The sequence below is a fragment of the Bufo gargarizans genome, chromosome 10 (genome assembly GCF_014858855.1).
Source record: "Bufo gargarizans isolate SCDJY-AF-19 chromosome 10, ASM1485885v1, whole genome shotgun sequence".
Classification (NCBI taxonomy): Eukaryota; Metazoa; Chordata; class Amphibia; order Anura; family Bufonidae; genus Bufo; species Bufo gargarizans.
Window position 1 is genome coordinate 56,138,940 of NC_058089.1, and position 123,478 is coordinate 56,262,417.

Below are 123,478 nucleotides of genomic sequence, written 5' to 3' on the forward strand. Positions count from 1 at the left end.
ACATTGTGGTACAATTGTTCAGGTAGTAGAACTCCTACACTTATAAAGCCTATGCACTAAGGGAAAGGGCTGCCAAAAATGTACAAGGAATCGGCAGTCCAATACACCCTTTATTATACATAAATGAGGGCATCATACACACCCTTGAAAAATTATGATTGATGGCCTGCTGTTGACCCTCAAAAACATTACGGGCAAGGGCCTGCTGCTTAGGCCTCTTTCACACTTGCGTTGTCCGGATCCGGCGTGTACTCCACTTGCCGGATTTACACGCCGGATCCGGAATAACGCAAGTGTACTGAAAGCATTTGAAGACGGATCCGTCTTCAAAATGCTTTCAGTGTTAATATGGCACCCAGGACGCTATTAAAGTCCTGGTTGCCATAGTAGGAGCGGGGAGCGGGGGAGCGGTATACTTACGGTCCGTGCTGCTCCCGGGGCGCTCCAGAATGACGTCAGAGCGCCCCATGCGCATGGATCATGTGATCCATGCGATCACGTGATCCATGCGCTTGGGGCGCCCTGACGTCACTCTGGAGCGCCCCGGGAGCCACACGGATGGTAAGTATGCTGCTCCCCGCTCCCCACTACAGTTTACCATGGCTGCCAGGACTTTAGCGTCCTGGCAGCCATGGTAACCATTGAGAAAAAGCTAAACGTCGCATCCGGCAATGCGCCGAAACGACGTTTAGCTTAAGGCCGGATCCGGATGAATGCCTTTCAATGGGCATTCATTCCGGATCCGGCCTTGCGGCAAGTGTTCCGGATTTTTGGCCGGAGCAAAAAGCGCAGCATGCTGCGCTATTTGCTGCGGCCAAAAAACGTTCCGTACCGGAACGGAAGACATCCTGATGCATCCTGAAGGACGGACTGTCCATTCAGAATGCATTAGGATAATCCTGATCAGTATTCTTCCGGCATAGAGCCCCGACGACGGAACTCTATGCCGGAAGACAAGAACGCAAGTGTGAAAGAGCCCTTAGCTGACCATCTAAAACATTAGGGGTGAGGGTCTGCTGCTGAGCGTCGAAAAAATTATGGGCGAGTGCCTGTTGCTGAGCTGACTATTGAAAAAATTATGGGTGAGGGCCTGCTGGTGAGCTGATGCCTTTACGTTCAGCCGCTTTCCTCTGGTGGAGTAGAGAAGTCCGGGGCAATCCAGGCCTTGTTCATTTTTATAAGAGTCAACCTGTCAGCATTTTCAGTTGACAGGCGGATGCGCTTATCAGTTATTATACCCCCAGCAGCACTAAATACCCGCTCTGACAAAACGCTGGCGGCAGGGCGGGCCAGCACCTCCAAGGCGTAGAGCGCCAGTTCGTGTCCAGCTTGGACACCCAGTAGTTGTAAGGCACAGAGGGATCATTGAGGACTCTGACACGTTCTGCTACAAACTCCTTCACCATTTTCCAAAATGTTTCCCTCCTTGTGACACTAGGCCGAGCATCAGGATGAGGTTGCTGGCGGGGTGTCATGAAACTGTCCCAGGCCTTGGAAAGTGTTGCCCTGCCTCTGTTGGAACTGCTGTGTGTTCCCCTTGTCTCCCCTTCTCGGTTGCCCAAGGAACTACGTACTCTGCAGCCAGTGTTGTCAGCTGGAAATGTTGGGGGCAATTTTTCCACAAGGACCTTATGGTATTGCACTATTTTGCTCGTCCTCTCCACCACAGGAATGAGAGATGAGAAGTTTTCTTTGTAGCGGGGGTCGAGAAGGGTAAATAACCAGTAATCGGTGTTGTCCAAAATGCGCAAAACGCCCTATGCTGCTCACAAAGCCTGGCCAACATGTGGAACGTGGGCGTGCTCATGTCGCACAACAGTCGGTGAGCTGGCAATTGTAAGCGTTGCTGCAGCGTTGTCAGACCAGCGGAAGCTGTTGATGACTTGCCGAAATGGGCACACATGCGGCGCACTTTCACCAGTAGCTCAGACAAATTAGGGTAGGTTTTGAGAAGCGAGTCGTACCCTGGGATGGCACAAGAGCTACCGACGCCAAGGATTGCGGGCCCTAATTCCATCAGGGTTTCCACCACCTATGTTAGTGGCTCCATCCCCCACTTCCACCAATTATCATCTTGCAGCACCAGTGAACACATGGGCTAGGCATGGGATGTGTGTGAGCTTCCCGAGCTCCAAAGCCGCCACCAAGTTACGACCATTATCAGACACAACCATGCCTGGTTCTAGGTTGAGCTCAGTCTGGTCTCTTATCACCTGCTACAGCTGTGTGGCGGTATGCTGTTTGTCACCTAAGCAGATCAGCTTAAGCATGGCCTGTTGACGCTTCCCCACTGCAGTGCTCCACTGCTTCCAGCTACCAACTGATGGCGGACTGGTGCTGCAAGATGATAATTCAGAGGTGGAAGTGGAGGAGGAGAAGTGGGGGATGGAGCCACTAACATAGGTGGTGGCGGAAACCCTGATGGAATTAGGGCCCGCAATCCTTGGCGTCGGTAGCTCTGGTGCCATCCCAGGGTACGACTCGCTTCCGGCCTCCACAACGTTCACCCAGTGTGCCATTAGGGAAATGTAGCTTCCCTGGCTGAAAGCACTCGTCCATGTGTCAGTGGTTAAGTGGACCTTCCCAGTAACTGCGTTGGTCAGGGCACGGGTGATGTTACGGGACACACATTTAGTGCTATGGCCTGTGGGTGTTTGGCTGGGTATTGGCACTTGCATTCAAATGCCTGGCGTAAGGATATTTGTACGCTGCGCTGGGACATGAAAGTGGATATGGTCGCTGATGGTGCTTGCGAAGGTCCAGGTGCAGGGCGGCAGGCATCCGGGCCTGCGCCTTCGACAGGGGATTGGCCAGCACGTCACACAGGGGAAGAGGAGGCAGTGGTGTGACCTGCAGATTGTGGACCCAGGCGTTTAGCCCATCTATTACAGTGCTTTGATGTGGCGGATCATGCTGGTGGTGGTTAGGTTGCTAGTGTTCACACCCCTGCTCATTTTTGTATGGCATATGTTGCAAATTACAATTCTTTTGTCGTCTGCACTTTCCTTAAAGCACCAGACTGCGGAACGCCTACCCCTTGACAAGGGAGATTTCCACAAGGGGGTGCTCCGGGGAACAGTTGCGGGCCTGTTTTTTGTAGCCCACCTTCTCCTTTTTGCCACCCCACTGCCTCTTCCAGCCTGTTGCGGTGCTGCGGATCCCTCCCCCTCTGTACTGCTGTCCTTGCTCGGCTTGCCACCTTCCCAGGTTGGGTCAGTGACTTCATCGTCCACCCCCTCCTCTTCCACTTCCTCACTCTGCTCATCCTCCTGACTTGTTGACCTAACAACCTCAGTTATTGACAACTGTGTCTTATCCACATCATCAACCACATACGGACGTTTTTTTCCAGTCCGAGCATTCTCATTTTATATACTAACCTTTTATGTGGTACAGTGTCAAATGCTTTGGAGAAGTCCAGATATACGACATCCATTGATTCGCCGCTGTCAAGTCTAGAACTTACCTCCTCATAGAAACTGATTAAATTAGTTTGGCAGGACCGATCCCTCATGAAGCCATGCTGATATGGCGTTATTTGCTTATTTACGTTGAGATGCTCTAATATAGCATCTCTCAGAAAACCTTCAGTTTACCCACAACAGATGTTAAACTTACCGGCCTATAGTTTCCAGGCTCTGTTTTTGGACCCTTTTTGAATATTGGCACCACATTTGCCATGCGCCAATCCTGTGGGACATTCCCTGTCAGTATAGAGTCCGCAAATATCAGAAATAAGGGTCTGGCGATGACATTACTTAATTCTCTTAGGATACGGGGGTGTATGCCATCCGGTCCTGGCAATTTGTCTATTTTAATCTTTTTAAGACGCCGCTGTACTTCTTCCTGGGTCAGACAGGACACTTTTAATGGGGAATGTACTTTTACATTCTGCATTCCATCTGACAGTTTTTTCCCCTCAATGATACAGTGCAGAAAAAATATTTAACAGCCTTGCTTTCTCCTCGTCGCTCTCTGCGACTCCCCCCTCATCACTCTGTAGACGGCCGACACCTTCCGATTTATACGTTTTACCATTTATATAATTGAAGAACATTTTAGGGTTAGCTTTCCTCTCTTTGGCAATTAGTCTCTCGGTCTTTAGTTTGGCCGCTTTTATTTGTTTTTTACATATTCTATTTTTTTCCTTATAGTTTTTCAGTGCTTCCTCGCTACCCTCCTGTTTTAGTGATTTAAATGCTTTCTTTTTGTCATTTATTGCTAGGGAGGCTACTCCAGTGAGGACATGGGGTGGTTGTCATTAGGGAGACTACTCCAATCAGGACACGGGACAGTTGTCATTGATTGGACTACTACTCCAGTCAGGACACAGGATAGTTGTCATTGAAGGGACTACTACTCCAGTCAGGACACAGGATAGTTGTCATTGAGGGGACTACTACTCCAGTCAGGACACAGGATAGTTGTCATTGAGGGGACTACTACTCCAGTCAGTACACAGGATAGTTGTCATTGAGGGGACTACTACTCCAGTCAGGACACAGGATAGTTGTCATTGAGGGGACTACTACTCCAGTCAGGACACAGGATAATTGTCATTGAGGGGACTACTACTCCAGTCAGGACACAGGATAGTTGTCATTGAGTGGACTACTACTCCAGTCAGGACACAGGATAGTTGTCATTGAAGGGACTACTACTCCAGTCAGGACACAGGATAGTTGTCATTGAGGGGACTACTACTCCAGTCAGGACACAGGATAGTTGTCATTGAGGGGACTACTACTCCAGTCAGTACACAGGATAGTTGTCATTGAGGGGACTACTACTCCAGTCAGGACACAGGATAGTTGTCATTGAGTGGACTACTACTCCAGTCAGGACACAGGATAGTTGTCATTGAAGGGACTACTACTCCAGTCAGGACACAGGATAGTTGTCATTGAGGGGACTACTACTCCAGTCAGGACACAGGATAGTTGTCATTGAGTGGACTACTACTCCAGTCAGGACACAGGATAGTTGTCATTGAAGGGACTACTACTCCAGTCAGTACACAGGATAGTTGTCAATGAGGGGACTACTACTCCAGTCAGTACACAGGATAGTTGTCATTGAGGGGACTACTACTCCAGTCAGTACACAAGATAGCTGTCATTGGGGGAAATACTACTCCAGTCAGGACACGGGACAGTTGTCATTGAGGGGACTACTACTCCAGTCAGGACACAGGATAGTTGTCATTGATGGGACTATTACTCCAGTCAGGACACAGGATAGTTGTCATTGAGGGGACTACTACTCCAGTCAGGACACAGGATAGTTGTCATTGAGGGGACTACTACTCCAGTCAGGACACAGGATAGTTGTCATTGAAGGGGACTATTACTCCAGTCAGGACACAGGATAGTTGTCATTGAGGGGACTACTACTCCAGTCAGGACACAGGATAGTTGTCATTGAGGGGACTACTACTCCAGTCAGGACACAGGATAGTTGTCATTGAGGGGACTACTACTCCAGTCAGGACACAGGATAGTTGTCATTGAGGGGACTACTACTCCAGTCAGGACACAGGATAGTTGTCATTGAGGGGACTACTACTCCAGTCAGTACACAGGATAGTTGTCATTGAGGGGACTACTACTCCAGTCAGGACACAGGATAGTTGTCATTGAGGGGACTATTACTCCAGTCAGGACACAGGATAGTTGTCATTGAGGGGACTACTACTCCAGTCAGGACACAGGATAGTTGTCATTGAGGGGACTACTACTCCAGTCAGGACACAGGATAGTTGTCATTGAGGGGACTACTACTCCAGTCAGGACACAGGATAGTTGTCATTGAGGGGACTACTACTCCAGTCAGGACACAGGATAGTTGTCATTGAGGGGACTACTACTCCAGTCAGGACACAGGATAGTTGTCATTGAGGGGACTACTACTCCAGTCAGGACACAGGATAGTTCTCATTGAGGGGACTACTACTCCAGTCAGGACACAGGATAGTTCTCATTGAGGGGACTACTACTCCAGTCAGGACACGGCCGCGCGCCACATTGTAATTCCACTCAGACATCATCCATCTCCGCCGCCCCGTCGCCTTCGTCCTACGGCTCCACCCCCTGAGCGTCAGCCAATCAGAAGGCGGGCTGTTGTTGCCTGTGCTGGAATTTGCATATGAAAGCGTTTCAGCCAATGGGAGCGGCCGTGCTGGTTAACATGCACCTTGGCTCATTAGCATGTGGAGCAGGCTGCGTGCGGCGCCAGGAGGGGAGCGCAATGGCTGAGGCAGTTACATTGTAGCCGTAGTATCGGTGCGGTCCCGGGCGCTGCGGCCGGAGGAGGAGACGGACGTGGTTTCCCTCTTGTTTGTTTTGCGATTCCCTGTGAGAGAGAAGTGCGGGCTCCGGGGGGAGCTGTGAACTGTCGCACGGACACAACCGGGGGCTCTGGCTGCTGCCGCCGCTGAGGAGGATGACGAGCCGTCCCGGGTGCCTCTGGGCGCCGGGCGCCTTTCTGCTGCTGCTGCTGCTGTGGGTCTCCCCGTCCTCAGGTGGGCCCAGCGGGGTCTCCTCGCCGCCCCCCTGCCCGGTGCCGTGCCGCTGTAACGCGGAGCGAGGAGTGGACTGCTCCGGGAGAGGACTGGTCGCGGTACCGGAGGGTCTGAGCGCCTTCACGAACATGCTGTAAGTATGGCAGGTTGTGGTGGTGAGCTGGGTCACACCATGCGATTCTGCTGCGATCCGCACTTGCAGGGTGGTGCAGTGTGTCACCTGGCGCAGTGGGCACCACTTCAGTGCACTGCAATGGTGCAACTTTATACACAAAGTTATTGCCTTGGAAAAATGTAAACAGTCCCATTGTACAACCTGATTTGTAGAAGGTCCACATGGCAGATGTTAGCAGGGAAGCTGCTGTTGATGGATCTGCAGTCTATAAGCGGACCTGCCCATAGAACTCAATGGAAATGTATGGTCCCCAGTTGTGGGGCTCAGTCCGATCCTCCGGTTCCGTCCACCTCCTATTGGATCAGGTCTTGGCAGCTTTCATTTTTCTTGCCTGAGGTGGTCGCCCGACTCCTGGGGTACCTCCATGTCCAGTGCCGCTGACCCGCTGTACCCCCCGGGTGACACTGACCTGTGCGTTCGGCTCCTTGCCTATTGTTTACCATCGGATACAATGTATTGCGTCAAATATCAACGGACTGCACAGCTGCCGGCTTCAGCCTTCAGGACCAGCTTGTGTAAGACTACAACTCCCAGCATGCCCTGACCCCCCCCCCCAATTTAAAGGGGACGTAGATGCCAAAAGTTGGCCAAGTGGGTCCAAATCTGCGAGGTGCAAAAATATTAGGAAAAAAAATAAGCCCTTGTTAACCATGTGAATTCCGTCCTGGCCTAAACCTATGATGTGACCGTGTGTAAGGTTCTGATCCGGCGGGTGAAATAATAGCCCCCAAAGCCGGGGTAGGCGGGTGAGGCTCGTGTGGGTGCCAATAGGGGAGAATTGGGTGCTCGGAGATGTTTTTCTTCTGCTTTATTCTTCATTTTATATAGATTTTTTTTATTTATTTTTTTGTAATAATTTTGGCAGAATATTCTGTGATCCGGCTCATGAGATTTATTAGAATGTTATTTGTATAGTGTCCTCTTTGTGGCACCCGATATCTTCGGCATTGCACCTTCCACTGGGGTAGTCGGTGATATAGGGGTTGGTGGTGTCGGTGTGCGCGCTGCAGCCTGTTGGGTCACCTGTAGTGTGTGAATTGTGTTTTATTCCCTTTGTGCTCCCCATCAGTAGTTTACGTGAACTGTGCGGCCGCGCGGAGTAGTCTGGAGCCGTGACCAGGATCTCTTTAGAACACAATATTGTTGAAGTCCTTCTGCAATTACCCCCGGTGACCCCGTGTCCCACCCAGTTGCTGTGCAGGTGGTCACTTCAGCAAGTCCTATAGATCCCCCTGTGGACACAGTCCTGTAGGATTCGGGCTCCCTGCACACGGGTAGCAGATTTCTGGGCATTTCTGCACCGAAGAACGCACGTGTTGGGGTACTTTCACACTAGCGTTATTCTTTTCCGGTATTGAGTTCCGTCTTAGGAGCTCAATACCGTAAAAAACGGATCAGTTTTAGGCTACATGCGCACAAACGTTGTTTTGTTTCTGTTCAGTTTTTTTTCTTTTGCGGATAGGATGCGGACCCATTCATATCAATGGGTCCGCAAAAATGCAGACAGCACACCGTGTGCTGTCCGCATCAGTATGTCCGTTGGGTAGCCCCGCAAATAAAAAAAAAAAAAAAACATGTCCTATTCTTGTCCGTTTTAGGCATTGTTACAATGGATCCGCAAAAATAAAAACAGATGGCATATGGCTGTCATCCGTAGTTTTTTTTTTTTTTTCGGACCGCAAAACACATATGGTAGTGTGCATGTAGCCTTATCCTAATGCATTCTGAATGGAGAGCATTCCATTTAGGATGCATCAGTTCAGTCCCTCTTACGTTTTTTTGGGACAAAGAAAATGCTGCAGCGTGCTGGATTTTTTTGTCTCCGGATCCGGAATAAAGTGTTCCAGAAAAAACGCATACGCAGACCTCTTTAACAATGCAAAAAATAAATACCGGATCCGTTTTTCCGGAGAGACGGATCCGGTATTTCAATGCATTTGTCAGATGGATCCGATGCCATTCGTTTGCGTCAGGATTGCCGGAATCCTCTGCCGCAAGTGTGAAAGTACCCTTACTTGCAGTTTTTGGTGCATTGCAAAGGGTAAAATCCGATTTAAAAAAAAACCGCACATTCGACATGCTGTGGCAGGTCAGTTTCCACATGGAAAAAAAGCAGTGTACTATCGTTTACTTTCCACGCATAATCCATACAGGTACCCTGGGAAATCTGCACCGTACGTCATCTACATTGTATTCTGTGAGTATTTGAAATGCAGATTTTGACCCGCGGTGCAGATTTTAAAATCTGCGACATGTCAATATATATTTTTTTTTCTGACCGGATTTCATGCAGATTTTCTCCATTCACTTCAATGGGGAGAGTAAAATCTGCCTGCGGAAAATATGTACCAAATCCGCATGTACACCCCCACCAGCTGATGCGGACTGTGCGCACAGATTTACCTGCGGATTTCATCCTGATCTTGTGCATTTAACCTTAGGTTATGTTCACACGACTGGTTATGGTGTGTTTTTTTTTTTTTTTTTTTCTCCCATTAAAATGAATGAGAGGCTTTTTAGAGGTGTTTTTTGGTGCGGATTCCGCTAGAAAATGTCTACCTGCACACGCGTGTGGGCTGACTTCCGCATGAATTTCCATGTGTTTCCACGCCAAAGACCTTATGTGTTGCTTTCAGTTTTTGGCCCGGATTTGAAGCTGTTTTGCCGCACATCTCGCCCCTTCGATGAAAAGGATGAAATCTGCACAAAGAATTAACGTGCAGCGGGTTTCAAAATCCGCACTTAAGGTCAGGAAAAAGCAGAGTGTACTGGAGATTGTCTGATCGGTAATGTATTACGCTCCGTTTTTCTGCACAAGAATCCGCAAGAAAAAAAACATGGCAACGTGTGCATGTCGTCTTTGAGGGGAGCTAGTGACCCAGTCATCGCTGAGATGAATGTCCTCGTCATCTATAGGGATCTATACATTGAACGAAGCTTGAGGCTCTGCTCACACTGAGTTTGAGGCACACAGATGTGGTAAAGTTTGCCACCCCCAACTTTTAGTCTTAAACTCTAAATAAAAAAATGCCATACCTAGAGTGTGCTACATAAAAAAGGCAAAAAAAGATTTGTATGTAATACATATCATAATGCACTATAGACTTTTTTTAATAATAATTTCCACTTTTTTTTGGGGGGGTGTTTGTGTTTGACCATTAACATTTTGTCCATAGTGGTTTTCCCCCTATAGAGTGGGTGTGAAGACGCCGCAAAAAGGGCTACATTCACACATTGCGGATTACGGAAATTTTTTCCACACTGATTTTCATGCGAAAAAACTGCAGCGTAATACAGTACTAGCAAAGTGCATGAGATCAGACAAATCTTCACGACCTGCCATGGAGATCTTGCAATCTTGTTTGTGTGATTTTTAGTTGTTGTGTGCGTTTTTTATTTAATTTTTTTTTTTCGTCCTCGTGCTTTTATTTTGCATCTCCCCTTCTCTTGGCCAAGGGAAAGAGTTGTTGGTCAGACTTGTTTGTCCGACAGCTTTGTATATAACCATCTTTAGGCTACTTTCGCACTCGCGTTTTGTGCGGATCCGTTCAGATAATACAACCGCATGGATCCGTCATGAACTCCATTGAAAGTCAATAGCGGACGGATCCGTTTTCTATTGTTCCAGATTGTGTCAGTGAAAACGGATCCGTTCCCCATTGACTTACATTATGTGGCAGGACGGATCCGTTTGGCTCGGTTTCACCAGACGGACACCAAAACGCTGCTGCTTGGTGTCCGCCTACAGAGCGGAATGGAGACTCAACTGACGCAATCTGAGCGGATCCTTTTCCATTTAGAATGCAAGCTGATCTGTTTTGTACCGCTTGTGAGAGCTCTAAACGGAAAGCGAAAACGCCAGTGTGAAAGTAGACAAATTAGACCTGTGGACCAGACGTGGGGTGGTGAGGGTCCATCTTGTAACCGTCCAGTTGGCTGAATAAGGTCCTGGGAAATGTTGTTGAGCGACAGAGGTTTGTTGAGGAAGGTTGAGTGTGATTTGACAAGTGATTTACTACTATGACATGTTCTTGAGGCATTTTTAGCTCCTGTGTCAGTTCACTTCCTCAGGTACTGTAAACGTGCACCTATAAAGGGTTCATCTTGTCTACTCGCCTATAATGCACATATAATTCAACCGCAACTGTCAGCTCTCCCAGGTCACCTCTACCATGGTGTAAACCATCATGCTTGTAGAGTAGGCGCACAGTGAAAAAATGCCACAAAAAGCAGTGTTTTTGCAACAACAACAAAAAAAGTCACCACCCTAAATGTAGGGTAACCTTTTTCTGGCCCTGATACCAACCTCCTATCTTGACTTGAACTTTTGTGCCATGATAGCATCTCTTGTCTGCCCATAGGGTCTACAGAAGGCTATTATGCAGTGACCATGTCTGTTCCTCTGTCCACCCATTGAGGAGCTGTTCTGACTACTGCATTGGTGTTGAGGAGAACAGTCCACCACAGACTCAAGTGTTACCATTATTATAGCGCTGGTTCTTCACTTAATTTATTATGGCTGGAGGACGTTTTGGTAGAAGGAATGATTAGTAGACTGAGTGGGTGACCTTGGATGAGGAATGCTTTATCGTTGGAAGCTGAGCCGTTATCTATACAAGACGTACCAGAGCTTTCTTCAAGGATGTTGCAGAGCATGCATCTTCATGGTCAACCAACTGTCTTCTATACCCTACTCTAGCGATAAATGAAATCAGTATGAGCTTTGTTCCTTACTCCAGATGTGATACAGGTCAACGGTTTGGCAGGAGGGGGATTTTTTTCTTTCTTCCTTTTCTTTCCAGTACTAGCAGTCTTAATTATCCTGTGGTTTTTGCTCTTTTCATTTGTGTGGGTCTTTTCAGCCCAGTAATGTAAATTCAGACTCTATTAAATAGAAACCCAAACGACCTTACTATTTTTGCATTTTATAATGAAGCTATGGATTTAGCCGCACAAAAGACGGTTCATTTAAATCTATAATTGGGTGGAAAGTCATCTGGCGCTATTATCGGCGGCTCTTATGTGGGATTTAATGCTATAAACTAGAATTTTGGTATAATCTGTGTTTGATTTAACCAAATTGTGGAGCCTCCAATGTGACTGTTATTCTCCAGAAATTCGGTGACCGGAATTGTTCTTCTGTTGATTGATTTTCTCCCCTGACCACCAGGCAGCCATCTTGCTGAGGACTTTGTTCCAAAAAGTGTAGCCTATTGTTTCCTAAGAATATTTTATGCCTCCTGCGCCAGAATAAAAGGAGTCACAACCCCCATTGTATCTTCTACAGTGCCCGGTATAAGTAGTTGACTACTATCTCCAAAATGCTCAGGTGCTTTACCTGTAGCCCTAAACTTGTCTGGCCAACCTGTAAATTTTTTTATTTTATATTTTTTCACAATAGTGGGCAAACCTTTTAAAGGGGTCGCCCCGTGATTAACATTTAACACCTATCCAGAGGATAGAATAGAAGAATGGAGATCCCAAGAATCGGAGGGAGGACTGAGCAAAGCCCACTTGCCCACCCTCGCCACTTGGCTGAACCTGTAAAGGAAAGATGACTTGCCGTCCTGTGATGCTCTGCTTGGCTTCCTCGATCTCAGCGTCCGGTTTGACATTGCTGCAGCCCATCACTGTCCACAGTGGAGACCAGATACCCTTGCATCATGTGACAATTTGTCAGGACATAAGGGGCTCCCGGTCAACACCTTGGCCAGTGATTGGCTGTGACGATGGCAAAACGGATGTTGACATCGAGGGAGCATCTCGGGCATGGAGGCCGGTGCGGGGAAGCAGTTAAGTCATCTTTCTTTTACAGGGCCGGCCACGTAGGGAGGGTGGGGAATATTTCACAAGTGGGAACATCGTTTTTCGTTCTGATGTGAAAATTCGCCACCTTGGATCCAACCTGCTCTCATTCTTTACCTTGTCGTGTGTGTGGTCTCGACTTGATTTCTTTTTTGTCGTGTTGATTCCCCCCCTGGTAGCGGGTCAGTTTAATCAGCACTTTGTATACAATGGCAATTGTTTTAGCACCAGGGCTTTTCTGGCTTTTCTAGAAAGCCTCTGCAACAAAAGGCCGACGCAAAGAGTGACCTTATGTAACTGCCTGTGTGTCCTACCAAACGCTTTTTATATCTTGGCGACTTCTCAGACTTTTGGTTGAGGAATTTCCAGGTAAACAAGCAAGCGGCAACAAGTCGGGACACTCGTACGATCTGCAAACGTAGATTAACATCAGTGTGCACCCGGGAGACTGAACTCACCTGGTTATTTAGTCTCGTGCTTTCATGTTCGCTGTTTTCTCTGCAGTTTTTGTGTCTTTGGCCAGAAGCTACTATAGCGGCGATTGCAGAGAACACACTTCACAGATCGTGTGTTCGGCTGTAACGCCTAGGAGTCGTTGAGGTACAGTCACCCATGGCAGATGCACTGGATTTTCTACATTGGCATTGCATGCCGAAAATCCACAATGCTGGGGTGTGCCCAGATGGCACAACTACACGTTGGACAAATCTGACAAGGAATCCGATGGTGAAGCCCAGATTTCTGATCCACCTGATAACTCTGCCTCGTTCAATCCACTTGCAGACCTTCACTGGCGTTGCTGGATGGAAAGGAGACACATGTCGCCTTTTTTCCGTGTGTTATGTGGTTTTAGAAGTGACAGGTGGAAATATCTGTGCCTCGTAAAGTACACTGCAGATGCCCATTAGTGGTACCTGCCAATGAGTTCATATTTACTAAATTTTAGTGCTGATTTCTGTGCAAAATTCTCTGCATTTCTGCACGTGTAACTTGCGAATGTGATGAGGTTTTGCCGTAGATCTCGCACAATCAACATCCTGTGGATTTCAAAAGCCGCACAACAGGTCAATTTACCCCCGGAATGAAAAGGCAAAGTGTACAGGAGGTTTGTGTAATCTCATCCACTTTGCTGAGACTGTAGTGCACTGTGCTTTTTCTGCTTGACAATCCGCCTGGAAAAACCGTATGTAATCCAGCGCAGGTACCATGAAAACGGATTGTTCAAAGTCCAAATGGGAAAAGTCTTTGACCATGCCCTAATCCAGTAGCAACAAAGTGGATGAGGTTTAAAAAATAACCTCACCCCAATCGCTAAATACCTATAGTCTTGTGAATGAGCCCTTATGCTATGAATTCCTCTACAAAATCTCCACCTTTTGCTGCTGGGAAAATCTGCAGGGCCTTTGTGTTTGTACCCTAAAAGATGCCACCTCCTACAGCCGTCTGATAATCCAGAATATTTTATAAACTGGCACCTATTGTATTTCTTGGATGCCGATTATATAGCAAATAAGCTAATACAAAATGTATTAAAAAGTTTCTACAGCCTTCTCTAAGGGTACTTTCACACTTGGGCAGAGGATCCGGCAATCCGGACACAAACGGATGGCATTTGTCAGACGGATCCGTCTGACAAATGCATTGAAATGCCGGATGTGTTATCCGGAAAAAAATGGATCCGTTTTTTTATTTTTTCACAGATTTAAAGGTCTGTGCATGCGCGGACCGGAAGAACGGATCCGTCAATGCGGCCATTTCAATGCACTACATTTTCAAAGGAAATTTAATGCCAGATCCGGCATTCCGGCAAGTGTTCCGGATTTTTGGCCGGAGATAAAACCGTAGCATTCTACGGTTTTATCTCCATCCTGAACAGTCAAAAAGACTGAACTGATGCATCCTGAACGGATTGCTCTCCATTTAGAATGCATGGGGATAAAACGGATCAGTTTTTTTTTCCCTGTATTGAGCTCCTGTGACGAAAATCAATACCGGAAAAGAAAAACGCTAGTGTGAAAGTACCCTAAGGCTTCTTTCACACGGGTGAGAATTCCGTGCGGGTGCAATGCGTGAGGTGAACGCATTGCACCCGCACTGAATCTGGACTCATTCATTTCTATGGGGCTGTTCAGACGAGCGTTGATTTTTCACGCATCACTTGTGCGTTGCGTGAAAATCGCAGCATGTTCTATATTCTGTGTTTTTCACGCAATGCAGGCCCCATAGAAATGATTGTGATGCGTGAAAATCGCAAGCATCCGCAAGTGCAGATGCGGTGTGATTTTACGCATGGTTGCTAGATGATGTAAGTAAATTGATAAAAGTCAATTTACTGTATTTTCCTTTATAACATGGTTAACAAATTAACTCTCCTCATCCGCTTGTTCGCGCAGCCGGCATCGTCTTCTTTCTGCTTCTTCTTTCAGGACCTGCCAAAGGACCTTTGACGTAATCGTGCTCACCACGTGGTGAATGCGATGACGTCAGCGCACTTCCTGCTGAAGGAAGATAGAAATCTTCTATCTTCATTCAGCAGGACCTGCGCCGACGTCACCGCGCTCACCATGTGGTGAGCACGATTAAGTCATCAAAGGTCCTGGAAGAAGACTCTGCCGGCTGCACGATCAAGTGGATGAGGAGAGTTAATTTGTTTAAAATTTTTAACCCCTCATGCCACATTTTACTAAGCATTCTGTATTAAGAATGCTATTATTTTCCCTTATAACCATGTTAATAATCTACAGAACACCAAACCCGAACTTTAGCAAAACGCGTTGCACTCGCGCGGAAAAAACTGAGCAACGCAATCGCAGTCAAAAATGACTGAAATTGCATATGCACTCGCACGATTTTTCCTGATCGCAGACGCAACGCATCCGGACACGCTCGTCTGCAAGGGGCCTAAGACCTCTTTTACACGAGCGGGACGCATTAGGTCCGGGTGCGTTCAGTAAAACTTGCACCAGTTGAGTCGGTTTTGTCTGCGATTGCGTTCAGTTTTGTGTTGTGTTTTTTTTTTTTTTTTGCGCGGGTGCAATACGTTTTGATGCGTTTTTCACAAGCGTGATAAAAAAAAAACCGGAAGGTTCACAAACAACATCTCTTAGCAACCATCAGTGAAAAACGCATTGCATCTGCACTTTCCGGATGCGATGCGTTTTTCACTGAAGCCCCATTCACTTCTATGGGGCCAGGGCTGCTTGAAAAACGCAGAATATAGAACATGCTGCGTTTTTCACGCAACGCAGAACTTATGCGTGAAAAAGGATAAACGCTCATGTGCACAGACCCATTGAAATGAATGGGTCAGGATTCAGTGCGGGTGCTATGCGGTCACGTCACGCATTGCACCCGCGCGGAAAACTCGCTCGGGTGAAAGGGGCCTAAATCTGATGCATTGCAAAAGCTGCTTCAATTTGCAGGCAGGTGCACATTTCCAGTCGCCTGCCAATGAGTTCTCTTGCGACACCTGCACTTTTTAATAGTAAAGCCAAACAATGGGGCACAAGAAGTTTATGCAACTGTTGCTGTGCCAGAGGCAAGCTTGCCACCCAGGTATTACAGACCTGTCTGGCCTGGATCAAGTTCAATACCTTACACGGTTTTGTACCCTTTCTCTTGCATTATCCTATTGCACAAAGCTGCCTTTGAATTATTATTTTTTTCCCGTGTCCATAAAGGACTGGTCCATTTTATGACTGTCCATTTGGCGCCTCTTCTTGGAGAGGTCCTGATCCTGGGTGTAATTTGTTAGTAGAAAACGACTAACAATGGGGAAGAGATGGCGGATGTTCATGGCATGGGAGTTTCTAGTGGATTTTGACTGGTATTCTGCACCGAAATCCACATCCCGTTGCTTCCAGTGGGAAAACCTGCATTGCAGTTCGGACCACTGAGATTTTTTACCACGGACCATAACGCAATTGTATGACTGAATGCCTTAAAAATGGGAGTCCTGCATAACGGAAACTGGATGAATCCATTATGCAGCCCATAGACTTCTATTATGACGGAATGAATAACAGAATGCCTCTAAAGGCATTCAGTCATAGAATTGCGTTATGTATTCCGTTACCATGGACCATAACGCAATTCTGTTTTTACCACCAAACGAAGCGTGAACTGATTTCAAAATATGAAATTGGCTCATTTTTTATTTTATTTTTTGCAAGTTCCTGCAACATGGGCCCCAGAAAGTGAATATTCATACTTATCTGCTTTATGCTGCTCAGATGGTCGACGCTGCTTCCACTGTGTCCATCTTCTGGTCCTGGCACTGTTTACATCCGGCTGGCCATGGGTATGATCACGCCCTGCTGAAACCAGTCATTGGTTGGAGCAGTGCATGTGACCATGGCCAGCTGGATATAAACAGTGCCAGCGCTGGAAGATGGAGAAAGCTGAGGCGGCATGGAGCAGGTAAGTATGAATCTTCAGGGGCCATGCAAAAAAAAGCTTTTACCGGCCCAAACTATGTAAGTGTATGACCACCTTTAGGGCTCATACACACGACTGTATGTATTTTGTGATCCGCCAATAATGCGGATGATATCCGTGTGCATTCCGTATTATGCGGAACGTAACACTTGGCCCCTAATAGAACAGCACTATCCTTGTCCGTAATGCGGACAATAATAGGACATGTTCTATTATTTTGCGGAACGTAAATACGGAATGCACACAGAGTAACTTCCGTTCTTTTGCGGACCCATTGCAATGAATGGTTCAGCATACAGTCCACAAAAAACCCCAGAACAGACACTGAAAGAAAATACATTTGTGTGCATGAGCCCTTAATCAAAACTAGCAGTTTCATAGATTGGGTCTGCCAGTTACCTCTGGATTTAGGGTACAGTTCGCCATAGGTAGGTGTGGTTTGGCCGCATGTAGTGTGAGGTCTTACCTTAACCACGACTTTCCTAGTGACAAGATTCCCATACCCAGTAAAATTCCAGCCATCTCTGTACACGCCTTTGGTCGCGATCTGTTTTAGATAAAATTGCGTTGTGCTGGTACACGGTGTCTTAGTCAGCTACGTGCGCGCTTATGATGAGGGCGATTATAAGCCTTTTGAACTGTTGAGTTTTGTGAGCAGAGCTGTCATAGTAAATTGCCGCTTTCATCTTTTACGTTGCTTAGAACAGGTGGAGAGGAGCCATGATCAAGGGCTGTCCGGGCACTACTGTCCATGGGTGGGTTTAAAGCGTTCATACAGTTGGTTGATGCCGGCGTTCCGTCTTTTTCTCTAGGTTTTATTTGATGTGCGATGCTGCTTTAGAAACGATAGGCCTATTTACTCCAATATAATTCCTCGCCCGAATAGGGGGAGGCTCAAAGAGACGGAAACTAGTGTAGAAGCAGCCAATCGTATTGTTTCTTTTTGAAATTGGAGCTCCGATTGGTTGGGTGGAAGCTCTTTTTGTCTGTAATTGATCAAAATGATTGGCTCTGACCTGAAATGTTCCAAACTGACCTATTTTATCGCCTGGTTGCGGGATTAGGGATGTCAATGGAAGGTCTCCTGTGTTGGGGGAAACGTCAAAAAATTATTCCTGCATTTGCGTGTCCATTCACATGTCTGCAAAACACGGACACTGGCCATGTGCGTTCCGCATTTTACGGACTGCACATGGGGGGGGGGGGCACTACGAATGCGTACAGCACACTGTGTGCTTGCCATATCTTTTGCGGCCCCATTGAAATTATCAGGTTCGCACCCGTTCTGGATAATTGCGGAACGGATGTGGACCCATTCAAGCGGACATGTGAATGGACCCTTATTAGGATTTTTAGGCTGGCTATACATGCGAGAGAACCTAAAATCCTGCAGTTTTCACGTTGTATGAATTGGAAGTCAAGCCACTACTACCCTTGAGATCTCTCATGCAGGGACCCGGCCCAGTCCGCAAACAATCCAGGGAAAAAAAAAGGAAAAGATGTCCAAAGATGAAAATAAAATCTCCAATCTTTATTTGGCTTCATGTAAAAAATACTTCTCCACATGGGAAGCGGTAACGTAGCCCACGCGTTTCGATCTAACAGATTTTAGCAATTGACATATTTTCCTTAGTTTTCACATTGGCTACTAGACCTACAATACGTCTTTTGAGAGCAGTCACATGGACCATAGACTCAATGGACAGGAGGCCATATTGACTATGCTCTGTGACCTGTGCTGAGGTCAGGAGGGAGCTGATAAGTGGTGATTATCACCTATTGTGAATAGTGGATCCTGTGTTATATCTAATCCTGACTGTAAAGATAATGTGATGGCCACTGAAAAGTGACCTGGACAGGACAGGAACGCTCAACGTATTATTAAATATAGCGACCTGGAAAATGAAAGCGAAAATCAACAACTATTCTAATTAACACAAATTTGATTTAAACCATAGGTCATTTTTTTTTTTTGGGTGGGGCTACGGAACGGACATACGGATGTAGACGGCACACGGTGTGCTGTTTGCATTTTTTTGCGGACCCGTTGAAATGAATGGGTCCGCATCCTATACGCCAAACAGAACGGAAACAAACAACGTTCGTGTGCATGTAGCCTAAGACCGTTACAGTTCCACGTCTCATTGTTTGGGTTCTATTCACCTAAGATGCTATTTGCTGTCTTTTTCTCCCCATTAGCATCTTGGTTACACATGAATGCTTTGAGCCCGTCCCTCAGTAGGAGGCTTATGTGGCTTTGCATTCAATAGGCATCTTGTTGACAAAGCAAACATATGGGATATTTCATTGCTGCCCGTGCTGGCAGAGCGTGGGACGGGACGGCTCGCAGCACTTTACAAGGAGGCAGCTCATTTATTAGGTCTGAACCTGCCATTTAGATTGTAGTAGAAGCGGCTTCGGCCCTAGGACTTTATATATTTCCTCTAAAATAACGGAAATGGCTAAAACGGATGCCAAATGTGCAGAACTGATGCTCAGGATCTTTTTTTTTTACATATACATACACAGGATCTGGTTTTTCTTACTTTTTCCGTTCTTCTGATCTGTCAGAAGAACAGAAGAATAAACAATGTTGTGAAGTGTTGGCTTGTCCTGCGCGGTGCTGACACCGAAATCCATGTGAACAGACTCTTAACATCTCTACAGCTTCCATTTAAACCAAAGTTCAAGTCGGACCATGTGTCTGGTTTCATTCCCTCCAGTTCGCTGATTAGCACCTTGCGTTTGTGTCCAGCCTTTCATGTTGTTGTTTTGTGTCAATGTCGTGTCCAGAATGTTGTCAAACACGTGAAGGTAACCTCCGCTGTGGGAACTACAGCATATGGCTGCAGGTTTGGCGCCGTTGTTTGCTTTGTGGAGACCTTACTGAGGTTGTACTCCATGTGTTGAGCAAACTGTTTAATATTTCACTCGGGTTTAGTAGGACCAGTGTTTGGAAGCCTTCCCCGGGCTCCCAGAATGCACCGCATGCAAACTGCTGCCCAAGTTGTAGACCAGATTGGAGTGGAGCTTGTGTGTCTGGTATCTGATGTGTAATCATTAATTTCCTAGTGGTGATGTCTCGCTGCAGTCAGGAGAATTGCCTCCTCCGGTGAATAATTTCATACAGCGTTTGGTCAGATTGTGGACCAACCGCAAGTTAAGTGATCTGAACTCGATGTAAAAAATAAAATATTTATGAATATACCACACCGCTTTCCTCAGCCGTTTACTTTCCGTGAATGGAAACCTTATCGCTTTCATCCAGAGAGCAAAGTCTGTGCGGATCCTGTCTACCGTGCCCCCCTCAGTGTGTATGTCCCGTTAATGCCCTCTCACAGTAGGCTTGAACCTTAGTACCCACACACAGTAGTTATGCCAATTTGATGCCCACTCAAGTAAATATGCCTCCTCACAGTAGATTTGCCCCTTAGTGCCCACTCACAGGAGATATTCCCTGCTTGATGCCCCCTCTCAGTAGACTCTATTCAAACCAAACTCTCTTCAGAGCCTCTGTCGGCAGTTCTCTCACCTTGTTGTAGGCAAGAATAGCTAAATATGCCATGCTGTTCTTGCTATGAAAACGATGGACCCCACAAATGGATTGCTAAACCTTCCTTGGAAAAATTAAGGTACAGAAGTACTGCTTAGAGAACTCTGACTTTTTTTGTTCTTGGTAGAGGAACCCTTTCTCCTAGAGGCCTTCAGCTTGCAAACTATCTCAGAGAATTTTTTTGCTTTCCAGTTGACACCAATGAGAGTCAGAGTTTCATGTTTCTGGAGCAGTTTGGGTTTGAGCTCTGGTTGTCTGCTGTGGACAAAAGGACACTTCATATAGGTCAGTTTTGATATTTTAGGCCCATCATCTGGTTGGAAACTGAAAAGGCAAATGAAACGAGGCAGCGTTTACCTCCCTAACCCCCATTACCATCACATCTCCTCTCCTCTCCACGGCTTGGTGAGAGATTTCCTCACAATAATTACCTTCCCTGCCCTTTGGCCTTTGTAACATTTGTTTGGAGAAACTTTGTTGCTCGGTGAGCATTTCCAAACAAGGCAGCGCCTCAAGCTGTCCCCGGGACGTGATTTATGCCTCTGACAAAGTGCATTGGGCCTCCCTGCCTTACATACACATTCTGCACCAGCTTGTAAAGTTCCCTTTGTGAGCAGAACACAAGCAAATCAATTTTAGTCAAATATCTACTGAGAGCAAACACCGAATAGCTTTGTGCCATCGGGTTGTCACAAATGTTTCTCTCCCTGCAACGTTTGAGGCCAATCAAATTTTTATGGCTTCTTGTATTTGGGGGGGGGGGTTAGTAGTGGTTGGCACGGTGCCAAAGGCAGACTCTTAATGCTCTGTTCACAAGACGGCGATTGTAGGGTTCTGAATACGAAATTGCTCTCTGGCTCAGTAAGGACTTGGTTTCTATTTTATATTATATTTTTATTTTATTTGAAGCATTTTACTGATATAGTTTTGTGCCATTTTATACACATGTACGTTCTCTCCCCCCTCCCCCATTTTAGTTTAATCTTTCTGGCTAACGAGCAGATTTGACCGCTTCGATTGACAAGTCTCACAAGAATAGACACCAGAGGGCAACTAAATGATGATTTTATTTTTTTTATGTAATCTGATTACCAGTAATTTTTTAGTTGCTTCTACCTCAACCCTTTTGGCTGTAGTAAGCGACTAGGTCTTCCTTGGATGTTTTCTTCATTCCCTGCATTCATAGGCAGTGCAGCTTTTCTCTTGTAAAGGTAGAGACTGTGTCTTGCACGAGATGTGTCCATGGAAGACCAGATGCAAGATGCTGCAAAAATATCTACTTCATTTTTTAAAGAGGTTATCCCATGAATGTAAAATTATTTTTCTTTACTGCCTTTCTGTGGGTGGGCAGCAACTCGCATGACAGTCAAGCACATGTGTCTCCCACAATGCATTGCAGACAGCTTGTCAGTTCCTCCCCTGCATAAGAGCCTCTTAGATATAGCCCCAGAGATGTGTATGGTGTGTAATACCTCCAAAATGTTACCCTCCACTGTCTAGAGAGATATAACTATACATTTCTATGAGTTCAGAAGTGGGGACGAATGAATGTAAGGTGTCTGGACTGCTTCACCTGCACCAGTACTGAGGAGAAGGGAGCAGCGAAGCTACTGAGCATGTTAGTCCACCACTGAATGCAGGAGAAGGTGGACCGAAAGAATAAACAGCAGGGGGCGCTTACAGTAATGTACATAAAAAATTTATATTGCAAGAATACTTCATTTGAAATGGCCTGTTCATTGTGTGTGACTTATTTTCTTAGAATAACACTTTTAAGGTTTCTTGACATCTGCTTGTGTGTATTGTTGTCCTAATCTTATATATATATATAGCTAATGTTGTCCTTCTAGGACCTTAGCGCTGCAAGGCCAGTGTGCTGGCCCAGTAATACATAGACTTTTTCACTGCGTTGTGTCTTTAGTGATGTGAACTTGATGTTAGAACTTTTTATTGAGATAATTTAAGTACGTACAATATGTTTACCCCCCTTCCCCCTGGAATATCTTTAGTAATTTTGCTAGCTGTAAATTGAAAGTAGTCTCTAGCCGCACATTCCTTTTTGCCCAGAAGGTCCGGCTGGTCCTGGCGTTGACTGAGTTATTTTATTCTTCTGCTGTATTTTATCAAGCTTTGTCGATTTTTGTAATGGCTGAAAGCTTTGGTACTGAGCTGTGTGAAATGTGACGGCAGGCTTCTTCTACTTATAATTAGCATATTTCTGGTTTCTCGGTTTTACCAGAACCCACAGACGGGTCAATCTGGGCTAAATCATGTCTCGCCCATTTGTCCTAGACCCTTTCCAGTTAGTTATGGGAGGTACTGAGCAAAAATAAAAGATACTTTTAAAGGGGCCGTGCCAAGTTGATAAGTTATTTAGCTTTATAGGTTAACTAGCTGATCTTTGAGGGTCCAACCACTGGTACCACCAGTGATCAAGATATGGGGGTCTATTTCCCCAGCTCTGATAGAGCGGGAGGTCGTGCATGCGCACTGCCTCTCCACTTATTCTTCATGGTAGCGGTAGAGATAGTCAAGCGCTGTACTCTGCCACTCCCATAGAGAACTAATGGAGTGGCAGTGTGCATGCACGACCTGCCGCTCCATCAGAATGGAGGAACTGGACACCCATTGTTGTGATTGCTGGGGGTCCCAGCAGTTGGACCTGCAGGAATCGGGTAGTTATGTCCTAACCTGAGGATAGGGGATAGCCTATAAACTTGGCACAACCCTTTAAAACTTTACGAAAAAAACTTTAAAACTTTGTGTCACAGGCTGAACCAGTTTTGAGAAGAATGGGGAGTTTGTCAGTGATGTGATCAGGTGGTGGCGACTTGAGGAATTACATTTATAAAATTTTTTTTTTTTTCCTTTTTAATTACATTTTTTGTTTTATTGTGTACATAATGTGTTCCTTTGTTCTGACTGCTGGTTCTCTAGTAGGGTAGTAAACAGTCATTGACTTGGATATTACAGTGCTTTTTTGTTTTTAATGCACCCTCTTGGCGAGGATACAAAATGTATTTGGAGTCTCGCACCTTTGACTTCATGGTCTGGACGGTGAATCTCAGAGACTGTTCGTTCTTGAGCAGTCTGTGAACAAATGGACAAACAAGTTGTATTAAAAGCACATGTGTATTCAGGCTCAAGTTCACAAGGTGTGTCCAAGCATTTCTGGCATCTGCCGGGCTGGTTATTGATGAACTTTCTGCTTATCTAAGGGTAGATTTGTAATGTATTCTGTACAGTTCATCTTAAAGAGAATGTGTAATCCCAAAGTGACCTGCTGTTTAAATCACTTTATTTTTTATGTTTAACATATTTTTAATTCATTATTTTTTTATGTTAATTTTTAATGTCACTGTCACTTTTTTTTCTATTTTTAATCTAAAGCCAAAAGTCCTGCAGTTTTTGCACTGGCCACTGTCTAATAATTGGTGCCACTTCTTGGTTTGTACAGCTCACTTGAAGGTCCTATTACATCAATGGATAACCTCTAAGATGATCGGTAACTATAGTATTCGGAAAATAGGCGCTCACCCATCCGGGGTCATCATGAAAACACACGTTTATTCACATATGAAAGTTCATAATGTCAAAAGACTGACCTAATATAATATAAAAATACTAAATATAAATAATAACGCAATTTTCAAATCCACCTTTATAGGGTAAAATAATTTAAAATGTATGGTAAAATAATTTGTGCTGTCGCTTTAACAGGAAATCTCTGCGGTATTGCAATATAAGCCACAGCGATGGCAAGATCATCGTGGTACTACAATGCAAACCGCAGTGACAGCAGAGCGTTCGTAGTAATGCTCGTTCGTGGTCATCTGGCAGTGTAATGCTACCGCCGATTACCCAATGAAAGACTAAATGCTCGCTCATCGGGTAATCGGGATCTTTTAGCATGTTTAAAAATCCTTGTTTGCTGGCATCAGATTGCTCTGTGCAATGGGCGCTCTGCTGCCGGCAAACAATAATAAGTATAGGGACGAGAGATGGCATTAACGATTGCTCATCCTTGGGGCTCATGCACACAAACGTATTTTCTTTCTGGGGGTTTTTGGGGACACGTTTTGAAAAGTTATTCTGTGTGCATTCTATTTCCGTATTTCCGTTCCTCAAAAAAATAGAGCAAGTCCTATTTCTGTCCACATTACGGACAGGGATAGGACTGTTCTATTAGGGGCCATCTGTTCCATTCCGCGAAATACTGAATGCACATGTCATCCGTATATATTATAATTTATTTTTTTGGTGGACCGCAAAATACATACGGTCGTGTGCATGAGCCCTTATATTGAGGAGGAGATCACTGCATGTAATAACAGCGGTCTCCTTTTCTAGCGAGCAGACTATTTCTGGGAGGGAACTCTATCATCCTGACAATCGCCCGGATGATCTGTCAGCGTAATAGTACCTTCATTTATTCTAATCCTAGCTGTAATGATATCACCTCTGTGCATAGATAAGACAGACTCCACCATTCACAATAGGTGATTGTCAAATCTTATCTATTCTTTCTTTGTACAATGACCTCTGCACAGGGCACAGAGCATGCCCAGAAAACTCTCCAATAGAAGGCAATGGGGTCCCCTCCTGACCATTGGGTGTATGACCCATGGGGCTGCCGTAAAGCAATTTATTTTTATACAGTTAAGAACCGCTCATGTAAGATGGCCGCCCCCATAATCATGTTCAGGAAATAAAATTAAAAAAATCTACAATCAGAAAATAAAAACAGAAAAAAGGAGGTGTTACTATCTGATTTTAACTGGCAGATAAAATGTTTGACACATTCCATTTTAAAAGTATCTAAACAAGATTCAGTGATGGGGTATGTCTCCAAACTCTGGTCAAGGGCACTGCCCGCTGGAGTCTATCTTGTCCTTATGGCTCTTGTGAACAAGGGATTGGTTAACATGACGTAAGAAAATTCATGGAGCGGTGTGGATCCCACGGCCATTATGATGCAACATTTATTTTATTTTTTATTCTATTTCGATTTTCCTAGAGGACGTTACTCTAAGTGTGCTCTTAACATGGCCATAACTAGTTTTAGTCCCCTTCCCCCCACAACCCCAAAGACGTATTCAACACATTTCTGGTTTGGGAATGATAATTTTGTATTTTTTTTGCCGCCAATTTTTTTAAGTGACTTTCTTCCATTCGTCCCCATTACTTAACTGTCTACAGAGTGAGGCCTCTTGCACACGACCATGTGTCCACCCATCGCCGTATTGCGGCCATGATATGGTGAGCCCGCAATACACGGGACACTGGCCATGTGCATTCCACATCACGGATGCCAACCCATTCACTTGAATGATTCCGGAGATACGGAACGGAAAAAGATAAAACTTGTCCTATCTTTTTGTGGAACGGACGGATCGCGCACCCTATTCAAGTGAATGGGGTCGCGATCCGCATGCAGCTGGCCTACGGTCGGTGCCCGTGCATTGCGGACTGCAATTTGTGGTCCGCAGAACACGTTGCAAGAGGCCTGAGGGAATCTTTAGAGCAGATGGATGGAGGTAACAACAGATAATTCTGATGCTTTTTTTTTTCCCCCTTGGAGACACGTAGCTCTACATGAGAGGGTTGTAGACAATGTAATGACACATTCACATGGGCCAGCTGAGCAGGCAGTGATTGGGAAGGAACCGTTCCTTCCCAATAATTGCCTGCTCATCAGAGGAGGAGCCTGATGTATAGGGACATGCGATCGCTACGATAAGGTGATTGGCAGCCCCTTTTTACGTGACATTTTCGTAAAAATGTTCATTCCAGTCCAGATAATGGTCCCGAGTAAGGGCAACTTTTTTTTTTTTTTTTTTTTATATAATGATAATAGACAACTTTATTTGATTTTTATGGAGAAAATAAGCTGGTTGCATTAGTGTAAATACCCTTTAAAAGGATACTGTTTTAGCCTTTGTTTAGAAGATGCCTCCAGTGTAGTCATTGTTGTAGAACCCATCATTGAGCCATTGTCTTCCAGGAATCTGGGACACCTTGCTCAGAAGTGTAGTGTTCCTTGGAGCTCATTAGCTGCAGAGAGGTGTTAATCATTTTACTTCCCAGTCATATATATGTCAGGACTGAGTGGAAACGAAAGCTGACTTGTCCCTCAGCGATGGCCAAAAGCTATTTATCTCTTGATTTATGTGTGAGAAGTCCATCTTTTTTGGTTGTTGTCAGCTTTGAATAAAGAAACCTAACCCCAGCCTTGCTGTAATTTGAAACTATCTTCTCGACTTCTTCTTCGCATAGCTATCACTAGGTGGGTGCGGTATACCTTTATCTGATGGTGAAGCCTGCACTACAATGTCATAGCCTCCGGCAGTGGTTCTATTGAGAGGATGTCTTGGGAAATGTATTATTGCAGCTCCAGTCATTGTTTGAGTGCCATACCTGGTGCTTTGCTGAAACTTTATTTTTTATTTTTTTGTCAGTATATGTATTTTGTCATTAAATGCCCTATGAAAACTCATTTGCGTCAGCGTATTCCCAGTTTCTGATGATCAGCCACCTGTTGGAAAGCATTGTCCACTAATTTCACTTGCATCTGGAGCCATCAAACGTTGCCGAGGTTTATCGAAACAAAAAAGTCTTCCCTAAAACTTTTATATATTTTTTTTTCCTGCTCTGCTTGTAATGCATTAATTTCTGGTCATAACTTGAGATATGCAATTTAAGCCGTTCAACACCTGATTGGTTTGACTGCAGAAAGGTCATCCATGAAGCCTTCTAGCATTTCCTGCTCACAAAGATGCTGCATACTTCAGGTATAAAGGCCTAGCATTCCTCAGGTTATATGAGGCATGCTGTGTATTTGAGACCAAACCCGGTAAGAGTCTCTTTGCAGAGAGCAGAGACCTGTGCCTTGTTATTATTACATGTGACTTACTGAATATTCACATCTGCATTGGCGACTCTGTTCGGGGAGGACTCCTTTTTTTTATTCAGCTATAAAAGGGAAAACCCGAACGGAAACCAAAGTGACCCGATTATAGGCAATGGGATCCGTTTTGGTTCCGTTGGTTTCAGTTCTGTGCCGAATCCTTCACTTCCATTATTTTCATTTGTTATTCTCCTTTTAATAGAGCAGAACAGCAGAAATAACTCTCACAGATGTGAACGTGCCCTCAACCGATTTATAGCAATTTACAGAAACCTCTGTGCTCTACAAAGCCGTAATATAACACCAATGGTGCATTGGACTGCTCTGTACCCCCCTCTCTGCCTCAGAGGTTATAGCTGACGAATTCCGTATCTATTGGACGGAATAAAAAAAAAATATTAGGGCATCAAACTGGTGTAAAGTAGAACTGGCTTAGTTGCCCATAGCAACCAATCAGATTCCACCTTTCATTTTTCACAGCTCCTTTACACAAGTTTGATAAATCTCCCCATTGTTTCCAGTTGAGAAGATCAGGGCACCATACTTGGACAATGCAAGAGATCATCAGCTTTGCTGTCTCCGTCTGACTCCTAAAAGGGGCCGTCCCATTTGGACACTTATGAGATCTGCAATAAATATCTAATAGGTGCTAGTCCCACCTCGGACGCCTGCCCCTTTCTCGACATTCGGCCCCCCATCCCGCCTGTACGGGGATGGAGATGTTGGCTATTTACAGAGGTCTTATAGACCTGAATGAAGAGAGTGGCCACCACTGCCTTCCTGGCGGCATGAGACGGGGAACCCTTCTGAAGAGAACAGCAGTTCCCAGAGGTGGATATGCTATAAATGTCCAGATGGGAATACCCCTCAAGCGTTTTGAAGTCCGGCAGGCTGTTCCAGCAGAAGAATATCTTTTTAGGAGTTCACAGTCTCCAGCATAGCCGGATAATGCCAGGATGATGGGAATCTGGTCGCTTTCTGGCATAAATACAGTTTTTGTGGCCGCACAGAAAGTCCTGCATGCACAACTTTTTGTCCGGCCCCATCCCCGTTGAATCTCATTGTAGTCATTGGGGAGCCAACTGTTCCCGGCACTAGATGGCTGTGCCATTTATGGTGAACTCTGGCAGGCTGTTACAGGCTGCTGGCTTTCCAAATGTTGATGTGAACGTAGGGTTAGATAGCTGTCGATAAGCTATTCCAACCACCACTCCTCATATAACATAGATCCAGCTAAACATGCATGTGTTTTCAATGGGCAGAGCAGAATAAGCCACTGCCGGCTGCATCTTGCGGTGGTTTATTTCCCTTGGGAACAAATGATTGGACATGTTGCCTGACTCTTCTTTTTTCCAACAAGTGCCATAGAGAGAGAGAGAGTCTGGATAGTCCCCTCATCACCCAAGAGTTTAAATGGTCAGGCAGTTCTGAGGAAATCAGCAGGATAGGCCAACATACAATGTATGGCCGCCAGTTTTGTTTCTATCATTCTTGTATCCTGGATCATAGTTGATTTATTAATACATTTTGTATTGCTGCCCTTTTATTTTATTTTTTTATAAATGTTTGATTGCGGTTCATCTTTTATAATTAAAATTTTGTATAGTCGTACTCAAGTGTGTGTAAATAAAATAAATATATATAAAATTATATTCTATATACACTGTTTTTGGGACCCTTGCTATTTTCTCCCCCTTCCTTTAAATTCAGCAAAACAGGCGTGTAATTCGTTATTGAGCAGAACCAGTGGGAGTGCTTTGTGCAGCCCTTAATTAAGGGCTTTGTATGCCTCAACAAAGGAGAGCGAAGAAAAAGTATGATTCAAGCTCATTGTTGGCTGTCCCTATTGGCCTGGTTTACTGGCCAGCTATTGGTGCCCTGTGCGCTTTCTGCACATAACTGACACTTTTGTTCGTGGTTAACGGAGGTGAAAGAAGCCAATTATTGGCTTTTTTTTTTTTTTTTTTTTTTTTTTCAATTCCGTGAAAGGCAGCTGCAGAACGATGGAAATAAAAGGCAAATATTCTTAGATCTGAGATTTGAATTAAACTTTTCTTTATTTTTTTAATTTTTTTTTTTCAATTCTTGGTACGTTGCTTTTAGACCGAAGAATTTTATTGTGTACTTTGAGCCTTTTAGGCTTTTAGAGGTGATGTTTACTTGTCTAACAAGGTTAAACTTCCTGAATTCCTGTGGAGATATACAATGGATGAAATTCTGTAGCAACTATCGATTGATAGAATTTGGCAGTTTGGATGGCACTTAGTCATAGAGATGGTCTTGAAAACTTTTTAGGTTTACATAGGGTAAAAAAAAAACAATGGATTATGCTAAATGTGCTCATTCTCAGTCTACATATTAAAAATATTTTTTCCCTTAGTAAGGACGTCTGCATTCTCAATCCTAGACATATTGGGAAAATGTTTTGGGGGTATACGAGACTTTCAAAAACGGAATGATGTCTACCTGAGTTCTATATGGAGGAATATGGTGTTTTTAGTTGCATAGAGCAGTGTTTCCCAACCAGTGTGCCTCCAGCTGTTGCAAAACTACAACTCCCAGCATGCCCGCACAGCCAAAGGCTGTCTGGGCATGCTGGGAGTTGTAGTTTTGCAACAGCTGGAGGCACACTGGTTGGGAAACACTGGCATAGAGCACCTAGTCTAGTCATAATGTTTGGGCACTTCTGCATAGAACTGGTCTCGTTCTGATTTTTAGGATAAGTCATAATGGACCTTCCTTGGTCTAGTTATTTTAAATCCAATTTAAGCATAGTTTGGCACATTTGGCCTATGTGTAGTACTGTTCTTGTGTTGCTCAAGAAGTTCCACCGTTGTAGAAATCCAATTTTTAGATGGGAAACCTAATGTGAGGTCAATAACATGTAGCCTTATAGCTGTTGTCCTTATCTGATCTAAAGCTGTGGTTCCATTGCTGTACAGAAGAAGTGCTGACCACCTAGCCTCTATATTCAGAGGTGGATACATTCCAGGAAGTAGCTAATATACATAGAAACAATATTTTTGGGTTATTTTCTGTTTTAAGGTCTATGGAATTTCTTACTGTTGGCTTTTAAGAAAAATCGGAAAAGCCCTTGAAATGGTCTTCAGAAGTCTACAGTCATTTTGTCTACCCCTTAAAGTTTCTGTAGGCTTCAGATCCTCCTCAGAGCCAGTAGATCCTTAAAGAAATATCTACAGTTATTTGGCTTTCGGATCCCTGCCTCTCTATTTCATTGTGTTGATTTTATCTAGTAAATTTGGTACCAGCGGTATATGGCAGCCACTCCTTTCCTTAGCTTCTTTAGCACTAACCATGTTTGAGATGATTTGCCATCTTTCGGCCTACATTCGGCTTAGAAATTGTAATACATTTTTTATTTTTTTGCCTCTTTAGCAATTTTTATTTTTTATTAATCTCCACCACAATGCATTTTGTGCATTGTTTCTTCAGGGAGTGAAACGCGGAAGATGAGCTCCTCCTCTACGGGGGGAATCAACCACTTACAAATTGACGCTTTGTGACTTGCTCCAATTGACACTGTTTGTTTTGTACTTTGGCATGAATTCAGCTGCTCTCTATATTGTACGTGCCAATATTTATCTTCTCTTTCACCATTCCTCCCATCCTGGACACTTGCTAAGCTCCGGGTGAGTTAATTAGAGGAAAGTAAACTGTGGCACAAGGGAAGTGGTAGCTGATGTATGTCAAAAACCACTCTTACATGGCAGCTGCCACCAGTTCATGCTTTAGTCTGTTGTCATCTGGTTTTTACGTTGGCCCTTACTTCTAAAATTTTTGCAGGGTGTTTATTTTATTTTTTTATTTTTTTTTACAATTTACATTTCTATCTCTTAGCTAGATTTAGTAAGAAAAATGCACCAGAATTCTGGTGGAAATTACATTGAAAAAGGGCGCTGGCGGTGTCTGGCATATGCTGGATTAGGCAATTCTGGTATTCTGTTCCTTTGCCAAATTTGTACATTGCTGTAGATGGAGGGAACTGTCTAAAGCCTGTATTGATGATCGCTAGTAACTGCAGTCTAAGGGTTTGTTCACACGACGGTATGGCTTTTTCAGTGTTTTGCGGGCCGTTTTTTTTTTTTTTTTTTTTGCTTCAGTAGTGTTTCCAGTTCCGTTTTTCCGTATGGCATATACAGTATTTACATAGAAAAAATTGGGCTGGGCATAAAAAAATTTCAATAGATGGTTCCGCAAAAAGCGGAACGGATATGGAAGACATGGGGAGTACATTCTGTATGTCTGGTGTTCATTGGGCGTTCTGAAAGATCACAATTTGCCGGCGGTAGGTTGTGCTGTCTATTTGCAATCTGCTGTAGCAAATAACTAGACAGCATGGGGACGAGTGATGGCATAACACTGCTCCTCCCCATACTGTGAAGGAGATCTCTGCATGTAATAGCAATAGTCTCCTCCGCTAGCAGCGGATCCACCAGGCTGTTCTGGCAGAGAGTAGCCTGTTTGCTTTTTATTTAATTTTTTGGCTTATCCGGCACTGTCGGATTCTACAGTTCACCGCCAGATCCCCATTGACTGTGATGGGGTCCGGAGGTGATCAGGCCACTTTCTGGCATAAATGCTGGATTTTGACCGGACAAAAATCATTGCATGCAACGTTTTTTTGTCCAGCCGGCATTTGCGCCAGGTCAGGCACGCCGCAGATGTGAACGTACGCTAAACTGTCTAAATTTGCACCAAATTTATTCATCCACCTACTTGAGAAACTAATACATTTGGCACAATGAAGAAAAGCTAGAGGGTGGTTTAGAACTACACAAATTGGTCTAGTCCTCTACAACCCTCCCCTGAAAGAGCAGTACTCCTATCCTGGTCAGTTTCTTGTTCCAATTCCTTTTAATTGATTTAATTTTGTATATCTGAGGCCACCTACACTATATAGAATCTTCACCCATAGGCCTTGATTGGAGAGATCTGTCATAAAAAAAATAATATATATATATATTTTTTGTTTCCTGTCTTGATGTAATACTGTAATTTTGTTGCAGGTCTCGCTGTACATCTCCTGGTCTATGTACGGATGTTTTATTTGACACAAAGGTGTCTTCCCCAGTAAACCTGTAGAAGTGGGAATCATTTGTACTAATAGGAATCTGCTCTTTTTCTCCCAGGGGGTATTTAGTGTTTTTCCTTTTTCTCTTGCTAGTCTAGTAGTTAGAGCCTTATCTTAAATACCTGACCCCTGAATTCATTATCTGCAACCTCTGCAGCCACAGAGTGTGATGTGAATGGAATACATTCACTGTGAGGCTCACCAGGGTAATGAATCGAGGTGGAGTGCATGTGAACGGGCATTTAACCTTTGTGCAACCCGACAGGAAGCTACAGGGACATTTTTAAATTTATTTATTTATTTATTTATTTTTTTTTTTCTCTGTGCAGAATTTGAACATCTGATTTTGTTCTTCCAAATGTATAATTTCTATCATTTAGTAGAATACAAACGAGGGGGACGAAATATTGTGTCTGATCTATGCCACAAATTGACGAGGGACTGTAGAATTCAGAAATACCTAGTAGATTAAGGGTACATTCACACGAGCGTATGAGTCCTCAAATTGCAGATCCGCAAAACATGAATGTAGCCGGCCCTATGATTGAAATGCCTAGGACAAGAATAGGACATGCTCTATCTTTTTTGCGGGGCCGCAGAACGGATCTACGGATGCGGACAGCACATTGTGTGCTGTCAGCATCTTTTGCGGCCCCATTGAAATGAGCGGAGCCAAAAATACAGTCATTTGAATGTACCCTAAAGGTAATCCCAAAATATTATGTGCTTCTGTGTAACTTCTTCTTATCTAACTGGCACATAACTCTGTGCCTTTCCGTAGACTTCCATAGCAACACCTCTAAAATGCTCCTAGAATCATAATCTCATCAGCACTACTCCTGTCCTGTTAGGGCCTACGGAGGTCCTACTTGAGGTTCTCTGCTTCTGTTATCCACAATGGAGATAACTATGTAGGAACTTCTCCCACTCTGGCAGCCTTGGCCTGGCCATGTACTACAGTCACTCATTCTTTTGAATTATCACCATGTAATACTACATTAAAAGGTTTTGTCTGGGATTTTGATATTAATGGCCAATCCTCAGGAAAGGACATCAATATCAGACTGGTCGTGGTCCATCAACCTGCCCCCCTTCACATCAGTACTCTCCACCGGACTTGGTTCTCTTGGCTATAGCGATGACCATTCAAACTCGCACAAGAACTCCAGCCTATCACTAACCTCTCAATCCAGGTATTTGCTGCAGTGGTTGCGTGTATATGGCCACCTCATCGCAGCACCTAAGTGATCATAACCCAACGGGGAGCCTGGTTCAGGAAAGATGGGCAGTTTAACAGGTCTTTATTTTATTTTTTTATATTTTATGCCATTTTTCCCTTTGGTTAGAGTTTGTCTTGATTTCGGCAGGATCGGCGACCGTAGAAAAGATTACAATACTGTAGTTTAACATTTGCTTTGGTGTTGGTGACGTTCCTGCCAGGTTTGACCGTTGCAGCAATAGTAAGCCGCAACCAAGAATAAATTTCAAACCGGTCCAGTGCGTTGTTATATTTAAGATTTTATAATCTCTAGTGTAAGAGAAGCGTGCACTTCTAAATTCAATGGCAGGTTTACTTTTCAAGACCCGTAGCCAAGGCTTATTTTGGACCAGCCGGGGACATTATCATGGCCCCCCCCCCCCCTTCCTAAATAAAGACATGGAGAAAGTGAGTCTGTTGCCAGGGTGCAGGAAACCATCAAAACACAATTGCTGACCCAAGTGCAATAAATAATCCGGTCTTTACAGTCTTGTAAAACATATTTTTAGTCAAAAATAATAGTGCCAAATGTATTGCATATTTTCCATTTTAAGACTGTATTCCTTGTGCTACTTCAGGCTATTGCCGCGCAGAGTTTGACATTTCCAAACCGTCACGTCTAATTTAAAAGTGGCAAAGCATTAGCTGGCTCGCCCACGCGTTGTGTTGTTTTCATAAGTTATCTTTTCCCGAGTGTTTTTTTTACATTTTTATTTTTTTTCCCCTTTTGTAGAGGAAGCTACACAGTAATTGCTCCTGAACTGTTGTCAACTCTCTTGCATTTCTCGTGCATTTTTTATATAATGTTGCTTAATACTATGGAAAGGTTATTTTTGGCTTCTCGTTGGACAGGTCCTTCACAAACCATTTTGTCCATGAAGATAGCGGCGGACATGCTTGAGGGCTGAATAGCTGGTGTTGGATTTTTAATGCTTGTTTTTGTGAGAGACATATGCTTTATTTATTTATTTTTTTAGCAGAGTGTTAGAAGAAAGCTTTTGAAAAAGGCTTTCGAGATCTCTCAGAATTGGATCATATGCCGTCCTTTAGGGCTCATGCACACGGCCGATGGTCGGCCGTTCCATTGCGGTCCCCAATGCACGGGCAAGAAGACTGATCCAGACCTATTCAACTTGAATGAGTCCGTGATCCGTCCGCCCGGCCAAAAATAGAACTCTGTAGTGCTTCCATGGGGTTCCGTGCTCCATTCCGCACCAGACCTTCGGATTGCGGACCTGTTGAAGTGAATGGGTCCGCATCAGTGATGCAGAGTGCAAATGGCTCGGTGCCCGTGTATCGCGGACCTGCTTTTTGCATATACGGGCACGGCAGCACACGTTCTTGTGCATAAGCCCTTAGGGGCCATTCACAGGTCCGCAAGTGTTTTGCAGTTTGCAAATTGCAGATCCGCAAAACACTAACACCGGCCGAGTGTGTTCCGCATTTCGCGGACCACACGTGACCGGCACCATCATCGAAATGCCTATTGTTGTCGGTGGCTGCGGACAAGAATAGGACATGCTCTATCTTTTTTTTTTTTTTTTTGTGGGTCCGCGGATCAAGACTACGGATGCGGACAGCATACGGTGTGCAGTCCGCATATTTTGTGGCCCCATTGAAAGGAACGGATGCTTACCCATTCATGCGGATGTGTGAATGGCCCCTTACCCTAAATATATACAGCCCTAGTACGCTCATGTGAAACCTGGCCTCGAGGCCCATTTACACATGCCGGCTGATCAGCCAATTATTAGGAACTAACCATTTGCTCTAGATAATTTTGTGTAAGTCAGAGGAGGTGAATCATTAATCATCTCCTCTGTATGAGAATGAGTGATCACTGCCTCAATGACTTGTCCCCATAGATTAAAGGGGTTTTCTGGATTTATCAGGCCCTGATAGTCTATTAGCCAAATGATGCCATATTTTACTGGTTCCAACCATCTTAAATTGTATGTGGTTTTTATTGTGTTTCTTAGCCATAATCTAATGTATATTGGGGAAGCCATGAGCCATTGTCAAGGTCTTGTGTCTGTCATTCTCTTGCTTTACTATTACTTTTCTGGCTATAGTTTGACTATAGGGACCCATTTACTAACGCTGTTCAATATTTAGACCAGGTAGTAAGAAGATGCCCCAAATATATCAGTGACATGTGCCAAATGTATCACACGACATATCTCTGAAGAAGGTAGACAACTCTCTTCCTTTCATCAGCTCAAGGTGGGCTTACTTCACCCCATTATTTGCACCAAAAAACCCTGCACATGCTATTAATCTGGCACATTTTTACAAATTCTCCTCCCCTTTTAAAAAATATTAAAAATCTTGAGGCACAAAAAGTATTTTGTGTGAAATAGTTCATCTGCCCCATGGTGTCTTCTGGATCATACCAACTCTGATTAGATGTGTAGAATTTCTGTGTCTCGGACCGTCTCGAGGACAGATGCTGGTGAAGATGTTCAAGGATGAGCCTTCTGAATTTGGGAGAGGGGCCAACACAAACAGTAACTTTGTTTATAGTCCGCTGACATTATTCTGTATTGTTTCTAGGGTTGTGCGGTCTATGGCTTAGTGTTCCTGGCAGAATTTTTTGCTTGTTTTTGTTTTGGGTTTTCAGTGTAAATTCTATTTAGAGGTTATTCAGGGTGGGAGGGTGTTGATATTTTTTAAAAGGTCAGCATGGGTTGAAAATAAGCATTCCTCACCGATTCCCACGCCGCTGCTCTGGTCAGTGTTTGTACAGAACATGTAAATTTTACACCCAGAAACCTCTCCGTCCCAGAAGCATCAACTAATCTCAGCTAAGATGATAGGGGTGTGTCTGACTGCGTGTTGACTGACCCCAGTAGCAACCAGCAGCATTGTGAATGCTCTGAATGAAAATATAAAAAATATGTACACGTTGGATCAGGCGTCCTCAAACTGCAGCCCTCCAGCTGTTGCAAAACTACAACTCCCAGTATGCCCGAACAGCCTACAGGTATCAGCCTACAGCAGGGCATTGTGGGAGTTGTAGTTTTAGAACAGCTGGAGGGCCACAGTTTGAGGATGCCTGCGTTAGATGGTCAGGCAGTGCTTCCTAAATTGACAGGTTTGGCCAGCTGGGGTTATCCTTCTGATGCCTGCACGGCCGCTGCTGCATCTCCCCGTTGCACGGTGGGGATTAAGGGCAGCCAATAGCAGGCGGTGACAGGAACGAGCCTCCCTAGCATCATGGGTGTAGTGAGGCTAGTTACTGTCACGGCCTGCTATTGGCTGACCACTCTTAACCCCCACCAATCGCCGGATATGCTTGGTATCGCAGCTCAGCCTCATGCACTTGAATGGGATAGAGCTGCGGCTAGGCTATGTGACGATGAACATTGCATCACTGGCCTAGTGTAAGCTCCCAAAAAAGATTAGCGAGGGTCCCAGATGGCAGACCGCCATACCAACCCCCGCCTGCCGATTAGATACTTATCACCTATTCTGAGGTAGGTCATCAGTATAAAAAAATTGGAAACCCCCTTTAACAGTTAGACCCCAGTAGACTGGTTATGTATGAAAAATATGATTAATCAGGCCCTGGCTCTAAATGTTTTGTTGGAAATTGTTATGCAGGTTCGAGCTTGGCACTTTTCAGCCGCCACATCTAGGTTGCATGGCACTACGTGGCAGCCCTATATTTACTTGGACTGTAAATCATAACTGGATACTAATTTAAGATACAGAACACATGTTTGTCCACAGCTGACCCTGTTCTTATGGGGTTTTTCATGGTCTGCAGATTGCTGACATCAAGATTTTGTGCTCTATGTAATAAAAACAGATTTTAAAATTTTTGTGTTGGCAACATTCAAAGATGCTATCTAAAAAAGAAAAGATAATAAGCCTTAAAAGCGTAGATTCACCTTTAGTAAACATATGGGAATGATCTATGTCTGTGCTTTCTGTTGGAGGTTGCCTTCACTTGTGACATCTAGAGTAGCACAGCGTGCAACCGCGTTCTTGCCGTCAAAACTGTTGAAACATCGAAATCCTAGTGGAACCCATTACAGTTCGGTGCGGTCTGTCCGGTGGCGTTTCGATCATTCTTGTCACAGCATCAGGAGCCATAGCACAGATTTTATCAAAGTCTAAAGGCTCCATTACCAGGGTGACTATCGGGAATGGACATTTGTAGAAACTGTCTGAACATCCCACAGATCAGCCGACAAATTAACTGTTTTGATGTCATTTAATCGGCTCTTTTATGCAAGCAGCACACCTTCACAGGGGATGTGCTGCTGACACTGTGCAAAGTGTATAGGGGCAAGTGATCTTTCTAACCGTCATTCACTCCCATGCAGTTTGTATTGGCCCATGTAAAGAACCTTTAAAAGAGTATCAGTCAATTTGATGTATCGGCAGCCCTTATGCCTCCGCTGCTACTTGTGTAGAAGAAGCTGACAGATTTTAAAGAGCACTTTCAGCAGGATCAACTCTATTAAACCAGACGAACTACTTTATAGAGTTGATCCCGTTGATTAAAATGATACCTTTCTTGTTAAAATCGGTTGCAGGGTTCCTGCGATACAAAGACTTTTATTCTTCATATAAATGAGGGATCAGTGCACCAAGAGGCGGGGCCTATCCGCTCGGTGCTCCTTAGCTTTCCAGTGCTGGCCATGCTGCTCTGAGCACTCAAGCCCGCCTTAGCATAAAGAATGAATTAATGAAAGTAGCTTTTTCTTGGGGATGCCGCAACTTATTTTCACAAGAAAGGTATCATTTTAATCAGTGGAACCTACCCTACCAGGCAGTATGCCTGGTTTACTGGGGTTGATGTTACTGACAGGTGACCTTCAAATCTTACAAACCACCACCATAACATTAGCAGACTGTTCTGTTGGGTTAGGCAGGCACTCCGATTTTCACCGTCATGGTTGCTGTTGGCAATTGGAAGTTGTATAGATAATTTTACCTAGTTTGGTTTCTCGCATGGTTTAGGTTTTAATGTTATTTGGATGAGATTATCAGTATTCTTTTTTTTAAGTGACTCGTGGAAAGAGGCCACAAGAAAAAATACAAACAAGTGGCAGAATAGGTGGACTATTTCTAATTGTGCTTCTGTTTTTGAAATTCCAAATAAAATGTTCAAGTTCCTAATATTTTTTTTATTTTCAGGGATATCAGTATGAACAACATCACAAAGTTGCCAGAAGGTGCATTCAAAGGCTTGCCTTACCTTGTAGAATTGTAAGTATATATGTCTTATTATGATATATGAATTTAGATTTCGGATTGAAAATCCTCCATATTTTACAAGTATGGCATGCTCTCTACTGGGACTGTATTATGGATCTGTATGCACACTGATATATGGGATCATTTATTAAACTGGCTGATGGAACTCTTGCATGTGTCCAAGTAGGCGTGGGCGATATGGCCTAAAATCTATAGTGCAATATAATTTTAAGCATGTCCGATTTTATATATTGCGATATAGTCTATATTGGGGTGGGGGGGAGATTAAACTTTTTTTATTTAACTATTAGCCTCCTTAGGGGCTGGACTCCTTGTCATATTTACCCTAATAGAGCTCTATGAGGGTGAATAGGACTTCACACTCTCCCTGCTGCCCTCTGCATAGTAAACACAGCAGCAGGGAGCGGACTATGGCAGCCAGGGCTTGAGCAGCGTCCTGGCTGCCATGATAACAGATTGGAGCCCTGCGATTACACTGCTGGGGCTCCGATCAGAAACTGCCACCCTGGGGCCACTACCACCAATGATTTAATTGTGTGGAGGGGGGCCCGCAATTAATATACTACTTAGAAGAGGGGGAGTAGAAGGGAGGAGCTGTGGCCACTGCGCCACCAATGAATATAGGTAATATGCCTGAATACAAACGTAGCCTGCATGTGCCGGCCATATCCCATACCTGGCCTCTATTACTGCGCGCCGTGATCCGCTGCAGTTAACCCCTCAGCCAGGGTGGATTTGATTTTGAATCAAACTGATTTTAAATCACGATTTCAATCACTAGTGAGTAAAGCTTGATTTAAATCCTAGTTTTCTACATAAAGACCAATTCTTGCTGGTATAACTTATAATATGCAAGTAGATGAAGATTTTTAGAATAACAACTGTTTTCATATTAGTTAGATTAGGGTGATTCTGTATTCATAGGTTTGTAGAAGTTAGGATTAAGGTATTTTTCTCAACTCTGTTCATGTTATAACATTTTTGCTGTGAAGAGGCATGTGATCTCTGCTGAGTCAAATTCAGTTTTGAGAACTGCAAAAGTAAACCAAGCATCTGTGATAATATCTTGTAGGCAGAGAAACTGCCCAATAATCTTACAAAAACCTCTGGATGAGCATGACCTTGTGAACAGTGATGGCCAGTTCGTATTGTTCGCCCGTGAACACATGCGGGCTGCCATCTTTTTTTTTTACAAGTCCGGTGATGCACAGGTAAGCCCTTACCTGTGCCTGTGCGCGAGCCGGTCGGAAATCAAATGCCGTCACCGGGAGCAGGCGGTTCCGATAACAGCCCGATGAAGGCCCCCGGTGGCTCTTCTCGGAACTGCCTGCTCCCGGTGACCGCATTTGATTTCCTACAGACAGAGGTAAGGGCTTACCTGTGGATCGCCAGACTTGTGAAAAAAGATGGCAGCCCGCATGTGTTCGCGGCGAACAATGCGAACTGACCATCACTGATTGTGAATGGATTAATGGAATTTATTTACCCAAAAAATTTAACTTATACAGTCCTATTCTACATGATTAAAAAACACATTTTTATTTCATGATGGAATAACCTTTGGATGGTAATATTTTCCTCCAAAAAGCATTTTATATAAAAAAAAATAATCAGATTTAAATAAATTATTTTTATTAATTTTTTTTATCCACCCTACCCTCAGCACCTGAGGGGTTATTTGCGGCAGATCACATCGCGCAGTAGTAGAGGGCAGGTATGGGATTTGGCCGGCACATGCAGGCTACGTTTGTATTCAGCCATATTATAACTATATTCATTGTTGGCGCAGTGGCCACAGTCCCTCCTCCTCAGTTATCATTGGTGGTCAGCGGCACCCGCACACAGTGGGGGGGACAGGGGGGGGGGACGACGACGACTACTCTCTCCTTCTCCACTGTGCCGGCTCAGGAGAACATGGTGTGTGCCGAAAGCGGCGCATGCCATGTTCTACCGCGATATAAACGAAATCTCCATCGTTGGCTAAATTTATATTGCATATCGTCTATACCGCCCTCCCCTATGTCCAAGTGTGGTGCCCTGATCTTCTCAACTAGAAAAACCAGGTGCCATTTATCAAACTGGTGTAAAGTAGAACTGGCTTAGTTGCCCATAGCGACCAGTCAGATTCCATCTTTAATTTTATACACCTCCTTTGGAGTTGGAATCTGTTTAGTTGCTATGGGCAACTTAGCCAGTTGTATTTTATACCAGTTTGATAAATCTTCCCCGTAGTTTGTAAAAATGAGAAGGAATCTGAAAAACAGTAGTCTTTCTGGGTTTGTGTTTGCCCATCTGGAATTTTGCCATATATTCAGACAACTAGGGCTGCAGCTATCGGTTATTTTAGTAATCAAGTATTCTATCGTTTAATCCAACGATTAATCGAGTACTCTAATAAGAAAAAACAAAAAATGAAAAGAACATTTTCCTTTTTCTAAAAACTCATCAGCCTCCCCCCCAGTGCCACCAGTCCTCTGTGATCGGCTCCCCCCAGTGCCACCAGTCCTCTGTGCCACTGGCTCCCCCCAGTGCCATCAAAAGCTATCATGTAAGTGCTTTACCCTCTTCCAGTGACGCCATGTTCATCACATGGCAATACCAAGCACAGCCGCTATGCAATGTAACCACTTTGAGGATGCTGCTTTTACAGCTGATTGGTGGGGGTCCGACTCCCTGCACCCCAGCCAATCAGATATTAATGACCTGTCCTGAGGATAGGCCATTAAAATCCTGGACAACACCTTCAAACCTGTTGCCATTGTCATCATGGCCAACTTTGATCTGTAAACCCCAGTATTTTGGCTCGAACAACACGATCCAGTAACTGCTTGCTCCACTATTTTGTAGACCACCTTGGATCTCCACATTATAACAATGACTGTGTATCATTTCATTGTCTGAGTGGGTAATAAGATTTCTATGTATCGGCAAACAGATGTACTGAGCCATAACGCTTTCGATATTGTGCCAATCATGACTGTTCCATATTTGTACACGTGTGTTCAAAATGGCGTAAAGTCAAACTAATTAGTGTTTACACTATCTAAGTGGGTGGGAGCTTTCTAAACCGCAAGCTGTGTATATGTAAGGGTCCGCAAGACTGCTTTTCCAACTGATTCCAATTAGCCCGTCCTGTCGTTCTGTTCGTACGATGAGTATGTTGCTTCGTTCTGTCAAAATCAGATGAAAAATAGCTTATTCAATATGTACACAAAGCATAAAGAAGCACGTTATAGTCCGTGCCGCACAAAATTTGACTCTTGTTTTCCTATCCTTTCAAGGGCAGGGGCGGTCTCTGCCATAGACGGTGTTCATTGAAGCTGGACTGGTGTGACCTAGTTCTAGCATTTGGAAATATCACACAACGAGTTGTGAGAAATCCACTTTCATGCGTAACAAAGGGTGTGACGAGGGTGGAATTTGTAATTAGCATCTATTAGCGGAACAGACCTCTGAGCACGCAGAGTAGTTGAAGGGAAGAAAAGGGGAAAAAAATAGTTTCTTACATTATAGGGGTTTTCTAGTTTAGAGAGCCCATTTTCATAAACCCCTTTCGATTAGTGAATTTTAAGTTAATAGAAAGAGGGGGAGGGGGGGGGGGAAGAAAGAGTCCTTTTTGTTTAGGAGCCTTCTCCTTTGGCCAGAATGTAGAGTGGTAACAAGGAGGTTCTGGAGGACACAAACAATTGATTCCAATGGCCACTATGTAATGCTTAGTTTCTCCTGTGGTGGCGCTGTAGGGAAATTAAACATCAATACTTCCACAAAACACCAATGATTCTAAACCATGTAAACAGAAAACACCCAAAAAGCCACACTACAAAAATGTAAATGTATTGAATTCCATATAATAAAAGGAGATTGTATTATTATACTTTTTATTATATGGAATTCAATACATTTACATTTTTGTAGTGTGGCTTTTTTCGTGTTTTCAGGGAAGTTAAACACTTAGGCCCCTTTCACACAGGCGAGTTTTCCGCGTGGGTGCAATGCGTGAGTTGAACGCATTGCACCCGCACTGAATCGGGACCCATTCATTTCTATGGGGCTGTTCACATGAGCAGTGATTTTCACACATCACTTGTGCGTTGCGTGGAAATTGCAGCAAGCTCTATTTTGTGCGTTTTTCACGCAACGCAGGCCCCATAGAAATGAATGGGGCTGCGTGAAAATCGCAAGTGCGGATGCGGTGCGATTTTTCACGTAAGGTTGCTAGGAGACTATCGGGATGGGGACCCGATCTTTATTATTTTCCCTTATAACATGGTTATAAGGGAAAATAATAGCATTCTGAATACAGAATGCATAGTACAATAGTGCTGGAGGGGAATAGTAATAATAATAATAGTAATAACCGGAGTGACATCACCACAGGTCCTTTTCCTGTGCACAGAAGAGAAGCCGGGCTTATTTTTTTAACCCCTCCAGCACTATTGTACATAGCATTCTGTATTCAGAATGCTATTATTTTCCCTTTATTACCATGTTATAAGGGAAATGATACAATCTACAGATCACTTCTGTGAAGAAGTTTGGGTACCAAACATGCAGATTTTTCTCACGCGCGTGCAAAACGCATTACAATGTTTTGCACTCGCGTGGAAAAATCATGCATGTTCCCGCAACGCACCCGCACCTTTTCCTGCAACGTCCGTGTGAAAGAGGCCTTACTGCTAGGCTTCCCCAGAAATCACAGCTGGTTGCTAAAGAAGCAAACCACTCTGTAGTTGGCTTATTGTCAAGAAACCTAACAAGTTGATATTGTCCACACCTATGAACCCTTTAAGGCCTGGTTTGCACTTGGAATTTCTGAAGCCTTTTTATTTAGTGTGCTCCCCTCCTTCCATGTATCTCAGAGCCAGTGGTGCCCGAGAGACTAAGTTCTATAATGGGATCAGTCAAGGTTCTCTTATGGTTTCTGTAGTTTAGATGGCAAGAAAGCATGGTCTGATGAAATTGCCAATGGATGTACTACCATTCCCAATTCTGTTCTTTTGGTTATTTTAGCTGAGCCATTATAACACCGTGGGATTACTGTACTTACTGTACAAGTTCAGAGCCTGGGGAAAAGATCAAACTTCAGTTCTTCACTTCATGGTCTGTGCAGACACTGCACCTGCTAGGAATGAAGGAGGAGATTCACTTAAAGGGGTATTATAGTTGACACATTGCCTCCTATTCACATGTTGGTGGCGTTCCTGCCACTGGGACACCCACAGATTTCAAGAACAGAGACCCCATACCCATAGGCCCCCTGCAATGAATGGAGCAGCAGATTCAGAGACAGCAGAGTACAGGGCTTTGCTATTTCCAGAACTCCCATCGATATGAATGGAACGGCCTGACATACTGCTTTGTTCATTTTGGGGAGATCCCGATGGATACAGAGTTTCCCTTCTCGTGATTGGGGGGTCCCAGCTGTAGGACCCCTACTGATCTAATAGTTATTTGTCCTATTGATGGGAATCGCTTGTCGCACCTGGCATACTCCTTTAAAGGCTCACCCTGTCATTTGGCTTGTAAAGGCTGCTGACAATTTATAACCCACAAGCCACCTCCCTGCGCTGTCCCACTCATTGCTTTACGCGTGCCTCCTGCGCTGCAGCATAAAACTCCCGGTGGTCCTAGTGTCTGTTTTGGCTGATGCTGCCTTACAGACATCCCTAAATTGCTTCCAGATGAGTCTCTTGGGCAGACAATAGAGACACGTTAAAAGCTTTTTAGATTGCAACATGCAGTCATTTAATGGACTCTTGGCAGGTTATTGATTCGGCACAGAGTACCTTCTTTTATCTTCAGGAACTGTCCAACAATCCGGCATCTTCCGGTCCTTTAGTTGTCAGATATTCTGATGCCTAGGACTACTTGATGCTCATCTCTAGCGAAACGTCAAGCCTTTTTTTAGGGATTTTTTTTATTTATTTTTTATCCTCCCCACCGCAGTTCTGATTTTTTAAAGTTCTGCAGAATTAATTTGCAATCGGATCTGCCATCTCTGTAACTGAACGTATTCGCTCAGCCCTGTATGGAGGTACGACTCTAAACTTCCCTCTCCATTAGCCAAAAATGAGTTGCCAACAAGGAGCTCTTTCTCTGGTGGACCATACCCACTCATTTGAGTTGAATGGCGAATGCAGTACCTCTTTCCACCCATAGTGGCATCTTTAGCGGAAATGACTAGCGACAGCAACTCCCTTTGCAACATTAGCTAGTTAATCGGCATCTAGGCAGCCTTTAGGCCTCTTTTGGACAAACAAGTGGAAACTTGTCCATGTTCTGGATGACTTATTTTTCAATGGACCACACACTACTAAATTCATGTGCAATCCAGTTCTGCCCACAGACTCGCATGCTGTGATTTTCATGGCACATACCAATGATCGTGAGCGGACTGGCCATAGACCCTATAGGGAAATTTCCTGGTGGGCCAATGCAAAGGGGGGGCCACCCAAGCCCTCCTCATGGTACCAGCCAGGTCCATAAAGATCTGATGACCTCGGCATTAATTTAATGTAGGAGCATCAAGCACTTAGGCACCTGTCCAGCGGCCGCAGGTGCCCTCTTGAACTCCACTTTATTGATATGCTCAGCCTCTGGATGATACAGTTTCATACTGTGGTGCGGGCTACAGTATTCCATGCTCAGGCGTTATTTTGTTCTGCACTGCGGTATTGCTGGACCCACCTACTTCTGGTGTCCCCGCCTTCTGTCAGTTTCGACTAGCCTACAACACGGGGCCACTTTCAGTTTCCAGTCCACCCCTGCCGATGGTCCATGCAGGCCATCTTTTATGGTTTAGTCTGGATGCTGTCCGTTCTAAACATGGACACAAACCTCACTCATCTCAAGTAATCTCTTGCTCTGTATATAAAGTGGCTTAAGTGATCTGAAGGAGATATTTCTTACTTGATTCATTAATTATACCTTTCACACTTGTTGTGCCCTATGAGTCATTGCCATATCGGGTTAATTCAGGTCAAGTTTCCCTCTCGTACCCATTATCATGTTTCCGCCTCTATTGCTAGGTAACGTTTTTTTATTTATTTTTTTGACGTCACAAATTCTTGGTTTAATTGAACTTGTTGGACGTCTATAAATTCCACCTTCAACAGCTATGGCGACTAAACTGTAAAAAAATATTCACCTGACAGCTGGCTATTTATCTATAATCACATAGACGCTTGCATTTTTTTTCTTCTGTTTTTAGTCACTAGGTGGCGCTCTTCTAGAAGTGTTAGGTCTCACGCACACAACTGTATTTTTGGATTCATGTCCGATCCTTATTTTATTGAGGATTGCACATTGTCCTATTCATTTCTATGGGTGCACAAACCCCCCCATAGCTGTTTGTCCGTTCTGCAAATTATAGAACATGTATTCTTGTCTGCAATACAGTCCCTTCAAGTGATATTTTGCAGACCACAGTACGGATATGGTCGTTTGCATGAGGCTGTAAAGGGAGTCTCTCTCCAGTAAATTCCCAGGCACCAAGATACCTTTTGCTTTAGTGTTTTTTTTTATATTTTTTTTTGCTTAGTTCTGGAGAGTGCATATAATCCGTATGCAAATGAGCAGTAAAGTGCACTGCGGGCGGACCCTAATGAAATCTGTGGCACCCCCTCCCCCCGATTGATCAGGCTATGTAGTATGACTATGCAGGAATTGGATCCTGTCAATCAAGGTGGGGCTACAGGAGGAGCATGGGTGCACAGAGTGGCTTGGGCATGTCCTCAGTGCACTTAGCTGCTCTTCTGCATATGGATGAAAAGTAGGTTTTCTCCAGAATGAAACATCGTTACATTCACCAGTCATGTTGCTGTTGTAGAGTATCATGCAGACACTGATTAAACTCATTAGGACTGCACTACTTAGTCGGCTTGCATTGTTAATAGGCGCACTGCCACGGACAATGCAGACTGATTACAGTGTGCTTCTGATTAGTTTAATTAGAGCTTGCTTCTGCTTGTATGGCCATACAGTACTCGACCACAGCGTGGCCACTTTGCAACCTTAACAGGATTTACTTTAAGTATCCCCAGCCATCTTGATCTCCTATCCACTATGAGGCAGAGACCCCAGAAGCTCTTCATGCTTGTTGACTATGCAACCATGTGTCCTACATGGAGAATTACACTCCCTCTTTGGGATCCAGAATGCACTGAGAATTGGTAGAATTTGTGGCCCTGAAACAAATTCAGAAAATGTAGATATTTCGCAAGTCCTGATCTGTAGTCTCAGCATTTCCACACTCTGACACAGAAGTCAGGTCAGATTCTCTCGCTCTAGGAGGTGTTACGATGGTGCCAGCAATATTTGCCTTCAGGAAGAAAAATACACGGGGTTGCCTTCAGTCTCGCAATATGTGCACAGAAATTTCTGCCCAACATAAGTACAAGTGTGTACTTATTACATGCTCCTACGCTTTACACCTTCAACTTGTGTTTTTCCTGAACACTAAACTGATCTTCACTCCTTACCAGCCAGGTGCCTACATGTCATCTTCTCCTAATGCTTTCCATCTTGGAGCACAAAACAAGGTGCGGCTTCTTAAAAGGGATTACCACATGGAGAACAGGTTCTGCGTTGCTTTTGTTGGTGTCATTTTTCCTATAACATTAAAACTGTAGCTTTAACATTACCCTTGCAAATTAAAAAAAATATCACAGCGATCCCTTTCCCTAATTTTTATTTTTTTCCATAGGAAGCCAACTTAAATAGGTTCCTTAGGTTTTCACTAAAATTCCTCTGTCTTCTAACCTGTGGTAGCCAGATTGTTTCAGCAGTATTTACCTGCCCCTTGTGCTACCACTTCCATGATCTCTGTATTGTTCATGTCACTGCCTGGACTGGCTGTGGAGTCTTCCACTGAGGTCCCAACTGGATGTCCTTCTGAATCTTTCAATTCAGTTGCTCTCAAGTGATTGCCTATACTGACCACAAACTCTTCCTCTGAGGTCTCAACCAGATGTGCTGCTGTGTCTTCCTGTTCAGCTGTATGTACATTTTGAACAGGAAAGCTCAGGAACACATCCAGTCGGGACCATGGCAAAAGAGCCCACAGCCAATCCAGGTGGTCACGTGAGCACAGAAGAGCTGGTGGAATTGGCAGCTCGATGCTGGCGTAACTTTTCAGTAAGAACCAGGAGAACCCTTTTACCTACTGGTTTTGCATAGAACCCATGCAGCCGCAAAGAGCATACAAACCCACAGAGGACATGAACCTATGATCCCAGTGCAGCAAGGACATGGTGCTAAAATGGCAAAAAAACAAACAAAAAACACTGAGCCACCATGCTGGTCTGTTCTACATATGAGGACATTGGTTGGGTTTACCAGTTGGTGTCTTGCTTACACGCAGTTAAGAGTTGGTATAAATGGCACACGTAAACTGTGCCAAATTTCTTGCATGTTTTTTTAAGGCAAAGCCAGAACTGTGTCCATCATGAAGTATGACATTCCTTTGTTTTCAGTTCCTTTCAAATCCACTTCTGGTTTTGGATGAGAAACCTGCAAAAAAAAATCTATCTTAAAGGGGTTGTCCCATCCTGCACACTGTGGGCATATCATTAGTATATGCCCCCAATGTCTTAAACGTGCACCCATGCTTAGAACAGAGCCTGCAAAGTGCCAGAGTGAGCACCGCATGTGCGACCACCCTCCATTTATTTCTACGGGAATGCTGAAAATAGCTGCGCACTGGCTCGGCTGTCTACATCAGCCCCATAGAAGTGAATGGAGCGGTGGCTGCATTTCAGTGGGACTTCCGAAAATTATTCATCAGTCCCATAGAAATGAATGGACGGCGATCATGCATGTGCACTGTGCCCTCCTGAACTTTGCAGACTTCGTTCTAAGGATAGGTTGGGGTCCCAGAGTTGGGCACTCGCACCTATCGGACATTAGGGGCATATCGTTAACATCCCCAATGTCGAAGATGGGGAAAACTCCTTTAAAACTGCCTCCAAAAACTCAGTGTGAACCTCCTATTGTAACAGTCAATCTTATTGAAAGACAATCTATGGCTCGATGTGTTCTCTGCTGTGAGTGGTACATTAGTAGTGCAAGGGCCCTCCATAGATAGATGGATATTACTGTTAATACTGTGTTTTTGTTTGTGTGTTTTGCTTTATCCATTTTAAAAATGCTGGATCCTTTCTACCGGACCCTTACTCTCCTGCTGTAACTTCAGCAGCCAAAAAATGGTGTTAGATATTTCTTCCCGAAACCTAAAACCACGGCCACAGTTTTGCTAATCCCCATTCATAGTTCAGCAAATTACTCAGCCGGGTAGCTGCAAAATTATATCGATGCTTAAGTGTTTTATTACAGCTGGGTTACAGTTTCCACGCTGAGTAGTACATGCAGTGAGCCTCCTAGATATGAAAAGAGGAGTTTTGGGTTACTAATTATTTTTAACGTAAAGGATATATCCACGTTCACAACCAGTCGATTTCTCCACTGCAACAGAAATGGTTGGAATGAAAAATTATATTTTGTCTATAGCTCCTCTGCAGATCTGTGTCTCTCTGGTATCCAATAGTACGGCAGTCTGATTGTGGCCTTGTTACTCTTTCCTATGTCTCGTATGTCAGAAAGATTTACATTTGGTAGATTACTCGAAGTTGGAGACAACGATAATGACAGAACCAGACTCCACAGGGTTTGTTTGTAGTCTGTTACTATGGATACACATAGCTCTGTTGAGGTGCTGTAAACATAAAACAAAACCATTTTGTATTTAAAGCTATTTGCAAAGTTGCTTTTTTATTTATTTTAGATGTGTTGGAGAAATAAAAATACATTTATATAAAGTGGTGGGTTAAGAAGAACACTGCCCACTAGCTTCAAAATTGTCTTCAAAGTAGGAGTAATGATGATTGGCCATATACCTGTGTATACTGCCAGCATGATTAGTTAATGCTGCTCCCAGCAACAATAAAGGGGTCTTCTGGGAGTTCAGAATTGATGACCTATCATCAGGATTGGTCACCAGTATCTGATCGGTGGGGGTTCGACTCCAGACACCACTCACTGATCAGTTGTTTACAGAGGCCACTGCATTCTGGTGAGCACTGCGGCCTCTTCCTAGGCCAGTGACATCACGTTCATCGGTCACAGCTCAGTCCTATTGAAGTGAATGGGCACTGCCGCCACGCAATGTACAGCACTGTTCTTGGTATGCGGTGAAAAGTCCACAGTGCCTCTTCAAGCAGCGGTGGTGTCGGGAGTTGACTCCTACCAATCGGTCTCATAGCTTAGTTCCATTTAGTCTTATTCAAGTGAAGTTGCCTGAGCTGCAATACCAAAGACATCCATTATACGATTTACAGCACTTCTCTTGTGAGGAGTCAGAGCCCCTCCGGTCATGTACTGATGACCTATCCTGGTGATAGGCCATCAATATCAAACTTCCCTAAAACGCCCTTAACCAACAACAAGGTTGCTTTGCGAGAGCTGTTAGGCAACTATCATGCTATATGCCTGGTGGGGAGTGTATCTCCTCCCCGCTGACATTCATTGATCTAAATCTTTGCTTGGTCTGAGCTTAGGAGTCCAGTGGGTGTCTAATTCAGTTTCCAATAAATAAGAAGAACCTATTCCATTGAGACTGATTTCATTGTGGATTCGCGCCGAAGCAGAACTTTCCTTACCTACTGCAATTTTTCCTTTTGGGGGACTGGACATCCCACCCGAGAGAACACGAAGTCCGCGGCTGCAGTCCCGGTACGAAGGTCCCATTGCTATAAGCTTTCAATAAGGTTGTGCCTATAGTAGCCCAACCCCAAAAGGTGAGCTTTCATAATCCTCACTTAATCTCTTTTACCTGTATATACATACTACCCTATTTTGCACCTCTTTCTCTCCATTCTCTATTCCCCTCATCCTACTGAGGGGAATCTAGATTTGGCCATTATCTAAAGAGTTTATCGGTATTAGCACAGTCATACCGATTAGGACCTCCCACTGGACTCCAAAGCTCAGAATGAGCGAAGATCGAATCCAACAAATTCCAAGTTATAATGAATGTTTTCCCATGAAACTACATATTCTGCTCTTCCCTTCAACTCGATAACTTGCTGCTTGCAGATCAGTCCGCATGTTCAACTTCCCATAAGGCAGACCCTGTAAAGTGTTTTTGGGACTAGGCCAAAGGAGATCTTAGCATTTGATGGTTTTTCTCTTACTCCACCAGGAGAATTTCCTAGCTAGTAAACTTGGTCACCACATTCTCCTGACTTTTGGCCACAATTTGTTTCTCTACATGATGGCACTTCAAACTGTTACAATTTTTGCTTGGTATCTCGGCATATAGCAAATTACATATTCCCGGTTACTCTGTCTGATGAGGGGGTGATCCTATGATGTCTTTACATATGCCTGTATAATCCATTTTTGTCCAATGATGCTGCAACATTTAGACATGACGTTCCATACTGTAGTTTTTTGACAATTTTGTAGCACGTCGTCACTTGTCTCCAGACTCTAGTCTTGATCTGAAAATTAGTGTTGGTATTTATCATTATTTTATTCTTCTGTAGATCTTATTCAGCTTTTAAGTGTTCACGTTCATGAATGTTCTTGTAAAATCAGACCATGTGTATAATTGTCCCCAAATTGGGCATTATCCATGAGCTACTCCATATGCCACGGATATGCGCTTCCAGGTGATGCCTTGATGTTAAAGGTTTTAGTATGTCACAGAAAACGAAAACTGCTGCCCGGAGGCTAAGAAATGTCTCATCTTCCGTTTCCTCAATCCTGAAGGCATTATTTATATCATCCAAAGAGCTTGTGTCTAGTGCTAATAGTGCACATCCCCTCCCCGCCTCTAATTATGAGGTTCTTGACCCTTATAAGCAGTAAGTCCGTCAACGGCCCACGAATATTTGGCAGGCATGTTAGAAAAACCTTTCGCATACTCGGCCAGTTGTATCCTGTTTCCTGGAAAATTGCCAAAGTGAGGAAAAAGCGGATGCTGGGTGAATTGCTCTTCTCTGTTAGTTGGTTTAGCAGGCTGAATAAACAGGAGTTGCCTTGAGGTAGACAGTTCATCTCTACTTAAAGTCACGCAACAGCCCTTGGTTTCTGCACGTTCCTCCTCTCACACTCTCCTAGTGGTAAAGGGGTTGTCCGAGATAATTAAAATTATCAGACAAGTCCTGCAGTAACCTAAAATCAAATCATTTCATCCCTTTCTCCAGCACTGTCTTCCATCTTAAGTCTGGAGTCCGGTGTAGTCTAATTCCAGTGAAGAGCAGTATAGAATTAAATCCACATCAATTTTTTTGCGTTAAAGGAAAGCAGCAGACCTCAAGTAAGGCTACTTTCACACCAGCATTTTTCCTGGATTCGTCATGGATCGGCAAAAAAAACGCTTCCATTCTGATAATACAATCGGCTGCATCCGTTATGAACGGATCCAGTTGTATGACCACTAAAAAGGCCAAGATGGATCAGTCACTAAAACCATTGTTAGTCGAAGGGGGACGGATCCGTTTTCTTTTGTGTCCGAGAAAACAAATCCGGCACCTTTGACTTACATTGTGAGTCATGACGGAGCTGTCTTACTTCGCATCCCATGCCGGACAGAAAAAAACGCTGCTTGCCTCCCCAATGGGGACACAACCGAACGGAACTCATTCTGTTTCGTTCAGTTCAGTTTTGTCCCTATTCACAATGAATGGGGACAAAACTGAAGCGTTTTCCTCCGCTATAGAGATCATATGATGGATCTCAATAGCGGAAAGAGAAATCACAGAGGTGAAAGCAGTATAGGAAGCGCCAAAGTAACATTAGCTCAAACAGATGTCAGAAAGTGGATTCCTACCACTATGATTGGAAAAGTTTTTCATCCTAAATGTTTAACCCCTAAAGGGGCTATCGCACAAAAAGTATTACTATACGATAAATAGGGTATTAAAAGGAAGCTTTATAACAATATACTTGCAATAAAATGTTTTCATTTATGTACCTAACACTTTCCTCTCTGGCGCCCCCTGCTGTTAATCCTTCTGGTCCTCCTTGTGGTGCATTCAGTGTTGGACAGATATACCACTTGGCATCTTTTTTCTTCCTCTCCTCAGTGCTGGACCAGGGACTTTTTTCCCTGGTCAGTCAGTTGTATCATAAAACACAGATGTTCTTTCCTGATAATTGCCTGGTTGTAAGTAGAGTTGAGGGTTGCTTGTCCTTGTACAAATTCATTAGTTTGAGGCAGCAGATTCCTTTTTACACTGAATGATCTGCTGCCCAGGAACAGAAATTTTGGCATCCGAATCAATGATACTTTCACCCAATGATGGAGCATCGTCTGGCAATTAGCAGGAACAAGCCGTCCTAAGAACTGTCCTCCCCAATAATTGCCCTGATCATCTACCTTCACAGTGCTGGTCCCCAAAAGACAACACAATTTACATTTTGCAAGCGCGTCCATACATTGGCACAAAGAAACGAGCACAATCTAGACAAAATCTGACCTTTTTGGAAAACTTCTTTCATAGCCCGATTTAATGGCACTGTCGGGTCAGTCTACTGTCTTGATTCTCTAACGTTGGCCACCATCAGGCAATCTTCACTTGTCCAATTATTTACTTTCCTGTGGGTAGGAGGAACTTGCTGTTAAACACCAGATGTAAGAGCAATTAGCGGACAATTATTATGAGCACATCCCCTCTCTTAAATCCATGCAAATTGTGAAGAGCTGGCTTGAGACGTACCCTGCGAGCCCCCACCTTTTCTCAAGGAATGGAACCGTTCAGTTTGTACTCTGCTTACGGTGTAAAGTGATCTCGTGTTGGCAACCCGGTGGCGGGGATTATTAGGTGTGCCACATTTTAGCACTTGTCTGATTCTGCATTCGGGAAAGGGCTTGTGATATTTAAGCCTTGATGGAAGCAAAGGTTGGACCACACAGAAAATGTTTATCAGGAAGGAGGACAAGCAGAAGAAAACAAGCCAGGAGGAAGGACGCTGTGCCGAGAAATGCACATCTAGAAGAGATTATTTTGTTTGTTGATCTATGTAGATTGCCAGAATCTGTAGGGTGGACAGGCCTTAGAGACCGTAATTAACTCTACCTATAAACTAATGAGCAAAATGCAGTAAATGCTCTCAATCCTAATGTCAAGGGGTTCTAATGGGGATCAGTTACATTTGCAAAAGTCAAATATTTTATGTGAGGATTTTTTTAATATTTTTTTTGCATTTCATGCTGGAAAAATTACGTACAGACGTAATCCATTCCCCCCCCTGCATAGCATTAAATCGCTCATCAAGTCCATACCACATCGGTACAGGCTTTGATCAGAGGGGAGCAAGCGGAGGCTGAGTTCCTGCCTGTGCCTGCTCCACCAAAGTCTGGCAGGAGCAGAGGTTGTATGCCGCGGCCTGTACAGCGCTCACAGGGCCCTGCGGTGGAATACGTACTCTGAGTCCTGACATATCAGTGGTGTTTGGGAGTAGGGATTCCAAAGCGATATAGGCACCATCTAGCTGGGGAAACAAAAACAAAAAAAATTAGAATTAATTTTATGGGATTTATGAAAGTACCGTATATAGAAAGGTTTAAGTACACTTTAGGAATGTCATCAGAAAATGACCTATTTAGTGTTTTTATGTTACATATTTTTAACAAATTTTTGGCAGTTATTTTTTATTTTCCATGTCACTATAATAATAAAATAAAAAAATCTGTGCTTTTTGCAATGGCCGTTAAGCCTAATAAGCTCCACTTGTTGGTCTGTACAGATTACTTTTCAGCAGTCCTCTCATTATCACATCCAGCTCTCCACACAGATCCACATGCCGCAGATCCCTTGATAAAGGTCACAACTGACCGAAACGTCGGCACTCCTGTATATGACCTGAGGTTAAGCCTAATATGTAACACTGGATGTGGAATAACAGTGTTGTAAAGATAAAATACATGCATTAATGAATTAAAACTTCGACCTTTAATATCACAACGTGTGGTGGGCCATAATCTCTACCTGAAATTGTCTTGATCCTCTGAGCACCCACCACATTTAAAGGTGTGCAGATCCCAATACCGTTCAATCTTATTATCACAGACAGGATTACAATAACAGATACCACTTCTATACAGATAACACAGGATCCGCTATTTACAGTAGGTGATATAACAGTTTATCTACTCCCCTCCTGACGTCTGCACAGAGTGCCTGGAAAACACCCCTATAGAAGTCAATAAGGTCCCCTCCTGGTCATTGTGTCTGTGGCCCAAGGAGATGTTGTGAGGCATATTTCTAAATACTGTTATCAGTTTAAGCAAAATGGCAGCCCCGATAATCAACCAAAAAATATAAAGGATTTGTGGTGCTATATGGTTTTAACTGGTAGAAAAATATTATAGGCGATACGTTACCTAGTTCCACATCTGCGGTAAAGCTATTGTAGTATTGACTGGTACCTCAGAACCAAACCACAGTTCGGTTCCAAGGTTTAAAATGGTTTCAACGAAGTCTCGTGGGACTTCGCGAATAACTCCTTTTGGCTCATCGGAGCCCGTACATTTTAATGCTGTACAGAGACGGATCTCCGTACAGTAGTAATCCGAAGTTTTGAACTTCGCTCATTGCTATTTATTACCTTCTAATTTTGTGATGTCTGTTTTGTTTTTTGTAAATGAATCCTCTGAATTGTAAAGCGCCACAGAATATGGTGGCTCTACATAAATAAAGATTAATATTATTATGTATTGCAGCCAAAGTATGTCGGCGTGGTTTGCGTTTATTCTAATTGTGTTCGCTGCACTCACCGGCCCATCAGCTGTGTAGGCATGGGCTCGATGATAAATCTGGTACAGGGATAGACTCTTATCTCTGACTCTATACACATAATGGTGCATCTCTAGGCCCCGCACTTCATGCAAAGCTCTGCCCCTTTTTTTAATAAGCCCCACCCCTTTGTGCGGTTTATGCAAAAGTGTAGAATCCCTAGATGCGCCAGTTTGCTGCACTTTTTAGACAGATTTTTGGCACAGACCCATTAGTAAATCTGGGCCACAGTATTTGATCATCTATTTATTACATGACAGGCAGGTGGTAATCTGTGACTCTGTAAAACATATCCAAGTAATGCAGATTGTTTTGTAGCCAAATGTATGTGGCTTTACCGGGTTTTTTTTTTATTTATGTTTTGGTATTTTAATAATTTTGCGCTCCATGATTAGTGCATTTAATAAGAACCAGAATGGATGGAGAGAGGGGGAAAATATGAAAACTATTCCCCTCTCTTATGGGGAAGTGAAGTGACCACTTTATTTTTTTTTATATATAAATTTTTATTATTGGAATAGATTTCTTTTGGCAGTGGCCGTTCTATGTTTTGTATGGCAAATGAATAATAATGAGCTGCTAATCTAGGTCAGTTTGTCTCATTATGACTGAGCGCTGGCAGGATCACAAGGATGATGGCCGGTCGTTGTCTGAGTACTTTCCAGGTCTCATTACTGTACAATGTATGTGTGTCTCTTATTGCCATTTACCCTAGTGATATAACAAGTTGCATGTTCGTCACAATTAATTAACGATGGCTCCATTTTTTTTATTTTCTTTTGTGAACTCATTATTACAGTATTTTTCATAAATTTAAACTTTATCAAAAAAAAAATTTCCCTCACGGTCTCAATTATTATTACAATTTTTCTTCCAGGCGGCTGGCGGGCAATGACCTCTCTTTCATCCATCCCATGGCCTTGTCTGGCCTGAGAGAACTCAAAGTTCTGTAAGTAATTGTGCAGTTTTGTTAGTAATTACATGCTTGCCCTACTCTGTCAGCACAGCAAGCCTTTCCCTGTAACCCTCGTAGACCCAGGGGAAATTGGTTGTCCTCTTGTGACATAGACCCCCCCCACAACCACTACCACTTTACAAATGGTGTCTAATATTTGTAGTTGTGGTCTGTAATTGTTGCCGTCTTCAGCAACCAATTAACTAGAGAGAGTCTGTATACGTTTGTGTGGTAGCATCATCCTGGTCCTCAAGAGACGGAAGCATCAAATGTGCAACCACACACAGGCCTTAGGTATGTGACCTATGGGTCCATACCTCCATCTGCCTCTCATTTCTTATAGCATTTTTATACCATGACATGCATCCGATGGGACATTATTACAGCGGTATTCTTACCTCGCTGTGTGGCAGCAGCAGATGACTTAAAGCGGAGTGCATTTAGAGCCATGCATCCGTACGGCCTCAATGTAGGTTCCTCAACCATGTACATAAGACTTTGCTCTTTTTGGTCTCCCACCAGATGACTAATTCATTTTATCCTAGGTATACTAGAAATACTTATTTGCAGGTTGGCCGTACACATGCAGACCATGAGCAGAGAAGGCTTAATGGAAACCACCATAAATGCTGTGCGCACTTTCCTTCCTTTTAGCTGTAGTTTTAGATGTTCAAGTTTGATAAAAGAAGCGGTCATTAAAGGTCCTGTGTGTGTGCACCTTTCGAGTTTCTAAAAGATCCTAGGTTTCGGACCTAATTCTGGCTTATCCTGGTTGATAGTTTTGAAGAAATTTTTTTCTGGTGGTGGAACCATCATAGGTTTGACACAACATTCATAGCACTTTAGGGCTTGGAGAGTCTGTTCAGATCCTTCATCGCAGATTCTCTTTAAAAAAACAGCAGGACTTTTTTCTTCACTTGAAAAAAGGACACCTGGACAGAAACCAAGCAGATCCCATTATAATCTATAGGACCTGTTTGGCTCAGTTGGTGTCAGTTGTCTGCTGAATCCAGCACTTCTGTTATTTCCTATTTTCTTCTCCTGTAACAGAGCAGAAAAATGGAAATCAATAATGCTTATAATAATTATTTGTATGGTTTTTGTAGGACTCTTCAAAACAACCAGCTGAAGACTGTCCCTAGTGAGGCTTTGAAGGTCCTGGGATCCCTTCAGTCACTGTAAGTGGTTTTATGTTTTTGATTAGGTTTTTGTTTTATTCAAAACATTGTGATTCATCTGTAGGAACATTTTGGGCCCTGTTCACATCTAGTCTTCGTCTATCCGTTGAAGTTCTACATTGAGAGTATTCTCCAACAGAAGTCTACAACCGTTGTCTGTGTATAGGCACACTGTGGCATATCGGGCAGTTGCTTTTTGTGTAGGAAAGCCTGCCAGACTACATTTCGCTATACAGTAGAACAAAAAATGGTGTACCACATATTGATTTGGCGTATGGCAACAGGATACACTTTTGGCATACAACGGTGTCGAAGGTCCACACCTAATAAATACTTTTTAGAGAATCTGCTGAGAACTTTCCTCTTTTTATATGCTGGATGTTTTCTCATAACATGGTGTGAACAGAGGCGTAGACTGTTGTCAGCTGAACTCTCCAACATGTGAGTTCCCTGACTCCCAATGATGTCCCAAAGGATTTTGGCTGTGGGGAAGAATTGGCTAAAATTTGTTTTCCTGGGAGATGCTCTGCCACCAGAGGTGTCTGGCAGTGGTTTTCTCACCTTTCCCCATTAAAAACGCATCTACGGGTGATCCGAGGAGAGAATGGAGTTCGGCTGGCGGCTATTGGTGTTGTATGGGCCCCTTTAGAATTCCTGAGATTTCTGTGCAAAGGAGGGAACTCGAGGCCAATAGTTTTTTGCATCAGGATCTCTGGAAGAGATGGTGTTAAATCCACTGCTGAAATGATCCTGAAAAGTCTAGACACCGCCAATTACAAATTTGACATGGGTAACCCAGAAGGGAGCAGCTCTGCTTTGTAAGGATACTTCATTTTACAGTTGCCCGTTTTATCCCTCGATGATTTATACTGCTGTCTCTTCATTATGGAAACTGAGAGTGTTGTGTGGAGAGTCGGTCATTGGTGTGGCAGCGCAAATAACACCATGTACAGCTGCAGAAGTCTGGATTTAGGCTGCCGTCGAATAAATAAGTGTTGTGTCTGTCGTGGACTGGTGCCCTTTCCCAGTTTAGAATATGCATTTGAAGTATGGAAGATGCTTGTGAGGTTTCCAGACCGACTAAACACTATAATTGAATCTATGCAAAGATCTATTTTGGTAACCCCACAGTTATCATTGCTGTGTGTCGAAATGTCTGCGGGACTGTGTCAGAAATGCCTTACATGGTAGATGGTGTCTTCAGCTTGATTTTTGCCTTCACAATTCCTTCACATTGCTAGGAACAAGAAGCTGGTAGAGAAGCATTCAAGCAAAATTTCTCTGGCATAGCTGGAGCAGAGCAAATATTTTTTTTTTCAGTTTTAGTCCAGCCTTGGCTTCCTGTAATGACCTACTATCACTTTCTATCTTCATTCTGATGGATGGGTTTTTTAAAAAGACGTTGAATTTGGGGGAGGCGGGAGCACCTTTATCGGCGTGAGGAGACTTACAGGCCAAACATGTTCCTCTGGAATTTTGGCAAGAAAGGGATGCAAATGAGCTCCTAATAAGCTCTGCCTCTAATGCCACCAGATGTAAGGCAGCTATCCTATAAGTCAATGTTCGACCCTTTAACTAGGCCTGTAATGGCTAACCTCCAGCTGTGGTAAAACTACGACTCCCAAGATGCACACTTGATTGGCTGTTCTCAGAAATCCATAGAAATGAATGGAGCATGCTGGGAGTCATAGTTTTATCACAGCTGGAGTTCCGGAAGTTAGCGATCACTGAACTAGGCCTTGGGATGTGACAAGACTCGTCATCTAGGGTACGCCCCCACGGGGCATAAAGACAGTGGAATTGTATGAAAATTGTCAGAATTTTAAAACCACAGTATTTTAATGTATATTTATCTCTACGACGGATTTCACACTGTGCAATGCATGATGGTATGGATTTTAAAATCATTTTCTCAGTGTTGATTATTTAGGATCTATCCTCCGACACCGGCCACCTCCGCCGATCAGCTCCTGAAGCACAGCACTGTCCATTGAATAGTGGCTTTTCTTGGTATTGCAGCTCAGCCCCATTCACTTGAATGAAACTCGGCTGCGCCTAGAAAGAGGCCTTAGCGTTCACCGGAGGCCACAGCCTTTTCAAACAGCTGATTGTCGGGGGTACTGCTGATCTGATGTTGATGGCCTAGCTTTAGGATGGACCAGGCATGCTCAACCTGCGGCCGTCCAGCTGTTGTAAAACTACAACTCCCACAATGCCCTGCTGTAGGCTGATGGCTGTAGGCTGTAGACCATCAATATGAAAATCCCAGCCAACCCCTTTAAATCCACAGCATAACAGTTTATACAGAAAATGGCACTTTTTGCACTTTGCATAGATTGCTTAGTAATTTGTTTGGGAAAATGACTTGTGCTTTACTTATTTAAAGGGGTATTTGGACAAACATTTAAAAATGAGTTCAAATAGACAGTGCTAAAAACAATTAAAAAAAAATCACCTTTTTGAAAGTCCTGCCAGTGTCCTGTCCCTAACCAGACCAGATGGGATGTTTCAATCAGTGGCCACAGCGGTGATGCTTGCAACAAGCAGCACTTGACCACTGAGGCCACTGATTGGTAAGCAGTGGTCATGTGAGTGTATATGGAACGTCCTCACTTCCACGCCAGCAGGGACCAGAATCGGCAGCCTCCTGGGTGCTTGCCAACACAGCGCCGTACATCGTATAGCTGCTGAGCTTGGTAATGCAGCTCAGCCCCATTGACTTCAATAGGGCTGAGTTACGAGACCATGGAACTAGACCATCTGATATTGATGACGTATGCTAAGGATAGGTCATCAATATTAATCCCCTGCAAAACCCCTTTAACTGATTCTCAGCCTTTCCTTTCAAGTTTAGTAATATTGAATAAGAATGAGGAATTTAGGATTAACGTTCCAACTACGTATGTAAATTCTAAACCATACTGTTGTGTTAGACCTTCATAATTTACTGTTGCTAAGCACATTCCCTCAATGTTTTCATTCTCTTCTCCTGTCCAAACACCTTGACATCCCTGGTATCCTTCGAGAACGTGTTCTGTTGAAAGGTGCTTTTGTTTGGAACGAGACACTATTTTAACAGAGAGATGATGTGCCAACTTTTTCAAGTTGGTAGGTTTGGCACATTGGTTTGTGTTCCATGAGACCTACCAGGTTGTCTGACCTAAACCAAATCCTCCTAGAGGTCTCGATATTTGCACAGCTCCCACGCCTCCTGCCAAGCAACAGCCGTTAAATACACAATGGAAATGACTGAGATCTCCCATTGATTTAACTCTTCCCCATGTTTTTGGGGAGCAATGTATGTAAAACAAGACATGCAGATATGTGAAATCAGTAGGGATTGGTACCTAAATGTATTTAATGTTAACCATTCTTAAGGTGTATATTTATGGAATATCAACAGTTTAGTTGAGGGCTATCTAGAGTGTAGGATTGACATTAATGAACCTGATCATCCCTTTTAGGGGTGCAAACTCTTTGATAAGTCTGTGATATGGTTATACAGTAGCTTTTTGGGGTTTCTTTTGTTTTCCCCTCACCCATGACGGCACCCAGTGCGACTCAGGACCTCCCATCAGGACAGGAAACCTGAGAAGATAAAAAGGACACACCTCCACCCAACACCAGTTCAGGTTTCCTGTCCTCCGGGATGGGAGTTCCTGAGAAGCAGCACAGCAGATCACTGCAGGACATACCTTAAGAGGAACCAGCGCTGGGGGGGGTCTGTGGCTTGGCCGTGTGAAGACCTATCCCTGGGGAGCGGTAGTTCTGTGGCCGTGCCGGAAGCCGCTCCCCACAAGTCTGCCTGCTCCCGCACTCGTTACCGTGGCCGTGTTCAGGCGGCTCCCCACGCCGACATGCCCAAATTAAAGATGGCGCCCGCGCGTCTAAGCGCTTATGCGCATGCGCGGGGCCGTCCTTCAGGGGGCCGGCTGATGACGTAGGAGGGGGCGGGGCTCTCTCCCGACGGCAGGACCCGGAAGTGAGGCCGAGGCGCGTCTTTTAAATCTATAAATGCGGCAGCAGGTGCAGGCAGCCAGCGGGGCACAGTTTCTTGTGCTGAAGTAGGATCCAGCTGAAGCATGTCGGAACCTACAGAGGGACGCGCTGATCCCCTGGACCCCTTGAGGCCTCCAAGTCCGGTATTGGTCCTAAGGACGGGGAGAGGAAAAATTCACTTGGTGAGAATGTTCCTTTTTTTTTACTAATATGGTGTTTCTGTCTTAGATCCCAAAGCCTCCTAAAAAGTCATCCTCCAAGTCCAAACACAAGGAGTGTGCAGACTGTAAGACGGCTCTATCTGCATCCTATCAGAAGTCTCTGTGCACAGCTTGTATAGACAAGCTGGTAGCGGAACAGTCCAAGACCCTTACAAAATCTATGAAGTCCCTAATCAAAGCGTCCTTCAAGGCGTTCAGTAAAGGCCGTGCCAGATCCCCGGATAAAGCCACAGAATATGATAGTGGGGAAAGGGACTCGTCCGATAGTGAAGCCAGAGAATCCGGACAGTTAGATTCCAGTAATTTGGACTCCTCGGACGAGGAATACTCAGGGAGGTCCTTTTTTTCCCCTGATGATACTCAGCCGTTACTGAAAGCGGTCCGAGCGACTATGCAATTGGAGGACATTAAGGAGTCCAGATCGGTTGCGGATCAGGCCTTCCAGGCTTTAGGCCCTAAGAGACATAGAGTTTTTTCTGTACATGAGAGCATGCAGGCGATTATTAAAAAGGAGTGGAAAAATCCCGACAGAAAGTTCTTCATACCCTCTTCGGTTAAAAGAAAGTACCCTTACGAAGAAAAAGTGTCCTCAAGCTGGGATAGGGCCCCTACGGTGGATGCACCAGTCGCCAAGATTGCAAAAAAGTCTGCCCTCCCTTTTGATGATTTAGGTTGTCTCTCTGACCCCTTAGACAAAAAAGCGGATATATATCTTAAGCGGGCTTGGGAGACGTCGGCCGCCTGTCTCAGGCCGGCAGTCGCAGCCACTTGGGTTTCCCGGTCGTTGAGACTATGGATTGACCAGCTAGAAACACACCTTAAAGAAAAAAGGCCTAGAGAAGAGCTCCTAGCCTCTCTCCCCTCCTTCGCAAAAGCAGCCGATTTTTTAACGGATGCCTCCACTGATGTGATGCGCTTTTCCGCCAGAGCCTCTGCTATGACAAACGCGGCTAGACGAGCTATTTGGCTTAGATCCTGGAAGGGTGACCAGGGATCCAAGGCCAGACTCTGTGCCCTTCCGTGTGAGGGCGACAGGTTATTTGGGTCATCTTTAGATGACATCCTGGAGAAGGCCTCTGACAAAAAAAGGGGGTTTCCTGTCCCTCAGAAGCCCCCCTTTTTTCGTAGGCCCCAGCAGAGTTTTAGAAGGCAGAGGGGCAAGCCCTATGATAGGAAGGAGAGGGATCGTTTTCAGAGGAAATCTAGCGGCTTCCTTTTCAAAACCCAAGATAAAAAAGATAAGCAGCAATGACGCCAGTCTCCAGGTTGGGGGAAGACTTTCATCCTTCCTCCCGGCCTGGTCAGGGGTCACCCAGAACAAATGGGTTCTGGGAGGGATAGCAGAGGGATTCAGACTAGAATTCCTCTCCTACCCCCAAAATTTCTTCACCCGCACTCCAACTCCGAAAGATCCCTTAAAGTCCACAGTGTTAGAGGCAGAGGTTCAGTTGTTATTGGACAAAGGAGTCGTTTGTCAGGTTCCAATAGAAGAGGAGGGCAGGGGGTATTATTCCCCACTCTTTCTGGTAAGGAAACCCAATGGGACGTTTCGGATGATTTTAAATCTAAAACGTTTGAACAAGTTCCTGAAATACAAAAGATTCCGGATGGAGACTATAAAGACAACTATAGACCTACTATACAAGGACTGCTGGATGGCAAGTGTAGACTTAGAGGATGCTTATTACCACATCCCTATTCATCCCTCCTCCCAAAAGTATTTGAGAACGGCAGTCCAAGTAAAGGGCCAGCTTCTACATCTTCAATACAGGGCCCTCCCGTTTGGGGTCTCACAAGCCCCGAGAATTTTTACAAAGGTTGTGGCGGAGATGGTGGCTTTCCTCCGATTGTCCAGGATAGTGTTGGTACCCTATCTGGACGACTTTTTGTTCATAGCCCAGACAAAGGTACAGTTACAGACGGATCTTGTTCTGGTGTGTTCCCTATTGAAAGATCTGGGATGGAAGGTCAATCGAGAAAAATCTTGCCTAACCCCCTCTCAAAATTGCATATTTCTAGGGATGCAGCTGGACTCCATAGCCCAGAAAACGTTCCTTCCTCCAAAAAAGGTAATTTCAACAAAGGAACATGTTTGGATACTTTTCCGCTCCTTCCGATGCTCCATCAGAGAGGCGATGGCAGTATTGGGGCACCTGACGGCCACGATTCCCGCCGTACCGTTTGCTCAGATTCACACAAGATCGTTACAGTGGGATATCTTAAAGATATGGAATGGTCTTCCACAGACGCTAGAGGAAAAATTTCATCTCTCCTCCAGAGCAAGGTATTCCCTCCTATGGTGGACATCCGAGAAAAATCTCTCGACAGGAATGCCCTGGTCCTTCATAGAACCCATACGGATAACTACAGACGCCAGTCCGTGGGGTTGGGGGGCTCATTCAGATGGGAATTATTGGCAGGGAAGATGGGATTTAAGAACCAGAGCCTGCACATCAAATTACAAGGAACTCAAGGCAGTAGAAAGAGTTCTAACAGTGGCAGTTCCAGAAGTCTTAGACAAAAGGCTGGTCTTTTACTCGGACAATTCGACGACGGTGGCCTATATAAATCACCAGGGCGGAACAAAGATACCATCCCTGATCTTCCTCTGCCAGGAAATCTTCAAAATAGCAGAAGACAGGAACCTGCTCATATCAGCAGTGCATCTGAAGGGAAAAGAGAACACGGTGGCAGACTTTTTGAGCCGAGTGGAACTCAGTCAGGCAGAGTGGAGTCTGAACGGAGAAGTTTTTTCCCAGATTGTCTTAAAGTTTGGGACCCCAACTATAGACCTCTTTGCTACCCGGAAGAACAGAAAGACGGAGAGGTTCTTCTCTTTAAATCGCACAGAGAGTCCTACAGCAGTGGACAGCCTGGCCCAGGATTGGAGCCGGGAACACGGCTATGCCTTCCCGCCTATTTCTCTAATTCCACAGGTGCTGAAGAAGGTACGGAGGGAAGGAGCCTCTATAATCCTGGTAGCTCCGAAATGGCCCAAAAGAATCTGGTACTCCACCCTGTTAAATCTAGCCAGAGGCCCCCCCTGGATGATCCCTCCCAGGGAGGACCTCCTCTCCCAAGGGCCTGTATGCCATCCGAATCCGGAGATTCTCCAGTTGGCAGTGTGGAGTCTGACAGGGACATCTGGTTGAGGAGAGGGCTTTCTAACAAAGTTGTTTCCACCCTTCTAGGCAGTAGGAAAGCTACAACGGCCAGGAAGTATAATAGGGTTTGGAATATCTTTACTTCCTTTCTAGGGTCCAGCCCTGATCCATTTAGCCCTCCAGAGATACCTAAAGTTTTGGACTTTTTACAGGCAGGTTTAGACAAGGGACTCAAGGCCTCCACCTTAAAAGTCCAGGTGTCGGCTTTGAGCTATTTTTTCGACTATCAGTTAGCAATCCATCCTTGGGTCAGACGTTTCCTTTCTGCCGCGGCCAGAATCCATCCTTCCGTAAGACCTCTTTCCCCCCCATGGGACCTAAACAGGGTCTTGACAGCCCTAACCGATAAACCCTTTGAACCCTTGTTAGAAATCCCAATCGACATCCTGTCCATAAAAATGGCCTTTCTCCTGGCAATTACCTCTGCTAGGAGGATCTCGGAGATCCAGGCCTTCTCAGCACATCCACCTTATACTATCATACAGGATGATCAGGTAGTGATCAGGCCCCTGCCTTCCTTCCTTCCCAAGGTGGTTTCGGATTTCCACAGGAGCCAGGACATTGTGCTACCTTCGTTTTTCCCTAAACCTTCCAATAGCAGGGAAAAAAGTTTTCATTGCTTGGACGTTAGAAGATGCTTGTTAATATACCTTGATGCTACGGCTTCCTGGAGGAAAGACGAGAACCTTCTTGTCCAGTTTCTAGGTGGGAATAGGGGTAAAAAAGCTTCCCGCGGGGTTATTGCCAGATGGGTAAAGAAGGCCATAACGAAGGCTTACATCGCCTTGGGTCTTTCCCCTCCTTCTGGGTTCGGGGCCCATTCCACTCGGTCGGTGTCTACCTCATGGGCGGAAAGGGCTGATGTGTCTTTAGCTCAGATTTGTAGGGCAGCTACTTGGAGTTCCCCTCATACCTTTCTCAAACATTATAGGTTACAGCTCCATTCTGACGCCTCGTTTGGCGAGAAGGTCCTTCAAGCTGTGGCCCCCCCCTAGACTCTACTTATAGTCTATCTCGCACTGGGTGCCGTCATGGGTGAGGGGAAAGCAACATTACTTACCGGTAATCGTTTTTCTCGATACCCATGACGGCACCCGATAGTTCCCTCCCCGTATACAGATATATATACAGATATTTGTATATAAAAGATTATGTGTGTATATATATATATATATATATATATAGGATATCAGTCAGGTCTATATGAAGTAATATAGATTTGTAAAAAAAAAAAAAAAAAAAAAGGGGGTCCTTAATCCCTTATCACTCTCTCCGGAGAACAATTTATTTCTTCCACTGGTGTTGGGTGGAGGTGTGTCCTTTTTATCTTCTCAGGTTTCCTGTCCTGATGGGAGGTCCTGAGTCGCACTGGGTGCCGTCATGGGTATCGAGAAAAACGATTACCGGTAAGTAATGTTGCTTTCTTCAATATAATATATACCATTGAAAACTGTATAATAATTCTTAAAGGAGCAGTAGACAACTCCTTGTTGTATGTCGCACATAACCTGAAAAGGACTGCAGAACAGCCTGTGACATAGCGAAATAGGGACCATGTAATGGTTTATTTTTCCTTACACTACACAGTGAAGAAAAGTGATTGAGGTATATGCTCCATGCAGCAAACACACCTGCAATCGGTTTGTCTGAGTGGTCTGCGATCTGGCGGATTGGGTGAAGAGCCATTTTGGCTTGGCAGCCACAAGAACCTATCAAATATTTGGGCGTTTTATTGGTTTAAGACAGCCAATTGACCATTCCAAAGTGATGGCGTCTAGTGGTTGCTACACATAAGAGGTCATTTTGGCTTTGTGGTCCACCATGGTTTGTGAAAAGTTGTTTTCATGTTGCTCAGAACATTGACGGTTATTCTGGATTCGGGGACTGACTCTCTGTCCATTTAGAAGGGCGATGGTGCAGTGTAGGCATGGACTGATTCACGTGGACAGGAGCAGGGTTTGGGTGACTGTACTAGTCCTATGCATATTACAGTGCAGAATATCTGCAAAAGGCCTACGTCGATAGTGTCAAAGCACAACCAATAGTTCTGGCTATTGAATTGGTTTTGAATGGTTCCAAGGGTTCATGCGATTTTTGTTTGAGACTTGTTGGTTGATGGGCTATGGGTGGATTTCTAACCCCACCACTTCAGTCTATTAACATTAGGCCATCTTGCTTGGCTATAGTGAAGGCATTTTCTTGACGTTTGACTAGTTTATCCCACCGGAAAATCCTCCTTTTGATCTTTGGGGGAGGTTTATGAATCTGGAAGAAGACGACAAAGAGGAACAGGTAATTTCTAGTCAGTTTTTTGACGAAGCCTCAGGCCTTTTGTATCCTGAGATATTTTAATGCACCTCTGTTTAAATACTCCTTTCTCTTAAGAAGGCAAAAATGATTCATCAACTCAGGATTATTTATTTGCATTAGGTAAGAAGCATGCAGGTGTCATTACGTAAGGGGAGTCATCTCTCAGGTCACTGCTTTGCATCAACAGTGTATTTTGAGACTATCTTTCTTGGCTTGTAAAAATAATACTGACACATTCAGAAGCCTTCAAGCGACTTGTCAAAGTGACAGGAGGATTGATGTGAAGGGAATTAGTCTTTCTATATGGTGTACTCTTTATAAGAGCAAGGAATGCAAAGTTATCCTTATGCCTGTCTTTATTATTTACAATCAAAGTATTGCTCTGTGGATGATTGGTGTCAGTGGTAAAAATGTATGACCTACCTTCCTCTGTTGGAGATTGTTTTGAATGGCCTTTGTATATAGGGGTTATCCAGGAGTATATAAACCTAGCTAAGTAATAGACACATTTTTTTAAATTAGGAAAAATTAGCGTTTGTTCCATTCTAATTTGATGGTCCTATCCATTGTCTGTCTATAGTTATTAAACCACCCCACCAATCTGAAGGTGGTTGTGAAGATCTGCACTTGGGCTGAAGATGGTTGAGGTAGGCAACTATGCTGTTCAGCTAGTTAACTAGCAAGTTTTGCGATTTTTCACAAAAGGATTACTTTTGGATGGCATTCTTCCAATGGGCTTTCCCCATATTAGTATTTTTAGAATGTATCCATAGAGTGTTGTGCTTTGATATGGTTCATGGCTAACCTCTAGGAGGGTAAATACAAGTAAATGTTGATTTTGATTTGAGGAGGGAAATGTTTCACAAATTGAAAAGGCAATCCAAGTTCATTGAAAGACCAGAAAAGGTGGTGATACACATTAGATGGAAGTGGATGATTGAACAGTTGTTTGATAGAACAATCATCTGGTGGGTGAATGATCATTCTGCCAACAAAGCCGTACACATTTTAGTCTATATTGGCTATTACTGTCATTCACCTTGGCCATACATATTCGGTGATACTGGGTGAAGGACTAGCGTTTTTGTTTTTTTTCTGGAAAAGTTATTTCATGGAAAGATTGTTCTTGAAGTAGCGACTGTCTGACAAATTTACATATTAGTCCATATTGGTCGTTACAGCTGTTCAAACTACCTATACAGGTTCAATAAAACCAGGTACTGGATAAAAGATCGTTCTGGGAAAATTTTTACAAAGAAAGTTCTTTAGTTAGACTATCGGATGAAAATGTTGTTCATTTCAGGCGACAGTGGTCTCATCGTTCAGCTGAAACGCTCATCTGGTAAATTTCACCCGTTTTGGTTGGAATTGTCCTTTTGTCATCAAGTTTAAATTAATATTCATGGCCACTTTTTAAAGTTGTTTCCTAATTGTTTATCTGGCTAGACGTATTTGAGCCTGTGGTTTCCCCCAAGATATGTGGTGCCAGAGGTGTCTGGATAGGGCTTATCGTGTTGTTCATTCAGTCTAGCCAGAAGTCTAGGCATCTCATGGAGTTGAAGAAGATAGCTGTTGGCCAGACATCTTATAGCTATGACCATCTTTCATCTCAGAAGCTGGCAAAAAAAAAGCAACCTTTTTTTGTCGTGTCCCCCCCCCCCCCCCCCCCCCCCCCCAAAACACAAATTCTCTAAATTAAGTTAAGATGGATGAGAACTCTGCAACCAGAATTGAAGCTTCAGTTTACCTCAGACGAAGAAGACAATCTAACATGTCTACAGCTGTTCCAAGGATTTCATATGTTCCCGGCGACAGGATGGATAATGCCTACAGTCATCAGCCTTTGTTTTACTTTTTGAAAGGAACAAAATGGCAACTGTTGTCCGTTCCATCTTCATTTTTCAGCTGACCGTAACTGAGAAAGGAGAAAGATTGGAGATCTGTAAATGATCTCTGGCTGCTTTTGTTTTGAGAAGTGTAATGCTTGGGTAGCGTGACCATTAATCACTAACGTGACAGGAAAGTGCAGGTGTTTTCTGTTTATCTAGGAGGGAGCCTGTCAACTTTAAGTGTAACTTAGGTTCTGCCACAGGGGCATCAGCCCAAGTTTCCATTTTAACCCTTTTCAGGTTGGAGAGGCCCACCTCATGTTCTTTGTTCTCAAGCGCAACTTCATCATTTTCCCAGTTCAAAGTATCCCGTAACTGAGGATTAATTAAAACATCCAGTGTAACGTGATAGCCTAGGTGGGGCGCTGGTTTAAAGCTTAGCTCTTTGTTATAAACGGTGCTGTGATCTCTACTGAATGATGATGATTTAGACTCTGCTCGATTGATGTTATTTAGGCTCCAAAACACACATAAACAGCTTGTCGTGAAGCAGAGGGGAAGCGCCAGGGCAGGACGCTTTCTGGTAAATTCATATGTTTGTTGGAAGGTTCTTTGAAGTCGGCGAGCGACGCTGATGCATTTTCTGTTTATTGGTCTTTTGCAACAAGCTGCACTGAATTAAATGGGGGAAAATTCACATGTCCATGGTATAAAGGGGGAGGGGGTTCTGGTTTAAAATAGGTTTTTCAGATATTTGATAAAGATAAAAAAATCCCCTTTTGGATCTTCCCTTATTATGCAGAGTGGATAGTGGATGGCTCACTCTAAAGGACCTATCCTGTTGGTGCATGTACAATCCGTTGATTTCTAATGGGCTCCTTTGGGGAATGGTTTTCATTAGAGATGCTGGTTGTGTTTCCCAACATTTAGGAAATGTTCCTCTATCTAGATTGGATAGTGGTCAGAACGTCTCACTCTGTACATGCACCAACACGATGGGTTTTTCAATCTGTTAATTTTTAATGGCGAACACCTGGAGGGGTGGGGGGTAATGGTTTTTATTGAAGAGATCAAGGTGATTTATGTAGACTTACATACAGGAAATGCACCATGGGAAAACGTATGCAAATTGGCTTTCTTTCCAAAGGAAGAAAGCTATATGTTATATTAGCCAAACCAGATACACTCCTGTAGACAACTGTTTGTAGTTCGGTTGATATGGGAGAGTTTTCTTCCCTCTGGAGGAGAGCTAATTGACTGACATACAGTGGGCACCAAGTAATTCTTCATTAGTCTTGGTGCTGCATGGAAGTTTTACACTTTCTTCATAGGTTTTCCTATCAGTTCTAGCTGATTTATCTAAAAAAAAAAAAAAAAAAAAAAGTTTCTAATAATCCTATTCAACCACTTCCTAGTTGTATATGATTTTGGAACGCTTGGGGTCTACTTGTGTAGTACCCGTTGTCTCCAATCATTTCATTCTCCAGTTTTTGTGGATCACAAACTCCTAGTATGAGCTGGGAGACCACCAACCACATGGAGTTGTGGATGAAACGGGCCTATCTGTTTCTTCTTTTCAGAATAGATATGCAGCACAGCATTGATGGGCATGCAACTTTAATGGATTCTCTCGATCAGGATGTTGAAACCACAGAGCATGGTGACCAGGCACCAAGAACAATGTAGTGCCAGTGTTGCATTTCATGTATTTCACAATCTTTGGGCAGTGCCGTTACTTCTACAAGTGTATAATGGGATGGAAAAATGAATCACACCAGCAATGAAGGCAATATGGATAGGGATGAGCGAACCCCAACCTCGCCGGGTTCAGGTAGTGAAGGAATTCTGGATTCCGTTACAACAGAATGTAACGAAATTCGTTGACTGAATGCAAAATGGTAGCCTTCAAGAGGCATTCAGTTTTGATTTGTCATAATACAGGTCTATGGCCAAGCATAACAGATGCGTCTGTTTTCATATTCAGTTATAACGAAATCCATAACTGAATTCCTTCACTACCCGAACCCGGTGAGGTTCAGGTTCGCTCATCCCTAAATATGGACAATCGCACTACAGTCGTGGCCAAAAGTTTTGAGAATTACATAAATATTGGAAATTGGAAAAGTTGCTGCTTAAGTTTTTATAATAGCAATTTGCATATACTCCAGAATGTTATGGAGAGTGATCAGATGAATTGCATAGTCCTTCTTTGCCATGAAAATTAACTTAATCCGAAAAAAACCTTTCCACTGCATTTCATTGCTGTCATTAAAGGACCTGCTGAGATCATTTCAGTAATAGTCTTGTTAACTCAGGTGAGAATGTTGACGAGCACAAGGCTGGAGATCATTATGTCAGGCTGATTGGGTTAAAATGGCAGACTTGACCTGTTAAAAGGAGGGTGATGCTTGAAATCATTGTTCTTCCATTGTTAACCATGGTGACCTGCAAAGAAACACGTGCAGCCATCATTGCGTTGCATAAAAATGGCTTCACAGGCAAGGATATTGTGGCTACTAAGATCGCACCTCAATCAACAATTTATAGGATCATCAAGAACTTCAAGGAAAGAGGTTCAATTCTTGTTAAGGCTTCAGGGCGTCCAAGAAAGTCCAGCAAGCGCCAGGATCGTCTCCTGAAGAGGATTCAGCTGTGGGATCGGAGTGCCACCAGTGCAGAGCTTGCTCAGGAATGGCAGCAGGCAGGTGTGAGCGCATCTGCACGCACAGTGAGGCGAAGACTTTTGGAAGATGGCCTGGTGTCAAGAAGGGCAGCAAGCCTCTTCTCTCCCAAAAAAATATCAGGGACAGATTGATCTTCTGCACAAAATATGGTGAATGGACTGCTGAGGACTGGGGCAAAGTCATATTCTCCGATGAAGCCTCTTGCGATTGTTTGGGGCATCAGGAAAAAGGCTTGTCCGGAGAAGAAAAGGTGAGCGCTACAATCAGTCCTGTGTCATGCCAACAGTAAAGCATCCTGAGACCATTCAAGTGTGGGGTTGCCTCTCATCCAAGGGAGTGGGCTCACTCACAATTTTGGTCAAAAACACAGCCATGAATAAAGAATGGTACCGCAACTTCTTCCAACAACAGTTCGGTGAAGAACAATGCATTTTCCAGCACCATGGAGCACCGTGCCATAAGGCAAAAGTGATAACGAAGTGGCTCGGGGACCAAAACGTTGACATTTTGGGTCCATGGCCTGGAAACTCCCCAGATCTTAATCCCATTGAGAATTTGTGGTCAATCCTGAAGAGGTGGGTGGACAAACAAAAACCCACTAATTCTGACAAACTCCAAGAAGTGATTATGAAAGAATGGGTTGCTATCAGTCAGGAATTGGCCCAGAAGTTGATTGAGAGCATGCCCAGTCGAATTGCAGAGGTCCTGAAAAAGAAGGGCCAACGCTGCAAATACTGACTCTTTGCATAAATGTCATGTAATTGTCGATAAAAGCCTTTGAAACGTATGAAGTGCGTGTAATTATATTTCACTACATCACAGAAACAACTGAAACAAAGATCTAAAAGCAGTTTAGCAGCAAACTTTGTGAAAACCAATTTCATTCTCAAAACTTTTGGCCACGACTGTACATTAGTAAGTGCCTTCGTGATAAGTGGCATTTGCTTAGGTGAGACAGCCCCTTTAATCAGAGCACTAAATATACTGTAGCCAAAGCCGTAGTTATATGAAACGAAGGCCGCATTCCCTTTAAGATGGTGTGCCAGGTGTACCCTTTAGCCTGCCAGTCTCTCTCCCCCCCCCCCCCCCCCCAAACACTGAAAGTATTTTTCATGTCTTCCTGTCCGGTAAACTTGGGCTGAACTGTTCTGATGAATTGAATGTCTCTCTTGCAGGCGACTAGACGCGAACCACATTGTCAGCGTGCCAGATGACAGCTTTGAGGGTCTCGTGCAGCTCAGGCATCTATGGCTGGATGACAACAGCTTAACGGAGGTGCCTGTGCGTCCACTCGGCAACCTCCCATCCCTTCAGGCCTTGACACTGGCTCTGAACAAAATCACTCACATACCAGATTATGCCTTCTCCAATCTCTCCAGCCTGGTCGTCTTGTAAGTATGTAGAGCGTGAATTACTAATCTGTCCGTATGCAAATGTCTGGATCAGGAGGCTTCCCTGCAGGTCGTCTGCAGAATGTGTGCTGCTGTCTATAGTAGCTTGCATGCTGTATGTGTGTGTCCTGCTACTGGAAGTATTTGGAGAAATGATCTGCATCTCTACCTACTGCATATAGAATATGTCTGGAGAAGAAATGTCTCTTCTATGTACTTTCTCATGCATTCCCATGCGCCCCTATGTACGGTATACACTCGTACAGTATATTTTCTCTTTATTTTTTTCATGCATAATTTCTTCTCATACAGTACATTATTGCTCTCGCTCTCTCTCGCTCTCGCTCTCGCTCGCTCTCTCTCTCTCTCGCTCTCTCTCTCTCGCTCTCTCTCTCGCGCTCTCTCTCGCTCTCTCTCTCGCTCTCTCTCGCTCTCTCTCTCGCTCTCTCTCGCTCTCTCTCTCGCTCTCTCTCGCTCTCTCTCTCGCTCTCTCTCGCTCTCTCTCGCTCTCTCTCGCTCTCTCTCGCTCTCTCTCGCTCTCTCTCGCTCTCTCTCGCTCGCTCTCGCTCGCTCTCGCTCGCTCTCTCGCTCTCGTTCTCTCTCTCGCTCGCTCTCTCGCTCTCGTTCTCGCTCTCGTTCTCTCTCTCGCTCTCGTTCTCTCTCTCGCTCTCGTTCTCTCTCTCGCTCTCTCTCTCGCTCTCGTTCTCGCTCTCTCTCTCGCTCTCGTTCTCTCTCTCGCTCTCGTTCTCGCTCTCGTTCTCTCTCTCGCTCTCATACATGTACTCTCATACATGTACTTTTTTACATGCACTCTCACTTTTACTGTAAATGTGCACTCTCGCTTACATGCATCCTCTTTCTTACTTACATGTTCTTTTTCCCATTTACTTACTCTCTGCTCATGCTTTCTTGCACTCGCACTCGCTCTGCGCTCTCACTTTCTCCAGCTCATGCTTTCTTGCACTCGCTCTGCGCTCTCACTTTCTCCAGCTCATGCTTTCTTGCACTCGCACTCGCTCTGCGCTCTCACTTTCTCCAGCTCATGCTTTCTTGCACTCGCACTCGCTCTGCGCTCTCACTTTCTCCAGCTCATGCTTTCTTGCACTCGCACTCGCTCTGCGCTCTCACTTTCTCCAGCTCATGCTTTCTTGCACTCGCACTCGCTCTGCGCTCTCACTTTCTCCAGCTCATGCTTTCTTGCACTCGCACTCGCTCTGCGCTCTCACTTTCTCCAGCTCATGCTTTCTTGCACTCGCACTCGCTCTGCGCTCTCACTTTCTCCAGCTCATGCTTTCTTGCACTCGCACTCGCTCTGCGCTCTCACTTTCTCCAGCTCATGCTTTCTTGCACTCGCGCTCGCTCTGCGCTCTCACTTTCTCCAGCTCATGCTTTCTTGCACTCACTCGCTCTGCGCTCTCACTTTCTCCAGCTCATGCTTTCTTGCACTCACACTCGCTCTGCGCTCTCACTTTCTCCAGCTCATGCTTTCTTGCACTCACACTCGCTCTGCCCATCTGTATTATATTTTTGTTATAGCTATAAGCAGGAAGCAGAATTAGATATCTGTGGCAGCTTTCTTTATCTGAACATTCCTTTATCATTTCCAGACACCTTCACAACAACAAGATCAAAACCCTCGCACCGCACTGCTTTGATGGGCTGGACAGTCTGGAGGCGCTGTAAGTACCTGCTCTTCTGCAGTACTCATCCATCGGCTTATTCTTTTCCTGGGATTAAGAGACTGATGGCATGAAGGCCGCGCGGCTGCGTATTATCAGGACATATTTCTTTCATTATAGATCTGTTACTTGAGGGCATGAGGCTCCAGGGATGGGTTTCAACACATTTACTTTACCATTCTCTTTGTACTGTGGGGGGAGGAAGACATTTCTTGGTAAATGCAAGAGAAGCCATCGTCCCTCCAGAAATTTCACCTTGGGTTTAGTTAGAGAGGCATGAGACACAGACTTTCCGTTTTCTAGACAGTTTCTGAAAAAAAAGCTGTCCTATTTTTCTAATTCTGGACAGTTCCTTTAAAAGTGGTTGTTCCAAGTATGGAAGATATCCCTTAGCACTGACTGCTGAGACCCCCATCCATCCCAAGAAGAGGAGGTCCCCTGTTCCAGTCCTGGTTTGTCGCTCTATTCATTCTTTATGGGACTGCCAGAAATAGCCAAGCACTGTTCTCCATCTCCAGGAGTCCCATAGATAATGAATGAAGCAGCAGGGCACATGCTCAGTGGGAACGTAGGACCACCGTCTCACCCCACTGATTATTCCTGCAAAGATGCAGTTTTGCTATAATTTGGTGAAATGCATTGCAAATTTTTTTTTATTGGACAGAAAACCCCAGATAAGGCCCACTCACTCAATCACTGGCCATACTAGTGACCCATATCGGCCACTGATGGACTGGGTAGGCTTTAAATGGGGGTTGAAATGGAACCAGGAAGTGGAGAGCAGCACGGACTGAACCAGCTTTATATCAGCCACGAGACGGGTCAACAAGGCAAATTAGGGTGATTTCTTATATTTAACCCTTTGTTGGCCCAAATATGTCGCCCCCCCCCCCCCCCCCCCCCCCAAAAAAAAAAAACTGTATAAGGCCTCTTGCACACAACCGTATGCCCTCCGAGATATATGGTCCGTGAGCGGACCCGGAGTGGCATTGATCGTGCGCATGGGAGTACACCGCATCATAGGTTACACACACATTGTAATCTATGATGCTGTGTGCTTCCGTGCGCACGATTAATGCAGGTCTGGGACATATGGCCCGCTCACGGACCATGTATCTTCGAGGGCATACGGTCGCGAGCAAGAGGCCTAATGCTGTAGAATATACTGATATATATGTAGTGGGAAATTAATCCTGCATTTTTGCCATGAAGCCCTTGCATACCCCATCAACATATGTCTGCTGTAATTCCGCTGTATAAGATGTGTTGCAAGTCAAGCTGAAATCCATTTGTTCCTCTTGACTTGTTAAACATAAGCATATCTATATTTGTTTCCTTCCCCTTATCCTGTGCCGCTTCGATTACGGTTATCGCCTCACACGGAAGCCGGGTGGGATGTATGAACATATATATAGGAAAGAAAAAAAAAAAAACTCTGTCTGTCCGTGTGACCGCAGCAATGCGGCTTCTAATTCAACCCAGGCAGACAGTCCCACAAAGGAGGAAGGTCTGAAAGAGACAATTAAGAATAAAAGTTATGCTTAAGCCAAACCGGTCCGGGAGATAGGATCAGTAAACGCTGCGGTGCCAGTCACTTCTTCTGATCACAGATTACACTGCAGATGGCGTCGTTCGTCTTGAAGAATTTTTCACTGCGTGCATTAAGGTTTGATTTTACGTTAATGAGGATGGAGCATATTTCCATGCCTGCATATTGCAGTATATAAGAGGCCAAACATTTAGGGTGTGTCCTAAGGATGAGCGAATTTTCTTAAAGTTTTTGTCCTAATCGGAAAAGAAATTCAATTTGGGTAGAATTTATTTAATCCCGAATCAAATGAAAGAGAAATTTTGGTGTGATTGTCCCTCATCAGAGCTTTAAAACCTACCTTGGCTTGACGAGAGGCCTTGGTCCGGATCCAGGGGGTGCTATTTCTCCTTATAGAGAGTACCTTAATTTATTTTATCGGGGAATGTAGTCTACACGGTAATCAGCAAGAAAATTAACACCTGGTGTATTTTTTTGGGCTGATTTTTCTGCGATGTATGAAGGCATCATTAGATTTCCCTTTCTTTGGAAGGAAAGCATATTCGCATATCTTTTTTTTTTTTTTTCAGAAAAATTGGCTAATTGCCCCAAAATTTCTCTCTTGCTCTCAAAAAATTCTACTGAAACGAACCTGAAGAAATTCTGATTCTACCAAATCAGATTTTATTTTTTTCAAAAATTTGTTTTCGGTTGAAAAAACCCACGGGTCTAACTAATTGATTTGCTCGTCTCTAGTTTGTCCTATATCGCCTTTTAAGGTCACCTTAGGGGCGTCTCCAGCATTGAATCCCCTCAGTTATAGTGGGCAAACTCTATCAGCAAGACACTGGGCAGACTTAATTTTTAGAAGGGTGATCCAGTAACAGATCGGCAGGGGTACAACTCCTGACATCTGCAGGAGCTTTGCCACCAGAAGGACATGGCTCTGTCAGCTGTGTAGTGGTCATGCCTGGTTACTGCAGCGCGGCTGCTTCAGTCCACAATGGACACGGGCACATGCGACGCTGCAGCCAGTCATTGTGACCTGCCCCCCCCCCCCCCAAAGCGGTGTCGGCCATCTCTCCCAACTCCCCCATACACATACAGGATCGGCTCGACCCAGTGTGTGTGTTTTCTGTGGGGAGAGAGGAGAAAGCCGCCGCCGCTGCTCCTCTCCTTGGAGAATAGAGGGATTGAGCATTGAGAAGCCAGAAGCTCCTCATACTCGTTCAGTTGTTCACCAAGGGGAACAGGGGGTTCTGCTAACAGCCCGTTACCTGTCGTTTTCCATAGAACTACAGGTTATTTTACGGCATCGGCGGAACTGGATAAACCGAACATGTATGTGTATGGGGGAACCAGGAGAGGGAGGTGTCATTCAGCTGACAACTACTGAATGTGTATGGCCAGCTTAAAGGGGGTGTTCTGGTTGTAGCAATGTATTCCCTATCCACATGGTAGGGGATAAATATTAGATCCGCTGAGGTCCTACCTCTACAAACAGTTAAACAACAAACCCGGCTCTGCTGCATCTGCACCCATACGGCTTTCTTCAGTCTCGTGGTGGCCATCTCCGCCTGTCGTTCTTTCCTTGCCTTACTACACGGCATGCATGAAGCTGCTGGTCTGAACTGAGCTGACCCCTGGCCATTGTTCTGCTGGATCAGATATAAACTGCACACTGAAGGAAGTAATTAAAGATGGAAAGACAAATACTGTGGTGTAACCAGGGGATCAAGGATACCACTGATTGTGTGTACACGCCAGCCGTTCCACCGTGTTTTAGGCGGATGTGTTTAAATATAATGTGCCTTTTTGTTTCTCTACTCAGTCAGTGTACAGTATGTGGGCACATTGTCTAATGTATCGAAATGGTTTATATATTTAAAGGGAATGTGTTGGCATAGAATGACATTGCTTAAATCGTATTTTTTTGCATTTGTGCCATTTTTTACCTGATCTGAATTCACAGCACCGTATGGATCTATAATGGTGTGAGTTCAGGTCAATTATAGGGATTGTACAGTGTAAACCTATCCTCGGGACAGGTCATCAATATCAGATCGGCAGGGGTCCGACTTCCGCAACGCCCGCCGATCAGCTATTTGAAGGGGTAGCGGCACTCATGTCAGTGGTAATTTTTTTGCTCTGTTTCATTTGCGGCACCAGCGCAGTGTAATTACAACTGCTCATCCCATACCCCCAATACCCCTATACACTATTAGGACCCATATATCTACGAGGGGGGTTCCCTATTTTTTACTTCCCTTTTAGGTCTCATGGACATAACCGATAAAAGTGCAAGAGGCCGTATGGAGTCCCTGGGGCTTGATATTGTGGAGCTGTACGGTTCCATATTACAGTATTCTCTCATAGAGGAATACCCCTTTAATACAGCATATGATGCCATTTTTACATATAGAATGCAACAGAAAAGAATATTAGGGATTGGGCACTACACTAAAGGGCGTCTGTCAGCAGTTCTGTACCTATTACACCGGCTGACCTGTTACATGTGCACTTGTCAGCTGAAGGCATCTGTGTTGGTCCCATGTTCCTATGTGCCCGCATTACTGAGGGTTTAATATATGCAAATGAGCCTCTAGGAGCAATGGGGGCGTTGCCATTACACCTAGAGGCTCTGCCTTTTGGTACTTTGACAGGATCAGGCAGTGTAACTATCCAGACGCCCCTTTCAGTCAAATTTGAGGGTGCGCCAGCTCTCCATACCATATGCATACATGCTCTGTTTGGCTGCGCATGTATGTGTTTTTAATGGGGAGAGAGGAGAAGGCTGCTGCCTTATCTCCTGGGAACAGAAAAGTATCCCGTTCAAAAAGGCAATTTTCCCCGATCCTTCCACCCCCCCGGTCACCTTCTGTCATGGGAGCGTTGGGAGCTTCCCATATACAAATGGGCATGTGAATCACGACCCCTCCAAAACCAGACCAAACTTTATTCTGTGTAATGTGAAATATTGATTATTTTGACTCTGATCACATCTGCGCATATTAGTGTAACTGTGCTCGATGGGCCCCTGTCACTTAGCGGTGGCATCCGTCATCTCGGCAGCAAGAAGAGCGCTGCATGCGGCAGGGTTTGTGCGGACGGATCCTCCGCTCACAGATGTGAACACAGCCTTGTGAGCTTCCATTATCTTAGGACATCTAGATTTGTGATTGTGGAATAGCGTATAGATTAACTGGTATGTGTTGTATATAAATTATACACGTTTTTTTCTTTCTTTTTTCAGTGACCTGAATTATAATAACCTCGTGGCGTTCCCGGATGTCATAAAGTCCCTGAGTAATTTAAAGGAGCTGTAAGTACTTGTCTATGGGATAAGCTGTTCCAGTTCAGGCTCCAGACTTGACAGTAGTCTGCCCGCCGACTCCCCTTTATCACAGCGTCCTGTAAATGTCAGGCTCCCCGGTGACGGATGCCCTTTTCGGATTTTGCATTTGTTGAATACTTGGCTAATCGTTGGTTATTTTTTCTTGTTTTCAGAGGCTTCCACAGCAATTCCATTACTACAATTCCTGATGGAGCGTTTGAGAAAAACCCTCTACTGAAAAGCATGTGAGTGGCTGCGGTGCGGGCGTGAGCTGCCTCTTGTACAGATTTCGCGCCATGCCACGAGGCTTTCTGGGCTAATATTTACATAGGGTTTCGTAAGCAGGTTAAGCAACCAGTTCATGAATGCAGAGTGCTGTGGCCGTATCACACATGACGAGCTTAGATACAAAGTCCCTGGAAATAATTAAGACACTCCTATCCAGTATATTAATGTGAAGCAGAATAATACGTGGTTAACCTCCTCCAGATCCGGGGTGGCCTCTGACCTATTGGAGAGTTGGCAGCAAATTTCCAGTTACATTTATTAGCCCATACAACCCCTTTGGTCACTTGTGGGATAAGTGGCACCGCTAGGTCTGGCAGCTGCTTATCTTCCCCCTTTTTGCAGCTGAACGGTCATGTAGATAGAAGATGTCAGAGAAAGTAGCTGTAAGCCAAAGCCATTTATTACGTGCCTGGGAAGCTTTAAGGTATTATCCTGTAATTTATATTGATGACCTATCCCCTGGATAGGTCATCAGTATCAAATCGGCGGGGTCCGACATCCAGGACTCCCACAGATCAGCTGTTAGAAGAGGCCGACGCTCCCGTGAGTGCCCCCGCCTCTTCCTAGGCCATGTGAGGTTACCGTACATCAGTGATATGGCCTAGTTGCAGCTCAGCCCCATCAAAGTCAATAGGGCTGAGGTGCAATACCAAGCACAACCACTATACAATGTATGGCGCTGTGCTTGGAAAGCTGCCAGGAGTCGGCTGCGCTCAGCAGAGCTCCGGTGAGCATGGCAGCTTCCTGATCCCCACCAATGTCCTAATGATGAACTATCCAGAGGATAGGTCATCGTTATCAGTTCCTGGATAACTCCTTTTAAAGGGGCTGTTCAGGGTTAGAAAAACATTGCACACCTGTCCACAAGTTGTGTGCGGTATTGCAGCTCAACCCTGTTCACTTCAATGTAGCTGATCCACAACAACCAACACAACCCATGGACAGAGGTGGCGCTGTTTTTTTGGAAGAAAGCAGCCATGCTTTGCTGATTCTAAGCTGGGTCTGGTTACTGTAGCGCTGTTCCCATCCAAGTGTATAGGAACAGGGCTGCAGTAACCAGACATGGCCACTACATGGCGGATGGAGCTGTTTAGTTCCAGTGCCGGAGTTTGTGAAAACAGCTGATGGACAGCGGCTTCTGGGAGTAGGACCCCACTAATCTGATATTTGTGACCTATCCTACAGAATGGATGATCAGTAAGTTAGTTCTGGAAAATCCCTTTTAAACTGCAGGATGTGTTTGTGAGCTTTGGTTGATTCATTCTAGGATGTTCTTTAGCTGGCAGGTGCTGATTTTTATTATCTACGTGGTGTCTTGTGCTACGACAATGTGTAGTCTATCTATTCGCATCTATCTGCAGCTCTTCAGATGTAGAGAAACGGTAACTATCAGCATACTCTTATCATGCTGGGAATTGCAGTCTCAATGGCTTAAAGGGACAGTTGTCAGTTTGTTTGTTTTTTTTGTTTTGTTTTTTACAAAGTTTGATTTCCGCAGTACTATACTATTGAAATAAAACATTGTCCTTCTTTAGCAGTCGGCACGCAGAAATAAAACTCCTACATAGACATATCCATCTACTGTGAGGGGAAACGTGTTATCTATCTGTTAGTAAAATAGTTCATTAGTAGAATTAGGCCCCATGCACACGGCCGTTGTTCACAGCCGTGTGCGGGCCGTGGAACCGCGGCCTGGATCCCTCCTGAGAGCAGGAGCGCACGGCGTCACTGGTTGCTATGACGCCGTGCGCCCCCTGCTGCCGGCACAGTACAGTAATACACTGGTACGATCTATACCAGTGTATTACTGTATTGGGGCGGCAGCAGGGAGCGCACGGCGTCATAGCAACCAGTGACGCCGTGCGCTCCTGCTCTCAGGAGGGATCCAGGCCGCGGTTCCACGGCCCGCACACGGCTGTGAACAACGGCCGTGTGCATGGGGCCTTAGGATAACAGTATTGTGTCTCGAGATGCACACAGACGTGCAGTGGACTAATCAGTGTAATTGGAAAGCTCTGAGTCACTCATTGCCCTTCCCTCTCGGGTCGCAGTGGACGGTCTACTTGAGCGAGACTTTTGCAAGTCCATACGGAGGAAGTTAAAGAGCCAGGACAGGAAGTAGAATACATGGCGTGACTTCAAAAAAATTATATTCAGCAAAACATGCACCTGTTTTTTGTTCACACAGAGGCTGTTAAAGGGGTTCTGCACTTTGTTTAATCTGATGATCTATCCTCTGGATAGATCATCAGCATCTGATAGGCGGGGGTCCGACACCCGGGACCCCCGCCAATCAGCTGTTTGAGAAGGCAGCGGTGCTCCAGCAGCGCCGCGGCCTTCTCACTGTTTACCGCCGGCCCAGTGACGTCACGACTAGTATCAACTGGCCTGGGCGTGGCTAAGCTCCATGCCTTCTCAAACAGCTGATCGTCGGGGGTCCCGGGTGTCAGACCCCCGCCGATCAGATGCTGATGATCTATCCAGAGGATAGATCATCAGTTTAAACAAAGTGCAGAACCCCTTTTAATATGTGATTTAAAAAAATAAATAAAAATAAAACATTTTGTGTTAAGATCCACAAGTTGCAGATCACCATTCTGTTCTTAAATATTTTTTATTTATTTTTTAGACAACTTTACGATAATCCTTTGTCTTTCGTTGGGAATTCAGCTTTCCAGAACTTATCAGACCTCCGCTTCTTGTAAGTACTAGTCTTTACTTTTACTAGGATGTGCGAAGTGATTATCATTTTAGAGGGGACAGATCTAATACCTGTCACATCGGAGCGTGTGCTCTAACTGTGTCCGCTCCAGGCAATCCTTTGTCAGCCAGTCCCAATATTGTATCCTATAAGGCTGTGTTCACACCTGAGCGTTTTACAGCACGTTCCTACGCGCTGTAAAACGCTCAACAAGGAGAAACCATTGCTTCCCTATGGGAATGGTTCTCACCTGGGCGTTTTACAGCGCGTACGATCGCGCTGTAGAACGCCCGACGCCCCAAGAAGTACATGAGCTTCTTTGGGGCGTCTTGTCGCGCGTTCCCGTAGATAGACTTTCGTACAAACGCCGGTACAATCGCGCATACAGAGCGCTCCTTTCAGAACGCTCAGGTGTGAACCCAGGGTAATTGAACAGAATGTCGCCGCGGATGACACTGAGGGGTATCGGAAGCTGACACCAGGAAGGATTGGGCCCCCATTTTGGTTTGGGGAAAAAGGATGGGAAAAATTCTGAGACGGTCCATATGTCTCACATGTACCCACGCCTAATTTTTATCAGTGTTACCAGCAGGACCGAATGTACCAGCCATGATGCCAAAACAGTAAAAATTTAGAAAATTCCCAATTTAATACAGTTGATGTAATAGAAACAGATGTAGGTGTAACCATGAGGCTGTGGCTGATGGACCTTTTCTTTCCACAAGGGTAATCCGAGGGGCGTCTGACATCCAGTGGTTTCCAAACCTGACGGGAACGGTCAATCTTGAAAGCCTGTGAGTATTTATTTTATTTATTATTAAAAAAAAATCTGCGGGTTCCTCTTCTCCAGTTACATCCAAAGCTGCATTCAAATTTGTCCAAGTTGTCACTGGGAACCCATCAGCCAGCAGACTGGCCTGCACAAATTGTAGTCGTTTACATCCAGCTAATGTTGGAGTGACTGGTTCAAACCTTCCATTGTACCACAGCAGAGACACGACGTGCAAAGGGCAGGAGTGATTTGTACAAAAATAAGGAAATTGAAGGGGATAGCATATTAAAAAAAAAATAATAATAAACTGCCAATTAAAGTAACTAGCATTATAGCTAATGGTCCTGAGCTGTAATACCAGGCACATACTATGGATGAGAGTGGCGCTGTTTCCTTTGTAATTCTTGCCTATTCCTTTAAAGGGAACCTGTCATGTGGATATTTGATTGTATATAATTAGTTAGATTATAATCATTAACTACTACAAAGTACCTTAGATGTATTCACTTACTGGTGTGACAGATGGTTACCTCATAATATACACACAAAGATGCCATATGCTAATGAGCTGATTTGAGTCCAGCGTGATGTCATTGAGTCCAGCGTATATTTAATTCAGGGCTATAGCCACTCCCCTGCCCACCTGCTGCTGATTCATATGGAAAATAACTGTCAATCTGTAGGCGGGAAGAGTCAGGAGCTCATGAATATTCATGACTCATCATTATCAGCTGGAGCTTTTCAATACAAGATGTTGGCAGATTGACTGGGTCAATTAAAGAAAGAGAATCAGTCACTTATTTATGTTGCCCTTATTATTTAGGACACCGTAAAACTGGTGACAGGTTCCCTTTAAATAAAGCTACTTGCTGAAAAGTCAGTTTTCTGTAGCACAGACCGCTCTGAGAGATGTATTATTCCCAGCAGGTTTTTAAGCTGGCCATAAACATTAGATAATAGTGGTCGCACTTCAAGGGGACCTTACCGTCTCTATATGGTGGTGTCCCAAGACAGATTTAGTGGAAGGCGGGGGGATCGGGCTTTTGAACTTCCAAGTTGTCCCCTATGCTTTTGTTCTCGGAAGAGATGAGCCTCCAGTACAGGTGTCTGGTGGTGGCTTACTGCCCTCTCCCCATTCAGGGCATATGCACACTCGGATGGGCCAAGCATGCATGTTTATTGAAGGGGTCAAGAGAGATGGCGGTCTGTCAAACGAGCATGCAGCTGACTAATGCCTAAAGTATACGGCCAGCTTTAGATGTGACTGCAGTGTAAGGCTATTTCTGTGTCCTCTCCTGACATGTCTGTTTTAGTAATAACAATTCTGTCTCTGTTGTGCCATCCCTCTATTATTCCTGCTACAAGTTATGAATGAATTGCCAGCAGTTTGCGCTTACGGTCCAGATGAGTGTTACCAGTTTAGGGGCGTTTCACTGCACAGTCTGACACTGGCAGCACCAATTAGTGTCATACTATGCTAGTAATTAATTCAGAACTTCTAGCAGGAATAACCAAGGAATGGCACAACGTAGAGTCATTAGAATAGATGCTCCAGAACTGTTATTACATGGGGAATGTCAGGAGAGGTGCGTAGTGGGTAGACCAGGGATCAGCAGCCTCCGGCACTCCAGCTTTTGTGAAACTACAACTCCCAGCATGCTCTATTCACTTCTATGGGAATTTTCAGAACAGCCGAGAAAGTGTGCATGCTGGGCATTGTAGTTTCACTGGCGTAGACCGTTCTGTGAACCTTTCCAATGACTACAAGCAGTTTGGAGCGATGTTCTCTGCGACCTTATCAGCATCTGCCGGGACCTCTACATTTATCCTGCCTTATCTTATCTCTACATCTCCTTTCCATGCACTTCTCTTCTGTGTTGTACAGGACCTTGACCGGCACCAAGATAAGAAGCATCCCACTGAACCTGTGCCAGGAGCAGAAGATGCTTCGATCTCTGTGAGTCCATGGCCAGTCTGCTAGTATTAGCCTTCGCTTTATGTGCTTTCATCTTGATTTAGATGCATTTCTTTCCAGGGACCTCTCCTACAACGAGATTACATCACTGACCGGACTGAAAGGCTGCGGCTTGCTGGAAGAAGTGTAAGGAGCAGTGGCTGCAGCCATTTCTATTACCTAGTGCAACTATTGTTCTATGTATTACTGGGGATCATCTTAAAGGGGTTGGCCCGTCTGGGACATTGAAAGCATAATGCTAGGATATGCCCCCTCTGGGACCCGCTCCTTTCTAAAGAATGCAGCCTCTAAAATGAACCGAGAGCAACCGGACACTCACCGCCACCCTCCATTCACCTCTATGGGAGTTCTGAAAATGGGCAAGCACCGATTTGGCCATTTCCAGCAATCCCATTGTGGTGAATGGAAAAGTAGCCCTGCCTGCGTGGTGCTTTTCTCCATTCGTCGCTATGGGACCTCCAAAAACAGCAGAGGGTGCTCACTTGGTTATTTTTGGAACTTCCATAGCTGTGAATGGAGAGCACGTCACACATGCATGGCCACCTGTCCACTCGCCGCTATTGGATCTCCCCATGGTGGTGAATGAAGGGTGGCTGCTCCTGAGCGGGGAGCTCTCCTTCACTTCAGGGGCCCCATTCTGGAGATAGGTGCAGGTCCCACCTATTAATGTCTTAGATGGGAATGCTCCTTTAATAGAAAGCAGAGACACCTCTGAGCTTTTACCGAAGCATCCTCTATTAAACCTGTGTGTCTTTCGCTTGGGTTATAACAACCTTTTAATATTCACTTTGATTTTTTGACTTTTACAGTTCCCTGCAGCACAATCAAATCACAGAGGTTCAAAACGAGTCTTTACAAGGCCTGACCTCCCTCCGCATCCTGTAAGTACCTTTCCCTTTAAACCCTATTAAGGGTCCATTCACGCATCCATATGTGTTTTGCGGATCCACAAAACACTGACACCGGCAATGTGCGTTCTCATAGAAAATGCCTTTTCTTGTCCGCAAATGCGGATGCGAATAGAACATTCCGGCCCCATTGAAAATGAATAGATATGCACCTGTTCCGCAAAATTGCAGAACTGATGCGGACCCATTTTGCGGACGTGTGTATGGACCCTAAAGGGGCTCTTAACCTGGAACATTTTGTTCTTGTAAACAGCCATTCAAAATAGGCTGGATGTCACATATCTCAGATGTTGTTATAAATCCTATTATGTAGTGGATTTGCCTTTGGATTTCATTGTTTGCTGGAGCTAGCTGAGCCCTGTACTTGGCAGTCCCATAGACGGTGAATGGAGTGGTGGTCACACATGTGCATTATGGCTCCAGTCACACTTGGGGACCCATGTTATTGCGATGGTTCCGGACAACAATAGGCATTTCTATCATAGTGCCGGCCAAGTGCGGTCCGCAAAATGCGGAACGCACATGCAACGCACATGGCCAGTGTCTGTGTTTTGCGGACCGCAGTTGCGGATGTGTGAATGGACCCTTAGAGTAAGGTCAGGCACCAACGGCCATCAATCTAATATGTAGGGGATTGTTCTGGCTCTGCTACCCAACAACAGGTACAATGCTTGTCTGTCCTAAAGATGGGCAATCGGTTAAAAATCCCTGAAAGACCCTGTAAGGCCTATGCACGCGACTGTATTTTTGGTACGCATCCGATCTGCATTTTTGCAAATCGAAGGTGGACCCATTTATTTCAATGAGGCTGCAAAAATGCAGAGAGCACACCACTTGCTGTCAACATCCATACGTCTGTGCCGCTGTCCTATTCTTGTCCATTTTGCGGAGAAAGATTGTACATTTCTATAGATAGGTGGGGGAAAAAATGGCATCATTCTCACGGCCGGTAGCCATGATTGCGGTTTGCAGACCACAAGACGTATAAGGTCGTGTGCCATGAGGCCTTAACGTCATGGTTCACCTTTATCGATCGTTTAACATGCCCAATAATTTATTCCCCTCTCCCCTTTGAGAACATGGGGCTTGTCCCCACGCACTCCACACTGTTCAGTAAGCAGGTGAGAATGGCTATTTCCCCAGTTGTTAATTTCTGACGAGTCCCCTTTAAGAGTTTCACCCAATGCTGTCTTGCCTCTAAAGCAACATTATAGACAGTGAATGTTCATTGGTCAGTTCCTATGCTTATAAGGGATCTGATCCCATTCTTTGCCTAAGAGGGGTATGCCCATATCAGCCTTTTCATGGTGAAGATCGGAATATACGTCGTATGCAGTGGACAGAGATTTCGTTGTGAAACCAGCTAAGCGATTTGTGCTATACGGTTTCCCCCACAGAAGTGAATGGGAGTTAGGAGTACATTGTTGCCCAGTGAGCTACACTGTTTCCATAGCTCTCATTCACTTCTGCAGGAGCTACAGAAACGACATAGCTTTACAGCTGTTTCTGTAACTGGCCCCTGCATACTGCAGATATCAGCCATGAATGGAATGCCCTCTTAATATATAACCCCCATACAGAATAATAGTAGGGCTTTCTACACTAAAGGAGTTGTCTGGCCTTGGAGCAGACAAACCCTCTGATCATTAAAAACTGAAGGTTCACCTGTCCGCAGTCCCACTGCTGCTCCATACCCAGCTGCTTCCTGACCCCATATGACCTGGAAGCGGCTGGGTACCGTTACCGCTTCGGCTAATCACTGGCCGCTGCATGCACAGATATGATGTACTGTTCAACCCTCTGTGTCTGCTAAAGTCTAATAGCGGTGACCGGACCGAGACGCTTCCTGGTCCTGCATGGAGCAGCAGTGGGACTGAGGACAGGTGAGTCTTCCTTTTTTTTACTTTCAGGGGCACAGATCCAGACCAGAGGGCTTTAGGCTCCAATACCGGACAACCCCTTTAAAGCGTAAGATGATTCGGTAGTGCAGAGATAGAAAAGTTACCCATAATGGCCTAAAGTAATGAACATGAATCAATCAGATGCAGAAAATCCACTAATAATGGCATCTTCTCTATTGCAGGGACCTCAGCAGAAACTCCATCAGCAGGATCCACAGTGACGCCTTCAGCACTCTGACCTCAATATCCAAACTGTAAGTGACCAGCTGCAGACTATCTCTCCCATCATCCTGCAAAACCGTCAAGCAAACACCTTCTCCCCCTTCCCTCCTTTTTTTTCTTTTTTTTAAATTACCATATACAGTAATCTGTCTTTGCATTCTAAGAGGATTTACCTCCTGAAAGTATTTAATAAGATCATAGACCCCCAGGGTAATCGCCCGAAATCGGCGCAATTTAATGTCGAAATAACAAATGTTCTTTGAAAAGGGCATTTTTCATCAGATTAAGACAGAGAAATGTCAAGTGCAGAAGTGACCGTGGTAATAACTGAGTATTATACTCCCTGGTTAACGAAATGAGAAATCAGAGCGCTGGTGACCAGAAGGACGTCACCCTGATTATGATGGAATGGGATTTGATATTTTATTATTATTTTTTGTATCTTTTCTGATTGTTTTTAATTGATGTTTTTAGGGACCTAAGTTTTAATCAGTTGTCGTCGTTTCCAACCGGAGGACTGCACGGCTTAACTCAACTGAAACTCACAGGAAATCCGACCTTCAGAGATTCACTGTTGGCTAAAGACTTTCAAAAGCTGCAGTAAGTGACCTTGAGTATTACTGTGGTGGCACTGGATACATTCACACATCATTTGGTCATTCACACATAGTATAAGTAGAGCTTGGTGCTCCTTTGGCATGATGCAGAGATGTCTTGTAGAGCACAACTCCATTGAAGGGAAATTTCAGCAGATAACATTTATGCCCTTTACAGTAGATGGCTCATAACTGTAAGGGTGCAGCCACACGGTCAGGTTTCTGCAGCCCAAATCAGTAGTGGATCCTAAAAGGGGAGAAAGTATAAAGGACAGATACGACCTCTCTTGAATTCACTCCTGGTTTTGGCTTCTAAAACTTCATGCAGAAACCTGACCGTGTGGCCGTACCCTTAGATCGGCGGTGGTCCCACCTCCTGTTCTTCCACACGTGCATGTCCACGCTGTCTCTTCCATAGGGAATTGAGTGGCAGCGCACCCATTCGACTGCCTCTCCATATGAACTCCCCTCCTAGGATCACTAGAATCCCCATGCTAGTGGTCAGTCCGATTCCCCAGATCTAACAGAAAAAGGGTCTAAACAAGACCCCCTCCCCCTTCCTGCCAGTGTCCTCTCTCAGACCTTTGAATTGTCAATTTCTTATGAAAATGCATAAATACATTTTATTAAAATATGTAATTCAGGGAGGGAGGCTTATTTAACTGAGTATAATTACAGCTTATTACTTGGCCTAGCTTTACATGCACGATGACACAAAGGCGTAAAATGTTCCCCTCTTTTCATCCTTTAGGTCGGTGTCTGTTCCATACGCCTATCAGTGCTGTGCGTTTTCGGCTTGTGACTCTTACACAACCTCCACTGCGGAAGATGATGGATCAAAGTACCAGAAGCTTCTGATGGATCATGAAAAAGGTATCCCCCTTAATCATATATCGGGGAGTGAAATTTGGAAAACAAATTAAAGGGGTTGTTCTCGCCTCAAACATTAGTGGCATATCAATAGGATAAGCCACCAATGTCAGATAGGTGTACCTCTGGGACCCACGCACCACTCATGCGTGGCTGCCCTCCAATAATTTCTATGGTAGTGATATGCCACCAGTGTTTGAGGCGAGACAACCCCTTTAATGGCAGAACTATTGAAAGGAGAAAAACCTAATACGTCTAACCTGCATCTATCAAGTCACTCATAAGTTGCAGGAATATTCTGGATTCACAGAATTGATGGCCTATTCTTAAAGCGGTTGTCCGCTTTATTCTAGTGATGACCTATCCTCAGGATAGGTCATCAATATCAGATCGACGGGGGTCTGCCTACCGGCACCCCTGCCAATCTGCTGTTTTGAAGAGAAGGCAACTCTCATACAAGAGCTTCCTTCTCTGCTCTGTTTTCCTGCTCGCCGCAGCAATTGCAGTGGTGAGCAGTGCAATGACCAGTATGGCGTCCCCATTCACTTCTATAGGGTGGCTCTGTAGTATTCACTTGAACCGAAGGCGTCATTCCAAAGAATTGAATGGGGACACCATACTTGTAATTAGACTGCTTACCGCTGCAATTGCTACGACGAGCAGGTAAGGCTAGTTTCACACTTGCAGCAGGACGGATCCGACAGGCTGTTCACCATGTCGGATCCGTCCTGTGGCTATTTCGCCGTGCCCGCGGACCGCCGCTCCGTCCCTATTGACTATAATGGGGACGGGGGCGGAGCTCCGGCGCAGCATGGCGGTGCACGGAGAAAGCCGCCGGACTAAAAAGCCTGACATGCAGTAATTTTAGTCCGGCGGCCTTTCTCCGTGCACCGCCGTGCTGCGCCGGAGCTCCGCCCCCGTCCCCATTATAGTCAATGGGGACGGAGCGGCGGTCCGGCGGCACGGCGAAATAGCCGCAGGACGGATCCGACATGGTGAACAGCCTGCTGCAAGTGTGAACGTACCCTTAACAGAGCAGAGTTGCCTTCTCTTTAAACAGCAGATCGGCAGGGGTGTCGGGAGCGGCAATCTGATATTGATGACCTATCATGAGGATAGGTCATCAATAGTAAAAAGCAGACAACCCTTTTAAGCCATCTGTGTTGTGAAGCTGGAAAAGCTTAGTATAGGCCATCAGTATCGAATCGATGGGGGCCTGACTCTGCACCCTCCATTGATCAGATGTTTGAAGTGGTCATGGTTTATCCCCTTCAATATTTTCAAGTTCTCTGTCTACATCATACTGGTGGCCGTGCTGCGTAGTTACAGCTTTACCCCATTAAAGTAAATGGTACCAAACTGTAACCACCTTGCACCACCGCTAGTATGTAGATGACGTATAGGAAAACACTGAATAGACTGCAGCAATCCTACAAGCATGGCAAACCCTTCAAACAGCTGATCGACAGGGGTTCCACGAGTCGGACCCCCCCACCATTCTGATATTGATACCTGGACTACTCCTTTAACAGGTTAGGCCCTCAATACATGATTGGTGAGGGCACAACGCTCCGGAACCTGCCAAACATTAAAATAATGGCGCAGCAGGACTCCAGCGAGAGCCAGCTCCCCTTCATTGTTTCTTGGGCACTGCACCATAGCATACAGGAGTGTGGATGTGCCTGGTAGTGCAGCTCAGTCCCATTTACTTCAGTGAGACGGAGCCGCAGTACCAAGCACCGCTATCTATACAGACGAGCCCCCGAAGGGACGCAGTTATAAAGATAGGCCAAACCGCTTTTACGGCAGTAAGTAGCATGTTGAAATATTGTAAGGTCTCATGCACACAGCCGGATCCTGCCTGTGTGCATACCGCCATTTTTTTTCAAACTGCTCTAGAAATGCCAAATCCTTGTCCGCAAAATGGACAGGAATAGGACATGTTCTATCTTTTTGCGAGGCTGAGGAACGGATGTGGATAACACACTGTGTGCTGTCCTCATCTTTTGCAGCCTCATTGAAATGAATGGGTCCACTTCTGATCCACAAAAAATGCAGCCCAGACATATGGCTATGTGCATGAGCCCTAAAACTATTGCATCTTGTCACATAGGGGCCATTGAAGACTACGTATCTGAGGAAGTAAAAGACCATGTGCAAACTGTTGTTCATTGCAACCCACCTACAGGTAAGTGTGCCTCAGATTTCCTCATGGTAGTGTGCATTAGTTTTGTAGGACACAAGAGTTTCACTGTTTTAGACTGGTCAATAAAATCCCCCTTCAAGGGGAGAATAATTGGCTTATGTGGCCATATGGATTAGCAAAGTCTGGGTGTTATCCATTGCTTCTTGACGTATCATCAAGTCCATCATCTGATCAGGCCAAAGAGTTGAGCAAAGATATGGTCCACTTGGTCTTAGATATTTTTTGATTATTAAAGGGGTTTTCTATAAATTTTGGTATTGATGATCAATATCTGATCGGTGAGCACTGTAGCCTCTTCCTAGGCCATGTGATGTCCCAATCATCGGTCACATGGCCTAGGTGCAGCTCAGTCCCATTCGAGTGAATGGGACTGAGCTGTGATGCTAAGCACAGCTGCTCTCCAGTGGACGGCGCTGTGCTGTTGCTTCTATCAACAGCTGATCGGCGGGGTTACCGGGAGTCGGACCCCCCACCGATGTCATATTGATGACCTATCCTGAGGATAGGTCATCAATATGTAAATCCTAGAAAACCCCTTTAAGCCTAGGATGACGACAATAGAATAGCTTGTCCAGCTATAGTTATTATAGTCAGTGGTTTCATTCCCCCTTCCATTAGACATCACTCAACTAACTCTGTGGTCCCTTTTTCTTTCAGGCGCTTTTAAACCCTGTGAGTTTCTGCTTGGCAGCTGGATGATTCGACTCACCGTATGGTTCATCTTCTTGCTAGCTGTCATCTTCAACAGCATTGTCATCATGACTATGTTTGCTTCCTGTTCCACCATGTCCTCCTCCAAGCTCTTAGTAGGTGTCATTGCCGTCTCCAATCTTTTCATGGGCATATATACAGGAATTTTGACCGTATTGGACACTGCCTCTTGGGGACAGTTTGCGGAGTTTGGCATCTGGTGGGAAACTGGCAGCGGATGTAAAGTGGCTGGCTTCCTGGCAATTTTCTCTTCAGAGAGTGCCATTTTCTTCTTGACCTTGGCAGCCATTGAACGGAGCTTGTCTGCAAAGGATATAATTAAGAGGGAGAAGAGCCAACATTTAAAGAAATTTCAAATTGCTTCAGTCATTGCTCTGTTCCTTGCAATAGGAGCAGGATGTTTGCCTTTGTTTCACGTTGGGGAATTTTCTTCCTCTCCTCTGTGCTTGCCTTTCCCAACTGGAGAGACACCATCTTTAGGCTTTACAGTAACGTTGGTTCTCCTAAACTCCTTGGCGTTTTTGGTGATGGTTATAACCTATACAAGACTATACTGCACTTTGGAGAAAGAAGACCTCTCTGAGAATTCTGAGTCCAGTATGATCAAACATGTCGCCTGGCTCATCTTCACCAACTGCATCTTCTTCTGCCCCGTGGCCTTCTTCTCCTTTGCACCACTCATCACTGCAATATCCATAACCCCTGAAATCATGAAATCTGTAACACTGATATTTTTCCCGTTGCCAGCCTGCCTCAACCCGGTGCTGTATGTGTTCTTCAACCCCAAGTTTAAGGAAGACTGGAAGCTACTAAGGTGGCATATCGCCAAGAGACGTGGCTCGGTCGCAGTCTCCACCAACGCCCAAAGAGGATGCGTGACTCAGGATTTTTACTATGACTTTGGAATGTATTCTCACCTACAAGGCAACTACGCGGTGTGCGATTACTGCGAGTCGGTGCTCCTAAAAAATCCTCCGCCTTGTAAACACTTGATAAAGTCTCAGAGTTGTCCAACGTTGGCCGTCGTGCCCTGCCACCGGTCCGAGAATTACTGGTCAGACATTGGAACTCAGTCTGCCCACTCGGACTGCGCAGACGAAGAAGACTCATTTGTGTCTGATAGCTCCGACCAGGTCCAGGCTTGCGGTCGAGCCTGCTTCTACCAGAGTCGCGGTTTTCCGTTGGTTCGTTACGCCTATAATATACCAAGGATGAAAGACTGAGCAGACTATGGACCTATTCGTTGGGAATATAGCAGTGGTCGAAGAACACAAACCATTAACGACCTAACATCAAAGGGAGCACTTTTATAAGCCTGTCACTTATAAAGAAGGGAAGCGGACAAAGGACGTCAGGACTCTTGAACAAGCCCTTTGTTGTCTAAGGGGCCATGTTTCTTGCGCTGCAAGCAGTTACATGCCTCTGCAGGAGACAGGAGTCTAAAGACTGACTGTTTGGACTACAAATAATTTGTAAACCAAAATTTTGCCTGCAATCGTTCTGTTTTGTCTGTCTTCGAATCTACGTAACGTGTTGATGTGTTTTTTCGTGTGTTTTTTTTTTTCGTGTTTTTTCTTTTTCCTACAGTATAATGTCTTTGTTAGCTCGGCGGCGGCATATTGAACCGCCATGTAGCGCAGTGCAGATATTGAGGGAATGTCATTGTATGAAGACAGTTGTTAGTAGCCTGTAGGTGTAGTAGCTCAGGAGGGATACAATCCCAGTCTGCGATACTATGATCTTAAGCGTGTTTCATATGTCTGTATGGAACGTTACACAAGGTCTATCACAGCTAGTGGGGCCATGCCGTCATCTACACATGCTGGCACCCGAGTGGTAGATCGACATCTATCAGAGGTGTGCTCCATCTGTCCTATAGATAATCATAGACCAAAAATAAAAGGAAGTACAGTATTATCTAATCTATTAACGTTTTCAAGGGCTAGAAATCTGCTAGGAACAGTAATGGGTTTTCTAGCAATACAGAATAGTGCTGGTAGTCCGCCAAGCACAACTTGGGTAGATATGTAACCAAATTGCTTTTTCGGGGGATCCACAATATTGTTATACGCATACAGCCGGTGCATATTGCAAACGGTACATGACGTGAAACGCAAACTATTACTTGTGCCTTATTGATTACTACTTTAAAAGGGTTGTCCAAGAATGAAAACTTATCACCTATTCGAAGGCTTGGTGATTAGTGCCGGGGGGGTCTTACCACTGGGACCTTCATCAATCACAACGGTTGGAGGATAGGAGATCCTGTATGCCCTCTTTTGAATTGTTTGGCGGCCAAGTAAACGCACTGCCACTCCTATTAGACAGCCAAGTGCTTGCCTATCTTTGGCAGTCACATAGACTAGACCTGAGTACCATGCTCATGCTTCCCCTTCGGTCAAGTGGAGGACATGGGACCCTCTCTAATCAGTGGGGTCCCAGCAGGCGGACCTCTACCAAACAGACCCTTATGCACTATCCAGTTGTCCTTTTAAGGATAAGCCTTCTAAGAGCCATCCAAAGGGTCCTGATTGGGCACCCACGTAATAGTGGTCAGTGGCCAAAAATCCATCTGCCCTTACCATAGTTATCAACGTATCTGATAATGACCCGGTTGCTTTCTCTTGAGGGCTTTTTATGGCAAAACAGTCTACCATAGAAGGCCTAGGTGCTTTGTGGTAGAAATTCAGTCTGCCATGGAAATGCACAAAACATGGTGCGGAAGAGTGAAAATGACGTGAAATGGTGCCAATATATATATTTTATGGAAAGAAGTCTCCATAAATTTCACACTGATCATTATAACATCTGTGGGGTTGTACAAGGAGGAAAATGGGTCTTCTTTTTTTGCCCTCCCAGAAATGGCACCGCTGCTGTCCATGGGCGGTGTATTGCAACTCGTGCAAGTAAATGCCGTACCAAAATACCGCACAATGACGGGTGCTGTTTTGGGGGTGTAAAACTGCAGGAAAAGAAAATGATTGACTTAAAAGAAGTCAGACACCATCAGTGGTGTCCATAGATGGTGCCTGGTTGCATCGGGTGACAATCATCCGACGTCTCTGAACTCCTCCAAGGTGGAGCTTCCATTAACAGTCACACAATGTGTCTGTGCACACTGCCGAATTGTATGTAAACTCTGCATAGAACGGACCAGAAATCTATGGCGCACATCTGTGTCCTGGCACCACAAAATCGCATCTCAAATCGGCTTTCATATTCCTGTACCTTTTATCTTAAAGGGATTGTCTGACATATTTAAAAATAAATTACAAAAAAAGAAAAACCTGCCCTTTAAAACACCCTCTTTTCCAGCACATTGGCTTCCAGCAGTCTGAACAGTGAAGTACAATTTGCATCCAATTCAACGTGTGCCGCTGGGAACTGCGGCACTGGCACAGATAGCATTTTAAAAGGTGAAGTTTTTTTTTCCCCTACCCACTGCTGCTGTCATCTGTTATCTGTTATTTTAATTATGCTGACAACCACTTTAACAGGGTTGTCCACTTTCACCAATTTTTTTTTTTTTTAAGACTAGTTCTTTCTTGGGTCCCTTTCACACGAGCGAGTTTTCCGCGCGGGTGCTATGCGTGACGTGAACGCATATCACCCACACTGAATCCTGACCCATTCATTTCAATGGGTCTGTGTACATGAGCGTTGCGTTAAAATTGCAGCATGTTCTATATTCAGCGTTTTTCACGCAGCCCTGGCCCCATAGAAGTGAATGGGGCTGCGTGAAAAACGCATTGCATCCGCAAGCAAGTGTGGGTGCGATGCGTTGTTTTTTTTACTCATGATTGCTAAGAGATGTTGTTTGTAAACATTCAGTTTTTTATCACGCGCGTGAAAATGCATCAAAACGTATTGCACCCGCGCAGAAAAAAACTGAACAACTAACCGCAGACAAAACTGACTGAACTTGCCTGCAAAATAGTGCGAGTTTCACTGAACGCATCCGGCCCCAATCCGCAACGCCCGTGTGAAACCAGCCTTAAAGGGGTTGTCCCATTGCAACAACTCATTCCTTATGCTGGTTTCAGACCTGAGCGTTCTGTGTGCGCGATTGTACCGGCGTTTGCAATCGCGCATACAGAGACAAGCGAACGCCCATTGTCGTGCGTTCCCGAAAGTCTATGTACGGGAACGCGCGACAAGACGTCCCAAAGAAGCTCATGTACTTCTTGGGGCGTCGGGTGTTTTACAGTGCGATCGTACGCGCTGTAAAACGCCCAGGTGAGAACCATGCTGATAGGGAAGCATTGGTTTCTCCTTGTTGAGCGTTTTACAGCGCGTAGGAACGCGCTGTAAAACGCTCAGGTCTGAACCCAGCCTATAGGGGTTGTCCCATTGCAACAACTCATTCCTTATCCACAGGGGATAAGTGTCTGACTGGTGCAGATTAGATTGCTGGGGGCTGTTTGTCTGTGCAGCACATGGACAGGCCTGGTCCTCCAGAGATGCTCTTTGTAGCCAGTCTCTGCATTGGTTAAATAGAAGGTGGTCCTCATCAGGGGACAACTTTGATTCAATCAGAATGCCCTAATAACATGTGAAAATATGACAACTAAATTCACTAATTAATTTTGAGCACTTACACTTTTTCAGCCAAACAATTCAATCCTTTTGAATGAATTCCATATATTTTTTTTGCTTCAGTCTGTAATAAATGATGAATATTCAGATTTTATTTTAATTTTTTTTATAGTCCTTAGATTTTTTTTTATTTATTTTTTTGGCTCCATTACCTTTACGTTGCTAAATTCTCGTATCGTGCTGTTCTTCTTAATTCCTTAGAGCCGTTGATTTGTGAGTAATCAGAAGCGCCGTTTTCATATCCCCCGATTCCTTGCCACGATCCCCCTACCTTTTTTATTTTAGAGACATTCCGATCTAAACCGTGAAGCTAGATGGTTTTACAAATTAAGCTGTATATAGTGAGCATATTTTTTTATCTTTCTATTATAAATTATTTGATAGAGCACAAGGTTGGGATGTATAGCTTCAGTTTATTTTGTCAATTAAAGCTACCTCCTCGAAACTCTAATGGCTGCCAGTAGCAGAATGAATCAGTTTATAAACTTTCTCTTGCCTTGTAAATCCGCTCTTTTGTACATAGCTGCTGTAATAAAGTTGCTGTATATTAATCATGGGAGGGGTTTTACGCTGTATATTGTAATTTTGTTTTTATATGAAAAGCTTTTAACAAGTAAAGAATTATTTCCATTTTGTGTGTTCTTTGTTGGGTGAGGCACGATCATTTTAGATGATTTCTGCATAGCAAATATTTCATGGAAAAATCTGGCCAACAGTAGTCTTCTGCTAATATGCCATAGATCACATTGGAGGCCTTAAAGGGATTGTCCAACTTTTTTATTTATTTGTGCCCTAGCCGGGAATACCTGTGTCGATCCGCACTCTCCTGCTCCGTTCCGGCTCCCTGACTCTCCACTAGTCTGGTCCTTGTTTGTCAAGTTCTGCAAGGGGGTCACATGCCCCACCGCAGCCAATGACTGACCGCAGTGGTGACGTGCCTCTAACGGGGATGAGACCCCCAGCAGTGACGTGCCACTTGGGGGCATGTCAGAACTGAAGCCAAACGTTGACTGTAGCGGCACATGTGAACACCTCCGTGCGGAAGTTTGCAGGACAGGGGCTGGCAGACCAGTGTAGGAAGCTATGGGGAGGCTAAGTATTCCAGGCTATGCAAATAAAAAAAGCTGGACAGCCCCTTTAAAGGGGTTGTGGCCAGACCCGTGGTGGTGATTTATATTTGCCTCATTCATGCCACTGTGTTCCAGCTCTGCAAGTCATTGGTCTCCCCTCGTGAAAGTCCGCTTTGATGCGGGGTGTGTGACTGCTGCAGCCAATTGGTGGCCGCAGCAGTAAAGTGTCACCCTTTCGGCAAGTCATTTGTTGTAATGGTCATGTGCCCGTGTCAAACCAGATGTTGGTGTGGGGATACCCAGATCCTGCAGGGGATCAGGCAAGTATGATCACCCCCATGGGTCTGCTGCTTAAAGACACATTACCACTGAGGTCAATCATCTGACCCTGTCTGCGCAGAAGCTGTTAAACAAAGACCAGTGAATGAGGTTGAAAAAAACAAAAAACTGCATAAAGATGAACAACCCCTTTAAGCTCAGATCAGAACCTCTCACAGAGTGGCTGCGGGATGCTATATAGCCTATATATTTGGCACGGCTCAGATTTCCATTACTGGAAATCACTTTGTTTAACTTTCTAAGCAAAGTGCCATTGATTTGAATGGCAGTGTGCCTGGAATGCTGCATCAGATATTCGGTGATGGAAGTCTCTGAGCAGCGCCCGAAGGGGTCGGGGAATGTTGGGCTATGTTCACACAGCAAATAACATAGCTGAAAAATCAGCGGCAGATCAGAATGGAAATCTGACAGCTCGTTTTTGGCGTTCCGTAAATGCCATCAAGTACTCTCTCCAGATACACCTCCTACTCATTGATGTATTTTAACCCTTTCCTGTCAGATTAGGGAAGCAGCCATTAAAAAGCTTGAAAGAAATAACTTTGTCACTTCTGATGCCTTTTGAAATCTGTGTATCCATGTGCACTAGGTTACATTTTCTCATTAAAATCAATGGGAAGATGCCGGTGGTGCTTTGGACACGTATTATGCAATGTAAGATATGTGTTCTGGGCAGTGGAATGAGCAGCATTTTTGGGCTTAGATTTGTTGCAGAAATCTCTGCGTTTCTCCCATTCATCTGAATGGAGCCTGTGGAAAAAACAATGTGCTTGTTGCAGAACTCGGATCCTCCCCACACACAATTCAGACATGTTGAATGGAGTTTTTAGTTAAAAAAAATTCTGTTACATGTTAATGCACACACAACGTTTACCATGGCCGATAATCTCTAACGAGAAGTCGCATGAACGCTCATTAGCAATCATCTTGCAGTATAGTGCTGCTGCCGATTGCAATTCAGATTTTTCTAAGCCTGCTTAAAGGCAACCGGTCACCATGTTCTGACATATAAAAGCGAATGTACCTTGTTTACCCTGATAGTTCCCAACGAGCGATCCATAATCTTCTTTTATCACCCTATAAACCTTTCCCTCCTTTTATGCTATTTAACATAAGAGTCATATCCTAAATGTTTGACCGGAGAAGAGTCATATTTCCTGAGTCAAGCACCTCTGCTCCGGCTAAGAAACGCCCCTATAGATAAAGTCTCGCACATGCTTAAATTTCATTTTGGGCAGAATATTCCAGCCCATAGTGGTGTGAAGGGGATGGGACATACACTGAACTATCTGATTGGCCTAACAAAGAAAGGGCACGTGCGCGATTTCGGATTACAAGCGGTGAGGGCAGAAATTGGCTGTCAATCAAAGTTTGGGGGGGGGGAATGGGCTATGATGGTGTGAGGGGAAGGAATTATTTATGCGAATGAGCCTAACGGCGGGAAAGCTTTATAGGGCGATAAAATAGGACAGGTTAGTCCTGAGAAGATTATGCATTGATCGCTGGGAACTTTCAGGGTAATTAAGCATTAAGGTACATTCTGTTTTATACACTGCCTGTCCCAAAAAAAAGCTGCCACCAAAAAAAAATATATAATAATTCTCAATGGGGTTAAGGTCTGGACTCTGTGTGGTGGCCAATCCCTGTGTGAAAATGATGCCGAATGCTCCCTGAACCACTCTTCTCACAATTTGAGCCCGATGAATTCTGGCATTGTCATCTTGGAATATGCCCGTGCCATCAGGAAAGAAAAGAGCCATTGATGGAATAACCTGGTCATTCAGTATGTTCAGGTAGTCGCTGACCTCATTCTTGGAGCACATACTGTTGCTGAATATAGACCTAAACAACTGCAGCAACCCCAGATCATAGCACTGCGGCCCCCACAGGCTTGTACAGATGGGTGCATCACTTCATCTGCCTCACTCTTACCCTGATGCGCCCATCACTCTGGAACAGGGTAAATGTGGACTCATCAGACCACATGATCTTCTTCCATTGCTCTAGAGTCCAATCTTTATGCTCCCTAGCAAATTGAAGCCTTTTTTTCTGGTTTTCCTCACTGATCAGTGGTTTTCTTACGGCTACACAGCTGTTCAGTCCCAATCCCTTGAGTTCCCTTTGCATTGTGCGTGTGGAAATGCTCTTACTTTCACTATTAAACATAGCCCTGAGTTCTACTGTTTTTCTTCGATTTGATTTCTCTAAATGTTTAAGTGATCGCCGATCGCGATCATTCAGGATTTTATTTTTGTCACCACATTTCTTCCTCGAATACGATGGGTCCTCACTATCCTTCCAGTTTTTTATAATGCGTTGGACAGATCGTAACCCAATTTTAGTAGTTTCTGCAATCTCCTTAGATATTTTCTCTGCTTGATGCATGCCAATAATATGACCCTTCTCAAACAGACTAACCTCTTTTCCACGACCACGAGATGTGTCTTCCGACATGGTGGTTTAAGAAATGAGAAGCAGAGAAGCAGCTCATTGCACCAGTTGGGGTTAAATAACTTGTTGCCAGCTGAAAGATAATCGCCCATGCAGTAATTATCCAATAGGAGGCTCATACCTATTTGCTTAGTAAAATCCAGGTTGCGACTTATTTTTTGGGACAGGCAGTGTATGTCAGAACACGGTGACAGGTTCCCTTTAACCACTTCAGCCCCGCTAGCTGAAACCCCCTTCATGACCAGAGCACTTTTTACACTTCGGCACTACACTCCTTTCACCGTTTATCGCTCGGTCATGCAACTTACCACCCAAATGAATTTTACCTCCTTTTCTTCTCACTAATGGAGCTTTCATTTGGTGGTATTTTATTGCTGCTGACATTTTTACTTTTTTTGTTATTAATCAAAATGTAACAATTTTTTTGCAAAAAAATGAAATTTTTCACTTTCAGCTGTAAAATTTTGCAAAAAAAACGACATCCATATATAAATTTTTTGCCAAATTTATTGTTCTACATGTCTTTGATAAAAAAAATAATGTTTGGGCAAAAAAAAAATGGTTTGGGTAAAAGTTATAGCATTTACAAACTATGGTACAAAAATGTGAATTTCCGCTTTTTGAAGCAGCTCTGACTTTCTGAGCACCTGTCATGTTTCCTGAGGTTCTACAATGCCCAGACAGTAGAAAAACCCCACAAATGACCCCATTTCGGAAAGTAGACACCCTAAGGTATTCGCTGATGGGCATAGTGAGTTCATAGAACTTTTTATTTTTTGTCACAAGTTAGCGGAAAATGATGATGATTTTATTTTTAATTTTTTTTCTTACAAAGTCTCATATTCCACTAACTTGCGACAAAAAATAAAAAATTCTAGGAACTCACCATGCCCCTCACAGAATACCTTGGGGTGTCTTCTTTCCAAAATGGGGTCACTTGTGGGGTAGTTATACTGCCCTGGCAATTTAGGGGCCCAAATGTGTGAGAAGAACTTTGCAATCAAAATGTGTAAAAAATGACCGGTGAAATCCGAAAGGTGCACTTTGGAATATGTGCCCCTTTGCCCACCTTGGCAGCAAAAAAGTGTCACATGTGGTATCGCCGTACTCAGGAGAAGTTGGGGAATGTGTTTTGGGGTGTCATTTTACATATACCCATGCTGGGTGAGAGAAATATCCTGGCAAAAGACAACTTTTCCAATTTTTTAATGCAAAGTTGGCATTTGATCAAGATGTTTATCTCACCCAGCATGGGTATATGTAAAATGACACCCCAAAACACATTCCCCAACTTCTCCTGAGTACGGCGATGCCAGATGTGTGACACTTTTTTGCAGCCTAGATGCGCAAAGGTGCCCAAATTCCTTTTAGGAGGGCATTTTTAGACATTTGGATCCCAGACTTCTTCTCACGCTTTAGGGTCCCTAAAAAGCCAGGGCAGTATAAATACCCCACATGTGACCCCACTTTGGAAAGAAGACACCCCAAGGTATCCAATGAGGGGCCTGGCAAGTTCATAGAAATTTTTTTTTTTTTCGCATAAGTTAGCGGAAATTGATTTTTTATTTTTTTTTATCACAAAGTCTCACTTTCCGCTAACTTAGGACAAAAATTTTAATCTTTCATGGACTCAATATGCCCCTCAGCAAATACCTTGGGGTGTCTTCTTTCCAAAATGGGGTCAGTTGTGGGGTGTTTGTACTGCCCTGGCATTTGAGGGTCTCCGCAATCATTACATGTATGGCCAGCATTAGGAGTTTCTGCTATTCTCCTTATATTGAGCATACAGGTAATGAGATTTTTTTTTCCGTTCAGCCTCTGGGCTGAAAGAAAAAAATGAACGGCACAGATTTCTTCATTCGCATCGATCAATGTGGATGAAAAAATCTCTGCCAAAAAAAAAAAAAAACGAGGGGAATGGTGTCTGCCAGGACAAAGGAGCTCCGCCCTACATCCATACCCACTTAGCTCGTATGCCCTGGCAAACCAGATTTCTCCATTCACATCAATCGATGTGGATGAATAAATCATTGCCGGGATTTTTTTTATATTTTTTTTTTATATATATATATACAAAGTGTTTGCCAAAGCATAGGAACGCCGCCTCCTCCTCAGCTCGTATGCCTCGGCAAACGTATCTGTCACTGCAGAGGAGAAAATCCCGTCTTGCAGCGCCGCATACACCGACTTGCGTGTAATCTGACAGCAGCGCAATGCTTCTGTCAGAATGCACATCAGTGCTGCAGCTAGTCAATCGGTTGGTCCTTTATAGAACAAACCTCTCCTTCCCCATGGGTCAATATGCAAAGTGCAAATCGCCCAAAGATGTGGCGAAGTGCGTTATGCACTTTGTCCCATGTGAAAGGAGACGTTTGCAGCAGCTGTGTGAGTGAATGGGCCCTAATAGCCCTGTGTGCCTATCCTGGTGAGATGATCCCTATGCTAATAGTGTACCTGTGAGTGGTACTTCCGGAAACACTCTCCAAAGCATAGGGCAGGGTGGTCAGGACAGAAATAGCAGGTGTCACGCCTTATTCCACTCCTGCTACAGACACGACATCTTTTTCGGGGTGACGGTTGGGTTGAGGTACCAGGAACGACATTGGGGAAATGTCGCTTGTGTAGACGGCTAACTACACTGGTGGATGGGGCCACGGAACCTCCTGGGTACAGGAGGTTCTCGATGATCTCTTCCTGAAATTTGAGGAAGGATCCAGTTCTCCCAGCCTTACTGTAGAGAACAAAACTATTATACAGAGCCAATTGAATTAAATATACAGACACCTTCTTATACCAGCGTCTGGTTCTGCGGGAAACTAAATACGGAGACAACATCTGGTCATTGAAGTCGACCCCTCCCATGTGGAGGTTATAGTCGTGGACTGAGAGGGGCTTGTCAATGACACGGGTTGCTCGCTCAATTTGTATTGTCGTGTCTGCGTGAATGGAGGAGAGCATGTAAACGTCACGCTTGTCTCTCCATTTCACCGCAAGCAGTTCTTCGTTACACAGTGCGGCCCTCTGCCCCCTTCCAAGACGGGTGCTAACGAGCCGTTGGGGGAAGCCCGCGCGACTAGTTCGTGCGGTACCACAGGCGCCAATCCGTTCTAGAAACAAATGCCTAAAGAGGGCCACACTTGTGTAAAAATTGTCCACATAAAGATGGTACCCCTTGCCGAATAAGGGTGACACCAAGTCCCAAACTGTCTTCCCACTGCTCCCCAGGTAGTCAGGGCAACCGACCGGCTCCAGGGTCTGATCTTTTCCCTCATAGATCCGAAATTTGTGGGTATAGCCTATGGCCCTTTCACAGAGCTTATACAATTTGACCCCATACCGGGCGCGCTTGCTTGGGATGTATTGTTTGAAGCCAAGGCGCCCGGTAAAATGTATCAGGGGACTCGTCTCTGCAGATGTTTTGCTCTGGGGTATACAAATCTGCACATTTCAGGTTGAAATGGTCTATGAGGGGCCGAATTTTGTGGAGCCGGTCAAAAGCAGGGTGGCCTCTGGGACGGGAGGTGCTGTTATCACTAAAGTGCAGGAAACGCAGGATGGTCTCAAATCGTGTCCTGGACATAGCAGCAGAGAACATGGGCATGTGATGAATCGGGTTCGTGGACCAATATGACCGCAATTCATGCTTTTTAGTTAGACCCATGTTGAGGAGGAGGCCCAGAAAAGTTTTAATTTCGGAAACTTGGACTGGTTTCCACCGGAAAGGCTGGGCATAATAGCTTCCCGGGTTAGCGGTTATAAATTGTGTGGCATACCGGTTTGTTTCGGCCACAACTAAGTCTAAGAGCTCCGCAGTCAAGAACAGCTCAAAAAAAATCCCAGGGCCGAAGCGATCTGAGCCGTCTCAACCCGAACTCCAGACTGGGCAGTGAAAGGGAAAACTACAGGTGCGGCTGAAGTTGGGGACTGCCAATCAGGGTTTGCCAGCACCTCAGGGATTCTAGGGGCTCTACGGGCCTGTCTGTGTGGTGGCTGCGACGGGGTCACTACTGCACGTGCCACCGTACCAGCTTCAACTGCCCTTCTGGTGCTCGCTACTTCACCAGGTTGTACGGCAGTGCTGGTACTAGGTCCAGGAAGGGCTGGGCTGCTGGTGTATGCCTCACCACGTAATCCGACAGCACCAGCCCCACTCTGCTGCTCTTGAAGCGGATCCTGCGCAACCTGCGGTCTAGCGACACGGGGCCGGGTACGCCTGGTGCTATCAGGGACCTCAGCCTCCTCGTCCGAACTTTGGGTCAGAGAGCCACTGCTTTCTACAGGTTCGTATTCTGACCCGCTGGATTCATCAGATGAGGGTTCCCACTCCTCATCCGACTGGGTCAGAAGCCTGTAGGCCTCTTCAGAGGAATACCCCCTGTTTGACATGTGGGCAACTAAATTTAGGGGTATTCCCTGAGACTACCCAAGAAAAAAAAAGCAAGCCTGTCTTACAAAGGGGAGGCTAGCGAAGTACCGGAGGCCGCTGCGGTTGATAAAAAATATCAAAACTGATTTTTTTATCGCCGCAATGCGTGTAAAGTGAATGTGTGATTTTTTTTTTTTGTCACTGCGGTGGGGCGGGTGTGGGCGACCGATCAGGCCTGATCGGGCAAACACTGCGTTTTGGGTGGAGGGAGAACTAAAGTGACACTAATACAATTATAGATCTGACCGTGATCAGTTTTGATCACTTCCAGATACTATAAAAGTACAAATGCTGATTAGCGATACGCTAATCAGCGAATAACGGACTGCGGTGCGGTGGGCTGGGCGCTAACCGATTCTAAACTACCTAACCAAGGGGCCTAAACTATACCTAAGACCTAACGGTCAATACCAGTGAAAAGAAAAAGTGACAGTTTGCACTGATCACTTTTTTCCTTTCACTAGTGATTGACAGGGGCGATCAAAGGGTTAATTGGGGTTCAGGGGGGTGATCTGGGGCTAAGTGTCTAGTGTTGGTGTACTCACTGTGTAGCCTGCTCCTCTGCTGGATCCAACCGACGAAAAGAACCAGCAGCGGAGCAGGCAACCATATAACAGATCATATTTACTAATATGATCTGCTATTTGGCGCTCTGATTGGATTTTTTTTTAAATCATCAGCTTGCCAGCCGCGATCATTGGCTGGCAAGCTGATGACGATTTACTCCCTGACGAAATGCCGGCCCGAACTGCGCATGCGCGGGCCGGCATAGCGTGTCCTCTCGCATCTCGCGAGATGACGTGTATATGCGTGACTCTGCGCAGCGATGCCGCCTCCGGACTGCACATCTGCGTTAGGCGGTCCGGAGGTGGTTCAAAATCAGCACTTACTGTCCAGAAGATTGTGCTTTCTAATAATAGGAATCTGCTGTCGGCAAACCACTAGACAGTGAGTGGGCAAGCGATGGCATAACGATCACTCCTACCCATGCTGTGGGGGAAATTGGTGCATGTAATAGCAGCAGTCTCCTTTGCCAGCGGGCAACGCTTCCCTCCTGACAATCGCTTGCTGATCTGCGTGTCTAGTACAGGAGTTAGCAGTCATACTGACCCTGGCGTCATTCCACATTGTTCATGAAGAAACCAATTACTCAGTTCTTAACAATGACCACTGTACAGGTGCATACAATAGAAAATATCCATGACTTGTGCTTTCCAGGCCTATTTCATGCTCCATCAGAGCATGGGTGAAAACAAAATAACAGCAGACATTCCTATAGGTTATGAAATATTACTGGTGTGTGTATATAGAGAAATGATCAACTGGCAAAGGTTAGTCACTCCAAACGGGGATTAGTCACCCTGTCCATGTCGGGGCTTGTTTATCTAGTCATAATGTGATCCCCAAAACAGAAGAGACGCCCAATGTTTGTGCCTTGAGAATTGTATTCAAATTTACCCAGAGGACTCTTGAATGGGACTGAGCTGTGCCTAGGCCCCATGTGACCGAGGAACATGACATCATATTGCCTAGGAAGAGGTGTAAACACTCATGGAGTGCCACAGCCTGTTCGTGCGGGGGTCCAGGGCGTTAGATCCCCGCCGATCTCATATTAATGACCTATCCCAGGGATGGACAACCTGCGGCTCTCCAGCTGTTACAGCAGGGCATGGTGGGAGTTGTAGTTTTACAACAGCTGAGGCGCCAGCCTGAGGATTGGTCATCAATATGTAAATCGTGGAGACCCCCTTTTAAGGTCTGCACCCTGCAGTAGGCATTGTAGAAATGTATTTCGGAGCGTTCTTACCCGTGGATATAAGCAAGTGACTCTGGATGAGGTACATGGATGGAGGCCATCCTCTTGATTCAGCCAGGAAATTTACGGTTAAAGGCCTAAACCTACATTTACACGTGACTGTGTGTGGAGAATTGATGGTTCTTTAGTACAGTTGGTTATAAACAATTGAGTCACATTATTATGACCACCAGCTAATATCAAGAGTAATTGCCATGTGCAGCATGGACAGCAGCTAGATGGGCTGGGAGTGACTCAATAAGGTCCCGGTAGGTGGTCACAGGTAGCTGAAGACAGGATGCAGTGCTGGAGGGTGCATGGAGAAGGCTCCATAGAGCAAACGCCGCCATCAAGGTGATCCCACAGATAATCAACTGGGTTCAAGTCTGGGGCATTAGGGGGCCATGGTAGTACTTGGATATTGCTCTTCCAACCAATGTTGTACTTTTCTAGCTGTGTGACATGTTGCATTGTCTTTCGGAAATATCCCATCCTCCCCAGGGAAGACAATCGGCATATATGGGTGTAAGCGAACAGCAAAGATGTATTCATACCCAAATCGGTTGAGAGTGCCTTCCACATGGATGAGTGGACCCAGAGAATGCCATGAAATCATGCCCCAGACCATAATGTTGCCACAACCACCTTGTGTTCTTCCAGTACTGGTTGCAGGGTATTTGTTCTCTGATGTTTCTCGCTTGACACGCCAATGTCCAGCTGTTCAATAAAAAAGTGACTCAGCAGAGGTCCCGTTCCTATACTGGCGTGAAAATTGAAGCCTTTTCTGCCAGTGCCAGAGATGCAGTGACCGTCCCTCTGTTTCGGAGCCCCATACACAGTAGGTTTAGCTGAACTGTTTTGTGAGACACGTCTGGTAGCCTCCTGGTTCATTTTTGGGGTGAACAACTCCACTGTAGCATGTCTATTACCTTTGCACACCTTCGTAGCTGATGTTCACCTCTCATATCAGTGGCACGTGCTGCTCTGCAGTTTGCACATCGCTTGTTCTTAATGCTGCCATTTGTCCACTCATGATACACTTTCACCACAGATAATTCACAAACTGTGCCTGTTCAGAAATACTGCCATCCTCCGAAAGCCGATCATCCCCCAAATCGCCCCTTTTACCCATGACCGTAACGAGGGATACGTGTGTAGATGGCCTATCCCACACCTTAGATACCCAACAAGCCAGCTCAGCACACGTGACTTCCTTCTTGAGCTAAGTAATCCATGAAATAGGGGGCACACTGCAATGAGGAATGGAGTGCAATGGTGGTACAAAGCAATGGGGATATATTTCCTTCAAGAGCTACATGCTGCCAACGTCCAAAGTAATAATTGTATTTCGGCTGTGTATATTAAACTGCACTGGTCTCACCATTTCCAGCAATCACCTGGTTCTCTGGCCTGCACCTCACAACATTACCACCAAGGGCACCTGCCTTCCATCAGGCAGGATACCCTGACCAGGGAGTGCCCCAGAAGATGACGACTCCTTGGAAGCTCAGTAAACAGCTGTTGGATGACCAGACAGAAGTGTTCAGTTTGCCTACAGCACCACCACAGGGGAAATGGAGTATTACATGGTTGTGCCTGAAATCATTGGGTTGTCTCTGTAACGCTTGAATGTGTAGGGTCCTTCTGAGTGAGAGAACCTTAAGCTACCTTCACATAACTGGTAAAAAAAAAACAATTAAACTGTTAATTTTTCACATCCGTTTTTTCACTGATGCCTTTCTGAAAACCGTCCATTAAAAATAGTCACCTTCACTTGTATGCAGGCTGCCAGGCCATGAGAACAGACGAAATAGGACGTGTGAATGCATCCATACACTCATTGTTCTGGAAACGTTAAAAAAGTGGCTGTCACGTGAGCGTTTTTCGTTGTTGTGTGAATGTGGCCTTGTATCTCCTCTACAGTCCAACTTGGGATCTTTGTTGACAGGTGTATAAAAGTCACAAGTGCAATAAGTCCAGGACAATCCCCTCTAGGTCTTATTAGGAGAGCACAAGTATATACAGTCAGGTCCATAAATATTGGGACGTCGACACAATTCTAACATTTTTGGCTCTATACATCACCACAATGGATTTGAAATGAAATGAACAAGATGTGCTTTACCTGCAGACTGTCAGCTTTAATTTGAGGGTATTTACATCCAAATCAGGTGAACGGTGTAGGAATTACAACAGTTTGCATATGTGCTTCCCACTTGGTAAGGGACCAAAAGTAATGGGACAAGTGACTTCTCAGCTGTTCCATGGCCAGGTGTGTGTTATTCCCTCATTATCCCAATTACAATGAGCAGATAAAAGGTCCAAAGTTCATTTTAAGTGTGCTATTTGCATTTTTGCATTTGGAATTTGTTGTTGTCAACTCTCAAGATGAGATCCAAAGAGCTGTCACTATCAGTGAAGCAAGCCATCATTAGGCTGAAAAAAACACCAAACCAATCAGAGAGATAACAAAACATTAGGCGTAGCCAAAACAACAGTTTGGAACAAAAAGAAGGAAGGCATCGGTGAGCTCAGCAACACCAAAAGACCTGGAAGACTACAGAAAACAACTGTGGTGGATGACTGAAGAATTCTTTCCCCGGTGAAGAAAACTCCCTTCACAATAGTTGGCCAGATCAAGAACACTCTCCAGGAGGTAGGTGTATGTGTGTCAAAGTCAACAATCAAGAGAAGACTTTAGCAGAGTGAATACAGAGGGTTCACCACAAGATGTAAACCATTGGTGAGCCTCAAAAACAGGAAGGCCAGATTAGAGTTTGCCAAACGACATCTAAAAAAGCCTTCACAGTTCTGGAACAACATCCTATGGACAGATGAGACCAAGATAAACTTGTACCAGAGTGATGGGAAGAGAAGAGTATGGAGAAGGAAAGGAACTGTTCATGATCCTAAGCATACCACCTCATCAGTGAAGCATGGTGATGGTAGTCTCATGGCGTGGGCATGTATGGCTGCCAATGGAACTGGTTCTCTTGTATTTATTGATGATGTGACTGCTGACAAAAGCAGCAGGATGAATTCTGAAGTGTTTCGGGCAATATTATCTGCTCATATTCAGCCAGATGTTTCAGAACTCATCGGACGGCGCTTCACAGTGCAGGTGGACAATGACCCAAAGCCTACTGCAAAAGCAACCAAAGAGTTTTTTAAGGGAAAGAAGTGGAATGTTATGCAATGGCCAATCAATCACCTGACCTGAATCCGATTGAGCATGCATTTCACTTGCTGAAGACAAAATTGAAGGGAAAATGCCCCAAGAACAAGCAGGAACTGAAGACAGTTGCAGTAGAGGCCTGGCAGAGCATCACCAGGGATGAAACACAGCGTCTGGTGATGTCTATGTGTTCCAGACTTCAGGCTGTAATTGACTGCAAAGGATTTGCAACCAAGTATTAAAAAGTGAAAGTTTGATTGATTGTTTTTATTATGTCCCATTACTTTTGGTCCCTTAACAAGTGGGAGGCACATATGCAAACTTGTAATTCCTACACCGTTCACCTGATTTGGATGTAAATACCCGCAAATTACAGCTGACACTCTGCAGTTACAGCATATCTTGTTCGTTTCATTTCAAATCCATTGTGGTGGTGTATAGAGCCAAAAATTTTAGAATTGTGTCGATGTCCCAATATTTATGGACCTGGCTGTAGAAGGGGGGAATCGCCTGTGACCTTCTTACCCTTTTATATATCAGATCGAAAAGACTCCCGGCACCCCTGCCGATAAACAGTGCGAAAAGGCCGCAGCACTCCGTGAGCGCTTAGGCCTCTTCCTGGGCCTTGTGAGGTCACGTTCATTGCTCACATGGCCTGGGCGGAAGCTTAGTCCAAGACACCAAGCACAGGCGTTATCCATTGCACAGCACTGTGCTTGGTAAACTGCGAGGAGGCTTCTTCACAGAGCTGATTAGCAGGGAGATTCGGGAGTCAGACCCCGCCGTTCTATCGAGGACCTATCCTGAGTATAGAACCCCTTCATGACTGGTGTATCACTAAGTGTCATGTCATTCTGGAAAGTGGTGCACATGGTACCCTGTAAAATTATTTTACCCGCTACTGGTCACTATCAGTTAGTTACCCCTATCATTACCCCAGCTAAAATTGTAGTTGTATTGCTGAAATTACATAAATGTGCTGTTCACTGTGCAAGACTTTTTTTTTTTATGCAACAAATCTTAGTTTAAACCCCTCTTTTCATTTATATGCCTGAAAGAACTTCACTCGGAGTCAATCAGATGTCTGTCCTCTGCTAAGCTCCTGGAAACTGCAGCTGCATCCCCCTCCTCCCTCATACTCGACACATTTCCTAGCTAGTCGAGAGGTTTCTGAACATTTACAGAGAGCCTACAGGCAGGGAACATGGGGCTATAAGCTGCTGAAAGGTCATGAAGATGTTTTATGTATTCACGTACCATACTCTACTGATTTATACTAAACAACAATAGGGACATTATAAGCTATAGCTACATAAGACTGCACCTTAAAGGGGTTTCCAGGCACTAAATATTAATGTCCTTAAGGGTACTTTCACACTTGCGTTTTTATTTTCCGGCATAGAGTTCCGTCACAGGGGCTCTATACCGGAAAAGAACTGATCAGTTTTATCCCCATGCATTCTGAATGGAGAGTAATCCGTTCAGTTTGCATCAGGATGTCTTCAGTTCAGTTGTTTTGACTGATCAGGCAAAAGAGAAAACCGCAGCATGCTACGGTTTTATCTCCGGCGAAAAAAACTGAAGACTTGCCTGAATGCTGGATCCGGCTTTTTTTCCCATAGGAATGTATTAGTGCCGGATCCGGCATTCAGAATACCGGAATGCCGGATCCGTCCTTCCGTTCTGCGCATGCGCAGACTGAAAAAAAGGTGAAAAAAATAAATGCCGGATCCGTTTTGCCGGATGACACCGGAAAGACAGATCCGGCATTTCAATGCATTTTTTTTCGACTGATCAGGATCCTTGCGGCAGGACGGATCCGACAGGCTGTTCACCATGTCGGATCCGTCCTGCGGCTATTTCGCCGTGCCGCCGGACCGCCGCTCTGTCCCCTTTGACTATAATGGGGACGGGGGCGGAGCTCCGGCGCAGCACGGCGGTGCACGGAGAAAGGCCGCCGGAGTAAAATTACTGCATGTCAGGCTTTTTAGTCCGGCGGCTTTCTCCGTGCTGCGCCGGAGCTCCGCCCCCGTCCCCATTATAGTCAATGGGGACGGAGCGGCGGTCCGCGGGCACGGCGAAATAGCCGCAGGACGGATCCGACATGATGAACAGCCTGTCGGATCCGTCCTACCGCAAGTGTGAAACTAGCCTTACTAATGCCATCAGTTTGCATACGTTTTGCCTGATCCGGCAGGCAGTTCCGGCGACGGAACTGCTTGCCGGATCTCTCTGCCGCAAGTGTGAAAGTAGCCTAATCCTTAGGATTATGAAGGGGAGATTAAATAATCAAAATACAACAAAAACTGCAGTATATACCATTAACATACTACATTTATTAAATGTAGCTGTCTTATGTTTAGAATTGGCAGTGAGTATGCCGAAGAAGAAAGCCATAAGAAGTCTCATTTGCAGTTTGCCACAAGCCATGTAGGGGACACAGCAAACATGTGGAAGAAGTTGCTCTGGTCAGATCAGACCAAAGTTGAACTTTTTGGCCTAAGTGCAAAACGTTATGTGTGGCGAAAACTAACCTTATGCATCATCCTGAACACACCGTCCCCACTGTGAAACATTGTGGTGACCGCATCATGCTGTGAGGATGACTTTCTTCAGCAGGGACGGGGAAGCTGGTCAGAGTTGATGGAAAGATCGATGGAGCTAAATACAGGGCAATCCTGGAGGAAAAACCTGGAAGAGGCTGCAAAAGACTTGAGACTGAGGTGGAGGTTCTCCTCCCAACAGGACAACAACCGTAAACAACCAGCCAGAGCTACAATGGAATGGTTTAGATCAGGGATGCTCAACCTGCGGCCCTCCTGCTGTTGTAAAACTACAACTCCCACCATGCCCTTCTGTAGGCTGTCAGGGAATGATTGGAGTTGTAGTTTTGCAACAGCTGGAGGGCTGCAGGTTGAGCATGCCTAGTTTTGATCAAAGCACAGTCCAGACCTAAATCCCATTGAGAATCTGGGCAAGACTTGAAAATTGCTGTTCACAGACGTTCTCCATTCTCCATCCAATCTGACTGAGCTTGTTGCAAACAAGAATGGGCAATTTTTTTTGCCTCTAGTGGTAATTTCAGTGAATGGTGGTCCTAGAAAGTATTGAATACAAATGCACGCCGCACTTTCCAGATTTTAATTTATTAAAATTTTTGAAAACCAGATTTTTTTTTTTTCACTTCACACATACTTGCTACTTTGTGTTGATCTATCACATAAAATATATTTAGGTTTGTGGGTGTACTGTGCAAAAATTGGAAAAAAGTTCAGGGGGTATAAATACTTTTTCCAGGCACTGTACATGTGATATGATGAATTGTTAGCTCCCGGAGACACCTATGGTACATGAGAGTCATGAAGATTCTGCCTACGTATTTACTAGACGCTGAGCACTCGGTGTACCTGTGAGCACAAGACACAGGAACTCCACACCCACATAGATATTTAGGCATTCATAGCACGGCGCCAGTGGGACTTACCATATATTGTTTAGTGTGTGAAGAAATAAAAGTTAACAATGTTTGACAGCTGAACTAATTGTCTTAAGACCGTCTGGTGTATGCCGTTTGTGGGAACGTTTCTTAAAAGATTATCAGTTTTAACAAGAAGCATAACAGGGGCTTAAGGAACAATATCTGCACGTTATCCCAGGAAAGCCTTTGGGTTTGTCAGTCATTGTTTTAACAGGTCTTCTACCGGTTCGTTCTGATCTGACCTGCGATGGCTTCGTTTTACTGCTCCTGAGGAACATTAAAAAAATGTCATTCTCGCTACATATAGAATTTTATAGAAGGAGATCTGTCATCAGGCCGGCATTTAAAGCCTTAGGTAATGCACGTCTTTTTCCGGAATGTCGCTTTTCACTTCTGTCATATTCTATACGTTATTTTTTTTTAACCAATATAATTGTGTCCGTTTTGTTCTCCGAAGTACAGTTGTTTATATAGCAATCCGATGTGGACAAGGGCTTTTTATTAGAAAACTCCCCCGAGGATGAGCTGATGACATGGTGTTCTTCTGCGACCCCGAGTGATCTGATGTAATCTCTGGAGACACCGAGACACAAATGTTCAAGGGCAATGTCATTGCATTTTTTCAAATGGTCTTTATTCAAGGGGTTGTCTCATCATGGACAATGGGGGCATATCGCTTGGATATGCCCCCATTGTCTTATAGGTGCGGGTCCCGCCACTGGGACGGAGCCCGGCAAGGTGGTGGCTGGAGGACTCCGGTCCGGCCACCACCAAGCCGGCTCCCCATAGAAGTGAATGGGAGCGTACCGCGCATGCATGGCCCCCCGCTCCCATTCATTTCTATGGGACCCATAGAAAATGAATGGAGGGTGGCTGCACACGCGCAGTGCTCCCACCTTCACTTTCGGGTCTCCGTTCTCAATATAGGTGTGGGATCTGCACCTATAAGACAATGGGGGCATATCCTAGCGATATGCCCCCATTGTCCATGAGGAGACAACCCCTTTAAATAATAAATATACTGAATCCATCAGGGAGCTGCTCTGATGGGTCATAAACACTTATTTAAAAATATGGCTTAAAAGGGTAATCTGCAATTTTTTTAAAGTTTTTTTTAATGGCCCCCATGTGATTAAAGGGGTCATCCTGGAAAAGATAATGACTTATCCTCAGGATAGGTCATCATTATCACATCAGCGGAGGTCAAAGTCCTGGCATCCCCGCCGATCAGCTGTTTCAAGGAACCGCTGCGCTCACCGGACCTCCCGGCAGCTTTCCAAGCACAGCACCGTACACTGTATAGTGGCAGTGCTTGGTATTGCAGCTCAGCCCCATTGACTTGAATGGGGCTAAGCAGCAAATAGGCCATGTGACCGATGTACAGTGATGTCACTGGCCTTGGAAGAGGCGGCAGATCTGGTACTGATGACCTATCCTGAGGATAAGTCATAAATATATTTTCCTGGATAACCTCTTTAAGCACATCAAGGGCTCATTCAGATGGCCGTATGCTGCCCGCAAAAATGCGGATTTTTTTGCGGATTAGATGCTGTCCCATTCACTTCTATGGGGCCTTTTCTTCCACTGGGTTCCGCTTGTGAGTTCCATTTGAAGGCTCTCACAAGCGGCCCCGAACGGATCCGTACAGCCCCGATGCATTCTGAGTGGATAAGGATCCGCTCAGAATGCATCAGTATGGCTCCGTTTTGCCTCCGCTCCGCTCAGGAGGCGGACACCGGAACGCTGCTTGCAGCGTTCGGATGTCCACCTGGCCGTGCGGAGGCAAACGGATCCGTCCAGACTTACAATGTAAGTCAATGGGGACGGATCCGTTTGAAGTTGACACAATATGGTGCAATTTTAAACGGATCCGTCCCCCATTGACTTTCAATGCAAAGTCAGGACGGATCCGTCTGACTAACAATTAGACTTATATTTTTTCTGAACGGATACCATCGTTTGCATTACAAGTGCGGATCCGTCTGTGCAGACCTAGCCTAATACAGGCTGCAAGTCCGGATCACTACAAGATAGAGAAATAATTGAAATGAAATAAGTTAATAAATAAAAATACTAAAGATAAATACAAATAAAGTAAAACCAAATAAAAAAGGTAAATAAATATTTTTTTTAAAATAAAATACATTAAATAAATACAAATAAAGTAAAAACAAATAAAATAAATAAATAAATAACTTAATGAGTAAATGAATGTAGCATAACAGTTTTGCTTGTCCAACCTCCCCTGCCTCCATCCCTGCTGGTTTTCCCCTCACCCATGACGGCACCCCATACGACCAGGGACCTCCCATCCGGGACAGGAAACCTGAGAAGATAAAAGGTTCACACCCCCACCAAGCACCAGTTCAGGTTTCCTGTCCTCCGGATAGGAAGTCCCTGGGAAGACTTCACGTCGGTTCTCACCTGCAGCCGGGGGGAGGCCCAGGTTCTTATCCGGTGGGTGGCCTCCCCCAGGTGGCGTTATGCTCTCCGGGGCTGCTGCCTGTAAGTCTGGGCTCCTTCTTCCCCCACATCCCGGCGCTGGCCTGAGGGAGCCGCTGTGGCCGTGTTCAGGCGGCTTCCCTCCTTACTTCCGGGGTTGCCCGTCTTCCTGTCGGCGTCGGAGGGGGCGTCTGCGCATGCGCGCGCCCCGACGCGGGGGGGCGGGGCTTGACCCGGAAGTCGGGTTCAGCGCTGATGTGTGCCCCGGCGCGTCCTTAAAATATAAATGGGGCAGAGGGGGGGAACCCAGCCGGCTGATGTGGCACACAGTGTGGTGCTGAAGAAGCTCTTGGTTCCAGCAAGGATGTCAGAGCCTGCAGACGGACGCGCCGAACCCCTGGAACCCTCAAGGCCCGCGAGTCCGGTACTAGTCCTGAGGAGTGGGGGCTAAAAGAAAAGGATCTTTGGTGAGATGTACCTTTTTCTTACTAATGGGGTGTTATCTGCTTGATTTGTGTAGGTGGCAAAGACCCCCAAAAAAGCGGCCTCTAAGACGAAGCATAAGGAGTGTGCAGGATGTAAGGCCCCCCTAGCTTCCTCCTATTCTAAGCCGTTATGCACCCCATGTATCGATAAATTGGTGGTGGAGGAATCCCAGAGCCTTTCTAGGAATATGCGATCTTTAATAAGATCTGAGGTGAAAGCCTCCTTAAGATCCTTGAGTAAAAATCGCCCGCGGTCTCCGGAAAAATCTCCGGATATTAGGGATTCGGATATAGACCAGTCTGACGTGGAAGAGAGAGAAGCAGGCCAGTTACTCTCTAATGACGCTACTTCGTCAGCAGAGGAAGAAACAGGGGGTTCCTATTTCTCACCCGAAGATACCCCAAACCTCCTTAAAGCAGTCAGAGCAACTATGCAGTTAGAAGAGGTGAAACAGGCTAAGTCGACAGCAGATATTGCCTTTCAGGGGTTAGGTCCCAGAAAGCAGAGGGTTTTCACCATTCACGAGAACGTTCAGGCATTAATTAAAAAAGAATGGAAGAATCCTGATAGGAAGTTTTTTATCCCAAGCTCCGTTAAAAGGAAATATCCTTTTGATGAGAAGTAGCAGCCTGTTGGGACAAGGCCCCTACGGTTGACGCTCCGGTGGCGAAGATTGCTAAGAAGTCTGCGCTACCGTTTGATGATCTAGGTAGCCTGTCTGATCCTCTGGATAAAAAAGCGGACTTTTACTTAAAAAAGGCCTGGGAATCATCCTCTACCTGCTTGAGACCAGCGGTTGCAGCGTCATGGGTCTCTAGGTCACTGCATATCTGGCTGGAACAGTTAGAACAGCATCTCAGTGAGAAGAAGCCAAGAGAAGAGGTTTTGGCCTCCCTTCCCACCTTTTTTAAGGCCGTAGATTTTTTAGCCGATGCCTCCACGGATATAGTTAGGTTCTCAGCCAGATCATCCGCTATGTCCAATGCGGCTAGAAGAGCTATTTGGCTGAAGTCCTGGAAAGCTGATCAGGGTTCTAAGGCTAGGTTATGCTCTATCCCCTGTGAGGGTGACAGGCTCTTTGGATCTTCCCTCGACGATATACTTGAAAAAGCCTCGGACAAAAAGAAGGGTTTTCCAGCTCCTCAACGCCCTCCCTTTTTTCGTAGATACCAAGGTAAAAGGCAAAAGGGTAGGCAGTATGATAGAAGGGAAAAGGATAAATTTCCTAAGAAATCCGGAGGTTTCCTTTTTAAATCCCAGGATCCAAGACCCAAAGATAAGCAATGACGCCGAACCCCAGGTACGGGGAAGATTGTCTCTCTTTCTCCCAGCCTGGAAAAACATAACCAAGAACGGCTGGATCTTGGGAGGGATTGGAGAGGGGTTCCGGCTGGAGCTCCTGTCCCATCCCCGGGATTCGTTCATTCTGACAGATTACCCCAAGGATCTAGTCAAAAGACAAGCCTTAGAGTCAGAGGTCCTGCTGCTTCTGCAAAAAGGGGTGGTTGTCCCGGTTCCGCAGGCAGAGAAGGGCAGGGGGTTTTACTCCCCTCTTTTTTTAGTGAAAAAACCCAACGGCTCCTTCCGGGTAATCCTAAACCTGAAGAAATTAAACAGATTCCTCAGCTACAAAAAATTTCGTATGGAGACCATAAGATCGGCCATAGATCTCCTATCAAAGGATTGCTGGATGGCGACTCTGGACTTAGAGGACGCGTACTACCACGTGCCAATTCATGTGTCCTCCCAAAAATATTTGAGGACAGCAGTCTGGGTTCAGGGGGAATGTCTGCACCTGCAATACAGAGCCCTGCCTTTTGGGGTTTCTCAAGCCCCCAGAATCTTCACCAAAGTGATTGCGGAAGTTGCCTCCTTTCTAAGGTTGTCAGGGGTTCCGTTGCTGCCATATTTAGACGACTTCCTGTTTATTTCCCAGACCAAGGAAGGCCTGGTTCAAAACATCGAAGTTTCCTGCGCCCTGTTAAAGAGCTTGGGCTGGAAAATAAATTGGGTAAAGTCTTGCCTAACACCATCTCAGAACTGTGTATTTTTAGGCATCCTGTTAGACTCCCGAGTAGAAAAGTCCTTCCTCCCGTCCGCCAGGATATTCTCCATCAGGGAGCATGTTTGGGATCTTTTCAGATCCTACCTCTGCTCGTTCAGGAGGGCAATGGCGGTGCTGGGCCACCTGACAGCAACCTTTCCAGCAGGTCCTATATGCGCAGGCCCACACAAGGAAGCTACAATCATGCATCCTGCGCCAATGGGACGGCCGCAAGCAGTCGTTGGACCGGATTTTCCACTTATCCGCAGAGGCGAGAGTGTCTCTCCTTTGGTGGACTGTGACAGAGAATCTCTCAGCTGGAGTACCATGGTCCTTTCAGGATCCGATAGTATTAACAACGGATGCCAGCCCGTGGGGTTGGGGGGCCCACTCGGAGAACAAAGGTTGGCAAGGGAGGTGGGATTTGAAAACCAGGAAAGCCACCTCAAACTTCAAAGAATTAAAAGCAGTAGAGATGGCCCTAAGAGCGATAGCTCCGGACATATCCTTCAGGAACATAATTCTATACTCGGACAACTTGACTACAGTGGCATACATCAACCATCAAGGCGGAACAAGGGTACCTTCTCTGGCAACACTCTGTCAACAGATCTTTCAGTTAGCGGAACAGAAACATCTATCTCTGTCGGCAGTCCATATAAAAGGGAAAGAGAACATAGTAGCCGATTTTCTGAGTCGCACCCAGCTAAAACAGGGAGACTGGTGCCTAAACCCAGAGGTCTTCTCCCAGTTAACGCAGAAATTCGGCCTCCCCACGGTCGACCTATTTGCCTCCAGGAAGAACAGGAAAGTGGAAAGGTTCTTCTCCATAAATCGTCTGGACGATCCAACAGCTTTAGACGGTTTGGCACAGAACTGGTCTCAGGAGGAGGGTTACGCCTTCCCTCCTTTTTCCCTAATCCCGCAGGTTCTGAAAAAAGTCCAGAGGGAGAAAGCGACAATTGCCCTAGTGGCCCCAGTGTGGCCGAAAAGGTCCTGGTACTCCTGCCTCCTAGACCTAGCAATAGCCCCCCCTTGGATACTGCCCCCTCGGAAGGATCTATTATATCAGGGCCCGATCCTGCATCCCAATCCAGAGATTTTGCATCTGGCAGCATGGAGGCTGAGAGGGAGATTTGGTTAGGCCGGGGTCTGTCCCAATCTGTAGTATCCACAATGTTGGGAAGTAGGAAAGCCACCACAGCCAGAAAATATAATAAGATTTGGGAAGTCTTTTCCTCCTTTTTAGGGATCAGTCCTGACCCCTTCTCTCCTCCAAATGTCTCTAGGGTCCTAGACTTTCTACAAGCTGGCTTGGATAAGGGGCTTAGGGCTTCCACCCTAAGAGTACATGTGGCAGCCTTGAGTTACTTCTTCGATTCCCAGTTGGCCCTGCACCCTTGGTTTAAAAGGTTTCTGTCAGCAGCCTCCAGGATCCGCCCTTCGATAAGACCCTTGTCCCCTCCTTGGGACCTAAACACGGTCTTGACGGCCCTGTCACAGAAACCTTTTGAGCCCTTGTCTGACATACCCATAGACATGCTCTCCTTTAAGATGTCCTTTTTACTGGCCATTACTTCAGCTAGGAGAATCTCAGAGATACAAGCTTTCTCGGCCTTTCCTCCTTATACCCAGGTCTTGGACGACAAGGTTATTATTAGGTCTCTCCCGTCCTTCCATAGAAGTCAGGATGTTGTCCTTCCATCCTTTTGCCCTAATCCCTCTAGTAGTTTAGAAAGGGAGTATCATTGCCTGGACGTCAAAAGATGTCTGCTTGCCTATTTAGAGTCTACCTCGGCTTGGAGGTTGGAAGAAAACCTCCTTATTCAGTTTTGGGGTAGGAATAAGGGGCGGAAAGTATCCACGGCAGTTATTGCTAGATGGGTGAAAAGGGCCATTTCCGAAGCCTATTTAGCGCAGGGTCTCTCGCCCCCTTCGGGGTTCGGAGCCCACTCCACCCGAGCGGTAGCTACGTCCTGGGCCGAGAAGGCGGATGCCTCCCTGGCTCAAATTTGTAGAGCAGCAACTTGGAGCTCTCAACATACTTTTTTGAAGCATTACAGGCTCCAACTTCATACGGATTCCGCCTTTGGTAGGAAGGTGCTTCAGGCGGTTGTCCCCCCCTAGTTTCTCATTAATAGTCTATCTCGCATGGGGTGCCGTCATGGGTGAGGGGAAAACAACATTGCTTACCGGTAATTGTTTTTCTCGATACCCATGACGGCACCCCCAAAATTTTCCCTTCCCTATATAAAAAAAAAAAAAAAAAAAAAAAAAGGAGCTAATTGGGCTTAGTTACCCTTTATTAGGTTATATGCGGAGTAGCCCGCTACTGCCTATAGGTTTCTGAGAGTTCTCTCTTGAGTATTGTAGAGATATAATGTACCATATTGGATCTCTCTCTCTCTTTCTTTCTTACGTGTATTCACCTCCGGAGTACTGTTTATTACTATCACTGGTGCTTGGTGGGGGTGTGAACCTTTTATCTTCTCAGGTTTCCTGTCCCGGATGGGAGGTCCCTGGTCGCATGGGGTGCCGTCATGGGTATCGAGAAAAACAATTACCGGTAAGCAATGTTGTTTCCTTCAAAATAGGCCTCCAATATCAGTTTGGAGGTGACCTGACCAATCAGCTTTTTGAAGGGGCCGTGGCGATAGAAGCGGCCTCTGCATTCTTTACATGGGTCTTCCTGCACGTCGCCTACTTAGTAGTGGCGGCACAGGGTATTGCAGCTTCACCATTAAAGGGATTCTGTCATCAGGATTTTAGCAACAGAGCTTTTCACATTAACTCATCAGTCTCCTCAATTTAGTTTAAAATATACTAGTCTTACTGGCAGCAGCCTCAGCCAGCAGCCTCATGCGCGCTTCTTTCACTGAGGCTGCTGCCAGAACACTGCACGGGCCCTGACGAGTGGATCCAGGGCGCATGCGCGAGATTACACCGCACCAGAACAATGAACTCAGCAACGAAAGGAGTGAATAATTTGCAGTGGGTCAGTGCTGGGCTCCAACGGCCAGAGGGTCAGCCCCTTGGGCTCCTTAGAGAGGTAATTTGCATATGAATAAAAATTTTTTTACAGAAATGACAAGACATATGGCAGTAAGACTAGTATATTTTAAACTAAATCTAGAAGACTGATGTGTTTCCTGATGATAGAATCCCTTTAATTTGGGGTTTCTGTCAAGGTTTTTTGTGTTTTTGACAAGAATAGCAAAGTTTGCAAGGGCCAGTCTACCCATCAAAAATACTGGAACCCGATGGCCCTCATTATAGACAATGGGTTCTGTCAATGTCCATGTGGATCTATTGGAAAAATGGAAGTGGGACCAGAACCTGAAGTCCTACGCTAGTGACACACTTTCGCCCTATATGCTTGACTATACAGTACTGTACAAAAGTTTGGACACACCTTCTCATTCAAAGAGTTTTCTTTATTTTCATGACTATGAAAATTGTAGATTCACACTGAAGGCATCAAAACTATGAATTAACACATGTGGAATTATATACATAACAAAAAAGTGTGAAACAACTGAAAATATGTAATATTCAAGGTTCTTCAAAGTAGCCACCTTTTGCTTTGATTACTGCTTTGCACACTCTTGGCATTCTCTTGATGAGCTTCAAAAGGTAGTCACCTGAAATGGTTTTCACTTCACAGGTGTGCCCTGTCAGGTTTAATAAGTGGGATTTCTTGCCTTATAAATGGGGTTGGGACCATCAGTTGCGTTGTGGAGAAGTCAGGTGGATACACAGCTGATAGTCCTACTGAATAGACTGTTAGAATTTGTATTATGGCAAGAAAAAAGCAGCTAAGTAAAGAAAAACGAGTGGCCATCATTACTTTAAGAAATGAAGGTCAGTCAGTCCGAAAAATTGGGAAAACTTTGAAAGTGTCCCCAAGTGCAGTCACAAAAACCATCAAGCGCTACAAAGAAACTGGCTCACATGCGGACCGCCCCAGGAAAGGAAGACCAAG

General features: G+C 44.9%; 1 protein-coding gene across 1 annotated transcript; it reads left to right on the plus strand.

The window, feature by feature from the left end:
- Positions 1–6,231: 6,231 nt before the first annotated feature.
- On the plus strand, positions 6,232–96,820 carry LGR4 (leucine rich repeat containing G protein-coupled receptor 4). The gene is made up of 18 exons (XM_044270327.1): positions 6,232–6,653; positions 38,896–38,967; positions 56,653–56,724; positions 57,837–57,908; positions 73,291–73,506; positions 75,114–75,185; positions 79,967–80,035; positions 80,221–80,292; positions 82,965–83,036; positions 83,762–83,830; positions 85,694–85,765; positions 85,844–85,909; positions 86,593–86,664; positions 88,775–88,846; positions 89,289–89,414; positions 90,162–90,283; positions 92,394–92,468; positions 93,144–96,820. The coding sequence occupies exons 1-18, from the start codon at positions 6,442–6,444 to the stop codon at positions 94,418–94,420; spliced, it is 2,880 nt and encodes a 959-aa protein (XP_044126262.1). The 5' UTR covers positions 6,232–6,441; the 3' UTR covers positions 94,421–96,820.
- The last annotated feature ends 26,658 nt before the right edge of the window (positions 96,821–123,478 follow it).

Bases quoted from the DNA above. Each gene is read 5' to 3' on its own strand.
- LGR4 (XM_044270327.1), top strand. From the start codon at position 6,442: ATGACGAGCCGTCCCGGGTGCCTCTGGGCGCCGGGCGCCTTTCTGCTG. The intron at 38,968-56,652 runs GTAAGTATATAT...TTTTTCTTCCAG, and splicing joins TTGCCTTACCTTGTAGAATT to GCGGCTGGCGGGCAATGACC. The intron at 75,186-79,966 runs GTAAGTACCTGC...TTCTTTTTTCAG, and splicing joins CTGGACAGTCTGGAGGCGCT to TGACCTGAATTATAATAACC.